The sequence below is a fragment of the Salvelinus fontinalis genome, chromosome 26 (assembly GCF_029448725.1).
Source record: "Salvelinus fontinalis isolate EN_2023a chromosome 26, ASM2944872v1, whole genome shotgun sequence".
NCBI classification, from domain to species: Eukaryota; Metazoa; Chordata; class Actinopteri; order Salmoniformes; family Salmonidae; genus Salvelinus; species Salvelinus fontinalis.
In genome coordinates this window covers 26,811,497-26,955,675 of record NC_074690.1, presented here as the reverse complement: position 1 = coordinate 26,955,675, position 144,179 = coordinate 26,811,497, and the positions used below count along the sequence as shown (strand labels likewise).

Sequence of the window (144,179 nt, the reverse complement as noted above, 5' to 3'; positions counted from 1 at the left end):
AGCCAAACATGGGATAGAAAGCATAGTTTGAATTCCTGTAGGTGTTTGTCGTCTTCTTTTGCAATGAAACTAAGTTAAATGTTTTATTAGGTTGATTAAAACTGTTTTTACCTTAGTTTACATGTTTTTTTCACTAAAAGAGAATGTGACTAACTTTTTGTTCATTTATTGCTATTGCCTGGCTGGATATAATATTGCTTCTGTTTTGGGGAAAACAGTGCTGTATGAGTTTAATGTATTCTACAGTTTAACCAGCAGAGGTCAGTCTAACTGCAACCGGGGGAGCCATACGAGGGCTACTACATGGGCCACTCAATACAGTACTCCTACAGTCTTTCAGTGGGATTAAATCACAAAAAGGATGGGAGGGAACATAATTTAAATGTTTCTTTGGTCAATCTGTGAGACCTGTATGTAAGAACATTAGTGTATACTTGTAGTTCATACACAAAAATAATCTGTTTTTTTTAATATTTTGTTTTTATACAATTGCATTTGTAATGCTTTTCCTGAAGACTCCAATCTACACTGCTCAAAAAAATAAAGGGAACACTTAAACAACACAATGTAACTCCAAGTCAATCACACTTCTGTGAAATCAAACTGTCCACTTAACAAGCAACACTGATTGACAATACATTTCACATGCTGTTGTGCAAATGGAATAGACAAAAGGTGGAAATTATAGGCAATTAGCAAGACACCCCCCAAAACAGGAGTGATTCTGCAGGTGGTGACCACAGACCACTTCTCAGTTCCTATGCTTCCTGGCTGATGTTTTGGTCACTTTTGAATGCTGGTGGTGCTCTCACTCTAGTGGTAGCATGAGACGGAGTCTACAACCCACACAAGTGGCTCAGGTAGTGCAGTTCATCCAGGATGGCACATCAATGCGAACTGTGGCAAAAAGGTTTGCTGTGTCTGTCAGCGTAGTGTCCAGAGCATGCAGGCGCTACCAGGAGACAGGCCAGTACATCAGGAGACGTGGAGGAGGCCGTAGGAGGGCAACAACCCAGCAGCAGGACCGCTACCTCCGCCTTTGTGCAAGGAGGTGCACTGCCAGCGCCCTGCAAAATCACCTCCAGCAGGCCACAAATGTGCATGTGTCTGCTCAAACAGTCAGAAACAGACTCCATGAGGGTGGTATGAGGGCCCGACGTCCACAGGTGGGGGTTGTGCTTACACATGTGACAGACGTGATAGAGTCTGGAGATGCCGTGGAGAACGTTCTGCTGCCTGCAACATCCTCCAGCATGACCGGTTTGGCGATGGGTCAGTCATGGTGTGGGGTGGCATTTCTTTGTGGGGCCGCACAGCCCTCCATGTGCTCGCCAGAGGTAGCCTGACTGCCATTAGGTACCGAGATGAGATCCTCAGACCCCTTGTGAGACCATATGCTGACACATGCACATTTGTGGCCTGCTGGAAGTCATTTTGCAGGGCTCTGGCAGTGCACCTCCTTGCACTAAGGCGGAGGTGCCGGTCCTGCTGCTGGGTTGTTGCCCTCCTACGGCCTCCTCCACGTCTCCTTATGTACTGGCCTGTCTCCTGGTAGCGCCTGCATGCTCTGGACACTACGCTGACAGACACAGCAAACCTTTTTGCCACAGTTCGCATTGATGTGCCATCCTGGATGAACTGCACTACCTGATCCACTTGTGTGGGTTGTAGACTCCGTCTCATGCTACCACTAGAGTGAGAGCACCGCCAGCATTCAAAAGTGACCAAAACATCAGCCAGGAAGCATAGGAACTGAGAAGTGGTCTGTGGTCACCACCTGCAGAATCACTCCTGTTTTGGGGGGTGTCTTGCTAATTGCCTATAATTTCCACCTTTTGTCTATTCCATTTGCACAACACCATGTGAAATTTATTGTCAATCAGTGTTGCTTCCTAAGTGGACAGTTTGATTTCACAGAAGTGTGATTGACTTGGAGTTACATTGTGTTGTTTAAGTGTTCCCTTTATTTTTTTGAGCAGTGTAGATAGATATACATTCTGTTAGATGTATGCAGTGCCTTCGTAAAGTATTCAGACTCCTTGACTTTTTCCAAATTTTGCATTGTTTTAAAATGGATTAAATACAAAAAATCCTCAGCAATCTACACACAATACCCCATAATGACAAAGCAAAAACAGATTTTAAACATTTTTGCAAATGTAATTATGTAAAAAAAAAACATACCTTATTTAAATAAGTATTCAGACCCTTTGCTATGAGAATTGAAATTGAGCTGAGGAGCATTCTGTTTTACATTGATCATCCTTGAGATGTGTCTACAACTTGATTGGAGTCCACCTGTGGTAAATTCAATTGATTGGACATGATTTGGAAAGGCACACTCCTGTCTATATAAGGTCCCACAACTGACAGTGCATGTCACAACAAAATCAAAGCCATGAAGTTGAAAGAATTGTCCATAGAGCTCTGAGACAGGATAGGGGGAGAGTACCAAAACATTTTTGTAGTGTTGAAGGACCCCAAAGGCACAGTGGCCTCCAACAATCTTGAATGGAAGAAGTTTGGAACCACCAAGACTCTTTCTAGAGCTTGCCGCCCGGCCAAACTGAGCAATCGGGGGAGAAGGGCCTTGGTCAGGGAGGTGACCAAGAACCCGATGGTCACTCTGACCGAGCACCAGAGTTCCTCTGTGGAGAACCTTCTAGAACAGGGGTGTCAAACTCATTCCACGGAGGGCCTAGTGTCTGCAGGTTTTTCCTTTCAATAAAGCCCTAGACAACCAGGTGTGGGGAGTTCCTAACTAATTAGTGATGTTAATTCATCAATCAAGTATAAGGGAGGAGCGAAAACCCGCAGACACTCGGCCCCCCGTGGAATGAGTTTGACACCTGTGTTCTAGAAGGACAACCATCTCTGCAGCACTCCACCATTAAGGCCTTTATGGTAGCGTGGCCAGACAGAAGCCACTCAGTAAAAGGCACATGACTGCCCGCTTGGAGTTTGCCAAAATTCACCTAAAGACTCAGACCATGAGAAACAAGATTCTCTGGTCTGATGAACAAGATTGAAGTCTTTGGCCTGAATGCCAAGTATCACGTCTGGAGGAAACTTGGCACCATCCCTACGGTGAAGCGTGGTGGTGGCAGAATCATGCTATGGGGATGTTTTTCAGCAGCAGGGACTGGGAGAATAGTCAGGATTGAGGCAAAGATTAACATAGCAAAGTACAGAGCGATCCTTGATTAAAACCTGTTCCAGAGCTCTCAGACTGAGGTGACGGTTAACCTTCCAACGGGACAATGCCCCTAAGCACACAGCCAAGACAACGCAGGAGTGGCTTCGAGACAAGTCTCTGAATTTCTTTGAGTGTCCCAGCCAGAGCCCGGACTTGAACCCGATCTAACATCTCTGGAGAGACCTGAAAATAGCTCTGCAGTGACACTCCCCATCCAACCTGACAGAGCTTGAGAGGCTATGCAGAGAAGAATGGGGGAAACTCCCCAAATACAGGTGTGCCAAGCTTGTAGTGTCATACCCAAGAAGACTCAAGCCATAATCGCTGACAAAGGTGCTTCAACAAAGTACTTATGTAATAAAGTTTATTTTTAATAAATGTGAAATTCTAAACAATTCTAAACATTTCTAAAAACCTGTTTTTGATTTGTCATTGTGGGGTATTGTGTATAGATTGATGAGGAGAAAAAACAACAATTTAATAAATTTTTGAATATGGTTCTAACAAAATGTGGAAAAAGTCAATGGGTCTGAATACTTTCCGAAGGCACTGTATACCCTCACAATGCTACACTGTTTGCACAACCTAGTGATTATTTTAAAAAATTATGTTACCACCACCCGTCCACATTTACTCAACACCACCCCATGTAAGTGTAGGTTTGTTCAGCTGGCTATGTTTGTTTGTTTTTATTTATTTTCTTGTTTGGTCAGTAATGACTTAATAGCCAGCTTGGTACACACAGGTGTAACTACATACTATTCGTTTGACCAGTTGTTACCACCAACCATTACAACAAGCACAGATAGTGATCTCACATTTCATACAGAAATTACTGAATTACACTACCCAATTCAGTAGATAGTACTTTGTCTTCCATACATGCAACAAATGTAACACTTGCTAAAGATATATTTACAGAAGTGAAGTATCTAGTTGTCTGCTATAGATTTGGAGTTACATAAGGTTTCTAGTTTGGGTTGTTAGTTGTCATGCTCAAAAGGGAAACAAAAATGTGTCTTACCCCATTTGAAAGGGCATTCCCTCCATTAATCTTAAATATGGTTAATAGCAAAAGCATATGTATCTTTGTAGACAGGCCTTTGGCCCAAACCCCTGTTTCATGTGGTGAGGCCCTGTGGGCCCACAGTGAGTCAGCTCTGGGACATGCAGCATGCAATCTGGGCAAGGGATGGGTGGGCTGTGGCTAGTTTGGGCTGGAGCTCGGCAGGGTGGGATTGGGGCTAGTTTGGGCTGGGTGGGATTTGGGCTAGAGCTGGGGCTAGGTGGGCTAGGGCCGGGCTCCTAGAAGAGCTCAACCCACCACTGATGTACTTAGGTGATGAGAGTAATTTGATTAGGGATTTGTAACATCATCTAGCATGCTCTTAGTCTTTGAATTCTGCTGCTCTGTTGATCACTACACACGTCTGAATCTGCCATCCTAGAAGTCATTTGTTTGACTTCAAAATGAATGGCGCTGTACAAAACAAATTCATCAGGGATTGGATTGTCTCTAACAAATCTAACCAATCAGAGTATCAAAGTTGATAACGTCATCATGTAGGCTGGCTCTGGCCCAACCCATCGGTTTCCGGGACCAATCAGAATGGCCAGAATGTGTTCGCCTTCTAGAAATTGTAGGGGAGGCAGGTAAATCCAGAATCACCGTGGAAAAGAAACGTCCGTTTGGCCGGAGCAATGTGGATGGGTAGCCAGGCAAGTATACTCGACCACCTCCAAGTCAAACCATTACACTGTAGCTGAAAACATTTCTTAGTCCTTAGCACTTAAACAGTGTCAGCCTTTAGAAATTATGTTTACAGTGTCCAACATAATTACCTAAGCACTGTAGTGTAGAGTTAAACTATAACAGACATAAAACGTGCCTTAATCAAATAACTACAGTTAGACTTGTAGCTTTGATGACAGTCAGTCCTCCACTCAGTATTAGAGTAGTAAGTAATGCAGGTCCCCATGGGAACAGTCTTTCTTCAGAGCCCTTTCCTGGAGCAGCTGTTATGCTTGAGCAGAGTTTTCCTCGTTTCTACATGTGGTAAGTAGTCCGTAGGGCCACTCTGTCTTTCACAATTTCCCCGTTGGTGCTCAGTCGCACTGCAATACTCCACCCTGTGGAGAAGTACTTCAGTGTACTCTAGAGCAGAGAACAGACAGGCTTCTGGTCTGGAATAGAACAGAACAGCAAGCCAAAGCCCTGGGATGCATCCCAAATGGCACTTTATTATGTATTTAGTGCTATACTTTTAACCACGCCGTTTTTACAGTTGTAGGCTATAGAAAATCATGGTTAGGATCAAGATATAGGGCCTAACATATGCTATGATATGCTATTTTGGCTAATAAAGTGTCCTATTCACTTTCAGATTCCGAACAGAGAGAGAGAGAAGTATGTTAGTCCAGGGAGAACATATAAAGGAACATAAATAGCCTAGTGCAGAAACATATCAATGTGCTGTTAGCATTGGTTTCAAGCATCCTTTTTATGGACAGTCCTGAGATGTCTGCGCAGAGCGAGGGGCATACGGTGCAACTCCCACAGCTATACGCCATGTTGAGCCGGCCACATTAAATGCCTGCCGGTCTGCACTATGCCTTCATTAGCTTTTCTTGCCACTTGCATGTGTTTAATTAATTATTATGTGTTTAATTATAATCCTCTGCTTCTCTTCCTCTCCAGATTGCTCTACAATGCCATGCCACCTTCCACTCTTAGAAAAAAGGGTTTACAAAAGGGTTCTTCGGCTGTCCCCATAGGAGAACACTTTTTGGTTCCAGGTAGAACCCTCTGTGGAAAGAGTTCTACATGGAACTCAAAAGGGTTCTTCAAAGGGTTATCCTATGGGGACAACTGAAGAACCCTTTTAGGTTCTGGATAGCACCCCTTTTCTAAGAGTGTATGATTATTCTCCCTTCCAATTTAGAATTTAGAAACCAGTCTTGAGTCTTTTTCGCATTCACACTGTGCTGTGGTGTGTGTAATTTGTAAAAGAACAGCCAGCATGGATTCACTGGTCTTTCGTCCCCAAACGGAGCCCCAATCATGGAAACACAACGCAACCAACCCTGATGTTGCTGGCATTCAAATTGTTATTGTTTTAACCAAACAAACCACTTCTATACACTAGTTTGCATTACGAGTTTATATTTAGGCCCTTCTGTAAACACGGCAGGCCAGAAAGAATCAATTAAAAGGGCATTACGTTGGTTCCTGTTTATTTAAAACATGTTTACACTGCAGGGGCCGGCCTGGAAATTCATATTGCTCCTCCAGTCAGAGAGAATGTATAAATTGCAAACACATTTGTTAGCTTGACATAGATTTAGTAAATATTGATCTCGTCTCTGCGTGATGGAGTGTAGTCAGACGACTGATTATAAGAAACAAAATGGAGGGAGCAACATTCTATAGGAGCAATATTCTATTGGTGCATGCCTGCACAAATACAATGCACATTGCATCAAGTTTTACATTGTGTTTGTAGTAAATGAGTAGTAAAAGAGTAACTGGCTATTAGTTCCAAGTTAGTAAACTATGTGGCTTATTATACATTTATGTAAGATAATGATTGCCATTGAGAACTATGGCATTAGTTATTTATGTTATACATCTCTAAAGCTATGTTATATACCCAGTTTAAAATGTTTCACAGTGCTTTAGAGGGATTACTCCAACTGAAGACTCCAGAAAGAAGAACATTTTAGGAGGTATGTTGTTGTCAGCTAGTACTTTTTTAAATTTCTATTAATTCTTTTACTTTTTCCACTGTTGCTGCAAATGTGCAAACACAGAACACCCCCTCACACAAACTCAAACAAGCATTCCAGTGTGCTGTGCACACACACACACACACACACACACACACACACACACACACACACACACACACACACACACACACACACACACACACACACACACACACACACACACACACACACACACACACACACACACACACACACACACACTTCTTACTAATCAGCCCTATTGAATTCTAACAACAATGGGCACTCATACTCAGGCCACCCAAGATGCACAGCAGGTCATGTGTTAGCTCTTTTGTCCCCCTCAGTTTTTTCTCCTTTGCTAATTCTTTACAGAGACTGGTTGGTCCTGATTTTTGCCTCCAAGATCTAGTTATCTGTTGTTAAAGATGTCAGCTGTTATCTCACCCATACTGTATATTGCTAGCTATTTAAAGTGGACAAGGTCTTTCAGCTACTGCCAGCCTCCACACATCCCCATGCCACAGACACACACACTTCTCCACAGTCCCCCCCCCCCCCCCCCCCCCACACACACACATGTTTCTCCCCCATGCTCTCTTTCCCTTCCACCCCTTTTCAAACTACAGCACTAATCTGTCTTGATAAAGTTCATAGAAGCGGGTGAGATAAAGAGAGGAGAAGGAACAGTTCACACTCACAGAATAGAGCTCCCCCATGATTCTGCTGCTGCGCAAAGTGCCACTCAGTCTGATTCTTGGCTTCAGTGCCCATGCAGTCAGAGCTGTGCCAGGCAGGGAGCAGGCATGAATGAGCAGTGCCATATCAACCCCCACCATCAGCCTGCTGCTTTCTGTTGAAGCATACGTCACGGAGGTCCACAGTAAGAGGCAGTTAAGGTTACGTCAGTACCAAAAGTTTCCGGGCTTCCCAACGGAAGCTGTGAAACATGTCCCCTAGACCTCCAGTGTCGTTAAAAAAAATAAACAAAAATAACTAGGCTTTGAAGTTGTCTGGAAAAACGTTGTATCTAAATTAACTTGTTAAAACTAATGCCATCGAAACCCATAAAAATCAAAACATGTTTATCTTTTATCCCCTAGTTTGGATTGTTAGAAACACATACAGTAGTTCTAAATGCATCCAGCCATGCATTTTTTAAGCATCACTTATGCCATGCGTTATAGTTCATTAACCCCTAAAACAAAAACAATCATTTTCAAGGACTGTGTTTAAACTGATGTCAGATTACTTTAAAACAAAGTTGTAATGTTTGCAGCATTATCTTTATGAGTAATATCTCAACCACTTGTGTCATCACAAACACAATTACAATGTAATAATTCCTGTGGGAAAATCCAGGTTCACGTCAACCATCAGGTGAAGCTAGATTTGTGAGGGTGAGAGTGACTCCTGGGTTGGAGAGAGAGCCCCTTAGGTTACAGGCTGCCTGGACACTGAAGTGTAGAATTGTAAACCAGGATTTGAGGTAAACCAAACTGTGTCACACAGTCACACAGCCCTGAGCCCTCCATTGGGCCGATTGAGACCCGACTTAATTCCCTTTTGATGCACTTTTCTCTCTATTCGTATTCTGACCTTCAAAATCACTAGCCTATGTCAATCTACTATCCCGCAAGTTTACCTATTCTATTGGTCAGCTTGTACATGTCGAGAAAGAAATATAGTATTACAAACACTCTGGGACAGTTGTGGGTTGATAGATCCCAAATGCATACAACCAGTAGGCCTAGGCTACATAAAAAAACGTTATTATTTCTTCACATTATAAGCACAGCAATGCGCACAAGGCAGTAGGCTACGCACAAATGTTATTTTCATAATTGAATTAGCGGGATTTTCAAAAGCGCACTGCACATGCAAGCTGTTTCATGTGACAGGGATTCAAAAGGGCCCCACACATCCAAGCAGTTTCATGTGACAGAGATGAAAATATATTTTTAGAAATTTAGAAAGAGGGAAGCTCTAATATGCATTATACAACAACTAGCAAGGGTTGCTAATATGACTAAGATTCTGACATTGGCTACTGGACAATAAAAGAAAGTTGATATAAAATAATTGCCTCCACGGATACTGTATTCTGATTTTTTTTAGCCTACTTTGAAGCAAGGTAAGACATGCCTCATAATATGTAGTAAAACATTCACGTTTCAAACAATTAAGTATATGTTTTCAAAATGCATACTGCCTCCAGCTCATTGCAAAGTGGTGTATGACGCGCTGATAAAACCTGTCTTGCAGTCGCTGTTTTAAATGCTGTAGCAGCAGCTCTCGCGCTCTCTGAAAGATTTTCCGCTCAAAGGCTCTGTACCTATATGCTGTACAAGTGATCAATACCATACATAACGAATATACTGTCAACACTCGACAATTTAATTCCACTAAATTATGCAAATGTACCTATAGACCAATCAGCATGACCAGTCAAATGATTTACATCGACTGGTATTTCAATCAACGAATAGGCTAAAAAACATGATTTCTTCTTCTCCCGGACAATAGACCAGCGCCAATTTTATTTTTCGCTTTTCTATTTTCTATCAGCCAAAAGCCAGCTATTACCGGCTAACGGAAACCCTGGTCTACAGATACGCCATATTCTGACCTACACTCAATTCCCTCATTATTCGACCAGTTTTACACGCGATCAAACGATGAATAAGGTCGAGCAACCTGTTGGTTCCAAGTGGAACAACATCTACTTTATTTTTTCAAATAGAAATAACACTGTAATTTACTTTATAAGAGCCATTGATAAGATCTACATACATTAGTTAGCCGTTTGGATAAGGATAGATATAAATTACAATTGTTTTTCATTTTACCTTATGATCGCTGGAGACATGTGAAACCAGTCACATGGCAGCAAACTGAAGCATATCAGCTTTTCACTGTAAAGTTTATGAAATGCTGGCCGGGATGAAATTTGGAGACCCAAGTAGGCCTCTGTAGCCATGCGCAAATATAGTGCTAAAACTACCGAGTTGATTTATGATTCATAGAATGTTTTAATTATATTCCCCAACTTTTCACTGTATTGTTTACAATTTGTATCATGTTAAATATTAGCCACTATCTGTAGCCACCGTAAGTTTTGCCCTCATAAATTTATAACTGTCACTTTAGTGTTAGTTTCCTTATTGCATCATTATATTACATTGTTAGTTTACCTTTCATTCCTCTGTCATGTTCGTGTGGTTGTTTGTAAGGATCGCTAGCCGTAGTAGATAATATTAGGCTAACGTATTACAAGTTGTGCAATAATTTGGGACATGCAGCCTATTTGAATAATTAGGGAACGCAGACCAGTATAAACCTGGAGCCTGGCGCATGGTTCACAATGACTGGACCGTTATCATCACAGTTCCATGATTAGTGAGGTTGATTAGGGGAGATTTATAGGACTACTGTTCAACCCCTATTGTACACTTTTCTCACCTTCCAATATTTCAGGCATTGAACAACTGAATATGGCATCTTTCAGGATTTTTTCATCACCAATATATTTTGTGCATAAACGCTTTCCAAATTGATCCCTAATATTCTGAACCATTCTCTCCATATATTTTAGTGAGTCTGTGGAGAAAACTCAAATTAAAGGTACACCAAATTTAAAGAGATGGCTTTATAGAAATGTACTGAAAACACTATTGAATGAAATCTCCACGAGAAAATTGATCGGTTCATTGCAAAGATTGGCTAGCTGAAGTTTGAGTATTTGTCAGGGCAACAGAAGGGGGAAATAGTGTGAAGGCTCTGTTCAATCTGTATGACGGAAATTCCAGATTACAGCGTGATTGAAATTTAAAGGCAATGTTCCCATGTAAACGGAGACGGCAATCAGGGTAAACGCTGCATAGACTCAATTGGAACGCTGCATAGATTCAATTGGAACGCTGCATTGACTCAATTGAATTTTTTTAAAACAAATTTCACCTTTATTTAACCAGGTAGGCTAGTTGAGAACAAGTTCTCATTTGCAACTGCGACCTGGCCAAGATAAAGCATAGCAGTGTGAACAGACAACAACACAGAGTTACACATGGAGTAAACAATAAACAAGTCAATAACATGGTAGAAAAAAGAGAATCTATATACAATGTGTGCAAAAGGCATGAGGTAGGCAATAAATCGAATAATTACAATTATTAGCTGCATAGGCTCAATTGGTACGCTGCATAGGCTCAATTGATACGCTGCATAGGCTCAATTGGAACGCTGCATAGGCTCAATTGGAATTTACCTTTACATTTCTATCACACAATTAAATGCTTCAGCGATACAGATTTAACAGAGCCCTTCCTCCATGACCAAATCATAATTTGTATATAACTTGGCTTGAGGTTAAAAACGTCCTCCAGTGATTTTTGAACTTTTCCTCTTAAAAGGTGATATCCCACATGTTTTGAGGAAAATAATGTTTTTTTTGAGAACTGCAAACTTCAAGGAGTAGGGCATTGAAGGAGTTGGTCCTATGGAAATTTGTAATGTCATCGCGAATGAAAAGGTGAAAAGGAGGCTGGAGTGAAGAAAATTAAAGAAAATTATTGACTAAAGATAAGACAGCAGGTCAGGATTGTGTCCACTACTTGTGTCACAATAAGGTTGATGGAATGAGTTTTGGAGACACAATCTTAAATATTTGTTATTTGATGAGCTTCTCAACAATGTGCCCTGTAGAACTTGTGGAGGTCAGCAGGGCTATTAAACAGGACTGTGTATTTACCCAGCAAACAGATCTGTCACCAACAAGTTGTAAGATGACATAGGGAGGTGATAAAGCTGTTGACTGTGTTAATAGATAATAACAGGAAAAAACACGCCGAGTTCATTTAGAAAATACTTTTTTTTTTCATTTGAATTTATTTTGTTAGTTCAATTCCTATAGAAGGTGAGGGAAAATAATGGTCACACAAGGGTTTTCTTGAGCATAGTTTTCGGAAGTCACAGTGTTTTAGACATCGACAAAAAGAGTAATAACACTTCAATTCATTACATGAAGAAGGAAAGGCGAGGAAACTAAATATGGTGGACAGTGTCTGCCACACCTCTCCTTCATTTTCAAGTGAACCCTTCTCTCCAAAAAACAAAAATAAAACATAGGGTCTGTCTGAAACCCCCTCTACTCATTGTGGACAACCCCCTCCCCCTTCCCAAAAATAAAACATAGGGTCTGTCTGAAACCCCCTCTACTCATTGTGGACAACCCCCTCCCCCTTCCCAAAAATAAAACACAGGGTCTGTCTGAAACCCCCTCTACTCATTGTGGACAACCCCCCCTCCCAAAAATAAAAGCAAACAAACAAAAACAACTGCAACAATAGATATAATTATATATAATATATATTTACTCTTTAAAAATAGAACTTCAGTCTAGTGACTAACATCTGTACAAACTACAAAAATAAAATTTGTATATAAATAATTTATATGGCATGTCATACATTTGAAATAAAACTACAACACTATGCAGAACCCCCAACCCCTACCCTAGCACTCCTATAACTTACACCCTCATCTATTTCTGTATTGAAGCAGTGAATGAATGTCGGTTGTACTTGAAACATATATTTTTTTGTTTACTTCCAGAATGCACAGTAGCTACTTTATTTTTCTTTCATAACTCTATGTACAAAAGAAACCCAAGCTGACACTTAAATCTATTACATTTCCCTGCATTTAAATTGGCAGTGATGTGACCAACTGAACGACCAACTTTGACCATAATACAAAGGTAAAAAATGAAATCACAAAATCACTGAAATGCTGGCTTGCATGAGGCCTACACAAACTAGAGAGAGAGAGCGAGAGAGAGACAGGGGAAGAGCATGTGACTGCACAGACTTCCTCCATGACACAGGAAGTGGGTCTTGGAGTAGTCATCCTGTTCAAAATGCACTACCTAGTCAACAATTGCACAAGGTTGAAATAATGTTTACCACAACCATAAAGCAGCCCAAAAAATGTAAAACATATATTTTTTCCCTTTGCATTTGATTTAAATTCCCTTTCAGAATAAGATTGGGGAAACAACCAGCATTTGTCAAATATTACCCCCTAGACCCCAGTTAAGTTGGAGGACAAGGGGGGTGACAAAGTTGACCTTACCCAATGTACAGCTTAGATAAACTCAGGAAAGAAATAAAACACTTAACAGCTCCTTCAAGTAATAAAACATGTAGACTGCAAAATATCAACGAGACAATGAAAATAATGCAACATGCCAGTGAGCTGGGACACAATGAACATAATGTAACATGCCAGTGAGCTGGGACACAATGAACATAATGTAACATGCCAGTGAGCTGGGACACAATGAATGATGCTCAAGAAACTTCAACCCAAAGTGACACAAGTCAAGTTGCTGACTGCACACAGACTTACAGAGCTACAGGTTAATTGAAATGGACAAATAAATGGTAATATCTTAATGTACTGTCTGAACACAGGCATTATTCTGGATGAACAGCCCATGTATTATGGAAGAAGCCAAAGTGGGAGATTCTATTGTTTTGCTAAGTCTGTACATCATGTCACATTAGTAAATGAAGTACATATCTGGGGATTCTAAACGCAAAATAAAAACAGTGAAATTATGCTCTCAAACAAACACGACATATATCATATTTATGTCTAACTTTGAATATATATATACTGCGCTTATGCATTTCAAGAGGGAAGGTGTTGTGAAGGCACAATGGTTATTGTTAGAAGGAAAAAAGTATTTACTGAGCTTGTTTGTATTTATACAGTGCAATCATTATGATCATTATGTGTTGCAGAGCTTAATCAATAAGACGCCCTCCACCATCAGCGTAAGAACATCTAGAACCTCTAAAATGATTTCTCAACTTAGATCGGGGGAGGGGGTACTGCAAATCATTTCCATTTTTTGAAGTGTAGCAGCAAAAAAACAAACACAATAACCTAATATCTTAACGTCTCACTTTTCTGAACTTTTTTACATATAGCACATCTTCTTAATCTATACAAAGGGAGGAAACCCCCCCCCAAATCATGTTATACATCCGAGTTTTACACAAGAGAATACCCAAGTTATACAGTACTCTTTTAAATAGTTGTTTCCCTCTATTTAGTATTAAAATATATATTCATAAATTTATATATTCTTAAAATGACCTTTTTTAATATCTTTAAAAATAAATCCTCGTCTGTGTGAGGTCTATGTACAGTTGAAAGTGAAAGGGCTGGGTATCGGGAGCTCCCAAGTGAGAGGCTGCCAGCCAGAGATGGATTCCAGACATAGGGGGCAGGGTGGGGTAGCAGGGTGTCTAGTAATCTTTGGCTGCCTGGATCCGTGGGCCAACTGGAACACAAGAATGAAGAAAGAGGACAGTGAGAACCATTGTTGAACAGCAGTCATAACTGCACACACAGAGACATACACAGACAGTGTATGAACAGAATGCTAATGTAAAAATGTGCTAATATAGCCTAATGTTGATCTACCATAAAATTAAAAGTCCAAGTATGTAAAATGGTGTTTTAGCTTCAGCATGAGACTCACCTTGTGCCTGGTTCGCCTGATGCTGGTTCTGTACAGATTCCAGGTCTTCAACCTCCAAGGATACACGCTTGGAAGATTGGGTAGCTTTCCCACAAGATTGTGAAGTCCTCTTAATGTCCTCAAAACAGTCTGATTCACTGTCCACGTAGCCCTCGTGCATGTACCCATGGTAGGCCCTCGGCAAGCTGGGGTGCACAGCCACAGTCACAGAGGCTGTGGCCGTAACCATGGTAGTAACAGCACTACTGGGCGCGGTACCGCCATTATAGGCCGGCATCTTAGTCCTGTTCTGATGAGGCCCTCTGTTGGTCTGAGACCTGGGACCACAGTGATTAGTCCTCTCAGGACCCTGGGTCCTGTCACTGGGTAAATGTTGCCTCCTGGGTCCCTGGTCAGATTTGTAATCATGTTTGTTATCCCACTGCGTGAGTTGAGAGCTGACCGAAGTCACCGCATTCAGAGAAGACTCATTTAAGAGATCTTTCTGAGGGGTTACGGTCGGGCCCTCTTTGAACGGTTTCACCACCTGGAAAAGCAGAACGATAATAGGCATGATAGATTACAATCATGATTTTCATTGTTAATAACAATGCAATGCACATATCATACTGTATTTGGGCAGTATCATGTATGAAGTAGCAACTATACAGTGGTGCTATCGTACCGTGAGTTTGGGGAAGCTGGGGTTCTTGCTGTCCTCCAGTAGTATATGAGAGGTAGGAGGGGTGATGTAAGGACTGCAGTCACAGTACTTATACTCCTCCCCAATTCCTGATGTGGTAGTCGTTTCAGAGTAATACTCAGAGTCCGACGACTCTGAGAAGGCCTGTTGTCGTGGGCCCTGTCCTCCGTAGTAGCCGTGGTGGGTCATGGGAGGGGGGAGGGGCTCCGGCGATGGGGTGGGCAGGCAGCTGCCGTTGTCGGCCGGGGTGACCTCCGGGGGTGGGCCCATGAGGGAGAGCAGCACGGGCAGCAGCACCAGTCCATTCAGGATCCCCAGCACGGTCAGAATAGCCAGCACCGCGAAGAAGTACCTGGAACACAACCAACACAGAAAGAACATTTAGTCACCAAGGCTCCTTCTCAGCGCCACGAGCACTCAGGGACAATAGTAAACAGGTGACATGAGGACACACTGGAAGGGAGAACATTGCAGAACTGGGGGTAGATAGAATCAGACCACGTCCCTCAAGCCCTATGTTTGCCTCTACTTTCCTCATTATTTTTCATTCCCTTTCTCCCCCTTCCCCTCGATTTCCTCTCTCCCTCTGTCCGTCCCTCTTTACTACTGGCAACTTGACAAGTTGGAAGAAAATTCCTGGGCTCCATCTTCTCCCTCTGGGAGCCCTCATCTATCTACAGCACTGCCACTTCCTGAAAATATGTGTTTACATTAGCCAGCAGATCCTACACGTCAGAAACGCTAGGGCCCTCCCTCCCCTGTCTGACTGCAGGCTGGGGAGAAGAAACGTGCCCCTCCTGGCCTCCGAGCTGCTGCTGCCGCTGCTGCTAATGTCATTTTGCCTTTAACAACTTAATATCCAAAGTCATTGAGCTCCAATTTCAGTGTGGCGAGGGCAAGGCACCTCTATGTTTATACTGGGCTGGCCAGTGGAGCCTGCCTGCTCATCCTGCCTGCCGAGCCGCCTGCCTACGTCAGCCAAATCACATTACACCTCACAGACACTACATGAGAGAGATAGACAAGGCCTGCTGTTTGGATGTGTCCCAGAGCTACTATTCTTCCTATCCTGTTTTGTATTCAACGTCACTGCTGATTAGTGTGTGGAGTGGGCCACACATGATAGTAGAGATACAGGTAGTGTACATACAGTCAGTGTCCCTTTGTAATAAGAACAGAGAGGAAACCATATACTCAGTCTGGTATCTGAAGAGAACCAGAGTGGATGGGAAGCTGCTCTGGAAAAAAATGGTGTTTGTGTATTAAGGGCAGGGGGTAAATCAGATTCTCAACATGCTCCAACTAAAACAGCCTTTGATGCTCCCAATGCTGTTGAGAGCCTCGTCTTTGTCTCTCTTGGAATTGTATGGAGCTGTTGTGGTTCCTAGCTCTGCCCTAAATGGTTGCGTGGTGAATGGTACTCTATAATGGGCTACAGAGCTGTGAGGTTGCCTGGGTTTCTGTGAGCCTCTCTGTGCTCTGAGGGAGGGCTGAGGTTGCCACAAGAAAGAGCGCATGAGAAAATTAGAGAGCACTCCACTTAAACACTAACAGAAAACAGAGAGCTCAGCTCTTTTAACTGCGGTCCAGACTTAAAGAGGTAAGAAAAAGAGAGTGGATTATGAAAAACAAGGACAAGGATAATAGCATTCTGGAACTTTCGTTCATCCCCGCCCCGACTCTACCACACCGGCTTCGTTCGTGTCACACCTCAGAAGGGAAGGTCATTCTTAAAGTTTGGTATAGCACTTGACTTTATTTGACCTTGTGCTCCTATTGCACTCTCCCATTTACTCTTCTACTATCCCTATGTCTGTATCTTTAACAAGGCAAATGGAGGCCTCTCTGTTTTACTCTGAGAATCTATCCCTCAACTTAACCTGTTATGACCAAATACTTCACCAAACATTTCAGTTCAGTCTTCTCAACCATGACCGACTTCAAAAAGACACACACGTGACTGGTCACTTCTTATGCCCCTGAAAGTAGTTTCAAATGAAAACACACATACCCTAAGGAAGAGTAGAAAACCAGATGAAACAGAAACCACCATCTCTGTTCACCTCTAGTTACCGTCCAACTCAACTCGTTAGATACTCGTTAGATACAACCACTCACTATAATAACTATCCTGCATCTGGGAAAAGGCAACAAAAAAAAGTCACTTGTTTATTTTACTAAGTCAACATTCCGAAAGTGGAGCTTGATTTATTTAAGGGGTAAAAGAAAGAGAGAGTACCTAAACTATCCACGGGCCTGGTTGGGTTAGACCTCCAGAGAAGACCTAGTGTTAGGAATTCTGTTGTTTATATAAACTGTAATCTTTTCCATTCGGAGTCAGGGGTTGGAAAGGGTGTCTCCTTTGGAGAGGGGCCGCTGAGCTCGCTGGGCTGTTTATCCACGGTACCACCGCCAGGAGATGTTTACAGCAATGTATTTATGCTACTCCCCAGCTAGAGGGACGGCTCTGCTCTCCTCTGCTACATCTAAACAGGACCTCCTAGTGTGAATGCCCTCCTCGTGCTGCCTGCTAGCCCACCACCACCACAACACTTAGTTCTCCAACCAAACATCCAAGCTCCACCACTATCCTAGAACCAGCCACCCTCCTCCCAACTCTCTATTCCTCACTCCTCTTTCTTCCCCACCCTGTTGTTCTTGTCCTTCTCTCGTCTCTTTTTCCTTCTCTCCATTTTTGGTGGGAAAACAATCCTTCCCAGTACCACCATGTTGCTTGACTCAAACACTTAGAGAAAGCTTGGAGCGTTTCTGCCAAAAAGCCACCCTGAGCGTATTTATATTTTCAATGTGCTGCCCTGCTTTCTCAGTTAGCGATTTTTATGTCATGGGCTTGTTTGAGGCTGTTGTCAAGGCTGTGGTTTAGTTTCAGCTGAGGCCAGATTCAGCTGAAAACATTGCTATTCGCTTTTTTCCACTGATGTATTTTGGCAGAGAAAAAATGACCATCCAACAGAAGCCAGAGGTCTTGGTTGGGAGTGAGGGTTGTGGTGGTGACTTCTGGTACAACTGACCAGTTCAAACCCGTTTTCTATTGTGGTGCCCTATTTGGGCACAAAAGCTTTCAACCAGATGATTGGCATGTTCACAGATTCTGTATGGAAATAGTATGTGTGTGTGTTTACATGCGTGTGTGTGTGCTCGTATGTGTGGTGTATGCATGTGTGCGAGTCACCACCACCCAGTGGGTAGTCAAACATTTACATGTTTACAAGCAGCTGTTCCACACCCTTGATGTTTTCTCCATTTGTTGTGCTATTAGGGTGGGGCCATTAGGGCGCTGGGGGAGGCAGGCAGGCAGCAGCACAAAGGACTGACAGACAGGACCAGGTGGGGGTCCGCATTCCCACCTGCATGCACCCCTGACCCCCCACCCACACTCCCTCACCCAGGGGGAAACAGACAATTGTCTCCATGCATCAGCCCCCTCGGCCTACCCCTCAGCAACATAAACACAACAGCACCACTTCCTCCGTAAGGCAACATATGGACTGGGGGGAATGGGGGAATCTGCCCTGGCAGAAGTGAAGTCTCTCACACTCACCTCAGGATGAAGTCAAACTCGGAGCCAGCCAGCATGAGGACCCCTAACAGAGTAGAGATGGCCCCGTCAATCACAGGGGCAAACATGTGCTCCAGGGCCACCGCAGAACGCCTGTTCCTATTGCCTATGGCCGTCAGAAAGGCCTGGGGACAGGAGAGCGGACAGAGACAGGGTTAGGGTCAGGCTGTCCAGTAGAACAGACTCATGGGGAAAAAGTAGTAACTAGTGGCTACATCATCATTCCATCCCTGACAACACTTCTTATCTTCATTGACTTTGTTTTGTACCCTGCCCAATAAAGTCAGGAAGTTTTTTTACCAGTGCGATATGGACAGTGAACTCGACGCCGATGCCCACAGAGGCGATGAGGATGACCACTGGGATGGCACTGAGCTTGATGCCGATCAGGCCCATGATACCAAACAGCTCCACCGTCATCATGGCCAGGATGAAGACCTGAGGAGAGGAGCAAGGTTGGTTAGAGACTGTCTCAAACTCTGGAGTCACAATGAAACACAACCATTGAAGTGTAGGTAAATGTGTTAGAGATGAAGAGAGACAAAGTTATGTCTTGCACCCACAACTCTCAGTGCCTATTTCCATAATACTATTAGATAAGAGTTAGGTCTTCACCCCACATCATTTTTGACCCTACATTCGGAAGGTTTTCATTGTCATCTGCACGGCATTGAATTACACTTAGGCCCTAGTCTCACTCTCCCTCCCTGGCTGCTCCCTCTTTCAAGGTTGCTGAGATGAGTGACAGACAAAATACAATATGGACTCTCACCGTTCCCCTTCTACTGCTTGTCATTCCTCCTGACACAATTTCACCACTAATTTACTTCTCTAGAAAAACATTATTTTTAATAAGATAGAGAGAGAGACTTTAAAAATCCTTAGCCTCGTGAACCTATGATATTTGCAGGGGTCCCAATTTGGTCAGGGTTAAATTGGAAATGATAAAACCCTGTTTTATTGCACGGCCACATATAGGCAGTGAAACTATAGAAGCTCCAGCTTAAAGAGAGACAATGTGACTGTGCACATGTTGGTCTGAAAGGACGCCCCCCCCCCCTCTGTGTTTGGGAAGATTGTGCCGTCTGTCTTTCAGTAGGACTGACTACTTAAATAGTGAAATGAAATACATTTAAATTCCAACTGAAAGCTGTGCCACACTGACTGAACCACGCCACTACAGCCCCAACGGTCGGTCACGAGAGTCACCCTTCAGTGCGGTCTGACCAGGCGGGCGGCCCAGGGACCCTCCCCTCACGACCAGGCTGTGTGAAATGTTTCCCAGCCGCTGAGCTGACAGGCCATCTCCCCCCAGGCCTGATGGATGGGTTTAGCAGGCCAAGGTCGCGACTGGGCAGATCCGTCCTGTCCCCAATTTTTGACAAAGGGAGCTGGAGGTAAAGTCTTCAGCAGAGGCTTTGCATTTCCTTTTCTAAGACCGGCCGGGCCAGATTAGAATGACAAAGACCTGGGGGGTGTGAGTAGCACCCCCCAGGCCAACCCGCCATGGGCCCTCCCCAGAGATGGGGCCTCCGCTCCCTCTGTGGCAGGGTTATTGAGCTGTGCTGAGGGAGGGAGGCCTGGAAGAAGGAGGTGGAGGAGAAAGAAGAGGAGGAGAAAGAGGAGGAGGGATGCTGAGCTGAGGGGACCTACAATGATGCCAGCAGTCCAGGGGTTGAGCAGGAGGATGGCACAGACCAGGAAGGTGCAGGCTAGCACCACGCTGACCGCCAGGAGGAACCAGTGTCGCAGGCCGATGTACTGCTCCCAGAACAGGAAGGGGTAACCGTTGGGGTAGTTGAGAACACCTTTACGTGTGAACTCCTCGCAGATGGTGCGCACGCTCTCGATGCTCTCGATGAAGTCGGACGCCTGCCTCAGGCCGTTCAGATAGAAAGGGAACTGAGCAAACTCCAGGGGCTCCGCGGCAGGGACTGTGACAGATGGAGGAGAGGTTAGACACATATTTTACAATCTGTTGTTAGTATCAACAATACCTTTACATTGAAGGAAAGATACACATGTCCTAGACCATTATGAACTTGGATCATGGTAGCAACTTGATTAAAAATGATTAATATGATTTTAAAGAGACGCCTACTTACTGCGCAGATTCTCTCCGGTGGTGTCATACTTGTCGTGGATCCACTCGCGAGGCTGAGGGTAGAAGTTACCCTGAGAGGCAGCATAGCCCAGAGGGTCATTGCTCACCCACACAGTCAGGTAGATATAGAAGACCTCTGGGTGAATCAGACCCTCCTCATTCATCAGACGACGAGAAGTCAGCTGGAGTAGACAGACAGAGAGAGACTGGGTTTAGCATTTGCAGTAGCGGGACTATACCTTCTAACATATTGAGGGGTGATTCAACCTAACCAGGAAATCCCATTGAGGTCAGAGCTGGGAAACTGAGTTCTATTGACATCAGTAGGGGCATGGCACTGTACACACCTGGTTGTAGTTGAAGGGGTCCTTCTTGGAGCCTGTCTGGATGAGCAGCTTGTAGGCCAGAACACCATCCTCAGTGCCGTTACGGTAGTTATCCCAGGTGATTCTGCCTGCCTCCCAGTCTGCATCGAAGGCAGCCTGCAGTCCTAAAGGAGAGAGAAAAAGAACACAGGACAGCACAGGGTTAGCCATCTCTGTCGGATCTACTTTTACCACTACATTCTCATGGTTATTATATCATATAGCTATTGACGGGGCCACAACATACGCCGATATGTTTTGAGTACTATGCTAGGAGTTATATTTTAGAGTAGTGAAAACATGATGGTAGACTGGCACGTTTAGAATGAGTCAGCAAATTAAAATAAGACGTTTTACAGAGTGTTCTGAATATCAACCTCCTACAATCACACACACACATCCAAAAACAGCAGCTCTGTTCCTCATGTGTATGGGCTGAATAAACTAACCAGCAAAGCCTTTCGTGTTTTCTAAATGACAAAGTCTGGCGCTGCAGCTAAAAACCAGTTCCACACAACCTTTCTCTAATTACAGGGAGATTCTGACTAGAAAGGAATAGCATAGAGGGAGGAGTGGAGAGAGAGAGTCTTTTATGCCACTCCAGTTCTCCATCGATTGAAGAGTTCAGTTCCTCATGTTTTGGAACGGCAAACCTGGTTACCCACGGCCGACCCTCGATAGCTTAATATTAGCGTAATAGCTTCATATCCTGTACCGTAATACTTCCTCATGACTAGTCTACGACCTCCAACAACATTAAGCCGGATGGAAGAGGCCAAAAGGTAACCTTTGGCCTTTCTACGATATCATCTGCCCTCCAGCCCTGCTGGATGGGGGTGAACTTTCACCGCCACAGGCTTTAACTCACCTCCCATCCACCTCCCATCCTCCAACTTTGTCCTTAGACTAAAGATAAACATCAAACCCCAGCCTGTCACTCCAAAGGACGTGACATCCCCAAACTCTCTACCTCAAGGGCAAGAACCCACCGCAGACGGAGTTCCATTTCAAACACACACTGACTAACACTAGAATCACTATGGGGCTTCTGGAATGAAATAAAACAAGGTCTCCTTTAATTAAACTGTATTTACCTCTGAGCCAGTCTTGGAAATAGTGCAGCCACATCCGGGGCAGCTGCTGGTCGCTATCCTTCACCACGTACTTGACCGAGATGAAGGAGTTGTGCAGCTGTATGAGGAGACGCTGGGAGCGTGCGTAGTCAAAGCCGTCCATGGTCACCAGGTACATGTTGTAGAAAGAGAAGTACTTGAACTGGGCGTTGATGAAGTCGTACTCCTTGGTGTCGCGGGGCACAATGTCGGTCAGGTAGAGTCCGTCATGGACCATGGTGGTTCCGTACAGGCTGAGCCCCAGGAGGGCCACGAAGAGGACCACGACCACCACCTTGCTCTCTGGCTTTAGGAGAAGAGGAGCGTACTTGTCCCGGGCGAAGCTTGACAGGTTCCAGCGGAAGAAGGGGAGTGGAACACACTCCCTGACCTCCTTGGACTCATCCATCTGGGCCAGGAGGTCCCGGGTGGAGCTGGATGGGCTGAAGAGCTGGGAGCCGTAGGAGTCGGTGGGGGAGGGGGGAACAGGGGAGGAGGCCACCACCACAGAGGGAGGGCTGGTGGAGATCTGGGAGGTGGGGGGCAGGATGGTGACTATGTGCTGGCCTGCCGCGTCACACTGGGTGAAGGCCTGGACGGTGGTGGTGATCTGGGTGCTGGTAATGATGGTGGAGCCTGTGTAGGTTGTTGTAGTCTGGGTGCCAGGCGCATGGCTGTGGGTGGTGGTGGTGTTGTCGTTGGCATCGGAGAACTCCTGGGGTTGGATCTGGATGACCCGGGAGGAGCAGGGACTGTAGAAACAACACAGGATGTCCAGACGCTTGTCCTCCCGACGGTGCAGGTCCAAACTCAGAATGGCCGGGAAGATGAGGAGCACCATGGCGAAGTTGAACACCACAATAATGGCCGCCTAGGGAAAGAAAGAAAGAGAGAGAGAAAGAGAGAGAGAGAGAGAGAGAGAGAGAGAGAGAGAGAGAGAGAGAGAGAGAGAGAGAGAGAGAGAGAGAGAGAGAGAGAGAGAGAGATACTGTTTAGGAGAGGGGCCAACCCTGTTCATGACTTTGCTCCAATGCTGCCACCCGACTCCACAGCTGCCTTCTTGAGCTCCACAAAAAAGGGCTCTACATTCAAGCTCTCTTGCTGTTTTAGTGCCTCGGATTCAGTCCCAGAAAGTAAAAGAAAACAAACAAAGTTAAAAAAAACGCTCCCTAAATCACCAGCGAAAATAGTCAACAAGCCAGGGAACTGAGGGAGAGGAAAGGGGACTCCCGCTGCTGCTTTTAAGAGCATTGGGCTAGAAACCGAAAGGTCGCTGATTCGAATCCCAGAGCCGGCAAGTTGGAAAAATGTGCCATTCTGCCCATGAGCAAGGCAGTTGGACATCGATTAAGACAGCCCCCCACACCTCTCTGATTCAGAAGGGTTGGGTTAAATGCGGGAAGACACGTTTTGGTTGAATGCATTCAGTTGTGCAACTGATTAGGTATCCCCCTTTCCCTCTGCGTGTCTGTGCAGAACCCCTCCTACCTCCCTACTCTATCACCCTGGGGCTGACATTATAGTTGGTATGGTTTCACTGCACCACAGACCACCCAGGGGGAGGCGGGTAGATCACAGAGCTAGAGGCTGACGGCCCAGTGATATACTGATCCACACCCTCCTCTGATTATTTCCACCCTCCCCACCTGAGAGAGAGAGTGAGAGAGAGAGAACAGGAGAAAGAGAAAGAGAGCGAGAGAACAGGAGAAAGAGAGAGAGAGGGAGAAAGGGAGAAAGAAAGAGAGAGAGAGAAAGGGAGAGAGGGAGGGAGAAAGGGAGAAAGAGAGAGAGAGTGAGATAAAGGGTGCAGTGAGCAATAAAAAGAGGAAGAGAAAATAACAAAGACAGCCCCCCTTAATAAATGTCACTTCTAAAAAAGCCTGTAGCCCAATTTTTGTATGTGTGTCTCCTTCAGCGGGGTGCTTGGCACTCCTGGTTCCATGGCAGAGCTAGGCAGTGTAAACAGTGGGGCATACAGCACAGTCTAGTACCTGCAGAGAGAAGGCACGCAGTGCTGGGATGGGGACCAGGGCTGCCATGAAGAAGGCGATCATGTTGTTGATGGAGGTGAGCGCTACACTGGTGCCAGTCCTCCTCAGGCAGTCCCCTGTCCTCTCCTGCAGGGGTAAACCAAAACACAGCCAACGGTTAGTGCCAGGCCAGCTAGAGTACAAGAATATAAGTATTTGTTGTCATTCTAACTAATATAACTAAGTATGTGTCACAAATGGCACCCTATTCCCTATATAGTACACTAATGTTGACCAGAGCCATGATTTTGGGACAGAGACTAAGTATGAGGTTACAGTGGATCTACAGGTGATTGAACTAGGGGGCTTGGGGAGTGGAGGTAGCTAGCTTACCTTAAAGGGGATGTTGATGCCAGTCTCAGTGAAGGAGTGGGCCAGAAGGAACATGTCATCCACACCGATCCCCAGAGCCAGGAAGGGGAGAACCTGTGTGGTGGCAGCGTTAAAGGACAGGCCCAACAGAGAGCACAGCCCCAGGCCAGCTGCCACAGACAGAGCCACCAGGAGCACGCCAGCCAGCCCCACGGCCCCCTGGGACTTGGCACAGTCCCAACGGAGCATGGTCACACAGGCATAGGCCAGCTAGAATAGGACGGGAGAGAAGAGAGAGGGTGAGGATTTGAACTTTGAACTCAGCACAGGCGATTAGGCATCCGAACTGAACCACTGATATCAATGATAAACCTACAGTAGAGAGAGTCGGTTACTACTTCTTACCATGAGCAGGTAGCCTCCAGCCACCCGGATGACACTGATATCAGAGAAGGACTTCATGATGTCGTTGAGGGTGGTGGTGGAGAATGCGTGGATCTCTGAAGTGGAATTCTGGGGGATACTGCCATGAGCCACCTGGGGTGAAGAAAAATCAAATAACTTTACTTTAAATGAGGTGAGGGTGGATTATAGAATTAATTAATTAATATTATAAGCCAGTAGTAGTGATCTAGTTTGATTTGGGCCAACAACACACAAACAAGATATAGGTGAGCCCCTATGAAGCTTGATAAATAAGGACTACAGATGCCAGAGAGCAAGGGTCAAGGGGATCAAATGAGATCACGTGGTCTCTCAAGCTACTCCATCAGCACCATGAATGGCCGACAACCTTAGGGGAACCCAACACCCTGCACTTTGTTTTTACAGTGACCCTCTCCTCATCTCCCGTTCACTCTCTCCCTCTTCTCCTCTCTTGCGAGCGGGCATTGGTGGAAGCATGACCCTCCCACTCCTTCAGTCATCATGCTGGATGTCAGCTATCACAAAAACAGCTTGTTCCTATAACTGGTAGTCTGTCAGTGGCCTCCTTGGAGGACTCTGTTTACTAGGCAGTTGAGGATTGATGGAATTCAGGTAGAGGTTGCAGTCCCTGGGCCAAAGCCAGTCCTCTACGCATGTGGTAGGTAAACAGCATGACTCAAATTTAAAGGTGTAGGGAAAAACAAGCCAACCTGAGGCCAACCTAAAGAACGCTCTATGATTTGTTCTCTGATTTCTTATTTGCCGGTATATTACTCAAACGGGTCAAGACAGGTTGGTGAAAGGTGCAGGCGGCAGAGGCAGGGCGCTAGGGTCCAGATACATAGGCTTCATACCAAATGGCATCCTATTCCCTATATAGTTTGATACTTTTGACCAGGTGTAGTACACTAACGAGTGTAACACTTTTGACCCATACATACATACCTCTACAAACTTCCTTTGCCAGGACTCCAGGATGGCGGTGGCCTTGTCCTCGTTCCAGTTGATGTCATGGATCTCATAGTCGTCCTTAAAGTGCTCGTAGAGCTGCTTGGGGCTCATCAGGAGAAACATGGTCTGGAGGGCCTCCGCACTGCAGGAGGCAGAGAGAGAGAGACTCCGTCAAACGCCTGCAGCCAAGTGAGCTCAGGCCACACCGAGGAGTCTTGAATGTTCCCCACATTCAAAACCCCCCAAATAGTACAGAAAAATGTTATGAGTCCTCTTGTCTCGGCTGTCATAGATATTACATACTCTGATCTGTGGCATATAAACCAAAAGGTGGTTGTATACAGCGTACGTGGAGAAACGGGTGGAGAATTCAGCTGTTGGCTAGTGTTTCTGAATGCAGATACAGGCTCTATTGCCTGAACGGGTGAAAGCAGGTGTCTTGATGCCTTTTTCCACAGCGAGCACAGATGGCCCTGAAGGCAACTTGGCACCGATGTGAGAGTTGTGGTGTTAAAAATGTGAATGAGATTATCGTAAATCATATCATAGAAAAAACTCTGTGGCTTAAATGACTGTATCCCTCCCTCCAGATTTGCCAGGGTCGTGATCTGGGCAGAGGCCCAACACTGTCAATCCATTCATATTTGTGCTGTGGTTTTAAATTCAATTGAAATAAAATAAATCCTTCATAATACATAACAGAGCCCAGGAAACGTGTCTTACATACATATGGCAGTATATCAAGATGTTTTACATATCCTTAGCATTAGAAATGTGTGGTGGTATACTGGAATTATTTTTGGCGTCCCCTTTTTCATTCTCTGACTTAAAGGAGATGCTGCCATTTTTTCCCACTCCTCTCCACAACAAATCTGTCTTTAGTTTATGTGGCTGTCGATCATGTTTGATTGATCTGTCCTACGCAGGGGTCAGAGGAGGAAACTGATCCTGCTTCATGCGAGGCATTCCTCAGATGTGTGAGGTTCTTAGGAGTCAGAGAGATTCCTCAGATGTGTGAGGTTCTTAGGAGTCAGAGGCATTCCTCGGATGTGTGAGGTTCTTAGGAGTAAGAGGGATTCCTCAGATGTGTGAGGTTCTTAGGAGTAAGAGGGATTCCTCAGATGTGTGAGGTTCTTAGGAGTCAGAGAGATTCCTCAGATGTGTGAGGTTCTTAGGAGTAAGAGGGATTCCTCAGATGTGTGAGGTTCTTAGGAGTAAGAGGGATTCCTCAGATGTGTGAGGTTCTTAGGAGTCAGAGGGATTCCTCGGATGTGTGAGGTTCTTAGGAGTAAGAGGGATTCCTCAGATGTGTGAGGTTCTTAGGAGTAAGAGGGATTCCTCAGATGTGTGAGGTTCTTAGGAGTCAGAGAGATTCCTCAGATGTGTGAGGTTCTTAGGAGTCAGAGGCATTCCTTGGATGTGTGAGGTTCTTAGGAGTCAGAGGCATTCCTCAGATGTGTGAGGTTCTTAGGAGTCAGAGGGATTCCTCAGATGTGTGAGGTTCTTAGGAGTCAGAGGCATTCCTTGGATGTGTGAGGTACTTAGGAGTCAGAGGCATTCCTCAGATGTGTGAGGTTCTTAGGAGTCAGAGGGATTCCTCAGACGTGTGAGGTTCTTAGGAGTCAGAGGGATTCCTCAGATGTGTGAGGTTCTTAGGAGTCAGAGGCATTCCTCAGATGTGTGAGGTTCTTAGGAGTCAGAGAGATTCCTCAGATGTGTGAGGTTCTTAGGAGTCAGAGGCATTCCTCGGATGTGTGAGGTTCTTAGGAGTCAGAGGCATTCCTCAGATGTGTGAGGTTCTTAGGAGTCAGAGGGATTCCTCAGATGTGTGAGGTTCTTAGGAGTAAGAGGGATTCCTCAGATGTGTGAGGTTCTTAGGAGTCAGAGGGATTCCTCAGATGTGTGAGGTTCTTAGGAGTCAGAGGGATTCCTCGGATGTGTGAGGTTCTTAGGAGTCAGAGGCATTCCTCGGATGTGTGAGGTTCTTAGGAGTCAGAGGCATTCCTCAGATGTGTGAGGTTCTTAGGAGTCAGAGGGATTCCTCGGCTGTGTGAGGTTCTTAGGAGTCCGAGGCATTCCTCGGCTGTGTGTGTGAGGTTCTTAGGGAGTCAGAGGCATTCCTCGGATGTTTGAGGTTCTTAGGAGTCAGAGGGATTCCTCGGATGTGTGAGGTTCTTAGGAGTCCGAGGCATTCCTCGGCTGTGTGAGGTTCTTAGGAGTCCGAGGCATTCCACGGCTGTATGAGGTTTTTAGGAGTCAAGAGGGATTCCTCACTGCTAGCTAGGCCCTCCCTGCACTGGCTCCACTTCATTCACTCGCCCTCAATCCTCCCCTGGCCCTGGTGTACACCCCCTCCCCCTCTTACCTCTGCAAAGCATTCTGGGTGTCCTTGACCCGGCCGCCCAGGATAAGCTCCTCCTGCCAGTGCATGAACTTTTTGGAGAAGCCGTGGCAACCGCCTTGGAGCCGCCCGGCAATGTCAGGACTCTGTGGAGGGAGACAGACAGACAAGCAGGGCCAACAGTTAGCTTATTTAACAACCAGGCACATTGGGCTCACTAAAATACCCTCTTCTTTAAAAGAGAGGGAGAGTGGTGGTGGAAGGAGATAGAGACGCAGAGATGGAGAGGTGGAAGGGAGATAGGGGTACTGTGGCACAAGCTTACCTCTCTCAGGTCCTTGTTGGGGGCGCTGAGGGGGCACTCGGGGTCGTTGGGGTCCAGGCAGGGGCGGTTCATGTAAGCGTGACCCACCTGGGCCTTGTCCAGCATTTCCCTGAAGCCCTCCAGACTGGTGAACTGGCTTAGCTCCTCCATCAGCTTCAGAGGGTCCAGGTTCATCCACTGGATGTCAGGCATCCCCCTGTAGAGGAACAGAGAAACATACAGGCTCAGAAGGAGTCACAGGGCACAGTAGAGAGATGCCATGGACATAGCAAATTGCGTCACTGCATGTCTATATATACAGTCCTATCCAGTGCAGTTCAGCTGTACTCTTTCTGCAGAACCTTCTGCATCTTCCTTTTCCTTTCCTCCTCCAGCTGCACCCCATGCCACCGTTCCTACACCTCCAGACTTCCCTGCCTTCCTGTATGCCATTGGCTGGTTCTGGTCTTGCCCTGCCTCTGCCGGACTCTCCCTGGTGGCGAGGAGCTGCAGATGCTGCGATTATAAAGTAGCGTTTATTATCCTGTTACACGGGGCCACAATGCAGAGGGAAAGGCACGGCGGCAGGCTGCTCGCTCCTATTTCTTAACTTTGTGCATCAAGTCATAACAATTACCTCTGTCTCGCAGACATCTTGATAAGGCTGCAGTAGAGCAGTGAGAGGGCTGGCTGGCTGGTGGCTGAGCTGAGCAGGGAGCCTGTCTGTGTGCTCTCTCTGCTGGGAGGCCGGGCTGATTGCCTGCCTGCCTCTCACACTGTTTAGTGGTGTGATGTTCACAGAGCCTTTCAAAAGGCCTAATCCTGAGGCCTTTCGCTGCTGCTGCCTTTGGGTCCTCCTCCCATGCAAAATGTATAATTTGCCCCAAAGAGCAGGCAATTATATGGCCTGAGGGATAATGATTCACCAAGTGGGTTATATATTTGCCATGAGACATCTTTAGATTATTGTAATAAATAAATGGTACAATTTTAACACAGGACAAAGTCAAAAAGATTTTGATGATCATCTACAGCACCTGACTACTCCAGAAAACGGAGACATTACGACCTATGTAGCCGAGGCCAAGACAAAGTCAACTTTGTACAGTGCGCTAACTCAGTGGCTCCCACCAATACAAGGAGAGTACTTGTCAAGAGGAAGCACCCTCTGCTTTACAAGATTGCCCTTGTGACATCTATATCATATCACATTACCCATAATACACCAGACAACGGGAAATGGCCTCGGCTGCATAGGTCGTAATGTCTCCGTTTTCTGGAGTAGTCAGGTGCTGTAGATGATCATCAAAATCTTTTTGACTTTGTCCTGTGTTAAAATTGTACCATTTATTTATTACAAGAATCTAAAGATGTCTCATGGCAAATATATAACCCACTTGGTCGATATTATGTTCTAATTTGACATTCTCGCACCTCCAAAAAATCCAATAATCAAACTATATGAAAAAATGTGAACACAAAAACTAGAACTCAGAACATTACAAGTCATAAAATAATGTTGTACCAATCATATAAAAAGTATATATATATATTTTTTTATCTAGATACTTCGAGGCCATTTACTTTACTTTTTTGGTAGAGAGAGAGAAAGGAATCCCCGAAGTGTCCTAACTCTGGGCCCAACCTCACTCCAATGATTCATGAAGAGAGTGGCTTCAAATAAAGCTGCTAGTCTCCCATTCCCACATACCAAGCGCCTTTGCTCCTGCTTGCAAAGAGAGGCTCCTTTATCTGCTATTTTTTGCTTGAGTGAACCGGCCTAGGCCCTTTTGTTTTTCCATAGATTGCTGCTCTTTGTTCTCTAAAGATTTTTCTCTCTCTCTCCCTCTCCCTCTCTCTCTCCCTCTCCCTCTTTTTGCATTAAACTCGGCTGAACTGAAGCGGAAGCTAGAGGGGACATTAGCCTCAGTGGCCAGGCCACCCCCAGCTCTCTTCAGAGCAGCAAAAAGAAACAGCAAATAAATAACAACAAAGACATTTTTAAGAACATATTTCAAAAGTGTGATTTAGGGGAATACTTGTGGATTTGTGATCATCAAAGGCTCTTCCCTACTCTCTCCTCTCACACTACATGAGAGAAAGCGAGAGAGAGAGAGAGAGAGAGACAGAGACAGAGAGAGCGAGAGAGAGCGAGAGAGAGCTGCTTGCTGGGTGAAAACAGGAGAAAACACTGTTTGTTGCTCAATGTGCAGGCATGTGGCTGCAGAAAACTAGTTTCAAAACCAGACTCTCAAATTGAACTATTGGTTTTAGTAGAATTTATAATCAAACTTTTTGATACGCAGAAAGTGAAAGAAAATTAAGTAATTTTACTATCAATTTAGAGAGAATTAGCAAGGAATATAATAAAAAGCATCGTAAAATAACCAAAACACTGTTAATTTATTATACGCTCTTTGGGGACCAAGACTTGAATAATGCACGTTTTATTTGTTCGACAACTTACAGCTCGGAGCCCGGGCGATTACCATGAGAATGCACAGTGTTACTCGTTGCTGACAAAGCTGAGCCCCCCTCCAGGGCCCCCTCACTGATGGACACTCACTTGTAAACTGAAAGAATGCTTACCATTGTCTGAACCAAAGGCTCCCCTGCCCCCCTTTACCAACCCACCCAGTAGCAGCCATCTCTCCCTCCCTCCCTCTCCCTGTCCCCTTTACCAACCCACCCAGTAGCAGCCATCTCCTCCCTCCCTCCTTCTCCCTGCCCCCCTTTACCAACCCACCCAGTAGCAGCCATCTCTCCCTCCCTCTCCCTGACCCCTTTACCAACCCACCCAGTAGCAGCCATCTCTCCCTCCCTCCTTCTCCATGTCCCCTTTACCAACCCACCCAGTAGCAGCCATCTCCTCTCTCCCTCTCCCTGCCCCCCTTTACCAACCCACCCAGTAGCAGCCATCTCTCCCTCCCTCCCTCTCCCTGTCCCCTTTACCAACCCACCCAGTAGCAGCCATCTCCTCCCTCCCTCCCCCTGCCCCCCTTTACCAACCCACCCAGTATCAGCCATCCCCTCTCTCCCTCCCCTTTACCAACCCACCCAGTAGCAGCCATCTCCTCCCTCCCTCTCCCTGCCCCCTTTACCAACCCACCCAGTAGCAGCCATCTCCTCCCTCCCTCACTGTCCCCTTTACCAACCCACCCAGTCGCAGCCATCCCCTCCCTCCCTCCCTCTGTCCCCTTTCCATGAGGGCCTTCCCCTGCTCGGCTGGGGGACTGTGTGTGCGTGTCAGTGTGTGTGTGTGTGTGCGTGTGTGCTGGGGTTAGCCCCCTCACGGCTACGATGACAGGAAAAGCATAGGTGATGACTGAAGTAGGCCTCTTCCTAACAACAGGGCTAACCGGCTCTTTAGTCAAAGCTTAATGTTAGGTTATTACCGCCACCACTGTAGGTTATTGCTGCTGCCACTGTATTGGATCCAAACTAAAGCCTCTTGTTATGAAGAGTGTGGGAGAACCAGGAGGTCAATTGAGATTTTGTAGCCAAGTCACATTCCCTGGCCCCTGCCAAACCCAACGTATGAATAAGGTGAAAGAGGCCAAGCTAGCTGGGCACGGGCCCTAACGTAACTCTAATACTGGGATTCAAAATAGCTGACTCGTATAAACACTAAAACACATTCTGTATTTCCAAGCAATATGGAAGAAAACAATTTGCATTATTTGAAGAACAATTATTCTGGAACTTACGGTAAGTATGCTGACCCCCCCTGGAGCTTTGCACCTTCCCAGAAACAGTCCAGTGGGGTAACAATCATACAGGGGAACAGCTTGTCAATCATCTGCAAACCATGGATACATTCATCAGTTATTATGCAAACTATCAAGAGTACATAATACAGAATAAAAACATACATGTTAATAGTCATGGACAAAAAATTACAGACCGGGATATTTCCTTAAAACAAATATCGGCTTACCCTTTCAATCATGACATTTTCTATGATAGGGACACCAGATTTGTAGCAGATTTTATTGAGATCCCATGATCTGAGGAGAGAAGACATACAGAACATGAAATATATGAGCCCAGACAACCCCCTTTCTTTAGCTGTGACGTAATCCCCAGTGATCCCATGGGTCTACCTACTTTCCAAACAGAGACACCTGGACCTTGCTGGCCGAGAGCGCTGCCTCCAGGTGAAGCAGCAAAGCACCCTGGGTCAGAATGTTGGTCCCTTCCTGTTTGGGGGTTTGTATGAGCATCTGTGATGTGAACACAGACTCCTCTCCCTGTTTCTCCTTGGTGTAGCGCAGCTCCCGACTCACTCGGCTACCGGCTAGAAGAGAGAAGAAGAGAGATGGAGAGGGGGGATTGGGTTATAGACTCATCTCATCTCCCACGTATATAAGAGCTATCGGGTTATTTATGTTCATTGCGCTGCAATGTGGCAAGACAGCTGAGCCTCATTACCACTGCAAAGGAAGCATGACGCAAGTTGAAACGTCAATCAACAGAGAGAGTGAAGAACAGAAAGGTCCACAGATTGTACAGTTCTAGAAATATACTTTTAAAGACTCACAGTTTTAAGATTCACAGTTTAATTTAATAGCAACCAGGGTAGTGGGAAAAAAGTCATCAATTAGGCTGAGTTTCACATTTTCAACTTTCTGCCTACCCCTCGCGACTCTCCAAGACTTAGATTCTAAATAGATGTGTAGTTCAAACCAGAGTCCTTGGCATGGGTCCAAGTGATACAGAGACCACAGCAGAGCGAGAGAGAGGGGTGGAGAAATGGAGAGAGAGAGACGGGGAGAAATCTGCTGATTATGACTATGCACAGCTCATATTATTATCAGACTAGTGCAACAAGCATTGCAGACACACACAAACAAGTTCAGAGTTGGCTCCCTGCATTGAAATGAGTGTTGCGTGAGTGTAGTGAATGCAGTACATACACATGAACACAGATTGGCCAACACCCTTGCCAATGTTGGTTTTGAAGGCACTTCAGACACAAAACGTCTAGCCAAGAGAAATGAGTCAAAGCTTCTCATTGGCTCCCTCTGTGAAGCAGATGTGTCCTGTTAGGGAAATCCTCCTCACTGTGCCCAAACCCCATCACTAACAACATGGCACGACACAGAATGGCAGCACCACCATCCCCAGTTTCACAGTCTGTTTCACCTGGGGCTTGAATGTGTAAGAAACTGAAACAGCCAAAAACACAGCCTTTAGCCTAGACAGACGGTTTCAGTAAAAAACGAAGGCACGATATGCTATCCATTCTTTACAGCAAACGTCCACCATACCAGAACTAACCCATCAGAGAAGGAGAGGGAGAAACTAGGAGAGAGAAAGAACAAAAGGTGGTGCCAGGGTTGGATGAGGGAGAACAACGAGGCAGAAATTCTGTTGATGTGGTATGCAGAGCCGGGATGAAAGCATCAAAGCCCCGAGAGGAAACTCTGGAGTCCAGCCCCCTAATTACCAGAGGCTGCCCTGAAAAGAGTGAGCAGGGTATCTGTGGCCATGCCAAGGGCACATGAAACACACCGCTCTGGATCAGAGTGGGCTCGTCTGCCCCTCCGTGTTCCACTACATGACAATCCCGCAGAGGCTGGCTCTCGCTGTGGCCACCTCGCCTCTCCGCTTCTCTATGTCTCTCTCTCGTTCTCTCTCTCTCGTCCTCTGTCTGTCTTCCTCACACCACCTCCCCCAATCCCGAGCCAGCTCCTCTAATTGAGGGAGGAGAAAAACGGGTCTCGAAGTGTAAGATCAAGTTATAACTGGCTTGGAAACACATCACAATCTTTCACACCTTTCTTCTTGCCTTCATAGCCTACTTGTGAATTCATAAAAGAAGGTAAGCTAATGTAATTTGTGATCAAGCAGAATGTGCCCATGCACCAAATAATCAAAAGTAAAGTGCTTTAAGTTCGTGAAGCCATCACTTTTGAAGTCAGCCTTGGTGCCACTCATGAACAAACTGTCCTATCCAATGAACAACAACCTGAAACACCCAGGTTACATACACACTAGTACATGTTAACTTGTTTTCGAACTCTGATTAAAATCAAACCAGACTTAAGAATAGACACTTGTTTGAGTTGAGACATTGTGCTCATATTTAATACATTGGGGCATCTACAGGAACTGACTTTCAAGCTTTGGGCCTGTAATTACAGGGATCCTGAAGTAAATTATAGCTATTTGTGTCTCGTTCCGCCCATCTGGACCACCCAGCTAGAACCCTAGTTGCGGCTCCGGCCCAACACTCAGTCACTGCTCTGCTCTGTGAGAGAGAGCTCAATCACTCACCAGATGGAGGCTTCACTAGCTCTGCTCCACTCTCTGCTCTGCTTCACTCTCTGCTCCACTCTTTGCTTTGCTTCACTCTCTGCTCTGCTTCACTCTCTGCTCCACTCTCTGCTCTGCTCCACTCTCTGCTCTGCTTCACTCTCTGCTCCACTCTCTGCTCCACTCTCTGCTCTGCTTCACTCTCTGCTCCACTCTCTGCTCTGCTTCACTCTCTGCTCCACTCTCTGCTCTGCTTCACTCTTTGCTCTGATCCACTTAGCCTGCAACCAGGAGCTGTTAAAAAGACAGGCGCCCAAATACTTTTCACAAAGCAGTCAGGAAATTTATAGAGAAGTTTATGGATTTGGGGTCCTTTGAAAACCTGCAGAAACCCATGTGAAGGGTTAGCATTAAGCCAAAAAAAACTTTTAATTAAGAGACAGTTGTCAAGACCTAAGACATGTAGCTCTCAGTGTCCTTCAACAATCCCATATTGGATGGGGAAATAAGATAACAGTAAATCATATCAACATAACATGGTTGAAGAGATCAGGGAGCTCATACTTCTTCACAAAGCCACTCCAGTCAAGATGCTGCGCTCCAAGAAAAGCACCTCCATTTGTTCTCCCTCTGTTCCATTTTTCACTTCAACCCCCGGAGGTGACACCCCCTTTACAGACCAATTAATCCCCAGTTATGGTCCATCTCATCTTGCAAGCATATGCAGGGATACTATCCATCAGTCAAACGTGTTTATATCACAGACATAGTGGAGCGAGGACTGCCTACCATAGCCATTCCTATGCTAAAGCTGAAGCTAATCTCCATCCAGATGGGGTTCTCACTTCTTCTCAGAAGAAGGCTGGGGGTTGGGGCTGGCCAGAGACAGACAGACAATGGTAGCAAGTTTCAGGGAGAAGGCCTCCCACCCAGAGCCAGGCAGGCCTGGCGTGTGTGTGTGTGTGTGTGTGTGTGTGTGTGTGTGTGTGTGTGTGTGTGTGTGTGTGTGTGTGTGTGTGTGTGTGTGTGTGTGTGTGTGTGTGTGTGTGTGTGTGTGTGTGTGTGTGTGTGTGTGTGTGTGTGTGTGTGTGTGTGTGTGTGTGTTAACTCCCCTATCAGTGGGCAGTATGGAAAGTGGCATGTAATTAACCAAGGAGATGAAGCCCCCTGCTCCTTGGTGTCAGACCACTGATGGACCCTGTCAGCTCCAATCTCCCTCATGTCCAGCCCACCACCACCCAGGAAAAGACCAGCCCCACAGACCTTACAGGAGACACCCGTAAGGTATATCCTCTCCATGCCTGTCTGTTATGTTGTCTGCCTATACATCTGCACAGGTTAAGTGATTGTAAACAGTTGAGATCAAACTCAAAAAGTGTTTGTCAAAGGCAACACAATGTATCCAATCAAATGAGGAAGAAGTCCCACACAAGAAGCAGAGCTACTTCTCCAGCTCCACTCAGAGACTTTTAGGCGCCATCACAAAAACCCAATTATTAACCCAGTTAACAATTAGGACTGAGCCAGCAGCAGCACCATTCGCATGCAAGCTCTAGGTCCAATTCCAGTCTCCATTAGCAGAGACCACCTTCAAAGTGTTGTGGGCCAGATTAGCTGGATTAGGAGGCCACTGAAAGGACCCATGCTGCTTTGGAGGAAGTCCCACAAGGAAGAGACATGCTGGAAGAGACATGCTTTACCTGCTTCAGCCGCCAAAGGAATAAAACAAAGAATATACAGTGTTGTACTGTAGCACAGATTAGACCTTCTAGGATACAAAGTCACAGATGTACAAACTCAAATGCGCACACAGCCTTGCCACTCACTCACTCCCTCACTTAAATACATTCACATAGAAAATAGACTTTGCTGGAATGGTTCTGTTTAGGAACTGTCAGTCCGTCATCTTGCCCATTCCCCGCTCTTTGTTATCCATTAAAAAAAGCATGCAGTATAAAACCAGAGGGATAGATTTGGCCCTGGCTGGCAGAGAGCGAAACAAGTCTTTGCTGAAATCAAGCTTTAGTTCTACTGCCATCCTTTTACAAGTTCAGTAGCACCTCCCCATCCCAGTTCAATGTGTTACTTAGCAGATAGAGAGGCTCCTAATTCAGAGAGAAACCAGGCAGGGCAGCAGAAATTGAATGCAGGCTTTTGTCACTCCCCTCCTGAATTTCTTTCAGATGTTTCCAAACAAACATGAAAAAATAAAGAGGGAACTTTCACAACAAAAGCAAATGGACCAAGACTTTTTCCCAGCAAATAAAACAATGCAGGCATGGGGCGCTTGGCTTTCTACCTTAACTATAGAAATACAGTGTGTGTCGGTCTGTGTGTGTGTGTGTGTGTGTGTGTGTGTGTGTGTGTGTGTGTGTGTGTGTGTGTGTGTGTGTGTGTGTGTGTGTTTGGGGGGGAAGTGTCTGAATTGGACAAGGTGGTAAAAGGAGAGGACACTGAGGTATTCCTTCCCCCCAAAAAAGTGAGAGGATGAGAAATGAAGTTCAATTTGAGAGGAAGAACTGAAAAAAATACCATTGAAAGTGAAAGGCAAAAATAATCAGTTTCAGTTACAATCTATTCAGATCTTGATACTTCTGTCAGCATTGACATAAATTTCCACTGGTGTTGGCATTTAGGCACTTTCCATTTCCATATGTATAGGCTTGCCTGTACTAATTATGCTAATCATCCCTAGTGTTGGCTGCTGCGAAAAATAGTCACATTAGGCACTCCACTGGCTGCTAATGCAGCTTAATGTGTGGTTGAAACATACATTCATCCCACGGTGAAAGGCAAAAATGTCCCAAATTGCTGGTCTCATTCAGCCTAGAAATACATTTATTGAGCCCAAGGACCACCCCCCCCCCCAAGCCCCCCCCCCCACACACACACACCAAGTACAAAGAAAATGTTTTTCTCCATTCTTCTTTTTCCAGAGGGGACAAGCGGAGAGGAAAATGGGCAAACTCTACCCAAAAAGGTGACTGATGTCACTGTATTTAAAGTTGACCAAGGAGAACAATCTCTTTTGGCAGGATTTAAGAAACTGTCCAAGTGAATGAAATAGAGATTATACAGGAGATGTGTGAGACTGAGCTTGCAGCTCTGTAACAGAGATAGGCCTTCAGCACTCCCAAAAATGCACACCAGTGTCTGCAATGACTTTCAAGCAACATAAAATACAGGATGCTAAACAGGTCTACAGTTACATATAGTGCTGAAATGTAATTATACATGTAAAAAAGCCAAGTCCCATAAACACTACATAACTTGAAAAGATACACAGCTATGAGCCACCGCTTTAATACTGTAAATATCCAAAAAGGATATAACTTAGCACTGTATATTATAATTCTGTCCACAGTGGACGGTTAATGGCGACTTCCATAATTGAGGGAGCTGGTGAGGTTTTGCATTCAGCTCTTGTGTCTGCCCCTTGAGGAGAGGACTGAGGCTGGAGGATTGCAGAGTGGTGGGAGGTGTGGGGGGAACGAAGGAAGGGAGGCAGAGGGTTGGGGGGGTGAAATAAACATTTTCAACTGACCCAGGTTGACTCTGGCCTTGTTTGTTCTTTCTACTGGTGAGGTCTGAGGCTCAGCAGTTCGAGTTTATTTATCTAGCTGGGGCACTGTGGCTTGCCATTCACCTCCAATAATGCCTCATAGACCTTTCATTCTCTCGTAGCAGACCCTGAACTGGAAGACTGTGTATTTTCTGATTAATTATAGCATTTACCTTGCATTTTTGTTTAGATAACTGTTCCAAACACTGAAACATCCACATGTTCCCCTCGTGCTGCTAGGGCTCTAGAAGGTACCTACTGTTCCCCTCGTGCTGCTAGGGCTCTAGAAGGTACCTACTGTTCCCCTCGTGCTGCTAGGGCTCTAGAAGGTACCTACTGTTCCCCTCGTGCTGCTAGGGCTCTAGAAGGTACCTACTGTTCTCCTCGTGCTGCTAGGGCTCTAGAAGGTACCTACTGTTCTCCTCGTGCTGCTAGGGCTCTAGAAGGTACCTACTGTTCTCCTCGTGCTGCTAGGGCTCTAGAAGGTACCTACTGTTCCCCTCGTGCTGCTAGGGCTCTAGAAGGTACCTACTGTTCCCCTCGTGCTGCTAGGGCTCTAGAAGGTACCTACTGTTCCCCTCGTGCTGCTAGGGCTCTAGAAGGTACCTACTGTTCCCCTCGTGCTGCTAGGGCTCTAGAAGGTACATACTGTTCCCCTCGTGCTGCTAGGGCTCTAGAAGGTACATACTGTTCCCCTCGTGCTGCTAGGGCTCTAGAAGGTACCTACTGTTCCCCTCGTGCTGCTAGGGCTCTAGAAGGTACCTACTGTTCCCCTCGTGCTACTCGGGCTCTACAAGGTACCTACTGTTCCCCTCGTGCTGCTAGGGCTCTAGAAGGTACCTACTGTTCCCCTCGTGCTGCTAGGGCTCTAGAAGGTACCTACTGTTCCCCTCGTGCTACTCGGGCTCTAGAAGGTACATACTGTTCCCCTCGTGCTGCTAGGGCTCTAGAAGGTACATACTGTTCCCCTCGTGCTACTCGGGCTCTACAAGGTACCTACTGTTCCCCTCGTGCTGCTAGGGCTCTAGAAGGTACATACTGTTCCCCTCGTGCTGCTAGGGCTCTAGAAGGTACATACTGTTCCCCTCGTGCTACTCGGGCTCTACAAGGTACCTACTGTTCCCCTCGTGCTGCTAGGGCTCTAGAAGGTACATACTGTTCCCCTCGTGCTGCTAGGGCTCTAGAAGGTACCTACTGTTCCCCTCGTGCTGCTAGGGCTCTAGAAGGTACATACTGTTCCCCTCGTGCTGCTAGGGCTCTAGAAGGTACATACTGTTCCCCTCGTGCTACTCGGGCTCTACAAGGTACCTACTGTTCCCCTCGTGCTGCTAGGGCTCTAGAAGGTACCTACTGTTCTCCTCGTGCTGCTAGGGCTCTAGAAGGTACCTACTGTTCCCCTCGTGCTGCTAGGGCTCTAGAAGGTACCTACTGTTCCCCTTGTGCTACTAGGGCTCTAGAAGGTACCTACTGTTCGCCATGTGGAGTAGGTCATTCATGCTCTCTGTATATATTATTTTCCCCACAGTCTCTTTTTAAAACACAAATCCCAAGTCACTTTCTAATATTTGCACAGCTTGTCTGTGTGTACATGTCTGTCAAGATCATCAAAACTGTGTCAAGAAGGATGGGTTTAGTTCATGTGGGCTACCAGTACATACTTGTACATTACATGTAAACATTTATTTTCCACTCTAAATGCTCTATTCAAAACGTTTTGCTGCTCTTTGGTGGTATATTTTACCCACGACAAAATATCAAACCTTTTGGGTAATCTACTGTTGCCATAGTAATAATGCTATAGCTAAACATATATTACATCCAGAAAAAACAACTCCGTACCCAGGCAATATAATTTTTTTTCTAAGTCCTGCTTGAACTGGTGAGAGAAATGTGTCCTGAGAGAGAAGCCATACTGTTGTTTTTTGGCAATGGGAAAATGTTGAAGTGTATACCCCTAAAACCTTCAACCCCAATGCTCCCCTACCCCCACCCCCATCTCCCTACACTTTACTTTATTATTCCCCTTTTCTTCCTACAGACAATACACGCTAGGTCACATTCTCCCCAGGTCCCACCCATGACTGCTAGCCCCCTTTCCTGTGTTGTTGCTTGCTCTTCATTGCTTCTGCAGTAGCAAAAAATGTCCAAAAGAAAACAACATATGACTAACAAAAAAAGGTTCCGTAGCTGAATTTTGTGTGCTTTATTAGTCAGTACTCTGTCTATATTAGCCAACCAGTGGAAGTAGTCTGTCCACGTAGAGAAAGAACCGTTTAGGCTTGTATCTGTCAAAACCCCATATGTACACCTTAACAGGTACCATATGTTTAACTACCACACCTTTCCTCAGTTTGAAGAAACCTACTCCCATATGTTTCTGACTAGCACCAACTACTGGTTTATATACCACCAATAGTATATCAACATTCAGAACAGACATACTAGTCCCAGCTGAGGCTGCAGTGACAGTGTACAGCAGGGATTTGCATTATCAGGGTCAGAAAACAAATTCTCTCCCAAACACTATTTTCTACTGTCCTATGGCACAAGTGTTAGCACATTATCCTGGGCTAGGTTAGGGTTGGGTAGAATGGGGTAGGCCAGGTAGGGTATAGGGTACGCTAAGGTAAGGAGCCTGGTGGTCTGACTTCACAAGCAGCCGGACATCTACACTAGCACGGTGGCAAACGTGACATTTGGGTGGGGGTTGAGTTGGGGACAGATATGGCCTGAGGATATATGATGGGGGGCATATGCTCTCAGGAACTCCCAGCTGGCCAAGTGTGAGCCCAGGAGGCCTCATATCAGCACCCTCATCCCTCATATGCGGTCAGAATACACCTCTGCATGTGTTGACAAGAAGACCATATAGACGTACGTTCTGTATTGAGAAAATATTAAGCCTTCTACACTTGCTATTTTTAAAGTTTGAGTCCAGACTGTAAGTTGTTGATGAATAAAATAATGCTCTTTGGACACTCATCTTTTCTAAGAGAGCAATGAACTTCTCTGTTCTATTAGGAAATATGTCCTCCCTTTTGTGAGTGTGTGTGTGTGTGTGTGTGTGTGTGTGTGTGCGTGTGCGCGCGCGCGAAGATCTAACCTCTCCTTGTTACCAAACCACTTACTTTTCATTCAACTCTGAGCAGCTTTGTCAATGGGCTATTGGGGGAAACAACACAGGCAGAAGCTTTAGAAACATGGCCACTGCCTCTTAAAGGAACAGCATTCCTTTTCAGCATTCGGGCATTTCACTCTCAGAATGACTCCATGATTAGGCATAACAAACCCTATGGCTACATCTAACAACCTCCTTTCAGAAGACAAACGGTTAGCTTATTTAATGTGTATGAAATACACACCAGTACATTACCAAAATACTGTGATCATGACAAATTACACTGCGATAACTTCACATCTTGTTTGTGAGTCAGACTCAGACAACTCAACTACAATCTGACAAGTAAATCTGAAAATCTTTGGCTTCACCAATCTGAAAAAACTCAAACACAGTGTGTCAGACCACAGGCATTTCATTGACAAAGAGTGAGTAGTCCCCTTCCCAGCCAAAGTGTTGGTAAGGAATAAAATACACAGATACTGAAAGATACAACCTTTAGGGAGTGTTTATACTACAACTGCTGTGACTATTTTTAGAATGTGCAAAACAGGTGGGAAATCTTCAGTTGTATGAACATATTTTTGTAGGAAAGGGGGTGCCTTTATTGTTGAATGGAATCCAAGAATAGTTAAGGACCACACAGGGAGCTAGGGGGGAGGGTCAGCTCCTCAAAGATGGCTAACGATTCACACAGCCCATCTGCTCTTGGGATCAGGAGTGCGGCAAAAGCCTAGGGGGCTTAAAAGGAATTTGGCAGTGTGAAAACCAAATAAAGCTGCCCGAATATGCACAGATAACCCAGCCTGCACACAGAAAGGACGGCAAATAAAACATGGATCATGGAACCACCATGGCAAACAATACAAGGCTGATGAGAAGAACAAGAGAAGGCCTACATATGTAGGGAACAACAATGCTAGCTCCTTGTGTGCAATAAAGTAGGAATATCTTGACCCATTCTCCATTCCCAATGCAAAACAACTTTGGCATCAGCAAACAACACACTCAAAAGTGCAGAGCTTACAAAGTATCACAACTTTCAATTTTACTAAAACTTAGAAAGAAAAAAACAACATATTTTTATATATCACCCAATCATGAATAACAACTGTAGAGGATCGTCTCTAAAAAAAACAGCCATCTCAACTACTGATCGACAAATCAGTCAGACAGCACCCATACAGTTTCCTGTCCCCCCTTCAGTAGTTTAGATGGCAAAATGTCTACAACAAGTTCATTTGGGGGAAAAAACGACCCCTTTCTCCCCTTCCCAGACAACCCCCCAAACCATACCCCGAAACTGAAACGCCAGACTCACCTTCAACCCATAGTTGCTCAATGTCCGTCTCAATGGCAGCGACCCGCAAACCCACAGACAAGGCACCGAACACAAGCAGTCCAATGAAAAGGACTTTTCCACAATGTCGCTGGATGTGACAGCCCAAAGAAAATAGAAGAGCCTGGAACCTTGCCCGAACCCACAATGGGGCTTTCTGACCCACAGCCTTCCCCTAAAGAGACAGGAGGAACATGGAGGGAGAGAAAAGTGTTATTACATTGTTATTACACATTAATAACAACATATTGCATTATATGGCAATGTATGGCTATGGCATAGACAAGTACTCACTAATGGAAGACTACATTGTATCTAACTGTAAGATTAAAAAAACTCAATATAGTAGTCTTTCTAGTATTACTAAGAATCAAGTACAAGGGCAGAGAAGGCTATGCTAATAAGATAGCTAACTTGAGTATGACTTTCATTGTGATAACGTGACATACTTAAGGGCATGTTAAACATTACTGTATTAGTCAGCTACTTGAGAGTCTTCATGTCAGTTGTCCTGTAAGCAAATCATATCTATGTGAAATACATCACTGAGCTAATGTCAGATCTAGAGACCATGTGAATATCAGAATATAACCAGCCAGAACCCTAATTGATAATAGTGTATTATTCATGTGTAGTAGGCTACACAAGAACAGCATAGAGAACCTGATATCCCATTTGGCAACTATGCTGTTTATTTTTGTCAAGTACAAACCATGTAACCATAATTGTGATGTCATGGGTTTTGATTCCATAGCAAACCCCTATGCCTCTGGTGATGAGTGGCACCCCGACCTCGCTTGTGCCAACTGTGAGGGACAATTCCAATCCAAAGACTGGCCATTGCTTTACCCTTTTTTATGTTGGGCCCTCAATTACCTATTTATCAACTAGGATTAAATAAGCATCTACTAGAGGCTATCATGTTTACATACTGCCTTTCTCATTTCATATGTATATACTGTATTCTATTCTACTGTATTTTAGTCAATGCCACTCCGACATTGCTCAATCTAATATTTATATATTTCTTAATTCCATTCTTTTACTTTTAGATGTGTGTTTATTGTTGTGAATCATTTTAGATAGTACTGCACTGTTAAATATTACTACTCTGTTGGAGCTAGGAACAGCATTTTGCTCCATCTGCTAGATATGTGTATGTGACCAAAACAATTTGATTTGAACACTTTTGTGTACTTGGACTTCCATTTTTGTCCAATCTTACTATATTTCATTTTATAAACACTCAGCCAGCTGCCCCTAACAACCTCCTGGTAAAAAAATATGAAACCTAATGCTGTTGTGCACTAACGCAACTTCTAGTTTTAAATGGAAGTTGAAAGATTACAAGATTGCACATATTTGAGTCAGGAGTGATGTAGACTATACCGTACTTTCCTTTATAGGCTACATACCTTCTTACAGGCTATGCAAGGATTTGACAATAAGCAGTTACTCTACCAAAAATCCCTACTCCTATAATTTAACATGAAAACACTGTCTGAAGACCTTCTACTATACCCTTTCAAACTTTACAAACAATGTCACCGGTCTAGTACAGACACTGGACAGATGTTTTGGTTTCACTTAGGAGTTTTGACACATTTCCAAGCGTTCATGCGGTCCAGTGATGCTTTGTCAGATAAAACGTAATCAGTGAATTCCTCTGTAAGACCCACTGCATTTTCAAACAAACTAGCCCACAACGGGGACCCTGAGTCTAACTTCTTACAAACAGAGTTGAACAGATCCCACACACGCATAAATAACTATTTGGAGTTGTATTGCTTCTAAAAATGAATGGATAAAGTTATTCTCATTCATTGGGGGATCGGGGCTGGAAGTGTAAAATCAGTGCGTGCCAGTAAATGTTACAATGTAATACCGAAATATCACTAGAGTGTAATATCACCGTGTATATCACATTGTATGACATTTTGACATAAAACTCCCTCAATTGATATTCCTCCATTCGAGTAGTAGTAACATCAGTTTCCGCAAAAGTACCAAAACATAACACTCATTCACAGAGACGATGAATGAAACAGTAAGCATATTCCATCGAAAGCATTTCATCACCTTAGAAATCTGTTTTAATGCGAAAGCAGCATGGCAGTAGCTGGGTCTCCGGAGAAGATCTGAGTTTACTGGCGGCGGAGAACGCATATAATTTGGGGGTAAATCTCCAAAAACACCGGACCCTGGGACTCTGGGATCCGAGGCCATAGTCCAAACAAGAAAACAAAGCACAGAGCAAAGCACGAGAGAAACAGTGCGAGTATAGCAAACGCGACAATAATCCAAGATAGAATACTAGCGCATCCACCGGGTAAAAGTTTGGATAATATATTCTAGTCTTTCCTTGAGCCAAAGTCTTGCAACTCCATCCCAACATTATGTGCCCAAATCCGTATAGATCCTCCAGTCTTCATCCGTCCTAATAGCTTATAAAACAACGTTTCGAAGTAGGAACGTCTCGATCAGATCTCTAAGTCTGCCTCTGATCCCGTAGCAGTAACGTTTGGAGAAGTTAGCCCCTCTGCAAATCCTGAAAAGGGTGGTTTGATGGAAAAGTGCTCTGGTTCTCATTGGCCAAGGAAGAGGCAAATTACTTTGCAAACATCTCCTATTATTAGCTGCTAAGCAACAGCTCACCAAAGTGGAGAGAGGGGGAGACCACCCAGGCAGCCCTTCAAATCGAGGGGAGGGGGGAGAGCGAGGGGGCGTCAGAGAGAAGAACTCTTTCAATAAACTCAGCACACTGCTGCCTGCCCTGTTCTGCACACTCCCAATTGCCTTATCTCGGTTATAAGAAGCAATCACACATGCCATCTATTGATAAAACAGATCATTTATTTTTTAATCCAGAGTCGAATATAAATAAAAGTAGAAATTAATCGAGTAGTTTCTCACACACAAATACAAGGGACTGAATAGTCTAAATTGTGTACTAAACTAGCCTTATTTATTGGCATGAGAGTTTTTAACTCTATAAAGTAAACCAAGTATTATTAACTGTAAAACATTCAAGGTTACTTTCAAAGTAGGTTCAAACCAATTCTAACTCTCAGACTATGGTTCACACCTTCAAAGTGAATTCATTTGCTTGACTTTGGCCTATAGAAATCTCACTATTTCATTAAACAAGATATACTTTGTTTGGTACTGTATTTGTGCAGTGGTTGTGTCTATTTACACTTAATTGCTAAGGATTTACTGACATGTTTAATTCCACTGTGCTGTGCAGTTTACCAAACAGCTGTGATGAGTGTGTGTGGTGTTGGTCTTCAACATTGACAGCTGTAGGCCTACTAGTCCTGGTGTAGGGCATTTCACTTCTAATGGGGTTTGAGCAGACCCTCCTACTATTGCCAGGTAGTTATTTGTTTCCTCTCTGTCACAGCCTACTGTCAAGTACTTCATTCTAACTTTGTTTACCTGAGTCTGAAGGCAATATAGTTTATTATAGAGTGAATGTAATACATGTATACACCAGGATGGTGTAGGCCTGCACAAAAGCAATATAAAGTATAGATCATTTGTGCTCTATTGAATAAATAAATGCAGTCAGGAGTGAAAAAAATCCATGCACTTGTCTTGATAACCACTTTATTACAGAAAGTTAAATGACAACAAATGATTATGGTTGTCATACGTAACAATCAAGATGGGACAACAAACTGCTGATAAATTAAATAAACTTGCTACTTGCACTTTGGATGTGTAACAACAGCAATAGTTGCCACTTTATGGAACCATTAAGGGTATTTCCCCCCAGCTCTATAATCCTTTCATCTTGTACATTGTTCAAAAACTGTGAAGAGAATGACTTCACATTTAAATCGATTAGCACACACCTACATGACTGAGACATACTCTCTTTTCGTCTAATTTTGGCCAATTTATAAAAACATTTCAGTCGGGGGATAACATGTAGCTTTCAACCCAGGCCTTCAAGATGACCATTGGACTGCCAATTTGATTTAGACTCACTTTAAAAGATATATATATATATATATTAAATGTGTGATACTTGAGAAGCATACATGTATAATTGCAACTATATCAGTATACATACACAATGTTACATTCTGTAGTGGATTTTTGATTTCATTCAATGCAAACCTCCGACTCCAGGTCTAGCCTACATACTGTGTGTGAGCGTGGACAGAGATGAGTGGGAAAGGATATTCATATCATAGGGGTGGTACTAGAGATCAGCTAGTTACTCAATTTGTTCAATTGGATGAGGGGAAAAGGCAACTGGAAATTGGAGCTAATGTGGAATGTGAGGAATTGCCCTGTGTGGTAGGGGGCCCCTTGAAGCCTAACAAACTGAGGGAGGTCTGGTCCGAGGTCTAGAGGCCTTGGATAAATAAACCCCAGAGATGACCATGCGCTGTCCAGATATCTGCCATCACACGGCCTCCCCAACATAAACCGCTCTCTCTCGGGCCCTGGCCTGCCTGCCTAGCCCCGGTTCTGTATGTGCAATTGCAACAAAGTACGGAACCACTCTCGCACTCATGCATCACACGATCTGTGCTGCAGTTGACCGCGTGATTAGTTATCGTAAACCTAGGAAGCATACATGCATTTCTTTCTCATATGGACCAGTGGAGACGGGCACACATTCTACTAGGTTAGAGTTCACATGAACTGACAGGGCCAAATCATTTGCAGTTTACGTTAGCACCTAGAAAGTGGGATAAAATTGAGTTTCTTGGGGGTTTAGTTGTTATTTGTGAAATAGTAGATACAGAGAAGTTCAAGTTTTAAACGCTAAAAAGGCTGGTCTTCTGGACACAGATTAAGCATATTCCTGGACTAAAAAGCATGCTCAATGGATATTCTCCCTTGAAATAGGTTTTTAGTCCAGGACTAGTCTTAGGGACCGCACACGCCACACCGAATGTTGATCTGCCGTTCATCTGCAATTCTTTCGCCTTTTGTTCGGCCCGGTGTGTTTAAGGGACCACCCGCCGGTAGGCATCTGACTGCTGACATTTTCGGCCAGTTTTCACTCGGTTTGCAAATTATGCCAGCAAATTACGTCTGGAGCGGCACTCTGTTCAGAGGTGCTAAGTACTCTCAGCTGGCAAACTCTACTGGTGTCCATGCCTTTAATATGTGTCCAGGAAACCAACCCATAAGGGTAGAACTTGGCATAACGGCAATTTTTGTACATCATGTGAAGGTCAACAAAATAAGTAACTTTAGTTTACATTAACTTCCATTTTCTTAACAACCGTGCAACTACTTGTAACTTCATACGGCTGATAGGCAACATATAACTTCATTGCTATTATGTGTGAATACAGCATTCTGGTAACCAGAACAATTACAATGTTCAACATGGTATAAGGTATTCAAACTTTTTCAGCAGGGACCACATTTTTCTGCCAAAATTTATGGGGACCCGATTTTTTCCCAAAGAATTTCTCACTCCACCCACCCAAAGTCTAATGACACCTTAAAATCAGTACATTTAGATTTTTACATTAACAAATATCCTTCAATGAATTGCATTTTCATCTCTTATCAAAATGAAAAGAAACCAATAAATACATTTACTCAATAAAATTGAATTTTCTAATTAACTTTCCTAAAAACATGGAATATAGTCCCATACAATAATCAGTACTCTTGATTTGTTCCAAAAATAATTGGCGACCCCACTGCAGTTCCCCCCCAAACCCACTAGGGGTCGCGACCCCGACTTTGAATACCACTGATATAAGGGAAATTTATTTTACGTTATTGCAACAAATTCATTCCATAAAGAGTGCACTAATTCCACCTTCAACCCACATTTGTCCACTTTTAAACAATATTTGTCCAAACAGAACCCATTACAATCTATTACAATCACTATTAACTAAATGGATTTCAGGTTTGAATAAATCAATAACCAAAACATATCACAATCATGTATTTGAATAAACAAGTGCCAAACCGTAATGATAACAGTGCAACAGTATTACAAGTAATAACAGTAGTATATTTACACATTAATAAGCACGCAGCACAAATATGTGTACAATCCATGGAGGGACCTATTTACTCTTGTCATCCTCTATTCTTAGGTACTGTTTACTTCTACCGTTTACTCTTAAGTCATCTTTTCTCTGCTGGTGTTTGAAGCAACAAAAAGACACAGCGAACAAAACCAATATTCATTGAGCACATGTTTAATGAATGTTTACGAAGGGCTATCTTAAGTATTCGTAAGCCAAAAGGTGCATTGTAGCAGAATGACGTGTACATGTAAGCATTGAAGGGATGTGTCTCTAAAAGAAGAGACCAACCACACAGCCAGAGATAAGATTCATTATGATAATGATAATCCCCTTTTTCATCTAATGAATGGTTTGGTTCCCTTAAAGAGGTATTGTCAGACTTTGGCAGGTGGCAACGATGGCAGAATCAAACTTTGTTTATGGGGCTCTCATCAACTTATCATTTATTTATCTACCTATTATGTACCTATATTGTGAGGTGGGTTGGGGTTGAATTGAGAGAAAGCGAGGAGAACAGACTACAAATAAAATGCATTGACATGTGTAGTCAGTGCTCTGTGACATCACTGCATCATGATCCATTGAAACGTAATATGAAATTATGCACTGCTTTGGTCTTTCCAAGTTTAAAACTACAAACTGGTACACATAAGCAAAGAGTATGTATCATATATCATCTGACAGGAACAGTTCAATCACCCAGAAGAGCTTTGCGTCCATAAAATAAAACATATCACACAGGGGAATGCATTTAATCTGGCAACACTAAATAAAAATAGCCGGTTGCCAGACTGTCTGACAGACTCAATTAAATACATTAACTGGTGACAAAAGCTGTGCACATGGCCCAACATGGCTTTGTCTGGTCTGCTGACTGTGGTGCAGATCATTTATCATACCTCTAACCTGCTGCACAGCTTGTTTAGCTAGCTGAAAGCCATGGTGGTTTACTACTGAAATATATCAGAGTTGGTGTGCCTCACGTGCCTATAGGTTATTATACTATACATGGATCCCCCCCCCCCACACACACACCCTTTGTTAAAGTAGCATAAGCAAGTGTTATTTCTGTTGAGCTGCTTAAAAAGACACTGTGTGTGTGTGTGTGTGTGTGTGTGCTTCTGTGTGTTGGAGGTGGGCGTGAAGGTTGAACGGAGGCATGGGGGACGCAGCAGTGTCTCAAAAGGTAGGGCTGCAAAAAAGGGAGGAAATTAGTTTGTGCCTCAAGAACAGAGAAGACAAATTGAGGAAGTGTTCTGTTAATGTGTAGAGGTCAGCAACGAACATGCAGGTTTTTGCCACTTGGGTGGCCTAGCCAGTCTCTCACCCTCCAACATGCTCAGCCCTCCAGCCCCAAAACCACCCACCCAAAAAGTCCCAAACTCCACCCCACCCCACCACACACACTCCTCCCTTGGAGCAGAGCGGGTGACTGCCTATTTTGCTCCAAGCCCTGAAACTTCTCTTCCCTCTCCCCCCTAGATGTCATTTGGTCAGTGTGACCAGCACCCCGTTTGGCCTGGAAGCCAGGGCAGGGTACTCCTCCACAAGAACTGGTGTCAACCAGCTCTCTCGCCTGGTGTACGTCCCAAATGGCACCCTAATCCCTATACTGATTTGATTTATTTACTGCACTACTAAAATGGGGAATATGGTGCTATTTGGGACACAGCCTCTTGGACCAGCTCCTGGACAGTATTTATATTACTGTCTACATGTCGTCTCCATTGGCTTCACAAGGACCACTGCACTTACACTACTTCCTGTAACTGCCAAAGGCATATTAAACCACTGCCTGCCTGTTAACATTAGTATCTTTATTTGGATTAGAGCCTGCCAACGTTCACGGCTAGCCATGCAGCTGAGCTGACACAGAGGTACGGAGGTGTGGACAGAGGAAATCAACAATCATAAAAAATAGCAGTGGTACATCTAGAAGACATTAAACATGGAGATTCAATTTCTTTTCATCACTTTGACTAAGTTCCCAATTTCTGTTGAGTGACCACTCTAATTAATTTAATCCTTTATAGTCTGTCCATGGTGGTGGGATTTGTTTTATCATAGTAACAAATAGCCCTATGGAGACTAACCCAGAGACGAGAGCTGATATATGATCTGTTGGATGACATCTGATCCCGAGCCCTGGAAAACACAAGCATCTGCCACATTCGGACCAGAGAGGTGGGGACTGACACTGAACACAGAACTCCTAACCTAACTAACACAGCCACAATGACTCAGGAGTTGGCTGCTGTATAAATATACAAACCTGGCTTTAAAAAACAACCCATGCCAGATCTCATAAATTGGACTTGATGCTCTCAGGTCAGAGGCTGCTGAAAGGGTTAAAGTTTAAAGCAGGAAGAAGAATGAAAATAACATTATCTTTAATTTATGTTACCATTTATCTGTGTGTTCAAGTCTTTAAATGGCCAGAAAAAGGAGTCCTTCGAGGATTTTTTTTTACAATAACATTTGTATCGGGACTTGAATCTATTGTCTGTATAAAAAATATAAAAAATCAAAAGTGAGTTGAAAGTTCAGTTATTATTCTAGCGTCACTAACGACAAAAACAAAAGAGAAAAGACAGACAACATAATTACTCTGCCAATGACGATAAATTACTTTATTGGTCACGGACACAATATGAAGCAGGCCACTGTAAATCACACGACAGACGGAGCATCTTCCTGGAGATCTGTCGTTGTTTGTGACTAAGGAACTTCCGACCTGTAATTTAAGAAATGCGCTGGCGAAAGAATGCAATAAATCTTTGACAGCAAAGAAGAAAAAAAGTCAAGAGACCAACTCCTAAATTTCTATCAATTTGTGAACGTGGGAGGGATTATGTGTTACTTGATGAGATCTCACTGGGTGGTCCAGCCCACATTTGTGTACAAATAAACTTAACCCCCAATGTGCTGCTCTGGTCCTCTGCTGCACCACACGGCACAGACACAGACTACCAGGCTGTATAGTCGTGTGAAGAAATGTATGTATAGACCGAACAAACACTAAACAAAACTTTATAGAATCACCCAGAAATAACAGACAAGATTCACACAAAGAACACCACTGAAACTGATCCTTGGGATAAATAAAATTGCTTTTATTTGGACACAATGTAAAAAAAGACAATGGAGATGGTGATGTGTGGAACTGCCTGGTAGTAAGTCAGTTTGCCTCACTGCTGTGGTCTGTTGGATCGGTCAATAAGGTGTTGTTCCTGTCGGCCAGTCTTCCCCCTGGTCTAGATCTCCATCAACTGGTCAGTTCCAACGATCACCTCGTTAGTCCTTTCAGCTACAGGTGAGAAGAAACCTCTCACAATTAGACATTTGAGTTAGAAGATTATGACCCTTTGTTCTTCTGTAGAACCTAGTATTTGAGATGGACTGTATAATTAAGCAGGCCTAAGACCCCTAGACCTATAGCGAGTGGTTAATTGGGTTTGTAAAACAACAGTGTTTGATAAACTGAAGTTCTGGTCTTTGAAGTACTTTTCAAGCAGAAATTAAGTGTCACAAGGCAGTTAACATGCTCAACTCAGACAAAAAGTATGCAGTGCATTGCAAAAGTATTCAGACATTTTGGATTTCTTCACATTTCGTGTTACAAAGTGGGATTAAAATGGATGTAATTGTACATTTTTCGTCAATCTACACAAAATACTCTGTCAAAGTGGAAGATTTTTTATATACAATACCGTTCAAAAGTTAGGGGTCACTTAGAAATGTCCTTGTTTTTAAAAGAAAAGCAAATTTTTTGGCCATTAAAATAACATCAAATTGATCAGAAATACAGTGTAGACATTGTTAATGTTGCAAATGACCATTGTAGCTGGAAACGGCAGATTTTTTATGGAATATCTACATAGGCGTACAGAGGCCCATTATCAGCAACCATCACTCCTGTGTTCCAATGGCACGTTGTGTTAGCTAATCCAAGATTATAATTTTAAAAGGCTAATTGATCATTAGAAAACCATTTTGCAATTATGTTAGCACAGCTGAAAAATGTGTTGATTAAAGAAGCAATAAAACTGGCCATCTTTAGACTAGTTGAGTATCTGGAGCATCAGCATTTGTGGGTTCGATTACAGGCTCAAAATGACCAGAAACAAAGACTTTCTTTTGAAACTACTCAGTCTATTCTTGTTTTGAGAAATGAAGGCTATTCCATGCGAGAAATTGCCAAAAAAACTGAAGATCTCATACAACGCTGTGTACTACTTCCTTCGCAGAAAAGCGCAAACTGGCTCTAACCAGAATCGAAAGAGGAGTGAGGCCACAGTGCACAACTGAGCAAGAGGACAAGTACATTAGAGTGTCTAGTTTAAGAAACAGACAACTCACAAGTCCTCAACTGGCAACTTCATTAAATAGTACCCGCAAAACACCAGTTTCAACGTCAACAGTGAAGAGGCGACTCCGGGATGCTGGCCTTCTAGGCAGAGTTCCTCTTTCCAATGTCTGTGTTCTTTTGCCATCTTAATCTTTTCTTTTTATTGGCCAGTCTGTAATATGGCTTTTTCTATGCAACTCTGCCTAGAAGGCCAGCATCCCAGACTCGTCTCTTCACTGTTGACGTTGAGATTGTCCATATACTACAAACCCCTGAGGAAGCTTATTGCTATTATAAACTGGTTACCAACGTAATTGGAGCAGTAAAAATACATGTTGTCATAGCCATTGTATATCAGACCGTATACTATGGCTATCAGCCAATCAACATTCAGGGCTAGAACCACCCAGTTTATAACGGTGCTTTTAGAACAGCTATCTTTTTCAATGGCTGTGATGGGAGAAAACTAAGAACGGATCAACAACATTGTAGTGACTCAACAATAATGACCTAAATGACAGAGTGAAAAGAAGAATACAAATATACAGAATATACAAAAATATGTATCTTGTATGCAACCAGCAAAGGAAGACACTTTGCTGGTTGCGTAACACTTTTTGTTTGGGGAAAATCCAACACGGCACTGAGTAAATGCCTCCTTTTCAAGCATGGTGGTGGCTGCATCATGGTATGGGTATGCTTGACATTGGCAAATACTCTGGAGTTTTTCAGGATAAAAAGAAACGGGATGCACATGCAACATCCTAGAGGAAAACCTGCTTCAGTCTGCTTTACTCCAGAGACTAGGAGAGGAATTCACCATTCAGCAGACCAATAACCTAACACAAGGCCAAATCTACACAAGTTGCTTACCAATAAGAAAGTGAATGTTCCTGAGTGGCCAAGTTACAGTTTTGACTTAAACCTGCTTGAAAAGCTGTCAAGACTTGCTGTCTAGCCATGATCACCAACATCTTGACAGAGCTTCAAGAATTTAAAAGAATAAATGGGCAAATATTGCACAATCCAGGTGTGTAAAGCTTTTATAGAATTACCCAACAAGATTCACAGCTTTAACATCAATGCCAAAGGTGTTTCTAACATATATAAGTATTCAGTTCCCTGAGTCAATACAACGACATTTTAGTGATTTCATTTATCTTGAAAATAATATGATTTTTCTTCCACTTTGACATTAGAGTATTTTGTGTAGATTGTTGAAAACAAAAAGCAAATTGAATCCATTTTAATCCCACTTTGTAACACAAAGGGAATAAATCCAAGGGTTCTGAATACTTTTACAAGGCACTGTATATTTTCAGAGTGTGCCAAATCATACACATTTCTAGGATTTCGACACTTTCCCTCTCAATATGACAGATGGACCAGGATTTCAGGAGAAAAACAAGGGGAATGCAGATGATTCTTTCCCTCACATAAGGGCGATGCCTAACAGCCTATTGAGACAAACCCGAGGAGAGCCTGCTATCCATCCAGAGCAACACAGCTAATCCAAACTAAACCTGGGAAAGTGATTCATGATCCATATAAATACATTTTAGTGTGAAGGAATCTGAACAAAGGCTCTGTTTTTGCATTCAGAGTTAGGAGGAAAGAGAAACAGAGCATGAAACACCAGGAGAGCAGTGTATTTCTAAGACACAGTGAGGGAGAGGAGGAGAGGAGGAAGAGGAGAGAAGAGCATATCTGTCTCCCTGAAGCATGGAGAACAGTCTTCTTCCTTTATGAAACAGCAGCAACACCTGCAGAGTCCCACCGCCACCTGACTGCTTGTGCAGTCAGAAGACGTTTGTATGTCTGTCTGTGGCTGCCTGACAGGGTGGTCTCTCTCCACAGACACTTCCATCTAACTGCTTTATGAGTGGAGGCATAATGCTTTTACCAGTCTTGCTCCTCATTTATCCTCTGACGAGAGAGAGGCGACCCACCTGATACGGATGCTGTTCAGAAGCAAACTGAGCCAGTGAGGAGCAACTGCTTCAGGGGATTTATATATAAAGCAACTGCTCTTTGTTTCATATGGATATCATTTCTGTAAAAGAGAACCCACTGTTCACAGTATGCATGTAATATGTATGTATACACAGTGGGCCAATAGCTTGGGGTGATAGTAGTCAAAGCTGTATGTCTGATGGATAGCCATGAATAGGACCACCCTGTGAAGCCAGATTGAAAGGGAAAATAAATACCTTTTACTTCAAAACAAAGTGTTAGTATATCAATCCGAGACAGTCACTATAGTAGAGAAGGCTGTATCTAAGCACTATCCAACCTTAGTTTAAACCAAAGTTCAGGTTTAACATCTAATTTGGCCTTAATTATCCATATCACGTAAGAAGAAAAAAAGAACAGTACTTTTTATATCATTAAGATTAAACTATTCAAATTGAAGGGGAACTTGGCACTTTGAAGTGATGAGTCAAAGTGCTTTTGACTTCTGAACTTAAAAGAGAACGGTTGTTGGCATCCTCCGGGCTATTTCGAGACTTTATGGCAGTTATTATAAGTGATGCTTTTATAATGATAGGTTATATTAACCTCTGCTCTGTGGCACTCTGTTAGCCTTTTTTCAGGGGCTATCTTTGAATTGTGCTCTCTTGCTGTGCTGTGCTTTAAGCTTATAGGAGTTAGGTGGTGTTGGTGGCGAGGGAGGGGGATGGGGGGTGGATGCTGGGCTGGGGGGCTGAGTGTATGGGAAGTACAAGGATCTAGCTTGTAATTTGGGATTTCTGGGAGCCGTTCCATAAGCCAGTGCTTTCCAGGTTATGGCAGGCTAATCAGGTCCAGTCTCACTCCGATAACCATGCCGGGCTGGGAAGTTGGATGGGCAGGGTGGAAGGGGGTCGGTTGGGAGGGAGGTAAATGTTGCAGTATTTGGTGCAGGGGGCCGTGGTGTAGCAACACCCTGTTGTTCAGTCAATTAGGTTGAGCAGGCCTTGGACATCTTAGGGGCGCCCCTGACAGTGTCATTGATGGAGAGGTTAGAGACCAGGCCAGGACCACCCGGAATTCAACAGCCACCAGACACCCTTCCCCCCACCCCACAATCCCCAAAACACACACAAACATACAAACACACAGGAACACACACACAACCCCCCAGTTTGATCAAGGACTATGGACAAGGGGATTAAGAATATTTCAAAAATAGGGTTAGGTATAAATGCGCTTTAAGAAGGAGAATAAAACGCATGGCACACGCAGGCGCGCGCCACACACACACATTCACCCAGTCACATAAACATTTACCCACACAAGTTCACACCAATCACACCCAATTTCAATTTTTGGAACATTCCTCCCGGTTACAATACTACATGACTTGTAGCATGTGTCATTTCCGCCCGTTGAGGGACGCAAAATTCAGGTACCTTTCTCAAACTCCCATTTTTTCCCAGAAATCCCAGTGGGAAGTTTCCTGGATTTCCTACTTATTCTCTCCTGATTCGAGGAATCTACCAAACAGGATTTCTGAAAAACCTGGAAAATTTTGGGTCACCGGAATCTTGCAACCTGCGGTATACTACTGCTGCCTGATAGAGTAGAGGGGAGTGGTACTGTGTGTGATAGCAAGGTGAAGTGAGGCAGTAGTATGCTCACCATCTGGCTCTATGCGCTGGGCACTCCCCACCAGGCAGTATTTGATGTCTGCACCTCGGCCAATCACAGCATTACTGCAGATCACACTGCCCTGGATGTTACACCTGTAGAACAAACACAGAGCAGCATCAACTGTCAATCTCCCTTGAGAACTAGTACACTATCACACTGTGCAGCTTGTGGGTATCTATGAAAACATCGCAGCAGAGTTGATTTCTGGCCAGTGGTCACTGACATAACACAGTCAAAATCCTGGTTTTATGTACTGTTTAAACATCTACTCCAATTTCAAGGAGGCCGTTTTCTGGATGAACAGTAACTTGTCCCGCTGTCTGTAGCTGCTTTAAACTGCACAGGCTCACACACACACACACACACACACACACACACACACACACACACACACACACACACACACTAATATTTTCCAGGGATCACTTTGGCACTATAAAAACTATATCACTTTATTTGCCCAGTTTGATGTTTACTTGACATGCCTGGGCCAGGCCAGGTTTTTTTCAGAGTGGAAGAAGAACATATTTACAATGAACATTTCTCTTTCATGTCTTCAGCTAATTGCACAGCTGAGGGAGGTCCTTGTCCTTTCCTGCCTCTGACCCCCCTTAAAAGGAAACATGATCCCTCAGAGTTTTCAGCTGTCTTGTTTTATTTTCCTAAAGAGACTAGATTAGCGTCAGTGTTTCCCCTGTATTCATTCATTGTTGCCGCCACACCAATTATTTTATTTATGGAAAAATGCTTTCAGTCTAAACTTAAAATGACTAAAACTAGACAAAGTATGCAGAAAAGATAATTGACATATATGTTTTATTATAATCTTTCAGAAGTAAAAAAAAAAAATCTAGACATTGTGAAAATAGAAAATTCAAAAAAGGATGAATTAAGGAATATTTTGGTCATGGCTGGATTACTGATGGGGCAGGCAGGGCACATGCCCAGGGGGCCTGATTGGGGTTCCCATTGGTTTAGTTAGAATGGTTGAGCATAAGAACATAGAATTAGCCATGGCAAAATGCATAGAATTGCAGGAAATTAGTTCACACTGCACAATTTCCTCTCAGCTCCATGGGAAAATGTATCGAATTGCAGGAAATCAGTTGAAAAACAGATTTTTTCTCTCTCCACCACCAATTCCAGAACAATTTAAGCCACACAAACAAGCTGACCACAGCCATTACGACACCGCCCACCACTAAGACCCTATTGATCCAGCAACACATGAACAACCCAGCCCAAAATCCCCCGCAACAGTTACCAGCACTGCTAAAAAAAACCTAGAGGAAAGACTGAGCATGCATATTGAAGAACAACACCAGCCTCTACCTCGTGTGGGCAAATTATACACCATCAACATTTAAAATACAACAATGCCATTGTCAGGGCTCCCGAGTGGCGCAGCGGTCTAAGGCACTGCATCTCAGTGCAAGAGGCATCACTACTGTCCCTGGTTCGAATTATTATATATATTTTTTTTTTTTTTCACCAGGTTCGCCAGTTGAGAACAAGTTCTCATTTACAACTGCGACCTGGCCAAGATAAAGCAAAGCAGTGCGACAAAAAACAACACAGAGTTACACATGGGATAAACAAAAGTACAGTCAATAACAATAGAAAAATCTACATGCAGTGTGTGCAAATGGAGTATGGAGGTAAGGCAATAAATAGGCCATAGTAGCGAATCAATTACAATTTAGCAAATTAACACTGGAGTGATAGATGTGCAGGTGATGTGCAAAAGAGCAAAAAATGTAAATAAAAACAATATGGGGATGAGGTATTTACAGATGTGCTGTGTACAGCTGTAGTGATCGGTGAGCTGCTCAGACAGTTGATGCTTAAAGTTAGCGAGGGAGATATAAGTCTCCAACTTCAGCGATTATTGCAATTCGTTCCAGTCATTGGCAGCAGAGAACTGGAAGGAAAGGCGGCCAAAGGAAGTGTTGGCTCTGGGGATGACCAGTGAGATATACCTGCTGGAGCGCGTGCTACGAGTGGGTATTGTTATGGTGACCAGGGAGCTGAGATAAGTTGGAGCTTTACCTAGCAAAGACTTATAGATGACCTGGAGGCAGTGGGTCTGGTGACAAATATGTAGCGAGGGCCAGCCGACGAGAGCATCCAGGTCGCAGTGGTGGGTGGTATACGGCGCTTTGGTGACAAAACGGATGGCACTGTGATAGACTGCATCCAGTTTGCTGAGTAGAGCGTTGGCGAAGTCGAGGATCGGTAGGATGGTCAGTTTTACGAGGGTATGTTTGGCAGTGTGAGTGAAGGAGGCTTTGTTGCGAAATAGGAAGCCGATTCTAGATTTCATTTTAGATTGGAGATGCTTAACATGAGTCTGGAAGGAGAGTTTACAGTCTAGCCAGACACCTAGGTATTTGTAGTTGTCCACATATTCTAAGTCAGAACCGTCCAGAGTAGCGATCGGTTGAAATGCATGCATTTAGTTTTACTAGTGTTTAAGAGCAGTTGGAGGCCACGGAAGGAGTGTTGTATGGCATTGAAGTTCGTTTGGAGGTTTGTTAACAGTGTCCAAAGAAGAGCCAGATGTATACAGAATGGTTTCGTCTGCGTAGAGGTAGATCAAGGAATCACCCGCAGCAAGAGCGACATCATTGATAGATACAGAGAAAAGAGTCAGCCCGAGAATTGAACCCTGTGGTACCCCCATAGAGACTGCCAGAGGTCTGGACAACAGGCCCTCCGATTTGACACAATGAACTCTGTCTGAGAAGTAGTTGGTGAACCAGGCGAGGCAGTCATTTGAGAAACCAAGGCTGTTGAGTCTGCCGATAAGAATACAGTGATTGACAGTCGAAAGCCTTGGCCAGGTTGATGAATATGGCTGCACAGTACTGTCTTTTATCGATGGCTGTTGTATCGTTTAGTACCTTGAGCATGGCTGAGGTGCACCCATGACCAGCTCGGAACAGCGGAGAAGGTACGGTGTGATTCGAAATGGTCAGTGATCTGTTTGTTAACTTGGCTTTCGAAGACTTTGGAAAGGCAGGGCAGGATGGATATAGGTCTGTAACAGTTTTGGTCTAGAGTGTCTCCCCCTTTGAAGCGGGGGATGACTGCGGCAGCTTTCCACTCTTTAGCAACCTCAGACGATACAAAAGAGGTTGAACAGGCTAGTAATAGGGGTTGCAACAATGGCGGCGGATAATTTTAGAAAGAGGGTCCAGATTGTCTAGCTCAGCTGATTTGTACGGGTCCAGGTTTTGCAGTTCTTTCAGAACATCTGCTATCTGGATTTTGGTGAAGGAGATGCTGGGGAGGCTTGGGCAAGTAGCTGCGGGGGGTGTGGAGCTGTTGTCCGGGGTTGGGGTAGCCAGGAGGAAAGCATGGCCAGCCGTGGAGAAATGCTTATTGAAATTCTCGATTAACGTGGATTTATCGGTGGTGACAGTGTTTCCTAGCCTCAGTGCAGTGGGTAGCTGGGAGAAGGTGCTCTTATTCTCCATGGACTTCACAGTGTCCCAGAACTTTTTGGAGCTAGAGCTGCAGGATGCAAATCTCTGTTTGAAAAAGCTAGACTTTGCTTTCCTAACTGACTGTGTGTATTGGTTCCTGACTTCTCTGAACAGTTGCATATCACGGGGAAAATTCGATGCTAGCGCAGTACGCCACAGAATGTTTTTGTGCTGGTCAAAGGGCAGTCAGGTCTGGAGTGAACCAAGGGCTATATCTGTTCTTAGTTCTATTTATTTTTTAAATGGGCATGCTTATGTAATATGGTGAGGAAGTAACTTTTAAAAAACAACAATGCATCCTGTACTGACGGGATGATGTCAATATCCTTCCAGGATACCCGGGCCAGGTCGATTAGAAAGGCCTGGTCGCAGAAGTATTTTAGGGAGCGTTTGACAGTGATGAGGGGTTGTCGTTTGACCGTGGACCCATAACGGATGCAGGCAATGAGGCAGTGATCGCTGAGATCCTGATTGAAAACAGCAGAGGTGTATTTGGATATTAGGATGGCCGGTGTGTTAAGCATATCCCAGTTTAGGTCACATAGCAGAACAAACTTTGAAGATAGATAGGTGGCAATCAATTCACATTTGATGTCCAGAGCACAGTTGGGAGCTTAGGGGGGTCTATAACAGGCGGCAACAGTAAGAGACTTAATTCTGGAGATTCATTTTTAAAATTAGAAGCTCTAACTGTTTGGGCAGAGACCTGGAAAGTATGACAGACCTTTGCAGGTTTTCCCTGCAGTAGATTGCAACTCCTCCCCTTTTGGCAGTTCCATCTTGACGGAAAATGTTGTAGTTGGGGATGGAAATCTCCAAATTTTTGGTGGCATTCCTAAGCCAGGATTCAGACACTGCAAGGACATCAGGGTTGGCGGAGTGTGCTAAAGCAGTGAGCAAAACAAACTTAGGGAGGAGGCTTCTGATGTTAACATGCATGAAACTAAGGCTTTTACGGTTACAGAAGTCAACAAATGAGAGCGCCTGGGGACACACAGGGCCTGGGTTAACCTCTACATCACCTGAGGAACAGAGGAGGAGTAGGATGCAGGTATGGCTAAAGGCTATCAAAACTGGTTGTCTAGTGCGTTGGGGACAGACAATAAAAGGAGCAGATTTCTGGGCATAATGTACAGACAGGGGTATGGTAGGGTGTGGGTAAACCTAGGCATTGAGTGACGATGAGAGAGGTTGCATCTCTGGATGCACTAGTTATGCTAGGTGAGGTCACCGCATGTGTGGGAGGTGGGACAAAAGAGGTATCTGAGGCATGTTGAGTGGGGCAAGGGGTTCCGCAGTAAAATAAAACAATAATAACTACCCTAAACAACAGTATACAAGGCATATTGACATTAGAGAGAGATATAAAGCGAGGCATAAAGCAATCACAGGTGTTGATTGGGAGAGCTAGCTAAGACAACAAATGGGTAAGACAACAACAGGTAAAATGGCGATGAATGGGCAGAGAGGGTCAGTTAACTACACAAAGGGCCCGAGATCGAGGGTAGGGCCGAAAACAAAATAAACAAAACAAAATAAACAAAATGGAGTACCGTGATTAATGAACAGCCCAGCAGGCGTCAGCTATGTAGCCAGGTGATCATAGGGTCCAGTGAACAGCAATAGATGAAACAGGGAAGCCATTAGGTAGTCGTTACTACGCTAGCAAGCGGGAGACATGGCGGTCATAAAGATAGCAGGCCGGGGCTAGCAGAAGCATCTTCACTGACGTCCGGCAAAGGCTGGTTGAGGGCATAACGGGTGGAATTACATCGGCAGATCAGTCATGATGGATCGGTGGGGCTCCGTTTCTACAAAGGGTCCAGGCCAATTGGCAAAAGAGGTATTGTAGCTGGAGTAATTTCGTTTGCTAGCCGGGAGATGCTCCTGGCTCGAGGCTAACTTGTGCTAGCTTCGGGACAAGGGCGTTAGCCACTATAGCCACTCAGTAGCAGCTAGCTAGCTGCGATGATCCGATGCAAAGGTCCAGCGCTTACGGCAGGAATCCGGTGATGTAGTGGCTTCTAGTCATGTTAGTGAAGAGTCCGGGAGGCATCATCTGTGTAGCCGAGTGATCATAGGGTCCACTGAGCAATCCGGGAGATGGGCCTGGCTCAAGGGGAGCTTCGGGGCTGGGCCACTCAGTAGCAGCTAGCTAGTTGCGATGATCTGGAGTAATGGGCCAGAGCTTACGGCAGGAATCTGGTGATGTAGTGGAGAAAAGCAGTCTGGTATGCTCAGGGTGGATATCGTGCTGTGCAGACTGGCGGGTATTATCCAGGCTAAAAGCGTCTGGTGTCTGAGCTAAAGGTAAAGGCCGCTAGCAGTGGCTAACAATGACTAAATAGCTAGTAGCTAATTAGCTGGTTAGCATCTGATGGCTAGCTTCTGATGGAGGTTCTAGCTATAGGTTCTAAAAATAGCAGATCCGTATCACATTGGGTGAGGCGGGTTGCCGGAAGGTATATTTAATTTTAAAATGAAAAAAAAAGATATTGAAATATATACGAAAAAAGACGAATTTGTTCTTAACTGGCTTACATACTGAAATAAAGGTTAAAAAAATATAATAATAAAAACAATTATAATATTTCGATATCGTCAGGTTTGTTTTGTTGAGGACATGCAGTAAAGAAACATTATAGACAGTTCATCAAAGCTGAGACCAAGCATACCCCCATGTCAAAATAAACCCCCATGTTGTAATCATTATTAGCACTGAGCTCAGTCTAAACAATGGTAGGTTGGTTTGGGGTCTAGGCAGTATACTCATTCCTTTGAGTGGAGTAAGAAGTCAATAATATTTCAAATTCTTAGCCTAATCTTCATTTACTGTTAATTTACTCATTATCAAACATCCAAATTGTTTCTTCATACCTTTGATTGATCAAAGCAAACTTAAACTGCACAATAAAAAGAGGAAATCAATAAACCTCAATTCAGGATTTAATCTCATCTTCCCATATGTAACTGTCATAGTGAAACTCCAGACCCTGGGTGGCAGGCAGAGGCATGCTAAATCTCAGTACCAGCAGTTGGAAAGACTCTGAGGTAGTGGTGGTAGTGTGTTGGGTTAGGCAGGAGAGCTGGGGGAACCAACAGATTGAGCTCTGTGGGGCGGGCTGAGGAGCAACATGCATGAGCCTCTGACACGCTAGGCCCTGCATCCACTCACACAGGCAGGTTTGTATTGGCTGCTGTTGCACAGAGGGCATTCTATTCAGGTGGTGGTCCTAAGGTTGGAGGGAGATGGGGGTGAGGAGGGAGGGAACCCGGCTGGGGGGGGGTGGATGGCAATTGGAGATTACAAGGATTGGAGTTTTAAACAGAGAGACCACCAAAGAAGCCCAACTGAAACACCACTAATTACTGACACTATGCTCCTCCTTGCTGTGAGTCCCCCCCCCCCCACTTTAAGCACCCACCTCTTCCGCCGGCCTCCCTCGACCCCCCAAATATCCTTAGCTTTGTAAACAAGCCCTCCTACATACAAACAAAGGGCCCAAAAATGCAAGTGCCTTCTTTAACATGCCAGGGATTTACTAATCCCCTCTTACATTTTTTTTTATGTTGTGAAAGAATTGCCATTTCTTTCTTTTTCTGCACTAACTGGGACATGAGGGTACCTACACTGGCTCTGGCCTCCCTGTCTTTAAGAGGGACTATGCTAAAGCCTAACTCTGCCAGTTAAAGCTCTTCCCCAGGATTTGAGGATGTGTGAATTTAAAATAACAGACTCCTTTTCTACTTCTCAGTGGTCGCTCTCCTGCGATTCATGTCATGCTTGCAGTTTTAAATCACCAGCCAGGACATCCTTTCAACCGACCAGCACGAGTGAAAATACTTTAATTAAAAATGTCTCCCAATGCTAGGCTGAAACCCCCCCCAATTCAGAGTAGATTTACTTTCCAGTCAGCAATCCACCCACAATAAATAGTTGAAAATGAAACTTAAGGTAGAAAACAAGTGTGATTAATGTTTTTTTTATCCCAAAAGTTTGTGCAAATATGTTCACAAGTCTATCAACTCACTGTGCAACAACTTGTGAGTTATATGGATGAAGTGAAATACGTTGTTGCTGAGAATCCAGACGTTTAACCATGTATATTCATCACCTATGTGCTTTTGTATTGCATTGTAAGCATGCTCTGGTTCACTGCACACCAATAGACATTGTCAACATAGAGTTCTCCATTTTACCCACATATCACATAAAACAAGCCTCAGTCAGTCCCCTCGCACTGCAGCCATCTCCCTCCCTCCCTGTTCCCCTTTGTCCTCTCTCTCCCTCTACACTGGCCTCTGAAACCTACTTGTTCCCCTTGGTCCTCTCTCTCTCCCCTCTCCCTCTACACTGGCCTCTGAAACCTACTTGTTCCCTTTGGTCTTCTCTCTCCCTCTACACTGGCCTCTGAAACCTACTTGTTCCCCTTGGTCCTCTCTCTCCCTCTACACTGGCCTCTGAAACCTACTTGTTCCCCTTGGTCCTCTCTCTCCCTCTACAATGGCCTCTGAAACCTACTTGTCTTCTCTCTCCCTCTACACTGGCCTCTGAAACCTACTTGTTCCCCTTGGTCCTCTCTCTCTCTCTCTCTACACTGGCCTCTGAAACCTACTTGTTCCCTTTGGTCTTCTCTCTCCCTCTACACTGGCCTCTGAAACCTACTTGTTCCCCTTGGTCCTCTCTCTCTCTCTCCCTCTACACTGACCTCTGAAACCTACTTGTTCCCCTTGGTCCTCTCTCTCTCTCTCCCTCTACACTGACCTCTGAAACCTACTTGTTCCCCTTGGTCCTCTCTCTCTCTCTCCCTCTACACTGACCTCAAACTTAATTGATCCCCTATGTGCTTCAACACTATACTAGGCTTAATTGGGGAAGGGAGTTGACTGCCAATCCTTTCAAATGGAAAAAGATAATTGTTTCTTCCACTGCTTTCTCTCCACCATAAAGTATCATCTGTGACTATCTGGTAAAATGACTGTCCTTGGGTCAAAGGGCTCAGTGGTAGAAATGGTCCAAATCTGTATACAGTAGACTCTACTCACCCCTCCTCAATGGTGACTCCATGCATGATGATGGAGTTGGTTACTTTGACCTTCTCCCTGACGGTGGTGGACACGCCGATTGTCGATCTCTTGATGGATGTCTTGTCTGAGATCTGACAGGAAGCTCCTATTATGCTGTCTGCACCAATCTAACAGACAATAGGCAGACGTGGTAGAACGTTGTCAGTAAAAAGATAATGAGCAGAAAAGACCACGACAGAATTCACATTTCACTCTGATCCCTTCCTACACTTTACTATATTAGTGAGTCAAATTCCAGTGTAAAAATGTTAACTCTTTATATGTCTGTTAATGAGAGAAAAGAGAGAACTATAAGATGATATTTTAGAACTCAAATGTGTACGACAGTTGGGAAAGCAGTTTGAACATAAAGATAATGGAGAGGCAACCTACAAATGTAGGACCTTAATTTGAGCCAGTTTGCTACAGCAGGAGAATAATCCTGCAGCAACAGAAAATGTGAATTATTATGTGGATTATAATTCATGGCCATTTTTGTAGGGGTTGATACATTTTTCGTAAGGGAAAATCAAATCTGTAATTTCAGACTTGGAAATTATAAACTTCAGAAGCCTTTTTAAACCTCAAATACACTACAAGTTAAACATTTCCAAGTTCTCCTGCAACACAGTGATCAAATTAAGATCCTACATCTGTAAGGGCGATTTCACACATATTGTAGTTCTGCGATTTAGTTCGAATCAGAATTCAACAATTTTTTACATTGTATTTTTTTCATTTGGTCTGGTTGGTTTCACATTGCCAAATGACAAACAAACTAAAATGCCTAAACAAATCCTTGTGACTGATATTGATTATTGTCACATGCCCAACAATTCAGTAAACAAAGTGTTCAGGCAAGTCATTTGTTTATTGGGGAAAAATGTGCACGTTAAATTCATCTATGATTATGAAGAAGCATAACTTGTGTCCCAAACTTCATATTACTTTCCCTTTGGTCTTTCAACAACATGCGGGAGGAGGAAACAGCGCAATGGCCGCTCTAACTGTGACGTGGGTAGGCTATATTCAGCAGCGTATAGCCCCGTCTGCCCTAATCTGCATCGGGTGCGCTCATACATGCTCCGCTATTCAGACTGTTTCAGATATATCAAGTTATGGTTGGCTACAGTTAAAGACGTACATGGCCGTACAGCAGTGTTCTATAATATACTTTCATAGTTTTCGAATTCTCAGAGCGGCTCAAGCAATTAATCCAACCATTGCCACATTCAAATGATTAAGCACCGCGTACGCGGATCCACGTTGGTTGGACATTTTGGGGAGGTGCGAAGGTCGGGCTGTGCGTCCCCAGCGGGATATGTCACAATGGGAAGCTGGACTATCGCGGATCCCAATCTGAATTGAGCTTTACTCATAAATCCTCTATGACACCTACAGCATCTTACCGCATAGACAACTAACAAGAATACCATGTGACTCACCAAAGCACACTCACTCTAATGTCACCCTCACTCACCAGAAACTCTCAATCCTGCGAATGACTCACTCTCAGACTCAGTCAGAAAATCCACATTGTACCAGACGTCTAAGAAAACCACCCATCTAGCTACTCTTAGTGCGTTCCCTGTTGGTCATAGTAGTTACTCACCAGACAGCGCTCAGAGACCACTGCTGATGGATGGACTGCAGGCTCATCAAACAGCTTAGGGGCCTGGAACACAGGAGAGAAAATGGATGAAGATAAAGCAATACTGTCAGTCATGTTCAGGAATCATTCTTATCATTGAAATATGAAAATTTCTTAAATGTTTTTGTGCCATCTAGCAGACGTTCTTATCCAGAGCGACTTACAGTAGTGAGTGTGTACATTTTCATATATATATTTTTTTTCCCCCCCCACACTGTTCCCCTGTGGGAATCAAACCCACAACTCTGGCGTTATGTTGGTCACAGAGCCTGCTATTAAACTAGGTTTTCTGTAAAATAACCAAGTGCGTCACATTTTCTACACAGTGTCCCTTCACTCACTCACCAGGCGATTGGCTTCGATGTAGGCCGCTAGCGTATTGACGCGGTAACATATTCCCTCGTCCATGATGTGCACGTAGCAGCGCAAGCGTCCTCCGTGGTAGGCCTCGCTCATGTCCCCACGGTGGTCATTCCAACAGGACCTCTCCTGGGTTAGATGCAGCAGCTCCTCATCCCTGGACGAGATCTGGATTTCTACACACACATATTTCAGCAGATACACACAGGTGAATGTGTGTGTGTATGTGCGCGCATGAACATGAAGTGAGTTACAACCTAGCTACGGAATGTCTTAAATGTTCAAGCATAGTCTATTTGGAATGTTCATTACCTAAGTTAACATTGCTATCGATTTTCTTTAGGTTCTGATGAGTTTCATCGTTGACCTTCGGAGAGTTGGTGGATTTAGAGAACTGTTTGCGGACCAGATACGGGACTAACTCTCCCCGAATCGAAGAGATTGATCTTTGAGAGAAAAACAAAACAAAATACAATAGTTACTGAATTGCTTAAATAGTACATTCACTGAAAGTAAAAGGTACATTTTACCCTCATGATGTGTGTAACCTTTGACCCTCAAATCTTTTGAAGAGTAATAAACATAGAATTAGAATTAGTAGAGCGGGCATAGAAATCTGACCATGGCAATTGACCTGAATGGGAAAGCACATTCTACTCATTCTATTTCTATGAGCAATAATTGTCAGCGTAGGTTGAGGGAGATATTTCCTCATGGTCAATCCAAATGATAGATGTAGGGAGAGGGGCGTTAGAAGAAGGACAATTCCTTTGAGTGTACATGGTTAATATCCATGTATTGAACACTCTCACAAGCTGAATGCCCAACTCTGCTCATGAGGGTTTTATGCTAACCAGAAAACAAAGAAACAACCATGATAATTTCATGGTGTACGCGTTCAAGGGTTTCCTAACAGGTAAAAAAAAAAAAAATACGGCTGAATCAAGGTTTCAAACATCCAAGTAAGCCCTGTAGGCAATTTTAATTTCTCCTCCTCACTTCTGCACTGCACTCCATGTCCCTCTCCATCTCTCCTCCTCACTCTCTTTTTAGTTTCTTTGAAGGGAGATTAGAATTTCCATCTGAATGCTGAGAAAGAAACAACAGTTACTCTGTCCATTTTTCTCCATGAGCGCTCCACAGCAGAGCAGCTTCAAAAGAGAGAAGAGCGAGAAAGAGGGCGAGAAAGAGAGGGGGAGAGAAAGAGAGAGAGTGAGAGAGGGAAAGGGAGAGAGAGAGGAAAAGGGGAGAATGTGAAAGAAAAGGGAGTTGAATTTAAAGTCAACCTACTTTGATGAGAAATAAAAAAGGGGGTAGTGGTTTTGGGGTCTCCTGAGTCTGGACGGCAGATTAGATGAAATTATATTCACATCAGGACGACTGGTGAATAAATAGGGCTCCCGAGTGGCGCATCTCAGTGCTATAGGTGCTAGAGGCGTCACTACAGACCCTGGTTTGATGCCAGGCTGTATCACAACCGGCCGTGATTGAGTCCCATAGGGCGGCGCACAATTTGCCCAGCGTCGTCTGGGTTAGGATTTGGCTGGGGTAGGCCGTCAACTGACTTACCTAGTTAAATAAAGGTTAAATTAAAATATGTCAAAGCAATGGGAAGCAGCAGGAACAAGCGACTGCGTTGCTGCATATTTATGTAAATCCCCTGTAGAAAATGTATATTTAAAGGGAAAGGGATCGAGCTAGTGAGGCAATGAACTCTCCAATTAATGCCACCTGTGCTTATTTTCAACACCACTTAAAGGAGCTGCTGGGTCTCCTCACAATACCAGTTTAACAAGCATAAAGGGACTGGGGGCCTAGACTGGGGGTGGGTGGAGGAGTAGAAGGTTGGAGCTTCTGCTTTTGGTCTTGCAGGTTGTGGGGGGGAGAATCACCTGCCTAGGATGTATTGGCTGGAGAATGTGAGTAGATTAATTTAACACCATTAGAAATATAGGCTACATCAATAGGACGTACATTTATCAAAGTGAGATGCATTTCAACTAAGTGAGGCATCTAACAATGCATTTAATTGCTTGGCCTGGATTTTAATGATCAGGTGTATATCTTTAAAATTATGGATCATTTGATCTGGTGGTGGTGGCTACAGAGCTCCAATAAATTACATCTATATGTTATAAGCTTTAAGTAAATCAATGGTGGTGGCCATGGTAAATCTATGGTGGCTATTATATATAATAACCCAAACATTTAAAATGGGCAATAAACAACATACTTTCTGATTGGTCCAAAGTGATTGCACTTGAAAAGAAGGTACAAAAAGTATGAGGAAGTGAGATGATCACCACAGTTGTGATTGAGGTGTACCTCTGACACTAACGCTCAAGGGGGTAAAAGCCTAATAAACTGCTCAAGTGGCACATTGTAAAACAAATGAACACCTAACAAGAATACATACCAGTCTCAAAGCCTTTCCACAGTCACAGTCTGTTCATATATTAACTCCAATTCAACATGCATGCAACATGGCAAGAAAGGTGCCATTCGCTATTTCACCTGTATCTAGCAACACACTGTATTCACATTTATGTGGATGGTTATTGGTACCTTTTAAAAAAATAATTTGATATACACTGAGTGTAGAAAACATTAGGAACACCTTCCTAATATTGAGTTACACCCCCTTTTGCCTGCAGAACAGCCTCACTTTGTCGGGGCATTGACTCTACATGGTGTCAAAAGCGTTCCACAGGGACGCTGGCCCATGTTGACTCCAATGCTTCTGCTTCTGGCTGGATGTCCAAACTGGTGAGCGTGAAAAACCTAGCAGCATTGCAGTTCTTGATTCAAACCGGTGGGCCTGACACCTACTACCATACCCCGTTAAAAGACACTTAAATCTCGTCTTGGTCATTAACCCTCTGAATGGCACACATACACAATCTGTCTCAATTGTCTTAGGTTAAAGAAGGATTTTTAAGCCTTTTCTCCTCTCCTACACTAATTGAAGTGGATTTAACAAGTGACATCAATAAGGGATCATAGCTTTCACCTGGATTCACCTGGTCAGTCTGTCTACTGTTTTGTACACTCAGTGTACATTTAACATAAAACACATGTGATGACATGCAAAAAAGTTGACATGGAATGACATGCAAAAGTTCATACACAAAGGATGCAACCAAAGTCAAACATGCGAAAAGGCCTCACTTGTTATCAGCGAGGAAGTGGACCACAGACTTCTTCAGGCAGTACAGGTGGGCGTCCACAAGGCCAGTTTTGATGTGCATCCTTGGATGTCTGAATGAAAGAGAGACAGACGTGGGGGGTAAATCAAATCACATTCAAACTAAAAAGCTGGGGACTTGTACATGACATTGCTCTATACCCACGTAAAAACACAGTAGTTGTAATAGAACAATTGTAAAGGCATGTTCTATGACATACGTTAACAGTTAGTTTGGAGTTAAAGGGATTTTTGATATTACCCAGGTGGATTAAGGATTAGTCCCAATTTCACTTTTGTAGGTGACAAAATTCTACTAGAGTTGTGTGTTACACAGGTATAACTTCATGTAACGTAATGTAACTGAATGTCAATGTTCATGGCACAACACACCATAAAGTACCCTGTAGCAGACAGCATGCCTCCTCACGAGCAAAACCACTGTTTTCTTCTCAGAATTTGGTTTTAATTAGATGACAGAATTAAAATAATGGCACCCTTTCATTCTGATTTTTATTTGTCTGCTGAAAGCAGTAAGTGACTGAACAAACAGAACATCTGCTATAAGGGGAAAAAAAGATAGGTGACAAAAGTCCCTGGGATATCATGGCACCTGTGTATTGTCCCCTGCAGGCCTCCATCCGCAGGCCCTGCCCCAGAAGCCTGGCTGCCATGGTAACCGTGTCCAGTCTGGTGAGATGCCAACACAAGCAGACCCCCCCAATTGTTTTACAGCCTGCAATTGACATGACAACGCTCTGGGTATAGAGCCTCTGTCTGTAGTAAATGGCACTCTATTCCATTTATATTGCTGTATAAAAGGGTAGTGCACCATAATGCTCTGATCAAAAGTAGAGCACTATATAGAAAATAAGGTGCCATTTGGGACAAGTCCTGCCCTGGAGGCCAGTGTAATTCATCTGAGAGCAGAGCAACCGGTGTGATGTGGGAAGCGTCTCAAATGAAAATCAATTCGTATTTGTCACATACGCCGAATAAAACAAGAGAGACGACTTTACCATGAAATGATTACTTAAGAGCCCCTTTCTCAACGATACAGTTAAAAAGTAGAACATTAACAAATAAATAAAAAAGAAAATACACCCAATGACCAAAAGTATGTGGACACCTGCTCAAATGTCTAATTTCAAAATCATGGGCATTCATATGGAGTTGGTCCCCCTTTGCTGCTATAACAGCCTCCACTCTTCTGGGAAGGCTTTCCACTCGATGTTGGAACATTGCTGCGGGGACTGGCTTCCATTCCGCCACAAGCGCATTACTGAGGTCGGGCACTGATGTTGGGCGATTAGGCCTGGCTCGCAGTTGGCGTTCCAATTTATCCCAAAAGGTGTTTGATGTGATTGAGGTCATGACTGGCCTGCACAGAGCCAAGTTCTTCCACACTGATCTCCACAAATAATTTCTGCATGGACCTCACTTTGTGCACAGGGGCATTGTCATGCTGAAACAGGAAAGGACCTTCCCCAAACTGTTGGAAGCTCAGAATCGTCTAGAATATTTTTGTATGCTGTATACAGGAACTAAGGGGCCTAGCGCGAACCATGAAAAACAACCTCCAAACTTTACAGTTGGCACTATGCATTGCGGCAGGTATCGTTCTCCTGGCATTCACTAAACCCAGATTTGTCAGTTGTACTGCCAGATGTTGAAGCGTGATTCATCACTCCAGAGAATGAGTTTCCACTGCTCCAGAGTCCAATAGTGGCGAGCTTTACACCACTCCAGCCAACTCATGGCATTGCACATGGTGATCTTAGGCGTGTGTGTGGCTGCTCGGCGATGGAAAACCATTTCTGAAGCTCCCGACAAACAGTTATTGTACTGACGTTGCTTCCAGAGGCAGTTTGGAACTTGGTAGTGTGTATTGCAACTGAAGATAGATGATATTTACGTGATACGCACTTCAGCACTTGGTGGCCCCGTTCTGTGAGCTTGTGTGGCCTACCACTTCACGGCTGAGCAGTTGTTGCTCATAGACGTTTCCACTTCATAATAACAGCACTTACAATTAACCAGCACTTACAATTAAATAAATGAGTGTAGTAACACAATCAAATAAAAATAACGAGGCTATATACAAGGAGTACCGGTACCGAGTCAGTGTACTGGGGTACAAGGTAGTTAGGGTGATTGACTGAGGAAATATACATGTAGGTTTGGTTGTGATTAATAGAAGCACTATGTACATGTAGGTAGTAAATGAAAAGCAGAAAGTATGGGTAGCCATTTAATTAACTGTTCAGTAGTATTATGGCTTTGGGGTAGAAGCTGTTCAGGAGCCTTTTGGTCCCAGACTTGGCGCTCCGGTACCAATTGCCATGTGGTAGCAGAGAGAACAGACTGTGACTTGGGTGGCAGGAGTACCTTTTTAGACCCTTTGACCCTTTTTAGTGCCTTACCTTCTCTGACACCGCCTGGTATAGAAGTCCTGGATGGCAGGGAGCTCGGCCCCATGATGTACTGGGCGTTACACACTACCCTATGTCGCGCTCTGCGGTTGGATGCCGAGCAGTTGCCATACCAAGCGGTGATGCAGCTAGTCAAGATGCTCTGGATGGTGCAGCTGTATACGTTTTTAAGGATCTGATGGCTCATGCCAAATCTTGTCAGCCTCCTGAGGGTGAATACGTGTTGTTGTGCCCTCTTCACGACTGTGTTGGTGTGTTTGGACCATGATAAGTCCTTAGTGATGTGTACACTGAGGAACTTGAAGATCTCAACCATCTCCACTACAGCTCCGTCGATGTGAATAGGGGTGTGCTCGTCCCTCCGTTTCTTGTTGTCAATGATCAGCCCCTTTGTCTTGCTGACGTTGAGGGAGATTGTTGTCCTGGAAGCACACTCCTCCCTGTAGGCGTCTCATCATCGTCCGGTGATCAGGCCTACCACCATCGTGTCGTCAGCAAACTCTAAATGGGTGTTGGAGTTGTGGGTGAACAGGGAGTACAGGAGGGGGCTAAGCACGCACCCCTGAGGAGCTCCCGTGATGAGGGTCAGCGAGGCGGATATGGTGCCTACCCTCACCACCTGGGCAGCCCGTCAGAAAGTCCAGTATCCAATTGCAGATGGAGGTTTTTAGTCTCAGGGTCCTTAGCTTAGTGATTAGCTTGGAAGGCACTATGGTGTTGAACGCTGAGCTGTAGTCAATGAACAGCATTCTCACATAGGTATTCCTTTTGTCAAGGTGGGAAAGGGCAGTGTGCAGTGCAAAAGAGATTGCACCATCTGTGAATCTGTTGAGTCGGTATGAGAATTGGAATGGGAGGTGCAGCTGAAGAAAGAAAGAAAGAGGGAAAACTCAGAGGATCAGAAGGTGTGGGGCAATGTGTTAAAAAACTTTGATTGAGTGGAGAATAATTGCTGTTGGGGTTTATTTTGAAGTGCTCTGGGGAAATTACCATGATAATATAATGTTGGTTACAGAATTAAATCTAAACCTGCAGTCAAAATGGCCTACAATAGCCTACACCAGGGGTAGGCAACTAGTCAGCCTCGGGCCGAAAATAACAATAATTTCGTACCTTGATTAGAGACACGATCACATTTCTTTTTATTTGTAAGATAAAAAATAAAAAACACTTGCAGGCCGTTTTGGTTCCTCTGGCCGCCTGTTGCCGACCCCTGGCCAAACATCAGCTCTCCAAGACTGTGGTGTCAGTTAGAAAAGCTGGTGTTCTGTTCACTGCAGTTCTGGCCATGGTGAATGCAGGTCTCATCCTCTGAGAAGGCCTCTATAAGCACTGTTCACATAAAACATATAAAATCAAATTTTATTTGTCACATGCACCGAATGCAACAGGTGTAGTAGACCTTACAGTGAAATGCTTCAGAGTCCAAAACGTGTACGGGTACGCACAGCAGCACAGCAGCGTGATAGAATGTTGGATCACTGGCTTTCATACTTTTGGAATTCCCAGCGCAGCAATTTCTCCAACCGTCACCACGTTCAGATGGGCTGTGCATCCCCCGCGGAAGGTGGTCTTAGAGCCACATAGCTATGTCACAATGGGTCGTTGGACTATCACGTCTCTGGATTCTGAATTACGCTTAAAGTATGACCAGGTGACCAGACTCCATAAACAGCTCCTTGGACAGAACCTACGCAATGGGTCAGATAAGACCATAGCCGTACATTCACTAGCCTATATTCTACATGACCTCTGGGTCAGAGCATCAGGTGAAATAGATGACAAACCTCCACCATGATTAGAGTGATGAAACACTATCATAGCGACCCGGCTATCCAGCCTGCCGGGTGGTGTTGCAGTCAACCTGGCCCCCCATTCTCTCCTCCTCCCCTAAATGTAACATTTATGAAGCGAGACCATAAGAAAACCATCTCATCTCCGGGACTTTATGTGACTGCCTCCCCCGCTCCGTCTTTTCTTGGGTGAAGAATGCGATTTGAAGCATTGAGAATGAGTCAGCTCTGTTTGGCCATGCAGATTTCAGAACCAGATGCCGGGCTGTATAAATCATGTTTTGAGGGGGAAGAGGGAAGCGGGTAAACAAGCAAGAGGTAAATTACTACAACTTTGAGCCATTCCATTAACCAGCTCACAGAGGGGACATGTGCTGAACCCGCCAACGAGGGGCTGAAAACAGAGACAGGAATATCATAGCACACAACCAGCATCTGACATCATTGTTTGGCACCTGTGGGGCTGGGCAGTCAGGCAGGGAGGCAGGCCAGCAGGAGAGATACCCAGGGATCAGTGTGTTGTGGCTGGAGGTGTGGAGGAGAAGGGTGTGGGTCAACGTGTGCCCTTTATGGAGAATTGCACCATGGTTAAACACAAGCAAGAGCAGCAACAGGCCTAGTCTGTCTACTGGGAAGGCCTACATGCTGGAGGAAGGACCTCCATTTGCATGATCATTTTAGTAGAACTACAATACACATCGTTTGGCCATAAAGCCACTGCATTTGCCAAACAAGTTTAATGTGTAATTCCTGGTAGTCTACAGCAGAGGTTCACAAATGTTTCGCTAAGGGCCCTTCCAGCATTGGGTAACATCCCCACTGCACAAGCACTGTTAGTGAGACAAACTGTTCACACCCCTCGTTGGTGGAGAAAATTTTGCAGGTTTAAAGCTTATTTTCTGCAATTCTACACATTTTGTCATGGGGTGCAAAGAACATTTTGCAGTTTTAAAGTACATTTTCGTGCAATTCTATACATTTTGCCCTGTATAACATGTATTCATGTGATATTTTTGTGACAAAAAATTACAACAATATCTATGAGCTACAAAACAAAAAAATGTTAGCCGAAATGGGCTAGTTGAGCTGGACATTATAGTTATATATAGCTCTAAGGTATGCAATGACCAACAGGAACTGATGATGCACTATCCAATTTCGAAATTGCACCTTGTGCATTCTACTATTACAACTTTCAAGAGTAAGTTTAAAGCCACCTCCTCCCCAGGGGCCGCGCCCCACAGTTTGGGAACACCAGGTCTAGAGGGCCTGGCTGGTGAGTGAAACAGAACATTGTTGGAAGACTCCTCGGGCTTGGGTGACTCACTTCCAAATAGCTTAATGACTTACTACTAAAAACCTCCACGTGTAGTAGGCCCTAAACGAGCACATTACACATGGCAGCAGCGCTGTGAGGTAAATGGTCCTTGTGCTTTTCTCTGAAGGGACAGTTCTAACTGCTATTCTGGACCTAGTCTGTGTCAACACCACCGCAAGGCCCAGGCAAATTTGCTCAAGCGGCCAGCTACACAGGGCTTTACTATAAAGACCTAGGCTCTTTGTATCCTCTCTTGTCTGAGCACAGAAAGTAAATATGAAGGGACAAAAAAATTCCAGACTTGGGTAGTTACTTAGGAAAACGTGCAATTAAATGTATAGCTTCCCAAACTTTGCCACTTGCCATTGGACAATAGATTGACGCCATTTAAAGAGAGGAATGTTTGAGGAGTGTGCTTCATGGCACACAGGGGACGAGACACATGCTACTTGTTTTGCAATGGTCCTAAATTCTTCAAATATATTTAGTTTAGCGGGAACCAAGTACTGTAGACCTCAAGTGATTGACCAAATCCATGATTTCATCCTAAAAGAGAATGAAACTATGGTAGTACAGCAAGGACTCTGACTTGACCTCTGCTGGATTTACAGTGGAAAGTGGAGCAACATTGTATGAGAGGAATCTGCAGGAGCCTTCACACTGTCAAATCAATTCAGGGGCCAACTCATATCATATGTGTAGCATGTTTTCAGCTTGCATTTCATTCACATGTGGAAATGGGTAGTGAAGGGTGTCACCACACAGACTACTAGCATGGGACAACGTGGTGGTAATCTAGGACAGCAGTCAATAACATGCAGTTTGGTAACCAACAAACACTGGTTGTCTAACAATACCTTTAAAAAGTCATCAAAATAAGTGTCTCTGAGTCTCTGAAGAATATTGACCATACCCTGCTGTAACATGTAGGCCATATATCAGTGCATCAAAGAAAGCAAGGGATGAGGGCATTAGAACAAAAGAGAAAGTTCTTTAAGGGCTGAATACTAACTTAAGATCAAATTTTCTTAGTCACATGCGCCAAATACAACCTTCACCTTACAGTTAAATGCTTACTTACGAGCCCCTAACCAACCATGCAGTTTCCAAAAAATACAGATAAGAATGAGATAAAAGTAACAAATAATTAAAGAGCAGCAGTAAAATAACAAGAGAGACTTGATACAGGGGGTACCGATACAAAGTCAATGTGCAGGGGTACCGGTTAGGGTAGTATATACATGTAGGTAGAGTAATTAAAGTGACTATGCATAGATGACAACAGAGAGTAGAAGTGGTGTAAAGAGGGGGGAGGGGGGGGGAATGCAAAACGTCTGGGCTAGATGTTTAGGAGTCTTACGGCTTGGGGGTAGAATCTGTTTAGAAGCCTCTTGGACCTAGACTTCGCTCTCCGGTACCGCTTGCTGTGTGGTAGCAGAGAGAACAGTCTATGACTAGGGTGGCTGGAGTCTTTGACAATTTTTAGGGCCTTCCTGACACTGCCTGGTATAGAGGTCCTGGATGGCAGGAAGCTTGGCCCCAGTGATGTACTGGGCCGTTCGCACTACCCTCTGTAGTGCCTTGCGGTTGGAGGCCGAGCAGTTGCCACACCAGGCAGTGATGCAACCAGTCAGGATGCTCTCGATGGTGCAGCTGTATAACCTTTTGAGGATCTGAGGACCCATGCCAAATCTTTTCAGTCAACTGAGGAGGAAAAGGTTTTGTCGTGCCCTCTTCATGACTGTCGGTGTGCTTGGACCATGTTCGTTTGTTGGTGATGTGTACACCAGGAACTTGAAGCTCTCAACCTGCTCTACTGCAGTTCTGGTAATCTGTCTGGCCCTGCGGCCTTGTGAATGTTGACCTGTTTAAATGTCTTACTCACATCAGCTGCGGAGAGCGTGATTGCACAGTCTTCCGGAACAGCAGGTGCTCTCATGCATGTTTCAGTGTTATTTGCCTCGAAGCGAGGATAGAAGTAGTTTAGCTCGTCTGGCAGGCTCACGTCATGGGAAGCTCGCAGCTGTGGATCCCTTTGTAGTCTGTAATGTTTTGCAAGCCATGCCACATCCGACGAGCGTCAGAGCCTGTGTAGTATGATTTGATCCTAGTCCCGGTTGATGGTTCGTCGGAGGGCATAGCGGGATTTCTTATAAGTTCCGGGTTAGATTCCCGCTCCTTGAAAGCGGCAGCTCTCGCCTTTAGCTCAGTGCGGATGTTGCCTGTAATCCATGGCTTCTGGTTGGGGTATGTATGTACGGTCACTGTGGGGACAACGTCATCGATGAAGCCAATTACTGAGGTGGTATACTCCTCAATGCCATTGGATGAATTCCGTAAGCAAAACACTCCTGTAGCTTAGCATCTGCTTCATCTGACCACTTTTTTTATTGATCTAGTTAATGGTGCTTCCTGCTTGAATTTTTGCTTGTAAGCAGGAATCAGGAGGATAGAATTATGGTCAGATTTGCCAAATGGAGGGCGAGGGAGAGCATTTAACGTGCTGATAGAAATTTGGTAAAATGGATTTAAGTTTCCCTGCATTAAAGTCCCCGGCTACTAGGAGTGCCGCCTCTGGGTGAGCGTTTTCTTATAGGGGAATACAGCTCATTCAATGCTGTCTTAGTGCCAGCCTCTGACTATTGTGGTTTGTAAACAGCTACGAAGAATACAGATTAAAACTGTTTCGGTAGGTAGTGTGGACTACAGCTTATCATGACCTTATCCTAGCCCAAGATCCGCATTTGTAACTTCGAATAACTCATGCATTGATATCAATGGGAAATTTGTACAAAGGAATTGAGTGGCCCAAAGTGAGTGGTGGTTAAGCCATTGGTCCCAGGTTAGCCGTACCACAGTATAGGACAGCAACACGTGACAGCAGCCCAGCGATCCCATTCCATACGTCACCCAGCCTATGTCTGTTTAAATACAACGGCAGACAAGTAAAGAAAGACTCTGGAGACAGCTTAGACAAACAGCCAGGGAATGACTTGAGCTGGTATGGGAGGCTTTCAGACATCTCAAACTTCCTACGCTCAGGAAAAAGGGGCTTAATGGGGGGAAACAGAGTCGAAACAGAGACCTTTGACATCTGGGGCTGAAATAAATGACAAAGCATCAATACTTATGCTAGCTGAATAGTTAGCCGACAGCTTTAAGATATCACAAGACTGACAAACTCAATACACCTCAGTCTTTCAACAAGTGGCCTAGGGTTCATTGACGACTTCTATTTTAAAGCTCAACTAGACGTTTAATTTGATTGGGGTTAACATGCCTAATAAACTTCAGGCCTGTGAGGTTGTGCATGTTGTGGCTGTTTGTGGAGAAACAATTTGCCAGTCTTTCAATGTGCATGTGTAGGCCAAAATGTTCAGATGTTTCCTATATGCAAGTATTTCAGTGTAAGTAAGCTCAGTATGAATGTAGTGCCACAAGCCCACAACTGCGTGTGATATCCTGATGTGTGTGTGTGTTTGCTACATGCATGTGTGTGCGTATCTCACATTAGCGCGCGTGGCCAATTTCCTTTTGCAGGGAAGCATGCTTGCAGCTGCTGTTGCGGCCCCTCTCTTATTGGGCAGGATTTACAGTGGCTCGGGCTCCCTGAAGTATTTATGAGCTCCCAACAGACCAGCTCCCGCAGCCCAGAGTCCACAACCTAGAACATAGGTCATAGAACCGCAGCCCACAGTCCAGACCAGTGAACAGGACCAGTCCACAGACCAGAAGCCCAGGACCAAGGCACATGACCTGGGCCCATCTTCACAAAAGGTCTCGTAGGAGTGCTGATTTGGGATCAGTTTTGCCTTTAAGATCATAATGGATAAGATTATATGGACAGGGAGGACCTGATCCTAGATAAGTACTTTATGAATATGGGCCCAGGGCTGCAGTCCAGGTCCAGCCAGGATGTCGACAGCTTCAGCTCTTTCAGCCCAGACATCAAAGACACCACGCATGGGACTCAAGATAATGCTACTAATGGGTTCATTTTTGTGAACACTAGACATACGGGTATTTGATGAGCAAGTTTGCCATTTCTTTCAAAACCGAATATGACTATCTAGTTCATTATTCTAGTTCCTTATTATCCGAATTCCTTATGCATGACGTTTTATCAACTCTAAATGGCCTCAATACCAATATGTATTTAGTAGTGGGCAGTACATTTGCAAGTATTTTACATCAATAGATCATTTTATTGATCTGGTCAAGTAGGATTTACACCTTTGGCAATTGAACAAACATGAATTCTGCTTTAAAGCTTAAAAAAAAAAAAAAGGCAATCAGCAGTTACTACATCCATTGTGGACCATAATAATAAATAGCATTTAGCAGACACTTTTAACCAAAGCAACTTTGTCACGTTCGTGTGTAGAGACGGACCAAGGCGCAGCGAATGTACAGTTCCACATCATTTATTATAAAGTGAAACTTAGCAAAACAAACAATAAATGAACAACAAACCGTGACAACAGAGGTGCAACGTGCACTACTCAAAACAATATCCCATAACACACAGGTGGAAAAAATGCTACTTAAGTATGATCCCCAATTAGAGACAACGATACCCAGCTGCCTCTAATTGGGAAACATACTAAAACACCAACATAGAAAAAACAAACTAGAACCCAACATAGAAAATATAAACTAGACTAAACCCCTAGTCATGCCCTGACCTACTCTACCATAGAAAATAAAGGCTTTCTATGGTCAGGACGTGACAAACTTATAGTCATGCGTGCAAACATTTTATGTATGAGTGGCCCCAGCGGGAATCAAACCCATAACCCTTGGCAATTAACATAACTTAGAAATGCCTCATGAGAGTAGTTCAACATGAGAGTAGTACCCCATCAGAACCCAAAATATACGTTTGTTTTTGCTCCAACGTTTGTAAAACACAATTTAGCCTCAAAACATGTTTTGATATTATGGACGGTCAGTCCTTGTAGCCATAGCTATGAATTTGAGAGTGGTTACATTTCTCCAGCCACATGCCTCAGCTTTTTAACCGAAAATGGGGCAGGGAGAATGCATTATTGTTTCTACTGCTGATTGCCGCTTTAAGACGTAGGGTGGCGATGAGATAAGAGCATAAATAGACGGCTTAAGAGCAGCCAAATGCAATCACACACACAACCACCCAGCACAACGATAAAGCCTACATGGATGTTTGAAAAAGAGAGCGAGAACAAGTGAAAGAAAAAGGACCACAGCATGCGCTAAGCTGGAACAGGAGGTCTGCCGTGGAAAAACAGCCCGAACACAGCCAAAGCAGGAGTAAATCCCTGTGTAGCTGAAGTAATTGGTTAGTCTCATGACAGCCAAGGCTGGGGAGTGCTGTGTTTTTATTAGCAATCCCACACAAATGCAGGGTCAGATCTGAACAAGTTTGCATTGTTCCCTTCAACACTCCACGCCTTGCCTTGCGCTGTACTAACACACACACACACACACACACACAAACACACAAACACACAAACACACAAACACACAAACACACGTTGGCTTGATAAGACAGACCTGGGTTCAAATAGTATTTGAGATCTTCCAACTGCGTCAAGCATTTGCTTTTTCCTGCCTGGAGAGCCAGTTGAGTGATGGTTGCTCAAGCTCAAACAAGCACAGATAAAGTTTTTGAAATAGGAATTGAACCCAGTTCAGTTGATAAGACAGCCCAGTGGAAAGACTCAAGAGTCAGACTCAAGAGAGAAGTGATAAAATATGTATCCCTGTATTGTTAGACCGGGGGAGGCGTTATTGTACCTGACTCCCAGTTCCTACCCAGACCAACTCAGTCACATTATTTGTAAGGCTATGAAAACGTCACATCATTAATAGTGAGAACGGGGATTTAATTTGACAAGGCAATGAAAATAATTGAAATGGTAATGAATACAGCCAACATTTCATAAGTTTCAATTTATCATCACCGGTCAGACAATAGGCATTATTGGGTTTGAGGGGAGACCATTTTTAAAGGTACACTCAGTGATATGACGTAGGTGCACAAAGTAAACAGCACAGTTGGTCAATTTCCGCAACAACTAAGAGCATTGAAGCGCGAGGCTAAACTCCCCCACTGTTTTGGTCCCGCACCTACCATGCTCGAACAGCGTAAAGCGAACCTATGCACATGCACAGATACTGTGTATGACTGTGTGGGAAATACGTCTTGCATCCTGTTTATCGCAATATCTGCAGTGCTGTTCATGGCAACGCCCTTTAGTAGAGTCTACATTTAACCACTAAATGTGATAAAGTAATACTCACTTTCTCATGATGGACTTCCTGATGACCAGACCTTCGTCCAGGTCGGCCTCGTTGGCCATAAAGAGGAGCCTCTTTCCTGTGCCATCCACCCCAACAAAGTCCCTTTGCTCCCCTGGGAGAAGGAAGACACCAGAGGAACAATCACACATCAATGGCTAAGATCTCACCACACGACTAACAAGCTAGCCATCTGCCTGGCTTGTAAACTAACATCCTACAGACCTTCACTCGGTTTAATAAGACAGATATAGAAAATAAAAATGTCAACGAGTTTGATCGTAGATTGTTTCAAGCACAATAAACATTTGCTAACTGGGGAATATCCTTTTTAGGGAATTAATCTTTGAAATGTACCATTTTATCATCCATAAAAATACTGACAGATGACATGAAGTAGTGTTCTGCATTCACTATTTTTGGTTGACTCAAACTCAAATGCAGGATCTGGTGTAATAATGCTTGTTGTGCTATAATCATCTGAATCACACCGTTTTTTTTCTTGCCCTTCTGTCCGGGAACAGTCTCGGTGAACTCGTGGGCTTTGCTCATCAGCATGGAGAGGGTAGCGTTGTGGGCCCGGAACAGGTCGACCACCTCGTGGAGGGCAGCGTCCGTTATCAGGTCACAGCTCAACACCAAGATGTCCGTCTGGAGGGAGACATGGAGGAGAAACACACATTCATCAGAATTTGAGAGAGGGAGAAGGACCACAGAGATTTATAAGCATTCTCTCTTTACCTCAAGACCCGGAGCAGAGTTCTGTTGGTATGAAACAATACTAATGTTAAGGTAGTTAGTGGGCTTTGAGAGGAAGAGGATGTGTTTTCACTCAAGGATCAGGCCCCACTAAACAGTTGTATTGTAGCACTGATACAGATAATTCAGAACAATTAGCAGTTCATTGACTTGAATAGGAGAATATGACAGCTGGTACTAGTCAAAAGGGCTTACTCGTTAACATTCGTTTATCGCCAAACTTTAAAATGAAACAAAAGACAGCGATGATCTATGACAATTTCCCCTTCAACTTTTTCTAAAGCATGCCCAGTACCCTTTCACATCAGAGTCCATTACATTATTCTGCCTAATAGGAAGAACACCCTTCTAATGAAAGCGAATAGACATTAAGCTGTTCCCTGGCAACGCTCAGTAAGTTATCACACTCCAGCCTTCAAATACAGTTTATTCAGTCCAGCTTCACGTTATGCTCAAATCACCCGAGCTTCTTCGCAGCTGTGACATTCATCTCGAATGATGTGCATGAACATATGAGGCAACGGTGCTCCATAAGAAGTCCATGCGCATGAAAAGTTTGGCTATGTTTTTCTTAACTACAGTCACAACAAAAATGGGTTCATAAGGGGGAAGTGGAGACAGAGGTAGAGAGAGAGGAGGAGATAGAGAGAGAGGTGAAGAGAGATAGAAGGAGTGGATAGGGAGGGTGAACCTCCTTGATAAACATGGTGCTCTCCTAACTCCTAGCGAGGCATCCTAGCGAAGTGTAGCAAGGGGCACAGGGGAATCCAGCGATAAATCCTGCGCTGCATTTGCCATTGTTTCTGTTTGAGATGTCTGGTTCCCATCTGCTCTGGCCATCTTGGGCCTGTGGATAAATAAACAGGGAAGGCGAGTGAGGAGCGGGGCCTGTTAAAGCGTGCCTGGCTCTATAAAGGCTGCATGCCTCATTGGGGAGGCCTGTGGAGAGGCCCTGCCGTGACGTTCTGCACCCGGGGCATGCAGCTCAGCAGTCTGGCTCTGCTCTACTCCACGGTAGCACACATGGCCAACAGATAACAACCAAGCCAGAGCCAGGGCCCCTCAACTCCACTGTCTCGGTCTCTCTCACTGCTACTGGAGAGAGACTACAGGAGCATCTTCTCCTGCTAATCCAACACTATGGTTAGGCTATTTATTTCAGACCCCAAAAGACAGGTTTTAATTGTTGGAACAGACATGTGTGAGAGTGGGGGTTTGGTTTCAACACTGAAAACATAGAAGCCTTTAACACAGAAGAAAGATTTTGTGAAGCTCTGAAAAAAAAAAATTCACAGTAAATCACGAAAGTAACTTTAAAAAAAGAAAATATCTCCCTTTGAGTGTCCCTTAGAGGCATCAGTTACATTACCAAAAAAAAAGGCTACATTTAATCATATTCAGTTCATATAACTACATACATACATACATACATACAGTGCCTTCAGAAAGTATTCACATCCCTTGACTTTTTCTCCATTTTGTTGTGCAAGAGCCTGAATTTAAAAAATTATAAATTGAGATTTTGTGTCACTGATCTTCACACAATACCCCATTTTGTCAAAGTGGAATGATGTTTTTAGAAATGTTTACAAATTAATACAAAAATTAGTCAGTAAGTATTCAACCCTTTTGTTAAGTTCAGGAGTAAAAATCTGCTTAACAAGTCACATAAATAGCATCAACCACAGAGACCAGGGAGGTTTTCCAATGCCTCGCAGAGGGCACCTATTGATGGGCAAAAAATAAATTTAAAAAGCAGACATTGAATATCCCTTTGAGCATGGTGCAGTTATTACACTTTAGATGTTGTATCGATACACCCAGTCACTACAAAGACACATGTGCCCTTCCTAACTCTGTTGCTGGGGAGGAAGGAAACCACTCAGGGATTTCACCATGAGGCCAATGGTGACTTTAAAACACAGTTCAAGTTTAATGGCTGTGATGGGAGAAAACTGACAGATCAAAAAAACATTGTAGTTACTCTACAATACTAACCCAATTCACAGAGTGAAAAGGAGGAAGACTGTACAGAATAAAATGTTTCCATAACATGCATCCTGTTTGCAATAAGGCACTAAAATAATACTACAAAAAATGTGGAAAAGAAATTCAGTTTTTATCCTGAATAAAGTTTTATATTTGGTGCAAAACCAACACATCACTGAGTACCACTTTTATATTTTCAAGCATGGTGGTGGCTGCATCGTATTATGGGTATGCTTGTCATCTGCAAGGATTAGGGAGTTTTTAGGATAAAAAGAAAGGGAATAGAGCTAAGCACAGGCAACATCCTAGAGGAAAACTTGGTTCAGTTTGCTTTCCAACAGACACTTGGATACATTCACCTCTCAGCAGGACAAAAGCCTAAAACAAGGCCAAATATGCACTGTTGCTTGAGTTGCTTACCAAGACAATATTGAATTTTCCAGAGTGGCCTAGTTTGAGTTTTGACTTAAATCTGCTTGAAAATCTATGGCAAGACTTGAAAATGGCTGTCAATCAAATATGAACAAACAACTTGACAGAGACGGAAGAATTTTAGAAAGAATAATGGGTAACTATTGTACAATCCAGCTGTGAAAACCTCAGATTTACCAATAACGACTCACAGCTGTAATCACTGCAAAAGGTACAGTGGGGAGAACAATTATTTGATACACTGCCGATTTTGCAGGTTTTCCTACTTACAAAGCATGTAGAGGTCTGTAATTTTTATCATAGGTACACTTCAACTGTGAGAGACGGAATCTAACACAAAAATCCAGAAAATCACATTGTATGATTTTTAAGTAATTAATTTGCATTTTATTGCATGACATAAGTATTTGATCACCTACCAACCAGTAAGAATTCCGGCTCTCAAAGACCTGTTAGTTTTTCTTTATGAAGCCCTCCTGTTCTCCACTCATTACCTGTATTAACTGCACCTGTTTGAACTCGTTACCTGTATAATAGACACCTGTCCACACACTCAAACAGACTCCAACCTCTCCACAATGGCCAAAACCAGAGAGCTTTGTAAGGACATCAGGGATAAAATTGTAGACCTACACAAGGCTGGGATGGGCTACAGGACAATGGGCAAGCAGCTTGGTGAGAAGGCAACAACTGTTGGCGCAATTATTCGAAAATGGAAGAAGTTCAAGATGACGGTCAATCACCCTCGGTCTGGGGCTCCATGCAAGATCTCACCTCGTGGGGCATCAATGATCATGAGGAAGGTGAGGGATCAGCCCAGAACTACACGGCAGGACCTGGTCAATGACCTGAAGAGAGCTGGGACCACAGTCTCAAAGAAAACCATTAGTAACACACTACGCCGTCATGGATTAAAATCCTGCAGCGCACACAAGGTCCCCCTGCTCAAGCCAGCGCATGTCCAGGCCCATCTGAAGTTTATCAAGAGGAGAGGAGGAATGGGAGAAGGTCATGTGGTCTGATGAGACAAAAATAGAGCTTTTTGGTCTAAACTCCACTCGCCGTGTTTGGAGGAAGAAGAAGGATGAGTTACAACCCTAAGAACACCATCCCAACCGTGAAGCATGGAGGTGGAAACATCATTCTTTGGGGATGCTTTTCTGCAAAGGGGACAGGACGACTGCACCGTATTGAGGGGAGGATGGATGGGGCCATGTATCGCGAGATCTTGGCCAACAACCTCCTTCCCTCAGTAAGAGCATTGAAGATGGGTCGTGGCTGGGTCTTCCAGCATGACAACGACCCGAAATACACAGCCAGGGCAACTAAGGAGTGGCTCCGTAAGAAGCATCTCAAGGTCATGGAGTGGCCTAGCCAGTCTCCAGACCTGAAACCAATCGAAAATCTTTGGAGGGAGCAAAAAGTCCGTATTGCCCAGCGACAGCCCCGAAACCTGAAGGATCTGGAGAAGGTCTGTATGGAGGAGTGGGCCAAAATCCCTGCTGCAGTGTGTGCAAACCTGGTCAAGAACTACAGGAAACATATGATCTCTGTAATTGCAAACAAAGGTTTCTGTACCAAATATTAAGTTCTGCTTTTCTGATGTATCAAATACTTATGTCATGCAATAAAATGCAAATTAATTACTTAAAAATCATACAATGTGATTTTCTGGATTATTGTTTTAGATTCTGTCTCACAGTTGAAGTGTAACTATGATACAAATTACAGACCTCTACATGCTTTGTAAGTAGGAAAACCTGCAAAATCGGCAGTGTATCAAATACTTGTTCTCCCCACTGTAATTCTTACATGTATTGACTAAGGGTTTTTGAAAACTTATCTAACCAAGATATATTAGTGTGTTATTTTCAAAACATTAGTATTTTTTGTAGATTGTTGACAAAAGAAAATACAATTAAATCCACTTTCATCCCACTTTGTAAACGAACAAAATGTGGAAGTCAAGAGGTGTGAATACTTTCTGAAGGCACTGTATCTAATACACGGGTAAGTACATCTGGCCGTACAATGATGTATGCTGTCAACAGCTGGGATAATCCCCCATTAGCTGAAGTCACGATGTCAAGGTAAACCGATCCGCTAGGCCGCTCCTAATGGCTAAACATATAGCACTAATTTCTATTTTTGAGTACCAAGTTAACCAACCACCAAAAGTAACAAACATCCCTTTGTTGCAGCCGGTCGTGAGGGAGCTATCGGTCTGTCGCTCCACACGCTGTCCGGTCGGTGGATCGGAGGCGGAGTGACGGCTGAAGGTAGTCTGAGCCCTGTTCAAAAGTAGTGAGCTAGATAGCGAGTAGGGTGCCATTTGGGATGCAGACTGTGTGACACTGGAATGGTGTCAGCTGGAGGATCATCTGACGGGGTTTGTGGCAATTTAGCAGGCCTGATCTCTGGTGGTTAGGTCAGGGCCACCCACACACTGCCTTCCTCCCCTGCCTGGTTCTGCCTGGCTGCCCCAAGGCCCTGCTCCCCTCCCAGGCTCCCTCCCCTCCCAGCCAGGTGAGACCACCCTGAATGTAGCACACTGGAGAGAGGGTGTGTCTGACAAGAGGGCCTGCCTGCTATTCCTGCTGTCTCCACACAGTCCATAGACAGACACACACACACAGCAATCAGTCAGACACCTCTGGTTTCAACAGTTAGGCTAAGTCTCTGGTGAGCGCTGTCAATTTTACATTTACATTGTAGCGAGACATTCCAGTGACAACTGATCTCGATTTAACAGTTTGGGTTATGTGTGTTTGACATGAAGAAAGTGTTTACACTATTAAAATTAATAATGTGGAGGGATGCCCTCTTCAATATGTATTTTGTACATACTATACAAATTATGTAGATGAGGCTACTGAGTCATTCCATGTCATTACAGCAAGCCAATTTGTTCTGAAATTGCTTCTGTAGTAAGAAACAGGTAAGATGGGCACAATTTATTATTTTTTTAATAAAGAAAATTTCCTCAGAGAAATTAAGCTAATTGATTGCACCAAAATTGGCCATTTTAATTTATAGGATTCAGATAATATCCAATAAATATAGTACCCAACTTCTTCCTACTGAGTAAGAGCTGGGGAATCCCCACCCAAAAATCAAAAGCCACCCATTGACGACCCTTAGCACATGCCTATCCCACCCCAACATCCAATGTGGGGCAACAGATAGCCTAGCGGTTAGAGCGTTGGACTTGTAACTGAAATGTTGCAAGATCGAATCCCCGAGCTGACGAAGTACAAATCTGTCGTTCTGCCCCTGAACAAGGCAGTTAACCCACCGTTCCTAGGCCGTCATTGAAAATAAGAATGTGTTCTTAACTGACTTGCATAGTTAAAGGTAAAAAAAAATATATAAATACAGTGCATTCGAAAAGTATTCTAAAATGAATTAAAATTTAGTTTTTTCATCAAGTTGGCATTCCACAATGACAAAGCAAAAACAGATTTTTGGAAATTTGAGCAAATGTATAAAACATAATAAAATAAATAAATTAAATAAATATTCATATAAGTAAAATTACAAAATTATAAAGCACCTTTGGCAGCAATTACAGCCTCGAGTCTTCTTGGGTATGACGCTACAAGCTTAGCACACCTGTATTTGGTGTGTATTTGGTGTGCTCCGCAGATCCTCTCAAGCTGTCAGGTTCGATAGGGAGAGTCGCTGCACAGCTATTTTCAGGTCTCTCCAGAGATGTTCGATCAGGTTCAAGTCCGGGCTCTGGCTGGGCAACTCAAGGACATTGAGACTCGTCCCAAAGCCACTCCTGCATTGACTTGGCTGTGTCCTTAGGGTCGTTGTCCAGTGAGCACCCTGGAGCAGGTTTTCAGCAAGGATCTCTGTACATCTTTCAGTATGCAGGCCATGGAAGAACTGGGGCAATTTCAGCTTCTAGGAATTGTGTACAGATCCTTGCGACATGGGGCTGTGCATTATCAGGCTGAAACATAAGGTGATGGCGGCGGATGAAGGGCACGACAATGGGCCTCAGGATCTAGTCATGGTATCTCTGGGCACTCAAATTTCCATAGATAAAATGTCATTGTGTTCGTTGTCCGTAGCTTATGCCTGCCCATAGCATAACACCACCGCCACCATAGGGAACTCTGTTCAGCAAGTTGACATCAGCAAACCGCTCGCCCACACAATGCCGTACACATGGTCTGCAGGTGTGGGGCCAGTTGGATGTGCTGCCAAATTCTCTAAAACTATGTTGTAGGCGGCTTATGGTAGAGAAATTAACATTCAAGTCTTTGGCAACAGCTCTGGTGGACATTCAACAGTCAGAATGCCAATTGAACATTCCCTCAAAACATGAGACATCTGTGGCATTGTGCGGTGTGACAAAACTGCACATTTTAGAGTGGCCTTTCTTTGTGCCCAGCACAAGGTGCACCTGTGTAATAATAATGCTGTTTAATCAGCTTATTGATATGCCACACCCCTGTCAGGTGGATGGATTATCTTGGCAAAGGAGAAATGCTCACTAACAGGGATGTAAAGAAATTTGTGCACAACATTTGAGAGAAATAAGCTTTTTGTGCATATGGAACATTTCTGGGATCTTTTATTTCAGCTCATGAAACATGGGACCAACACTTTACATGTCGCGTTTATATTTTGTTCAGTGTAGTATGAAGTTGCGGCTTAAAATATTGCTTCTCTTTACTATGTAATGTATTCCATGTGAATCTGGTGATGTTTTTTCCCCCAGTTCAGAGAAATTAGAAATTGAGTTTGTGTCCATTATTTACCATAGTGTGGAAGTACCAGGTTGACCACTAGATGACACTGTTCCTGCTATATTGCCACACATCCATTTTGCTAGTCTCTTGTGTTTATTAAATAGATCACAGCATTTTCTTTGTAATTTAGGGTAGAAAACCAATATATTTGGTGCATGATGAAAATAATCCTCACAATTCTAGCCTGTCCTCCATGAAACAAATCTGCCCTTTTATGCTTTCAAGGAAATGGCCCCATTGTGTGTGGTTTATTCTCTTACAAAAAGGTCTGGATTACTGTTAAACCATTCCTGCTGAGCAAGTAAACCATTAGGCCACAGCAGTTCTAATGGTTTCAATGTTATGGTCTATAATGGCATTCAATGGTAAAGGGTTTAATGTCACTATTCACAATACATATAGAGCTGTTTCCTGATCATTTTATTGAAAAACATAAGACTGCCATGCATTAATATTTTTGGGGGGTTGTCACAACATTTTAGTCCCTAGCCTATTTCTCCATCAAAGTTCTGGGCTTGTAGGAAAAATCTTCATATGAGAATTGCATATGGAGAGCCCTTTCAGAGAGCTGACACTTGGACTATTCAAGAAGAGTTGGGTTGAAGCATTAGGTTGCTATTAGGACAAACTGATTTGCTTTCATGGAGGATGACGACACAATTGATTTATTTTCATAATGAGACAACTATTGGTTTTCTACCCAAAGTTAATAAAACACAAGAGACCAGCAAAATGGATAAAATAGCGTGGCGGTATAGCAGGAACTGTGGCATCTAGTGGTCAAAACCTGGTACTTTCACACTACTTCATGGTAAATATTTCCATGACTAATTTCTCTGACCAGGGATTTTTTTTTTTTTTAAACATCCCCAAATTCACAGAGAATACATTACATAGTACAGAGAAGCAATTCATATTATTTGTCAAACATAGTGTTTCCACTACATGCATTAAGCAGCGTCACACCTACATTTTTTAATAAGATTATATTTGAGAACAAACAAATCACCAAAATATAAACTAGACAGTCAGGGAGAATGAAAATCACTAAAAATATCATGGCATGGTGCCCCCATGTATTTTGTTACAATGTTTGAGTCATAAGAACAAGGCATAATCCATAGCAAAATGGATAGAATTGCAGGAAAATAGCTTTTAAACTGCAAATGTTCTCTAAGCCCCATGGCAAAATGTGTAGAATTAGCTTTATAACAGCAACTTTGGGGATGTTAAAATGTTTATGACCACTGATGCGTTGATAGTCATTGATCTACAAGTCATTTTACATGCCTAACAACCCCAGGGCATATTAGTATTCCAGTCGAAATGTTCACTATGTCCAGCTTTGCTCTCTGACCAACGGAAGGTAGGCGGTCTGTTCCTGATCTTGCACATCCACACGGCACCTTCAGCATTCAAGTGCTAAAATGGCTTGTGCGATATTAGGCTTCATTAGTTGAGTGACAACCTATGTAATTTGCTAGGTTATTGTTATCTATCTGGCTATAGGCTACCTGCTGAACGGGGCTTACAATCAGTGCTTGGACTGAAATAGGTGCAGGTACTCCTTTTTAGGTGCCGGTACTGTTTACATTTAGGTGCTCCACAATACTTTTGAGCTAATATTCTATGAGAGGAACAGGAGCTCAAGCAGTAGAATATTTGAGGTGCCGGAACGCAGCTCCGGTGAGCTCCTGTCAGAGTCAAGCACTGCTTACAATATATGTTTCCCCCAATTGATCAGGTTCACCATCAGCAAAAGTTTTGGTAGTTTTGCTTTAAACAATCAGTGTTTTTTAGATATACTGGGCAAAGTTGATAATTTCATAACGAGGAAATAAAATCCCTTTGCAAGGCACACTGTTATGGTCAAAGCAGGAATAGAAAAGAAGCTCACTAAAAACTTCCAAACGGTCAAAACCATTAGATTTTGAGATGGGGTGAAATTCAAATTTGTGATATATATTTCATTGGTAGCTAATGGGTCCAAATCAGATATTGGGTACTATATTTATATAGTACTATATAATCTGAATCCTAGAAATTAAAATAAAATAACATTATATTTGTCACAGGCGCTGAATACAACAATTGTAGACCTTACTGTGAAATGCTTTCGATGGTGCCGCTGTAGAACTTTGAGGATCTGGGGACCCATGCCAAATCTTTTCAATCTCCTGAGGGGGAAAAGGTTTTGTCGTGCCCTCTTCACAACTGTCTTGGTGTGTTTGGACCATGATAGTTCATTGGTGATGTGGAAACCAAGGAACTTGAAACTCTCAACCTGCTCCACTTTAGCCCAGTTGGTGTTAATGTGGGCCATTTCCTATAGTCCACGATGAGCTCCTTTGTCTTGCTCACAATCAATTAGTGTAATTTCTCAGAGATCAAATTATATTTCAACAAAATAAAGTTTCAAGAATGCTAATCTTATCATTTTCTAACTGCAGAAACAATTTCAGGACAATCTGATATAGTGAGTGTCGAAATCCTCTTGTGCTTTTTGAGGTGGAACGGCCCTACTAATAGCCTACAATAGTAAAAATTGCATTGAAATTACAATTCGTATATAATCATTATAATTTATACTTCATCTCCAACACATGCCAAAAATGTAATATCAGAAAACAAAGATTGAGAGGTTTAAACTTATTTAAGCCTAATTCAAATTGTGATTATACAGAGTGTAGTCTCTTCTATTACATGCACTTATGACAGAGGGGGAGCTCTACCAAAAGCTCTGTGTGTGTCTGTCTGTGTGTGTCTGTCTGTGTGTGCACGGGAGGGAATAGCAAGAACTCCTGACCTCCCGCTCTCACTCAACCATGTCTCCTGTGTCCCCACTCACATGAAAAGCCTGCTGCTCTGTGTCATACATACTGGACTCACTGCTGCTTCTTCCCCAGAATCTCCAACCAAGTAAAGAGGGGCAAACGTCAAAGTGGCTTAATGCTTAATCACTGCACTGAACAGAAAGTGCTTGTACACTAATCTTTTATCAATAGGTGACTTTAGGCAAATGGAACAGTATTTACTAAGATACACCCATCATTCTCCGGGCGCAGTGTGTTCGTGTGAGGAGATGGTCTGGGAGGGGAGAGACGACAGAGTGATTCCTATGCAGGGATTTGGAGCCCCATTGCCAGGTGTCCTCTCTCATCACCCCAGTGTCTGTTTGTGTGCTGTGCAACTCAATGCCTTTAATCTACGTGACTGTGGTGGATTAGGAATAAAGGCATGTGGAGGCACTGGGAGGGAAGGAAAGGAGCATGCTGGAGCCAGTTCTCTCATCACCCTGGAGGCCAGCTGAGGCCGGTTGGTTCTGTTTGCCCCCAGATAGTTAATGAATATCTATTTGTTTTTGTAACATGGTTTTACTGTAAGTTAACGCAAATAGGGAGTCTGAATAGGGACTCATGATGAGCCCCACAATCACTCTTAAGTCTGAACTAAATACTTTGTACAGTTACAGTACCAACTAGTATAACACCATAACAAAAATAATTGAATATGATCTAATTTTGACAAAAAATACAAAATATAAACCCCTCTGGGTCACAACGACCCAGATTCCACTCACGTCTCCCTGTACGGGCTCCAAAATGCAACAGACCAGGGTGGGTTTCAGTGAACCACCCTGCACGTTGGACAGCAACGGACTGCTTCTGACATCATCTGTTTGGAGAGCAGCGAGGGGAGGGAGGGCAATGGCTGGAGGGAGGGGACGGGGAGGCAGGTTTTCAGCAGGTGAAATGAGGCCCGTCGCTTAGCCGGAGCCAGGAACGCACGGATCAGTGGTCGCCCAGCGGCACACAGGATCTCCTGCTTCAATAGTCTCGCTGACCTCAGTCTTTCCATACTGTGTCCAGGTGAAACATGGGGCGCCTGTCTTCTATAGGCTCATTCAGGGGCTAGTAGTACCCTCGCTCCCTCACTGGATGAACCCCCCCTACCCACATGGTCCGGTTAAAACACTGACATACTGTGAGAACATTTGTGCAGGCATTTTTTCCCCTTTTCTTTTTTGAAATGATCAGTCATCCGTAGTGCCTAAAGCTGACTCTGTGGCCCCCCCAAATTCCAAAGCAATTAATCATTGATTCCACTTAATCTACGAGGTGCTCTACTATGAAACAGTGTTGACTTGGACTGTTAGACATACACTAATAATGTCTGTATTGATACGCCTGTACAGTATACTGATACAAATCATATATATATATATATGAGTAACACACCCATAACTCAATTAGGATTTATCCCCCTGGAGCACCCACAGTAGATCCAGCCAATGCGGTGGCAGAGAGAGCAGCCAATCTGGCTCTGAGATCAACGGTCTGTGTATGCATCCCAAATGGTAGGGTGCCATTCCACCCACCTTGACTTTCTGCTGGATGTGTCTGAGGGCGTCGGCGGTGCCCATGTCAGCATCCTCCTGGATACACACCAAGTCTAACTTCATCTTCACATCCAGCTTCACCTTGGGGTCTGTGCTGATCATCTTCTGCACCTCTTTGGTTGTGATAACAATTACCTCTACAGAGGACAAATAAAAGACATTTAGAAAAACTAAACCCAGTCAAGCAAATGGGACAGATAACAATGACCGAACATATTAGACATGTGCTAACTGGCAGAATGTACATTAGGAAAATCATTCAAAACACTTCCAATGGAAACAGAGCATGTGATAGATTTATTTACACATCGAGAACATTGCAAGGAAGTCTTGTAATGGAGTCTTGACTGTATAAATGTTTCATCCAAACTAGTTTGTTTACTGTTGCCTTATTTAGCCTTGTAAAATCTAATTGCAGGGCCTTACTAGTTGGCTTCTCACAGTAAGTACTGCCACACATGAAGTTACTATATGGACTGGGAGGGCTCTGACTAGAACATGTATTCCAGGTGGGATAGTATGTCAACTTTCGCTACATTATCTCCATTTGCAAAATCCCTATAGCCTATTTGTATGCACCAATTAGTGAAACTGGACTCCTATTAACAATAAAAGCAGTTAGCGTGAGTTTCTTTTGGTGGGATAAAACCTTGCTTTAGGTTATTTCAACACTAACGATAATGAGGAACTCAACAAGAAATCATAAAAAAATCCCCTCCAAAATCCACTCACCCCTTCCAAACACCACACCTTCTAGAAGACTGATACTCCAGTGGAGGGCCCTGACGTGCACTTTACCGAAGCACACAGGTGGACAAGAACAGCTTTCCCAGACCACAGTGGATGGCTATGAAAGTTACAACTAGGCCGAAAGGAGTCCTATATCAAGCCCCGAGGCATATGATTAGAGTGGAAAATAGTAGTTTTTATAACAATCCTTGTCATTTATCCCCCAATAATTACCTTCAACTTATCATTACCCAAATGCAGCCTGACTGGTGAGGCCTGGCAGCAAACTGACCACAGCTGGGACCTATAAACACTGTAAATAGGTCTACCCATGCATTCACTTGGTCTTAACTGCAATATTTAAGTATTCTAGCTAAACTCACATACTCCAAAAAACATGTTAGCTAGGCTAAAAACCAACTCCTCCTTATGTATGAAACAAATACTACGTAACGCGTCTTGGAGTAGGAGGCCGTCGTATTGTAAAGGTGGTATATGTCCTTTTTAAAAAGAATGACTCTGCAACTGATAGCACTAGAGCAGTACTTTGACTGACAGTCCCTATGTGACATCTATTGGGCCATTGGTTACAAACTACTGATACTGCCCACACACATGCAACTCTTATTCTGAAAACGGAAGCATCTACCAGTGAGTGTGTCTAACTGGTTGTTGTAGTAAACAAAACCAGCATTTGGGGATTTTATTTGATAATGAAAAAATGTGTAACAGTAATACACCAAAGTGGGTTTGATTGGATCGAGCCCTAAATGTTGAGAATATTACCTTCAAACCCAACTCTCTCCAGCAGGTTGAGGGGGTACCAGATGAGGGGCTTGTTTCCTACAGGTAGCAGAGGTTTGGGGGTGTTGTAGGTTAGGTCCATCATACGAGACCCACCACCAGCGGCCATCAATACCGCCTGCAGCTCCATCTGCTGTTACACACCTGGGAACACACACACGTCAAATTTGTGACCACATCAACATGATTGTACTGATAACCAGACTTGCTCTCTTGTTGACACCAAACAGTTAGCAAGTTATTGCATTATCCCAAAATCATAAAGCTAGCACACTCTAGCTAGCGGCACACAAACATATGCAGTCAGCTAACGTTACTGTAGCTAACACATTGATTCAATACGTGCAAAAAGTAATACCAAATTGTCAGGTTATGACCCCTAGTAGTAGATGAAACAAATCACATGCGTGACCTACCTATTGGATAACGTCAGCGGTTTATTCAGCAGCAACACGCTTGTCACCCAAATGACAGTGCTGTACAGTCACTGTTTACAAGCTAGCTAACTAAGAGTTCTTAATCCTGAAAAGTTCCACAGCCTCAACCGAGATACAAAATATCGTGATGTTATTATAATATGTAACGACCTTCACCGATACGTGGTAATAACTTTTAGTGAAATAATAAAACAATATTAGAGACAGTTCCCTAAACTGACTAGCGGCATGCTAGCTTGTATGATGACACTTTGCTACCATTGATGAAATCACTCCGGGAGAAAACTAGAGCCGGTGTATATAAGGTTCCTACCTACAGTCATTGGTCAGACTACAACAATTCAGGATTGACACAGTAAAAAAACAACGCAATTATCATTACCATCATCATCATATGTTTGTGGTTTGTTTTTGTGAGAACGAGATCACTTTTGGCTTTTTCACATTTCTGCTGTTTTCCATTAGATCCTATCACAGCTTTTTATCTAGGCTATCACCATGTTAATTTGCTATTTTGTTGACGTGCTCATTTGAAAACATTGATGGTTTTAAATATTTCTATGAAGTTTATTACCATGATTTTATAATTTAAAAATACATTTTTAGGAAAGGAAAGCTGAAAATGTACTGTGTGTGTCTTCACATGAAGAGCGTTCCTACAGATGTAGGATATTAATTGGAGCCAGTTTGCTACAGCAGGAAAAGATTCTTGCAGCAACTGGAAATGTGAATCATTATGTGGATTATAATGAATGGACGTTTTTCTAGGGGCTGATACATTTTTTCGTTAGGGCAAATCCAGTCTGAAAATTCTAAGTAGAATTTACAAACTTTAGTATACTTTTTAAAACTCAAATACACTACACGTTGGCATTTCCTGTAGTGCAGAACAGTTCTCAGCAACAAAAGACTGTTCAAATTAAGATCTTGCATCTGTAAATATTCACACCAGTAATTTCCAGGGACCAGGCTGAGGCCCCCACCAGTGCAGATTACCAGCCACCCAGCTCTTCCAGACAGAGCCCAAACCCCAATTCACCGACCTCCGATGTAACAGCAAATTGAACGCTGGGAATGTGGCTTGGCTTTGTTTTCTCTGGACAGGAGATGAGCTTCATTGGTAGCTGCCTGTTGAGGAAACATTGGAATAAGAGGACAGGCTGTTGCAGTTCACTCTGAAGAGAGGGAGAAAAAGGGAGAGAAGGAGAAAAGAGGGAACGCTAACAGACATTGCTGTTAAATGGACATTTCTTAGCTCTCGTCTAGCACCTTTGCTGTTGTTCTTCATTTATATCTTTATACAGTGTAACTTTGTAAATGTTCAGTGACTTAACTATGAGAAAACATTTTAAACTCCTTCTGGTCACCTTGACATAGCACTGCTCAGACACAAGAATGTTTACTGTGGTGAAAAACAGCTATTAGACCACCCGGATAATCATGTGTTGATGATGGGAGCAAAGTTTGCCAACTGGCAGGTAATGTAGTAGTCTACCTCCTCAATAGAAAGGTACACAACTGAACCACTGATATTTTGCCAATTAAATCCCATTTAACGATCACAAACAAATATTAGTGGTACAGTATTAACATTTTTATAACCAGCTAAACACACACATTTAATTTTAATGATATGGAAGGCAGAAATAATTATTTTATCCCCGAAAAATAGTTTTGAAATCATCTTATGGTAGCCTATCAAAAAGGAACATTGAACCTTGTTAAATCTTAAACTTTCAGGTTTTTAACATGCAAATACATTTTACAAATATATACAACCATGCATAACATCCAAGTATAACTTTTTACTTTGTTTGAAATTTTATAATAATCTGGCCCTGAGGATCCCATGAGGGGCTAACTTTGGTCTGGCTGTGTAACTCAAAACGGGTGTAGAATATAGGAGCATGTATTCATCTGAGAGGGATTACAAGACAGGGTCAAAATATCTTCATTATTCAAATCTGGTTAACATGACATGCTTCTACTAAAAATGGTCCTCCCCATCAACTACCCTTTACTAGGTGTTTTCTACATGCAGGTGGCATTACTCTTGTCATAAAAAAGGGATCTGACTGAAACTAAAAGTCAACCCATTTACAACATGATCATGACATTCCACATTTCTGCCCCAAAACATAAGGTCTAATTGATATACTATATATACGAAAGTATTTTGACATCCCTTCAAATTAGTGGATTTCGCTATTTCAGCCATACCTGTTGCTGACAGGTGTATCAAATCGAGCACACAGCCATGCGATCTCCGTACACGGACATTGGTAGTAGAATGGCCTTATTGAAGAGCTCAGTGACTTTCAACGTGGCACTGTCATAGGATGCCACCTTTCCAACAAGTCAGTTCAGAAAATTTCTGCCCTGCTAGAGCTGCCCCGGTCTACTATAAGTGCTGTTATTGCGAAGTGGAAATGTCTAGGAGCAACAATGGCTCAGCCGCGAAGTTGTAGGCCACACAAGCTCACAGAACAGGACCACTGAGTGCCGAAGCGTGTAGCGCGTAAAAATCGCCTGTTCTCGGTTGCAACACTCACTACCGAGTTCCAAACTGCCTCTGGAAACCACGTCAGCACAAGAACTGTTGGTTGGGAGCTTCATGAAATGGGTTTCCATGGCAGAGCAGCAGCACACAAGTCTAAGATTACCATGCACAATGCCAAGTGTCGTCTGAAGTGATTCTGGAGCAGTGAAAACGTGTTCTCCGGAGTGATGAATCACGCTTCACCATCTGGCAGTCCTATGGACGAATCTGGGTTTGGCGGATGCCAAGAGAACGCTACCTGCCCAAATGCATAGTGCCAACTGTAAAGTTTGATGGAGGAGGAATAATGGTCTGGGGCTGTTTTTCATGGTCCAGGCTAGACCTGTTAGCTCCAGTGAAGATACATCTTAACGCTACAGCATACTCTTCTGGGAATGCCACTATATTCTAGACGATTCTGTGCTTCCAAATTTGTGGCAACAGTTTGGGAAGGCTCTTTCCTGTTTCAGCATGATAATGCCCCCGTGCACAAAACGAGGTCCATACAGAAATGGTTTGTCGAAATCGGTGTGGAAGAACTTGACTGGCCTGCACAGAGCGCTGACCTCAACCCCATCGAACACCTTTGGGATGAATTGGAACACCGACTGTGAGCCAAGCCTAATCGCCCAACATCAGTGCCCAACCTCAATAATACTCTTGTGGCTGAATGGAAGCAAGTCCCGCAGCAATGTTCCAACATCTAGTGGAAAGCATTTCCAGAAGAGTGGAGGATGTTATAGCAGCATAACATATTAATGCCCAGGATTTTGGAAAGAGATGTTCGACGAGCAGGTGCCCACATACTTTTGTTCATGTAGTGTAATTCATAATAATGTGACTAGTGGAAAATGTGTTTTCAGTATTTTGGCACAAAGTACAGACCAAGAAAGTGTCTTAAAAGTGTAAATTAATGTTTATAAGAGCTATTATAAGACCATGCTATTTTCTAGCTATGCTATACTTTCTAAACAAATGTGATTGCTTTAAAATAACAATATTTTTTAAAGATATATTTCTATATGGTTATCCAATAGAAACCCTGGATAAAGGGCAATGATTCCAAGACTGATTGGAATGACCCCATGACTGATTTAATAACTTAGATCTACTATGTTGGCATATTGTGCAACTTGAGAGTATTAGTATTTTCTTACAGATCAATTTCAACATCTACACACAGACTCTCCACATGGCATTCTATTTTCAGAAAGAACAAGAAAAAAACTTTTGTCTTTCATCTTTCTGTGGGAAATTAGTTAGATGCAAAATGATGGAAATGCAGGTGCAAGGCTTTACAACTTCATAACCCATTGAAAATCCACTGAGCCCTGAATCATGACAATCAAAGCCTGACCATTTTGGCAATCAAAGGAATTGATGTAAATAACTATTTTGGCGCCATAATGATAATAAAGAGATCTAGAGAAAGCCCTGCCTGAACCATAAGGCTGCCACAGACTTGAAGCTCTGCCGTGATTTCCTCTGATTTCCTTTTCCTGGCTGTAGCAGCTCTTGTAAATCATTCCAATTCTCTTAAACAAGCCAGTTGGATTGGGTTGGGTTATATCATAAACATTCCACCGGCCAGACCACCCAGGGAGTGTGTCTTGGGCCCGACCGCCGCCTCCCTCTGAGTTGCAGTGCGGCCGAAGCACAACATGCTCAGTGTGGTTTGTGTTTGCGCCACTTCCAGGGCCAGCACTGGGGCCCCAGCTGCCATGGAAACAAAAACAGGCCCATTCACGGTCATCCACCGATGACATAGATAAACATACTATCTGAGCCTGTCTGTTTGTCCCACACATTTCAGATTTTATTCTCCTACAGGAAGCAGCAAAAGGACATGTCATTCACAGGATTTCCTGACATGATAGCATATTCCAAACATTATATTCTTGTTGGGACAAGCTGAATAGTATGAAAACACTTTTATCATCTGCCAGAAAGATTAAGGATGAAGGGAAAAGTGATGACAAGTTATATGTAGGTTAACTATATAACTATTTCATTCTTCAGAAGAAGGTGGTGTATTTAAAATAAACATTTAATGGTATTGATCAATTGTTTATGAATGTAGAAAGAATTTCATTCACTATTTTTCATTCACTTGCATACTCTAATTCTATAGCCTGAAACAAGACAATTTCCATTCCAAGACATGGTAAACATGGAGTTTATACTGTTATTAATATGTTGAAGGCATTTCTGCTGCAGCCCTATACCATACCACTCCAGCACCATGAAGTGTTGTGACAGTTTGGAAAGATCTTTGACTGCCTTCTCAGAATGCCTCACTTGACATCCAGTAAACTTCAAGGATTGATTTCAGTAAACTTCAAACATGCTGTAAACTTCAAAAGTCAAACTTTAAGTAAACATTCAAATTTGCAATTTCTCTGAATAGGTTCATTGTCATGGAATGTGGCAACATTGCTGTCTGTTCTACTCTGATTTGGGATTATGAGAAATGAGAGGAAACTGTTTGAATCAGTGAAACTAATTTCTGACACAATCCTTTAGCTGATGAGCATCATATTTTCTAGCTGTTGGGAATTATAATTACTGTAGTTACAATGATCTGCTTCATAAAACATTCTTCTCGTATGCTTTCTTTTCACATTTACATAGGCAAAGCACCTTTGACCTCAACATGAAAAGGTCCAAGACACAGGTGGTAGACACAGGAAATATCTCAACTGCATGGTTTTGATGAGCCAAAGCAATAAACGGTGGGCAACTCCCTGCCGGAAGGTCCTGGCATGTCTGTGCGCTCTGCTGTGTGAGTGCTGAGTGCATGTGTCAAGTATGTGACTATTTTACACATTTCTGGCATTGTTCATATTTCTACTGCTTAATAACTCTGGGCAGCTTGTAGTTTGGCTAGCTTGGTATAAAAAGGACCAGTGAGATGAAGAGATAAGAGGAAACTCTGCAGGCCTGGATTTACAGTAAAAGCCCCACCCAAACAGGGATGAAGGAGAAAGGGGGGGGGGGGGGGGTGGGGGGGGTATGTTGTGGGTTTTATAACTGTATGAAAACATGAAGGTTGTTCTTTAGTCGTGCCAACAGAAATTCCCCTCCTCTGGCAGGAATTGTGGTTTATACAGGAACATCTACAGTATGTACCTAAAACATGAGCACATCATCACCCTTTATAGTTGATCCTATAGGGGGATGATTGATTGTGTGATTCTGTGCTTCTATGTGTATGTGTGTGTGTGTGTTTATGCGTGCTTGCATGTGGATATCTGTGTGTGGTGCTGGCCATGTGGGTGACTGCTCTAACTCTGCTGGGGCCTGTTTTTGGGGGTGCCCAGCAAGGCAAAGCCACAAGAGTGCAAACAGCACCCTTCCCAGCACCTCTGATCTGTGTGTGTGTCCTCTCCTCTGGCTGTGTCCGCCCAGCAGGCCTCTGTCTGTCTGTCTGCCTGTCTGTCTGTGAGGTCCATTAACCACCATAATCCCCTCAGCCTCCGCACACTGCAGACAGCCACAGCTCCACTTGGTGTCCCCACGCACACACACGCAGTGGCCAGCCAGAGGCATTCTGGGGCAGAATCCACACTGACTCACTCATTACATGTCGCTGACTGTCCTCCTGTTACACAACATATGTTCCATCTCTCTTTTGGGCTAGGTGCCAAGTAGCTCGCTATTCCCTAATCAGCACACTACTTGGGCTCTGGTCAAAAGTAGTGCAATATATAGGGAATAGGGAGCCATTTGGGATGGGCCCCATGTCCATTCTTCTGCATGCCTGGGTCCCTCTGCTCTGTGGTCTGGCATGTGGAGCTGGCCAGAAACAGTCACATCATCATTACAGATGAAGGGAAGCAGTACATCTCAGCCTCGGGCTAAAGGGAGGATATAAAAGTCTGGAATCAAGTCCAGTAACATGTTATTTATCCCGGATTACATGAAGGAGAGTGATTTGTGATTTCCCTTGAATGATGTTGAAATGTCTTGGACAAACGGAGAGTGTATAGTTGTAGAATAACTATTTTGTGTTAATCTAAAGTTGTCTTCATGCTTTGGTATGTTTATCGAAAAGGATCAGTGGAGAGAATTACTGAGATAAATATGTTATGTTCGCAATTATGCTGATTATGAGATCCATCAAAACATTTAGAAAAGCGCTACTAGATTGAGTGGTAGTATGTTACTGTGAGCCCTGTAACTTGAGTGAATTAAAGATGGCACACAAACACATATATTATACTAAGTTAGGCCTTACTTAAATACTGAATAATTCCCAGACTAAGAGGGAGGTATGCTGGCACACATCGCCTGAAGAGAAAGACTTGTCATCGAGACAGATATCCAGCTGTCTTAATCACAGCTTTAGTGAGAACATTACTCACCAGGCTTTGGGCTAATTTGGCCAGGCACTATAATTCTGCAAAAAATCCTCTGTTTCCCTGAAGTGTCTGCCAGGCTTGCAGTGAAGTCGGAAGCAGAACTGTGGCTTTGGCTTAGCTGTGTGTGAGGTCCTTCACCTTCACAGGGTGAGCAGCCTGCTGGCAGAACAAACATGGGTGGGACTACACCATATACAACCATGCTCAAATCACACACTCTGATTTCATTAAACAGAGGAAGGAGGCCAACAAAGCAGGGCCTGGGCTGAGTCATGGACCATGCATCTTTCTCCCTCTCACTTTTTCGCTCTCTCTCGCTCCCTCTCAAAAATATAAACACAACATGTAAAGTGTTGGTCCCATGTTTCATTAGCTGAAATAAACAAAAAGCTTATTTCTCTCAAATGTTGTGCACAAATTTGTCTACATCCCTGTGAGCCGGTGTGGCATATAAAGAGGCTGATTAAACAGCATGATCATTACACAGGTGCACCTTGTGCTGGGGGACAATAAAAGGCCACTAAAATGTGTAGTTTTGTCAAACAACACAATGCCACAGATGTCTCAAGTTGAGGGAGCAAGCAATTAGCATGCTGATTGCAGGAATGACCACTAGAGCTGTTGCCAGAGAAAATAATTTTAATTTCTCTACCATAAGCCGCCTTCAACGTCATTTTATAGAATTTGACAGTACGTCCAACCGGCCTCACAACCACAGACCAAGTGTACCACACCAGCCCAGGACCTACACATCTGGCTTCTTCACTTGTGGGACCATCTGAGACCAGCCACCAGGCCAGATGATGAAACTGTGGGTTTGCACAACCGTCTCAGGGAAACTCATCTGTGTACTAATCTTCCACACCAGGGTCTTGACCTGACTGTATTTCGAGGTTGTAACCGACTTCAGTGTGCAAATGCTCACCTTCGATGGCCACTGGCATGCTGGAGAAGTGTGATCTTCATGGATGAATCCCGGTTTCAACTGTACTGGGCAGATACGTGTATGGGCGAGCGGTTTGCTGATGTCAATGTTGTGAACAGAGTGTCACATGGTGGTAGTGAGGTTATGGCATGGGCAGGCATAAGCTATGGACAACAATCACAATTGCATTTTATTGATGGCAATTTGAATGCACAGAGATACTGTGACGAGATCCTGAGGCCCATTGTTGTGCCATTCAACCGCTGCTATCACCTTATGTTTCAGAATGATAACGCACAGCCACATGTAGCAAAGATCTGTCCACAATTCCTGGAATCTGAAAATGCCCCAGTTCTTCCATGGCCTGCATACTCACCAGATATGAAACCCATTGAGCATGTTTGGGACGCTCTCAATCGACGTTTACGACAGCATGTTCCAGTTTTCACCAATATCCAGCAACTTCGCACAGCCATTGAAGAGGAGTAGGACAACATTCCACAGGCCACAATCAACAGCCTCCTATGCGAAAGAGATGTCACGCTGCATGAAGCAAATGGTGTTCACACCAGAAACCGGCTGGTTTTCTGATCCATGCCCCTACTTTTTTATAGGTCAATTACATGATCAAAAGTATGTGGACACCTGCTCGTCGAACATCTAATTCAAAAATCCTGGGCATTAATATGGAGTTGGTCCATCCTTTCCTGACATAACAGCATCCACTCTTCTGGGAAGGCTTTCCACTAGACGTTGGAACATTGCTGCTGGGACTTGCTTCCATTCCGCCACAAGAGCATTTGTGAGGTCGGCACTGATGTTGGGGGACTAGGCCTGGCTCGCAGTCGGAGTTCGAATTCATCCCAAAGGTGTTTGATGGGGTTGATGTCAGCGCACTGTGCAGGCCAGTCAAGTTCTTCCCCACTGATCTCGACTAACCATTTCTGTATGGACCTCGCTTTGTGCACGGGGGCATTGTCATGCTGAAACAGCAAAGGGCCTTCCACAAACTTGCCACAAAGTTGGAAGCACAGAATAATCAAGAATGTCATTGTATGCTTCACTAAAGATAAGGGGCCAGTCTGTCTGCCAGATGGTGAAGGGTGATTCATCACTCCGGAGAACGCGTTTCTACTGCTCCAGAGTCCAATGGCGGCGAGCTTTACACCTCTCCAGCTGGCGCTTGGCATTGCGCATGGTGATCTTAGGTTTGTGTGCGGCTGCTTGGCCATGGAAACCCATTTCATGAAGCTCCCGGTGAACAGTTCTTGTGCTGAGTTGCTTACAGAGGCAGTTTGGAACTCGGTAGTGAGTGTTGCAACTGAGATCAGACCATTTTTACGCGCTACATGCTTCAGCACTCGACGGTCCTGTTCTGTGAGCTTGTGTGGCCTACCATTTTGCGGCTGAGCCACTGTTGCTCATAGACATTTCCACTTCACAATAACAGCACTTAGTTGACAGGGACAGCTCCAGCAGGGCAGAAATTTGACGAACTGACTCGCTGGACAGGTGGCATCCTATGACAGTGCCACGTTGAAAGTCACTGAGGTCTTCAGTGAGGCCATTCTACTGCCAATGTTGTCTATGGAGATTGCATGTTTGTGTGCTCAATTTTATTCACCTGTCAGCAACGGGTGTGGCTGAAGTAGCCGAATCGACTAATTTGAAGGGCTGTCCACATACACTATATACACAAAAGTATATGTGACCAACAGATGCATATCTATATTCCCAGTCATGTGAAATCCATAGATTAGGGCCTAATGAATTTCTTTCAATTGACCGATTTCTTTGTAACTCAGTAAAATCTTTGAAATTGTTGCAGGTTGTGTTTATATTTTTGTTCAGTGTAGATTAAGAAAAGCATTACTATGCTTAGCAGTGCAGTAACTCAAACCATCAATATGTCTGGGTTACATGTTACAGTGAAATGCAAGACAAGACACAAACATGGCTGCAAATGGTGGGGAGATGACGGGTTCCTCAGAAATCCCTTTAAAATTAACAGCCAATAGGTCGCTTTGCCTGGTTTTCACATTTAAGCATATCCAGACTTTGGACAACACATCCAAAATATTTACATTTATTGGTCATGTTTTATCCCTTACTATGGTGTACGTGTAGTTACTCTTTCCTTTAAGACATGTTCTTTTCTGTTTAAATAAATGTTTATAGCATTCCAAACATTTTGTGTGAGAGTATGTGTGGTCCTGTCAGCACCTAGTGTGGTGTAATGTGGGCAAGGTGTGTGCGTGTGGGTGTGTTTGTGGATGCATATGTGCATGCATTTGTGTGTGTGTGTGTGCATACATTTTGTCTGTGTGCGCACGCATTTCTCTATGTGCGATGTGGCTTCCTGCAGGAACACCCATGGCTAGGTGAGGCCACATGTGATATTGTTGAAATGGAGTAACAACTGAAGCAGATACAAACAAGCAGAGTTCCACCCTGGATGTTCCTTCAACACCAGAGCTGTTTGAATGTAAACAGGTATCTTTGCAGATCTGGTCTGTATCCCAAATGGCATCCTATTCCCTATGTAGTGCACTACTTTTAACCAGGGTAGTGCACTACATAGGGAATAGGGTGCCATTTGGGATGTAACACTACACCATGACCTGCTGGAGCCACAGTGGCCCTTGAGACTATACTAGGGTCACAGTCCTGACTCCTTTTGGCTCACCAAGATACTCTCAAACACATCATGTTACAGATGTAGGATCTTCATTTGAGCCAGTTTGCTAGAGCAGAAAAATAATCCTGAAGCAACAGGAAATGTGAATATTTATCTAGATTATCATTAATGGACATTTTATTTAGGGGTTGTCTGACATTTTAAAGAGGAAATTACAAACTTTAGAAGCGTTTTTAAACATTGAATGCTAACTACAAGTTTGCATTTACTGCCATGCAGGAAAATTCTCACCAACAAGAGTGATCAAATTAAGATCCTACATCTGTATTATCACAAGATAATTTTATATCACAGCACGCATTTAACATTTAACTGACCTGAAATAATTCTATTGACAAACAACAAAGAAATAAATATGTGGAAAATGTAATTTAAATAACCATGCAATCTAATAAGTGAAACATTGTTTCTTCAGCAAGGTAATAGGGTTTCACTCCAAATAAAATGGTCTCACACCATAAAAATAATTATGCTATCACTATTGTAAATGCATTCTCTACTAAGTGATACTTCAGCATGTTTCAGCATTTGCTAATTTCCCCATAGGACTGTAACTCCAAGCACCATAAAATGTGTGGAAACAATTGTGTGTATTAAGAGGCCATTATAAAAGTAAACAAAACCCAACCATACCGGGTTTACACCCATTATTCACCTAGTATTATTTATACATGTATATCTACTTAGATCTGATTTGAGAATTAGATTTGACTCTTTGTAACAGCTCTCCCTTGTGGTAAGCCTGGGGAATTGCTAGATTCATATTTCGTCTCGGCCAGTGAGACAGGGCTGTTACGTTACCATTTAAACCCCATAAGATCAGAAGCAGACAGGTAGCTCCATGTACCCTGCCCTGATTCTGTCTGCCTCCCTCTTACCCCCCTCCAGCCTGTGGGGCTGCCTGCCTGTCTGACACATGGATGATGAGGATGGGATGAGAATTCCTGCCTGCTGTGGCTGGTAGCAGCTTCCGCTGGCTCTGGGAAATCAGTTGAACTGGAGGCATCCTGTGAATCCCAGAACAGGAGTAAATCATCCTTAACTAGCCCCCTCACACACCACACTGCACCCAGGCCAGAAAACCAGCCATGTGTTTCGCTTCTCCAGCCTTGTGTATGTGTCTGTGTGTGCGCGTGCGTGTCTCCACTCTGTGTGTGTGCGTGTGTTTGTACGTGCATTTGTGCATGTGCTAGCATACGTGTGTTTGTGTGGGCGTGCACACGTGTGTGTGCAGCTGGATCCATCTTTCTCTCCAAACCCATTGAACAATACTCCCCCTCCCACACAAAACTATTTCACAGAAAACAGGGAGACTTTTAAATAGGGGCCTGACAGTCGGCCTAATGGAGACAGAGACTGCGTCCCAAATGGCACCCTATTCCCTACATAGTGCACTACTTTTGACCAGAGCATTGGCCTTACCTCCTAGTCCAGATGTCCTGGTCCCATCATACAGTGAAGGTAACGTCACACACAGCAGGGATAAATAACACACATTTGACGTGAAGACACTTTTAGTAGGTTTCATAAGACCCCGGTCATCCCAATTGTTCCCACAGTGCTGTATTTAAAGACGGTTGTTTGGAGGTAACGACGCTCATATACAGTACTGTAACACACAGACAATTTGATCTACAGAACTGATAGTAGTTTATGTTTTTGTTTCAAAGGATCAAACTTGATATGTGAAAACACATGAATGTAAATGATGACACTTCAACAAGACATAGCAAAAGCTATGTAGAAAACTGAGATATAATTTATTTGGATATGCTGACATGCCAAGGTCTGACGTTTTGCTTTGTATAATGCTGTATATGTCATATAGCATATACGGTGCCTTCAGAAAGTATTCACACCCCTTGACTTTTCCCACATTTAGTTGTGTTACAGCCTGAATTTAAAATATATTACATTGAGATTTTGTGTCACTGGACTACACAACATATCCCATAACATAAAAGTGGAATAATCTTTTTAGAATTTTTTACAAATTAATAAAAAATGGAAACCTGAAATGTTTTGCCAATAAGTATTCAACCCCTTTGTTATGGCAAGCCTAATAAAGTTCAGGAGAGAGTCTATTGATGCACCCATGCCTCAATCTAAGTAACAATAAAAAATCTGCATCAAAATCCGTCCGTTGAAGCTAGAGATATGTATGGAGGGAGTTTTGTGCCCAGAAAACAAAAATATTGTTTTGCCAATAAGTATTCAAGCCCTTTGTTATGGCAAGCCTAATAAAGTTCAGGAGTAAAGATGTGCTTAACGAGTCACATAAATTGCATGCTAAAAAAGCATGCTCAAAGGTGAATCTTAATTGAAATAGCATTTTAGTTCAGGGCTAGGCTTAATCTGTGTACGGGAAACCAGTCCTATATAATTTTACACTTCTCCTCACTGTATGCGTTCCTTAGTGTTCAGTCAGATGTTAAAGTTGGCACTGCAGTGGATAGTAGCCCTGTTATGGGCTCCAGACCAATTCTGCTATTTTGTGTGTGTTTTTTTACGCTGATCTTAACTTATTTTGTACATAATGTCTCCGCCATCATTTCTTATGACTGAAACCATCTTTAGGACATCAGAACAGCGATCACTAACCTCGACTTGCATGAACATTTTCACTTCAACGAGTCGACAGCTCTGCACGTTCTGCTTACTCCGGACCAGGCCCTAATCCCCTGGACTCGTAAAAGGAAGCAACGATGAAAGAGAGGCAGGTGATGCGACATTGGTGAAAAAATAGACCACCATCACCCCCTGTACTATTGGCAAAAGTGCAGACACTGGAGAACAAACTAGAAGAGCTCTGTTCAAAATTGGATGGTCAATTATCACGGGCAAGTCATACTGACAAAATTGTTGAGAAGATGGGGGGGGGGGGGGTATGTATGCTATTAATAGATGTTCTGTGTTTTTGACACAAAAATCAACTGCTCTAGTTGTTCAGGCTCTGGCCTTGTCCCTTCTTGATTACTGTCCGGTAATATAGTCAAGTTCAGCAAAGAAAGACCTAGCAAAGCTGCAGCTGGCAGCATGCCTTGCCCTTAATCCTTAAGAGTCTATTGATGCACCCATGCCTCAATCTAAGTAACAATAAAAAATCTGCATCAAAATCCGTCCGTTGAAGCTAGAGATATGTATGGAGGGAGTTTTGTGCCCAGAAAACAAAAATATTTCCTGAGCTTTGTTATATCTCCTAGATTTGTTATGCCTAAATTATCTATGGTATGACCACCTTAAAACAATCCCATATGTTAGTTTAGCTTCCATCTCCAATTACACCAAGCAAATAGTTTACCTTAATTTTTTTTTATTAAACAGCAACTCCTGAAATGGTGGAACTGTGAGGGGACACACACACAAACACACACACACCATTTTTTGTTGTATTTTTATTTTTTATTTTTTTGGTATTGTTTGTATATCGTTGTATTTGAAATTGTCCTTATCAGTGTTTTTTACTTTTCATGCTTTGTATTTTTTTGTGGACCCCAGGAAGAGTAGCTGCTGCTTCTGCAAAAGCTAAAGGGGATCCAAATAAACAAATAAACCAGTGACGGATGCGGATGCTAAGACACAGGACTGTTTCGCTAACACAGACTGGAACATGTTCCAGGATTTATCTGATGACATTGAGGAGTTTACCACATCAGTCACTTGCTTCTTTAATAAGTGCATCAACGACTTCGTCCCCACAGTGACCGCATGTACATACCCCAATCAGAAGCCATGAATTACAGGCAATATCCGTACTGAAATATAGGTTATAGGAAGGCCCAAAAAATGTGTCAAAGACGGCAAGCGATACCGGAGCGCCAACTCAAGGTCCAAAAGGCTCCTTAACAGTTTCTACCCCCAAGTCATAACACTGCTGAACAATAACTCAAATGGCCACCCGGTTTATTTACATTGACCCCCCCCCCCCTTTGTTTTTACACTGCTGCTACTTGCTGTTTATTATCTATGCATAGTTATTATCTATGCACCTCAACTAACATGCACCCACGCACATTGACTTGGTACCGGTACCCCCTGTATATAGCCTCGTTATTGTTATTTATTGTGTTACTTTTTATTTATTTATTGAACTGCATTGTTTGTTAATGGCTTGTAAGTAAGAATTTCATGGTAAGGTCTACTACACCTGTTGTATTCGGCGCATGTGACAAATAAAATGTGATTTGATTTTTAGAGCTGCCATTTTCAAGGAGTGGGACACTAATCCAGATGCTTATAAGACATACTACTACGACCTCCGATGAGCCATCAAACAGGCAAAGCGTTAAAACAGGACTAAGATCGAATCCTACTACGATGACTCTGATGCTTGACAGATATGGCAGGGCTTGCAAACTATAAGGGATTGCAAAGGATAACCCAGCCATGAGCTGCCCAGCGACACAAGCCTACCAGATGAGATAAATGTCTTCTGTGCTCGCTTCGAGGCAAACAACACTGAACCATGCATGAGAGCAATAGCGGTTACGTACGACTGTGTGATCTCATTCTCCGTAGCCGATGTGAGTAAGACCTTTAACATGCGCAAGGCCGCGGGGCCAGACTTAATACCAGGACACGTACTCAGAGCATGCACTGACCAGCTGGCAAGTATTTTCACTGACATTTTCAACCTACCTCTGAGCCGTTCTTTAATACCAACTTGTTTCAAGCAGAGCACCATAGTCCCGGTGCCCTAGAACGGCAATGCAACCTGCCAAAAGGAATAACTATGACTACAGCTCAACATTCAAACCCTTCAAAACTCATTACCAAGCTCAGGACCCTGGCACTGAACACCTCCCTCTGCAACTGGATCCTGCACTTCCTGACGGGCCACCGCCAGGTGGTGAGAGTAGGCAACAACGCATTCGCCATGCTGATCATCCACACGGGGGCCCCTCAGGTGTGTGTACTTAGTCCCTTCTTATACTCCCTCCAACAACATCAACATGTTTGCTGATGACACAACGGTGGTAGGACTGATCACCGATGAGGCAGCCTATAGGGAGGAGTTCAGAGACCTGGCATTGTGGTGCAAGGACAACAACCACTCCCTCAATGTCAGCAAGACAAAGCAGCTGATCTTGGACTACAGGAAACGGGGAGGAAAGCACGCCCTCATCCCCATCGATGGGGCTGTAGTGGAGCGGGTCGAGAGCTTCAAGTTCCTCTGTGTCCACATCACTAAGGAATTATCAAGATCCACACACACCCACACAGTTGTGAAGAGGGCACGACAGCGCCTCTTCCCCTCAGGAGGTTGAAAAGATTTGGCATGGGCCCTCAGCTCCTCAGCTCTACCGCTGCAGCATTGAGAGCATCTTGACTGGCTGCAACACCGAGTGGTACGGCAACCTCAAGGCTCTACAGAGGGTGGTGAGCACGGCCCAGTACATCACGGGGGCCGAGCTCCCTGCCATACAGGACCTCTATACCAGGCGCTGTCAGAGGAAGGCCCAAACAAATGTCAAAGAGTCCAGCCACCCAAGCCATAGACTGTTCTCTCTGTTACGGCAGAGGTTCCCAAACTTTTTCACTCAGTGCTCCCCTTCAGCAGTGGGGAACATCCCGCCCCCCCCCATGCGCGCGCACACACACGCCACATCAATTTCTATGGGCACAAGCACTGTTCATGTCACAAACTGTTCATTTTGCAAATTCTTGTAATTCTATACATTTTGCCATGTATAAAGTGTTTTCATATGATACTTGGATGACACATTTCAAAAAAATATCTATTGGACGAAAAACCTAAATAAAAAACGTTAGCTGACATGAGCTAGTTGATTTGGACATTTCTGACAAGGTATAAATAGCTCTCTGAAGGCATGCAATTACTAAAATGACAAGAGGAACTGATGATGCACTACCTAATTTCAAAATTGCACCTTGTGCATTCTACTATCACAACTTTCATCAGTAAGTTTAAAGCCGGACCGAGTTGTGCGCACCACAGTTTGGTAAGCACTGTGCTACGACACAGCAAGCGGTACCAGTACACCAAGTGTGGAACCAACCAGACCCTGATTAGGTATGACTGCTAAACAAGACTGCTAAATGTCTACCTGGACTGTCTACACTGATCCTTCTTTGCACTGACTCTATGCACACACACTGGACTCTACCCACACACTCACACATACACTACATGACCAAAAGTATGTGGACACCTGCTCATCTAAAATTTAATTCCAAAATCATGGGCATTCATGTGGAGTTGGTCCCCCCTTTGCTGCTATAACAGCCTTCACTCTTATGGGAAGGCTTTCCACTAGATGTTGGAACATTGCTGCTAGGACTTGCTTCCGTTCAGTCACAAGAGGTTGGGCCCTGTGAGGTCGGGCACTGATGTTGGGCGATTAGGCCTGGCTCACAGTCGGTGTTCCAATTGAAAAAATATTTATTTTACCTTTATTTAACTAGGCAAGTCAGTTAAAAACAAATTCTTATTTTCAATGACGGCTAGGAACAGTGGGTTAACTGCCTGTTCAGGGGCATAATGACAGATTTTTACCTTGTCAGCTCTGGGATTTTATCTTGCAACCTTTTGGTTACTAGTCCAACGCTCTAACCACTAGGCTACCTGCCGCCCCATAGGTGTTCGATGGGGTTGAGGTCAGGACTCTGTCCAGGCCAGTCAGGTTCTTCCAAGTCGATCTCTACAAACCCTTTCTGCGTGGATCTTGCTTTGTGCACAGGGGCATTGTCATGCTGAAACAGGAAAGGGCCTTCCCCAAACTGTTGCCACAAAGTTGGAAGCACAGAATCATCTAGAATGTCATTTTATACTGTGTAGCGTTAAGATTTTCCTTCACCGGAACTAAGGGGGCTAGCCCAACCATGAAAAACAGCCCTAGACCATTATTTCTCCTCCACCAAACTTTACAGTGGGCACTTGGCGTCCGCCAAACCCAGATTCGTCCGCCGGACTGCCAGATGGTAAAGCGTGAGCCTGAATCATCGTGATTCAGAGAACACGTTTCCACTGCTACAGAATTCAATGGCGGGTAGCTTTACACCACTCTAGCCAACACTTGGCATTGCGCATGGTGAGCTTAGCTTGTGTTCGGCTGCTCGGCCATGGAAACCCATTTCATGAAGCTCCTGACAAACAGTTATTGTGCTGATGTTGCTTCCAGAGGCAGTTTGGAACTGGGTAGTGAATGTTGCAACTAAGGACAGATGATTTTTACGCGCTACACGCTTCAGCACTTGGTGGTCCCGTTCTGTGAGTTTGTGTGGCCTACCACTTCATGGCTGAACCGCTGTTGCTCCTAGATGTTTCCACTCCAAAATAACAGCACTTACAGTTGACTGGGGCAGCTCTAGCAGAGCAGAAATTCGACAAACTGACACGTTGAAAGTCACTGAGCTCTTCAGTAAGGCCATTCTACTGCCAATGTTTGTCTATGGAGATTGCATGCCTGTGTGCTTGATTTTATTCACCTGTCAGCAACGGGTGTGGCTGAATCCACTCATTTTAAGGGGTGTCCACATACTTTGTATATATAGTGTACTTACACTGACACTGTCAGTGTACTTACACTGACACACCCCAACACACACTACATACAGATGAAGTCGGAAGTTTACATACACTTAGGATGGAGTCATTAAAACTCGTTTTTCAACCACTCCACAAATTTCTTGTTAACAAACTATAGATTTGGCAAGTCAGTTAGGACATCTACTTTGTGCATAACACAAGTAATTTTTCCAACTGTTTACAGACAGATTATTTCACTTATAATTCACTGTATCACAATTCCATTGGGTCAGAAGTTTACATACACTAAGTTGACTGTGCCTTTAAACAGCTTGGAAAATTCCAGAAAATGATGTCATGGCTTTAGAAGCTTCTGATAGGCTAATTGACAATATTTGAGTCAATTGGAGGTGTACCTGTGGATGTATTTCAAGGCCTACCTTCAAACTCAGCGCCTCTTTGCTTGACATCATGGGAAAATCAAAAGAAATCAGCCAAGACCTCAGAAAAAAATTGTAGACCTCCACAGGTCTGGTTCATCCTTGGGAGTAATTTCCAAATGCCTGAAGGTACCACGTTCATCTGTACAAACAATAGTGTGAAGATGCTGGAGGAAACAGGTACAAAAGTATCTATATCCAAAGTAAAACGAGTCCTATATCAACACAACCTGAAAGGCCGCTCAGCAAGGAAGAAGCCACTGCTCCAAAACCACCATAAAAAAGCCAGACTACAGTTTGCAACTGCGCATGGGGACAAAGATCGTACTTTTTGAAGAAATGTCCTCTGGTCTGATGAAAGAAAAATAGAACTGCTTGGCCATAATGACCATCATTATGCTTGGAGGAAAAAGGGGGAGGCTTGCAAGCCGAAGAACACCGTCCCCAACAGTGAAGCACGGGGGTGGAAGCATCATGTTGTGGGGGTGCTTTGCTGCAGGAGGGACTGGTGCGCTTCACAAAATAGATGGCATCATGAGGGAGGAAAATTACGTGGATATGTTGAAGCAACATCTCAAGACATCAGTCAGGAAGTTAAAGCTTGGTCGCAAATGGGTCTTCCAAATAGACAATGACCCCAAGCATACTTCCAAAGTTGTGGCAAAATGGCTTAAGGACAACAAAGTAAAGGTATTGGAGTGGCCATCATAAAGCCCTGACCTCAATCCTATAGAAAATTTGTGGGCAGAACTGAAAAAGCGTGTGTGAGCAAGGATGCCTACAAACCTGACTCAGTTATACCAGCTCTGTCGGGAGGAAGGGGACAAAATTCACCCAACTTATTGTGGGAACCGTTTGACCCAAGTTAAACAATTTAAAGGCAATGCTACCAAATACTAATTGAGTGTATGTAAACTTCTTGCCCACTGGGAATGTGATGAAAGAAATAAAAGCTGAAATAAATAATTATCTCTACTATTATTCTGACATTTCACAATCTTAAATTAAAGAGTGATCCTAACTGACCTAAAACAGGGAATTTTTACTAGGATTAAATGACAGGAATTTTGAAAAACTGAGTAAATGTATTTGGCTAAGGTGTATGTGAACTTCCGACTTCAATTGTATGCCCACACACACACCACATACGCTACTGCTACTGTTTATTATCTACCCTGTTGCCTAGACACTTTACCCCTACCTATATGTACATAGATACCTCGAACCCCTCGACATCAACTCGGTACTGGGACACCTCGTATATATTTTTTACTCGTTATTGTTATTCACTGGGTATTTATTCCTCATGTCATTATTTTTTTCTCTTCTCTCTCTCTCTCTCTCTCTCTCTCTCTCTCTCTCTCTCTATATATATATATATATATTTAGTTTTATCTTTATCTCTGCATTGTTGGAAAAGGACCCGTAAGTAAACATTTCACTGTTAGTCTAGACCTGTTGTTTACGAAGCATGTGACAAATAAAATGTAATTTGATTTGAGTCAGAGTGAGCTTTTACTCAACCAGCCTACCCAGAGGACAAAGTGGTTGGTCCTGAAAGGGCAGGTCAACCTGGCACCAAGCAGTGGTTGGAGTGCACCCGCATGCTAAATGAAGTCTCTATTCATCCCTGGCACAAAGCCTGTGTGGGTTCCCCAATGGAGAGAGGACCACCTCTCTGTCTGAAGTGCCCATCTCTGCCTCTGAAAGGCCCTGTGGATGCCATGCCACGCCACCCCCATTAGACACCCAAGAGACATTGCATCTCCTTCTTCTTGGCCAATCGCCTGTATACCACCACCACACAAGGAGAGAAAGAGAGATGGTGGCAGTGGCCAACATCCAACACTAGACCAATGATTTACTCCCCGTCTGCCCAACTAGCCTGTTATCCTGTCCTCACCCCTTTTACGGGTCAAAAACAAAGGCTGCATGCTGTATGTAGTTATTAGTTATAAGGAGGATTTCCAGTGAATAAAGTCATCATATTTGATGTTATATATTCAACTAGAATGCTCTTGATTTGAATGTCATGGAAAGTTCTAAATGAACAATGGTGTATTTTTGGATGAAAACCTGAAATTGACTTTAGTAAAACCACAGGCCACATGGAAATTATCGAGATTGGAGACATGGGGAATTGAACAATAAATTCTGGTCTTCCCATTAAATATTTAGATAATATCTTGGTGTAACGTGGACATGTAAGTGATCCAGGACTTTCCGAACAGTCCAGTTGAGCCAAAGGGGTAAGCTGAGCCGCCCTTGTTTCTAGGATACCATACACAAAATGTATACAGTACCAGTCAAACGTTTGGAAACACCTACTCATTCAAGGGTTTTTCTTTATTTGTACTATTTTCTACATTGTAGAATAATAGTGATGACATCAAAACTATGAAATAATACATATGGAATCATGTAGTAACCAAAAAAGTGTTAAACAAATCAAAATACATTAGATAATTTAAAGGTTGTTCAATATATTTTTAGAATTTTTTACTTTAGTTTATTTGGTAAATATTTTCTTAACTCTTCTTGAACTGCACTGTTGGTTAAGGGCTTGTAAGTAAGCATTTCACAGTAAGGTCTACACTTGTTGCATTCGGTGCATGTGACAAATAAAGTTTGATTTGATACATCAGTTGCGCTTCAATTTGAGGTCCTAAACCTAGCATTAGATTGCATCCTTGTAGCTGTGTGGGCTAATATAGTCAAAATGTTTGCCTTGGGCTAAGTTGAGCCAATGGCCATGGAGTAAGTTGAGCCAGTGACAAGTTGAGCAAATTGAAGTGTTTTCTTCCCAGGTGTAATGCAAGTCATTATCACTGGGATAGGAGGTAACACCAGGGTCTGGCCTATGTTAGAAGTGTAACATTTTCTTTACAAATACTTTGTTAGGTGTTAAGCCTTAAAAGATGCTTAAAGTGATTAAATACAAAAAAGTGATAGTGTTGAATTGTGTTTGGGAAATAAAGATACTGTAGACATGGTTTTAAAATGGTAGTGGTAATATTTAATTCATTACAGAAATGTGTAGGCGGCTTAACTTACCCTGTCCCGCGGCTCAATTTATCCAGAGTAAGTGCGTCGAGAGACAATTTTGGACAAGCTATGTTTTCAAAACTGTAATGTTTACATTAATTCAGATTACTTCCAGTGATACACAACATCCTGAAATATATGTAGATATCTTTGTTAGAAGGAAAACTATATTTCCTTTGACGGAGTGATGGCTCAACTTACCCCACTCTCTCTTACAAGTGTTTTCTTTTCAGACCACTAAAAAAGTTCTCAGTTGACAATAATGTTGATTGTGTTTTGGTGCAGGGCCTATATTGGTGGAAAGGTTCTATTAATCAGTGCTTGATATGCAGTCGAGTCCAGGACGGTTGGCCCCCCAAGAGGGAATGGTGGGACATTTCCAAATCTGAAGAAGGCTAATGAGCGTGTCTGTCTAGGTAAAAGAGCTCTCTCTCTGTGGAAAATTGTCAGTCTATGGTACAAGATTGATGCTGAAAATCTGCTGGGGTAACAAGGGAGGGCAACCTAGCATGTAACTGAGGAATACAGAGGTACTATTTTTTTTGAATTCTGTCTTGGACCAAAAGTTGTCTTTAGAAATATTGATTAGATAAATATATAATTCAGAATTTTTCTGCTAAGAATTTATTTCTTTTTTTTGGTATAAATCACACTTTTCTTCTTTTAAAATCGACCAATGTTGTCAATATGAATCAGAAATAATCTCCTGCTGTGTGAGTTGTCACTTGAAAACTTGTGCCAATGATCTTGTCCATCCACACTCCTTCTCCTCCAGTACACTAATCACAACAGATATCCCAAAATAGCAGAAATACTCCTGTTGAAACTAAACCGCTGTCTATGACTGGGTTGGAATATTTAATGGACACGAAGTGAATGACCCCCCCCCCCCCTCTCTTACAGCCATTCAACAAAGCCAAACCAGCTCACTAACACAATGTCAAACCAGACAGATCAGTGGAAGAGGGTAGGGTTGGACTCTGAGTATGGCCAGCCAGGCTAGTGCAGTCTGAAAACCCCTGGTTAGACCCGTGATTAGAAACCTCTCTCTGTCATACCAGGATCAGGGAGGGAGAATGCATCTCCTGATTCTCAGCAAAGGCACTCCTTATCTCGTGTTTGGACCCTCCTTGTCCAACCCCTGTCCCCACCCCCCAGTCCCCACTATGTCCCTTTTCTCCAGGTTGCCTGGGTGATGCCTAACAAAGCCATCATTTTACCAATTTCCACAGAAACAGGTGCTGGCACAATGGCTGCTTCCTTCTTAGCTGAAAGAGAAGGTTAGTGAGGTTCATGGGAACCCGGGCGGACAATCTCATGGCTGTCCAAGTGTCGTCCCTGGGCCTGGGCATAAAAGAAGGCTAATTTGTTGTCGCTGTTTTCCCAGGGGGTGGGAGGGGGGTGGTGGGGTAACAGTTTTCAAAACAGACCCCCTGATATCAATCTCCATGCCTGATAGGTCTGTTTTTGGCAAGGGGTGGTGTCTATTTTTTTTTCTTCAACTCCGTTGCAATAGAAGACAAAAGTGGCCATGTCATGACTTCAAGATGTTTTAATTTAGCTTCTCATAGTGCCCACATCCCTGTGTGTGTGTTTTATCCTGTTTTTTTGTGTGTTCCAATGAAAGTCTCTGATATCTGTGCTTATCTTTAACCCCACCAAAACAGAAAGGGGCGTTTGGCGCTAGAAAGTATTTGTGGGCACATTAAGAGTCAGAAGGGTTAGGAGGGGGTGGGTGGTGGCTCTGCTCCTCTTGCACGGGCCTAGCAAAATGTTATGTGGGGACACAACACCATTTGAGTGGTGTAAGCAAAGTATTTAGATTGTGCAAGAACTGTGTCATTCACTTGCAATCTTGTTAATAGTATTTGTCTCAATGTGCACTGCCCAATAGAATTGATGGAACTCAATCCAATTAGAATCAAGCTCAAGGACTGGGCTGTCACAGGTTTATTTATGCAACACAAAATATATTCTGAATATACTTTTTTTAGTATATCTGAATCGATGGGTACAATAATGAGGTATAGTGGAAAGAGGTTGGGTGTCAGAATTCGCATGTTGCAAGCCCACACTTGACTTTTTTTATGTTTTATTATACCGTCTGGATTCCTCAACACCTCTCAACAATGAGACAGGGTTGTGCTCATCTGCATCTCAAATGGAACAATATTCCCTATATAGTGCACTGCTGACCAGAACCCTTTACAATATAGGGAAGAGGTTGCCATTTAGGATGCATTCCTAGGCTGAAGTGCCACTGTGCCAGTCTGTAGGGGTTACGGTTACACCGTCTCTGACCCAGACAAATGTAGCCAGCAGGCAGTAATCCAACAAGTTGGCACTCGGGCTAAATGGAGCAGCACCGTGGAGGGTGGGCTTCAGTCAAAGAAACTAATATCTAATATCCCTAATGATTGACAAGGCAGCTTTGAAGCCATTCTAAAATAACATTTGTAGTGTAGAGAGAGACAGCTTGGAGAACTGGCATAGAGAATGCCCTAAGAAAACATTCCATTGACCTATGAAAACAGTCTTCAATCAATAAATCAAAATCTATAAACACAAATCAATTTCTTAAATACAATACATAATTAGGATAACGCAATGGCAAAACCATGTCATTTGGTTTAATTAATTTGGTTGAAATATTTTATTATTATATATATATATATATATAAAATATTTCAATATTTCATTATTATATTATTATATTTGTACGTGCGTGTGTGGCTGCGTCTTAGGTGACATCCACCCACACAGGCAGGAGATGAGCGGGGCCATGTTTGCCCAGTTGGGGGTTGCAATGTTTCTGTTTTCGCCCTGATCTCATCTTCTCCAAAGCAGCAAGACCTCCAATAGTCCATTTGAGCCACTGGCTGCAGTGTATTGCAGCCACTAAAACATTCCACAAATGGTATAATAAGACATTGGCACAAGAGGCTTAGGACTGGGGGAGAGAGCAGGGATCGGTGGGCTTGTAAACCACTCTGTAAACATTCCATTGAAAGATGGAAGAATGCAAGCTCATAAGAGCTCTATTCAGTCAGCCGGGATCACTGTCAGTCAGCCGCTCAGAGGAAGGGGGAGGGAGAACACAAAACACACACGCCCACAGGAACACACAGATAGCTAGCGCACAGCACAGCACACTTGGAGGGAAACATACAAAGGCACGCACGCTTTATCTCAGGAGCCATGGCTAAAAGGGATGCAAAACACATTTATCAGTACCAGACACACACTGGTGAAGATTGTGTTACCACACACATACACAGATGACAAAAAAATGTCTGTAACCTGTACCAACACACAAGTACGTGCATAAACAGAAACACACACAATTTTTTTTCCCACAACTATGGGAAATAAGTAAGCCCTAAATAAAGTTAGCTGTAATTGTCTTTATAATTCCATCAAACTTACATCTTCATACAGCTGAATCTCATCTCGTTGCAGGAAACCACTTGTGGTAAAGGATTGTGCTCTATAACCGCTGACTAGTCTTTGGCCTAAGCCTCATGCTCAGCCCTGTAGTTCTCCCCCAAAATTGACATGCTGTGAATGTTCAACGCCACCTGATGGCGATAAGGAGCTCATAGAAAAATGTAGTTTTGATCCAAGGTGATGTATCACTTCTCCTCCACCAGAGGTCAATGTTTCTCTGTATATCAGCCCCAAAAAGCTGACTTGAACACAGATAAAGATGAATAATACTGTAATGATCTGGCTAGATCGTAAAGGAACAATTGTCCAGACAGAGGATTAAGTTTACGAATTCACGTTTTTTTAACCCAACAGAGGCTACTGTTTGGCCGTAGCCCACGCCAAATAAATCAAGGATACCCGTATAAAACAACCGTGACCATCTCTTGTTAAGACCATGACCATCTCTTGTTAAGACCAGACGTAAGAGAGAGAACAATGGCTAAACATGGTCTTAAACTTGCGATGCTCCACCCCCCGCCAACCCCACCTCAATGTAGAATATAGAAAGGCCTGTGAAATCACATAATGTACAATGAGAAAAATGGTGGAATCAGCAGTGGTCAGATATGTTGCTCATTGACAACTATAGTTCAAGACAGCTGACAGGCATACCTCAGGACTTTCCTGCTGACCATCAGCTGGTATGGTTTCATCATGTGCATTGCCTCACATAGACTCTGACTGAGTGAGTGGCTAGTGTGTTTCTTAGTGTGTTGTCCCCCCTGTGGTTGCCATAACAAGTCAGATGACCAGGGTATTTCTCAGTAATGAGGAAATCCTCAGTGTCTCACTCAGTTGAATGCCTTCCATCTATTCTAGTCTGACCATGAAGGCTGACATCCAGTTACATCAACCTGTAATCAGTGGCGGACTTAGTGATTTGGAGGCCCCAGGCAGAGGCCAGTCTGAGCCGCCCCCATGCAAGCATGTACACATTATTTTTGCTAACTTAACTGTAAAAATGTTTTAGCTTTTAATGTGCCATGAACACAACCAGTCATGATTTTTCATCCAATTGTCAAACAAATCTCTTCAAAAAGTAGGTTACCTCTGCACCGTTCATCCTTTTTACTAAAGAAATGTGTTAACTTGAACTTTCTGTTAAAATTTAATATTTCTATTTTTTTTACTCTGAAAGCACCTCCAAATCCTCTTAATTGAAATAAAAGGTTTGCTATCATATTACGTGAAACAATGCACAGGAGCTATGTCAGGGTGGAATAGCCCATTATTATTATGATTTTTAAACTTTTCTTTATATATTATGAAATATATTAATGTATATGTATGGAAATACATTATTGATCTATTATAAATGATAATTCGGCTGTATGGATACATTTTGTTGGTCAACAATGTGGCATCATTACCCTGGGTGCAGTGGCCAGGCAAACTCCCCCCTCCCTCCCCATTTCCTTTGCAACTTTGAAGCTTCCCGCAGATTTTGCTGCTGCTGAACCAACCTGCGAGACAGAATGAGTTGTAACTAGTTCCCTAACCACAGTCATAAACCCCACATTTTTCAATAAATTCTCTTGTGATTTTAAACTTAACCTTAACAAGAACCTTAACACCACGGACACTGCTAACCTTATAACCTTAATCTTAAATTAAGACCAAAAAGCAAATGTTTGTTTTCATGAATATTTACCTTAGAGCCCATTTTCACTTTGTGGTAGTGCTATCTAGTGGAAAGCGACAAAGTGGGAGCGATGAGCTGAGCATCCCACAACAGTGGGTCGTTTGTCAGAAATCACATTGACTAACATGCTTTGAAGGGCTATAGAAGAATAGGCTGTAAACCTGAATTGTTAGGGAATGTATCAATGAGAAAACAAGACTATAGAAGTCATAAGACTCAGAAGGAGAAGTGGTGAAGAGGGGAGTTGTGATGTTGTCTCTTCTTGTAGTTAGATAGGGTAGCCTATTTATAATGAAAATGAAGAAATTGTCCATGTGACTCAAGGAATCCCCATCAGATGTTTTGACAAAGCGTAGGCTGGTTACACACAATGCTTGACTTGGACTGAAATAGGTGCCGGTACTGTTTATATTTACAGTTGAAGTCAGAAGTTTACATACACCTTATCCAAATACATTTAAACTCAGTTTTTCACAATTTCTGACATTTAATCAGAGTAAAAATTCCCTGCCTTAGGTCAATTAGGATCACCACTTTATTTTAAGACTGTGAAATGTCAGAATAATATTAGAGAGAATGATTAATTTCAGCTTTTATTTCTTTCATCACATTCCCAGTGGGTAAAACGTTTACATACACTCAATTAGTATTTGGTAGCAGAGGTCTGAGGTCTTGCCTGATTTCTTATGATTTTCCCATGATGTCAAGCAAAGAGGCACAGAGTTAGAAAGTAGGCCTTTAAATACATCCACAGGTACACCTCTAATTGACTCAAATGATGTCAATTAGCTTATCAGAAGCTTCTAAAGCCATGACATCATTTTCTGGAATTTTTCAAGCTGTTTAAAGGCAGTCAACTTAGTGTATGTAAACTTCTGACCAACTGGAATTGTGATACAGTGAATTATAAGTGAAATAATCTGTCTGTAAACAATTGTTGGAAAAATTACTTGTGTCATGCACAAAGTACTTGTCCTAACCGACTTGTCAAAACTATAGTTTGTTAACAAGAAATGTGTGGAATGGTTGAAAAACGAGTTTTAATGACTCCAACCTAAGTGTATGTAAAATTCCGACTTCAACTGTAGATGCAGGTGCTCCACAATACGTTTGAACATAAGTTCTATAAGAGGAACTGGAGCTCAAGCAGTAGAAAATGTGAGGTGCCAGGACTCAGCTCCGGTGAGCTCCTGCCCAAGTCAAGCACTGGCTATAGTTGTTCGGTTTCAAGGTTAACAAAACAAACACAAATAAACAATCACAAGATAGAAAAATCCCTCTTTTTTTACCAGGATTAATTTAGGTCTTTGAATTATGATTTGGGTCACGGGAGGATGGTCAATTCTCATTTGTAGTTCGAGCTGAACATTTTTAAGAAAAGTATGTCATACGTTGCTGTTGCCGCGTTCACGTACCAGTCGGAACTTGGAAACTCGGAAATGTTCGACATGCTAATTGGTTGAACACGGCACATGTATAACTTCACCCAGTTAGCAACTCGGACATTTCAGAGTTTCCTAGTTTCCGACTAGCACATGCAAGCGGCATAAGTCTTCATTCTGACCGTATCAGGGAAAATATGTATAACAAGTCAGAGTCCGAGAGTGACCGAGACAATACATATTTTTGGGGGGAGTGAATCATTTTGTATTTAGATAGAAACCAAATGTAACAATTATCAATGAAGTACTATAACGCACCATAGCGTTACTAGAGTGAAATAGAATAAAAGTGTTGAGGTTTTCCTATTCTCCAGCAGAGGGCAGCGTCATACCAAAGTATAATGGTCTCATCTTTTTAGGCCCCGCTTCAGTCAAGGCCACATGGGTAATTGCGGAAGAACAAGAAGACAAAATACCCGACCACAACAAAGTTAGGGATTTTTGTTGTCTTCAGAGTGAAAGTAGCTACTAGCTAACCACTTCTACTGAATTTTCTATTTCCTTCTGAACACATCTAGCTGAGTGAGTACAAGACAGCTCTGTACAAACACAGTTTTACCAGCCAGTCTGAACTATTGTTAAATCATAGCTGGATGTCTCATTCAATGCAACATGAAAATGAGCAAGCACCCTAATCTTAATTACACCGGATAGTCCTCAGTATGGAACTAATATAACATACACAAAATGTAGTACTTTAATATTGTGATTTTTAAGGAAAGAAGGAAACAGACAATGAAAGTCAGTGATCACTAATTCCTCAAGACTTGTTCTGGTGAAAAGAGGTTGGTGGTTAGTGGTCTGCACATGACCACTAATCACAAGGGATCATTCATCAGGCATCTATTCAACTGTAACTCTTGACAAAGAAACACATTACAGTTGCTGTTGGTAAGCCAGTAACAAGTAATCAGAAGTTAAAACTGCAAGGATATGACAGATTCCCAATGCTATGGCAAAGATGGCTACCATACAGGGTTCATACACTGAGTCATCTCTCTCTCTCTCTCTCTCTCTCTCTCTCTCTCTCTCTCTCTCTCTCTCTCTCTCTCTCCCCTCTCTCCCTCTCTCTCCCTCTCTCTCTCTCTCTCTCTCTCTCTCTCTCTCTCTCTCTCTCTCTCTCTCTCTCTCTCTCTCTCTCTCTCTCTCTCTCTCTCTCTCTCTCTCTCTCTCTCTCTCTCTCTCTCTCTCTCTCTCTCTCTCTCTCTCTCTCTCTCTCTCCTAATACAGTATATGAACATGGTCCTGAACTTTCCAACTGAGCTGCTACTGTGTGTAATTGACTGCTATTTGTAACATCAGAAATACATTCTCAAAATAATTGCATTTCTGCCATTCACACACAGAGAATATTCTATGCACTAGCTATTATGGCCATTGGAGAGAGAGATATGAACAGAAGGGATGGACAGAAGGGGAAAAATAAAGAGCGATAGAAACAGAAAGTGCAGAGGCATGTCTAAATGATAATAAATGATACATGATAGGGGCATTCTTCTTACCAAACCAGATGACCTTTGTTTTGGAGGTGTTCAGAACAAGGTTAAGGGTAGAGAAATGTTGTTGGACACTAAGAAAGCTGAGTTGTAGAGCATTTAACACAAAAACCCGGGGAGGGGCCAGCTGAGTATAAGAAAGCTATACAATGAATGTACCCCAATTAACATCAATTAAGACATATATTATCATGTTCTCCCACTAGCCTGTTTCTACTCCCTGGTGGCCATAGAAACCCCCAAATACAATATCCCCTAGAATTCCTCTCCCTTGTTAAGATGAGAGAAATCTTCTCACTTGTTATAGCACCATAATCCCTAAATGACGTCAGATTCTCTCTCGCTCTCTAACTCCGTGTCTCTTTATCTCCCCCTCTATATCTCTTTATCCCCCTCTATTCCATTTCTCTCTCTCCCTCTTTCTTGCTCTCCTTCTTTTTCCTCCATGTTGTTTAATCAGGAGGTGGGTTCTACACTATGGTGGCGTAGATACTCTGAGTTTGAATCAAAGCTGAATCACTCAGAACTAAACACGTAACCATAGAAGGTTTCCTGACAAATTGTTGGTGCTTGGTGAACCATGGGAATGGTGTAGCAGTTCCACATGTACCCAACATGGAGGAATATTGCTCTGTAATGGAAACCAAAACAGAAAGGATCAAAATGTGGCAAAAAATAAACAAAGAAAGCAATCAGATGTGTCATCATGACAATAAATAGTTGCCTGAAAAATATATATATCCCCAGCAGCATATCAATAATCCTGTACCATACAGTTATTATCCATCTAGCTAATTTACAGAAATAATACAGAGACAAAATCGGGTGAGAAATATTCAACATAATGGAGACAGGCTGTCCTCTATTTGGGGCCCGTCTGGGTCGCAGACATGTGAGCTCAAATAGCAGCAAACTGGAGCAGATTATCCGGAATGTCTGTTAACCTGCAATACCAGAACATTGATGACTTAGTTTTAGTAGGACATATTTACTCCCTGTCACAACACTGCCTTACAGAGTGCTGTTAATCAAATAAAATGTTATTTGTCACATGCTTCGTAAACATCAGGTGTAGACTATCAGGAAATGGTTACTTACGGGCCCTTCCCAACAATGCAGAGAGAAAAAAATAGAAATAATAGAAAAATAATAACACAAGGAATGAGTAACGATACTAGAACTTGGCTATATACACAGGGTACCAGTACCGAGTCGATGTGCAGGGGTACGAGGTAATTGAAGAAAGATATGTACATATAGGTAGGGATAAAGTGACCAGGCAACATAAACAGTAGCTGCAGCATTAGTGCTAAAGGGTCAGTGAAGATAGTCCGGGAAGCTATTGGTTAACTATTTAACTAACTATTTAGCAATCTATGTCTTGGGTGGCTGGAGTCTTTGACAATTTTTAGGTCCTTCCTCTGACACTGCCTGGTATAGAGGTCCTGGATGGCAGAGAGCTCGGCCACAGGGATGTACTGGGCCCTACACACTACCCTCTGTAGCGCCTTGCGGTCGGATGTCAAGCAGTTGCCATACCAAGCGGTGATGCAGCCAGTCAAGATGCTCTCAATGGTGCAGCTATAGAATTTTTTGAATATCTGAGGGCCCATGCCAAATCTTTTCAACCTCCTGAGGGGGAAGAGGCGTTGTCATGACTTCTTCACGACTGTGTTGGTGTGTGTGTAGACCATGATAATTCCTTAGTGATGTGGACACTGAGGAACTTGAAGCTCTCGACCCGCTCCACTAATCTCCTGGGAATGACAGTGTCAGATTATCTGACAATGTTTCAAGATCTAAGGGAAATAAGGCCTGTCAGAGAGTGGAGAGCAGATCAAGGAGGCCATTGTGGGGACGTGTATTGGTTTAGGTTTGATTGATGGAGGGTTTTTAAGGCATACTTAGCTGACAGCTGTGCACTGATGTGGCTCAGTCCATAATGAGATTGTGGACTAATGATGTTTGAGATGACGAGTGATCTGCCATCAAAGAGATCAGTCTGGCCTGTTATGTGATTCGGCAGATTCTGAGATGTGATGTGGGGGTTGTGTGTACAGTTACAGTATGAGGGTGTACGCGCATGCACACACTGACACACACAAGGGTGTATACTCATCACACACCACTCTAATACTGAGGCACCACAGTCAAGTATGTAGAGAGAGTGGAGTTGAATTTGCCCCGCCATAAAGCTCCAAGGGTACATCCTACTGTACCTAGTTCTGAATAACACAAAGCACCGTTTTTTTGGTGTTATTGCTATTCTTTTCTCAGTCTTTGCCATATTGCGTCAATGGCCTACTTTTAGGTATAACATTGTTCTATTGTTGTACCTCAAGAGGTGGGGACTTGCACAGTCTCAGTTGTAAATACAATGTGTCTGAGTGCAGCAGCCAGCAATTAAACAAATGCAGGCATGTGCACAGAGGTTTAGGGGTGCTGGAGCACCTGCCTTTTTGCCCTCCTTTGGAAAAAAATTAATACATTTGCTTGCTATTTTTTATTTAAAAAATGTTACTATTACTTTTTATTTTGAATTTATTTTCTTTCTTGTAACTTTAAACGTAACAAATTGCCCATCAAACTAGATCATTTCTCAAACTCCGGAGCAACAGTGGCAGTGCGCTGCTGGATGGTGAGTTTGAAATGAATACCAGGTAGGTACTTTGGAGTTGCTAGCTAGCATGTCATCTCTTGGTCAGGGACAGGGGAGGGGGCAGTTGCAGTTCGATTGTTTGTCAGCAACAGAACAAATTCAAATCAGGTAAAGACTACCCACTGGGCAAAAACTGGTTCAGTCAATGTTGTTTCCATGTCATTTTAATCCCAAAATTCTATGCGATGATGTTCAACAACATGGAAAACTGATTAGATTTTTTAAAAGTAATCATTGTAGATTGTCTTTTTTTCACCCAACTTTTAACCTAAATCCAATGACATGGTGACATTTTATGTTGATTTCATGTTGAATTCACATTAGTTGACAACTCAAGCAAATGTTCATCAAAACTAGACATTGAACTGACGTCTGTGCCCAGTGGGTAGTTAGCTTGCTTTGACAGCGAATAACAAGCTGATTCATCTACTAGCAATGTGTGATGTGTGTTTTTGAGAAATAATTAGGGCCTATGTGTGGGTTATGTCTGGATGTGCAACAACAAACTGTGTGTTATTGACTGACCACAGAGATCAACAGCTGCTCGGCCTTGGAAACCCATTGCCTTGGAAACCCATTTCATGAAGCTCCCGACTAACAGTTCTTGTGCTGATGTTGCAACCAGACAGACGATTTTTACGTGCTTCAGCACTCGGCGGTTCCGTTCTGTGATCTTGTGTGGCCTACCACTTTGTGGCTGAGCCGTTGTTGCTCCTAGACGTTTCCACTTCACAATAACAGCACTTACAGTTGACAGGGGCAGCTCCAGCAGGGCAGAAATTTGACAAACTGACTTGTTGGAATTTGGCTACAGGAGAAGTAAAACATATGAATTCAAGGTCTGTCCACGGCCCTGCACAAATGTGTCATGAAAAGCTAAAAGGTTCACTGCAAGACCTGTAACCCTGTACGATTTGTACTTCTTCTTCAGACATAACCCATGTACATAGATGGAAATGAAAGTGGGTGGAAAACGACATTGGTTTAATCACAGGTGTGCCTGTCTGCAGGGGCTAGTGATGCTCTGGATGTGCAACAACAACCTGTGTGTCATTGACTGACCACAGAAATCAACAGCAAGCTGGGCCATACCTCAGTGAGACCTCTCATAACACTCATAAAGGAGAAAACAACATTGTGGACGGCAGACCGAGTGGAGCGTACAGATGACCTTCAAAGTAAACAAGACTATATAACAAATACTCAGTGCATTCAAGATGCAGTTTCTGACACTGTTTCTGAATTCTAACTAGGCTTTGTTTACATATATCAAATCAAATCAAACTTTATTTGCCACGTGCTGAATACAACAAGTGTAGATTTTACCGTGAAATGCTTACTTACAAGCCCTTAACCAACAGTGCAGTTCAAGAAGAAGAAAATATTTACCAAGTAGGCTATAATAAAAATGTCTAATAAAAGTAACAATAACAATAACAATAACGAGGCTATGTACAGGGGGCACCGGTACCGAGTCAGTGTGCGGGGTACAGGCTAGTTGATGTAATCTGTACATGTAGGTGGGGGCGAAGTGACCATGCATAGGTAACAAACAAACAGCGAGTAGCAGCAGTGTACAAGAGGGGGGGGGGGGGGGGGAGATTTTTATGAATTGTTCAGCAGTCTAATGGCTTGGGGGTGAAGCTGTTGAGGAGCCTTTTGGTCCTAGACTTGGCGCTCCAGTACCGTTTGCCATGCGGTAGTAGAGAAAACAGTCTATAACTTGGGTTACTGGAGTCTCTGATCATTTTGGGGGCTTTCCTCTGACACCGCCTATTATATAGGTCCTGGATGGCAGGAAGCTTGGCCCCAGTGATGTACTGGGTAGTTCGCACTACCCTCCGTAGCGCCTTACGGTCAGATGCCGAGCAGTTGCCATACCAGGCGGTGATGCAACTGGTTAGGATGCTCTCGATGGTGCAGCTGTAGAACCTTTTGAGGATCTGGGGGCCCATGCAAAATCTTTTCAGTCTCCTGAGGGGGAAAAGGTTTTGTTGTGCCCTCTTCACGACTGTCTTGGTTTGTTTGGACCATGAAAGGGAGAGACTGTATAGATTTACAGTATATATACATTTGCAATCATGCATGCATTAGGGGTGAGCAACAGTGCAGACAAATATCACTGCTGTTGATTGGTAGCAGTCGAAACTGCTGAAAGAGAGAAAGTCTTGTTTGTCTTCCTCTCCCCGCGAATGTGGTCCAATAGCCTTGAGAGCTTCTGCCTGGTTAGTGTAAGGTTTCATGTTGGTTCTGTCTGATTGCAGTAGTGGCTTGATGTCTCTCCCTAAGGTTGGCACTGCCGCAATCCAGCTGCAGTCTGGGCAGATTGATCACTCTATTAGTAGGGTGTGTTCCAACACCCGGCTGGCTTCTCCTCTCCTGTCCTATCAGCCTAGCAGCTAAGAGCCGGAGGACTGGACTGGACTAGTTGGGGATGGTGTGTGTCTGTGTGTGGGTGAGTGTGTGTGTGTCCTCTAGATCAAATACTACTGCATGAGAAATTAACCCTGGACGTCAGTGTGAGGCAGGTGGCTCATTATGATCCAGGTGAACATGAAATTATAGGTGCCATGACACGTACTAACCTTGCACACATATCATGTAATGATATGTAGTAAAACAGTGTACTAAGCAAGATTATTGGAACTTCAACAGTTGGCTTTATAGTTCTAAGAAACTCAGTTGTTGTGAGCAGAAACTTTGGTTAAGCTGCTTGTTGCAAAAGCATTAAGTACTCAATGCAACTTGAACAGAGTTACAGGTATGTATGAGACAGAGTCCTCCTTCCCTAATGCCATGTCTTTGATACTTACAGCACTGGTTAACAGAGATAGTTACTGTCCAGTGCAATTCACCCTTTTCTATTTGTGAGGTTGTATTTCCAGCTCAGCCCAGAATGGCTGATGTTGAAGTTGCTTTATGTAATTACAAGTTACGACATCTAAAATCCGCGCGCTTGGACACGTTAACACTAAATGACTGTAAAGTAAAGGAGAAATAGAGATATTTGTGCTTTGCGTACCATGTCTTCTCTCTCTACAGTAGGTATCTCAAAGATGCAGTCCGGGATCTTAAGCACTTACAAATTGGAATTCGTAACATACACTACATGACCAAATGTATGTGGTCACCTGCTCGTCGAATATCTCATTCCAAAATTATGGGTATTAATATGGAGTTGGTCGCCCCTTTTCTGCTATAACAGTCTCTACTCTTCTGGGAAGGCTTTCCACTAGATGTTGGAACATTGCTACAGGGACTTGCTTCCATTCAGCCACAAGAGCATTAGTGAGGTCATGTTCTTCCACGCTGATCTCGACAAACCATTTCTGTATGGACCTTTCTTTGTGCACAGGGGTATTGTCATGCTCCCGATGAACAGTTATTGTGCTGATGTTGCTTCCAGAGGTAGTTTGGAACTTGGTAGTGAGTGTTGCAACCGAGGACAGACGATTTTTACGCCTTACAAAGTTGAGCACTCTGCGGTCCCCTTCTGTGAGCTTGTGTGGCCTACCAGTTCATGGCTGAGCTGTTGTTGCTCCAAGACGTTTTCACTTCACAATAACAGCACTTACAGTTGACCGGGGCAACCTTAGCAGGACAGAAATTTGACAAACTGACTTGTTGGAATGGTGCCACGTTAAAAGTCTTTGAGCTCTTCAGTAAGGGCATTCCACTGCTGATATTTGTCTATGGAGATTGCATGGCTGTGTGCTCGATTTTATACACCTGTTAGCAACGGTTTGGCTGAAATAGCCAAATCCACTCATTTGAAGGGGTACTCTTATATATATTCTGTGCCTTGCAAAAGTATTCATCCCACATGGTATTTTTCCTATTTTGTTGCATTACAACCTGTAATTTAAATTTATTTTTATTTTATTTCATGTAATGGACATACACAAAATAGTCCAAATTGGTGAAGTGAAATGAAAAAAATAGCGTTTAAAAAATTTCTAAAAAATTTAAACCGGAAAACTGGTGCGTGCATATGTATTCGCCCCCTTTGCTATGAAGCCCCTAAATAAGATCTGGTGAAACCAATTACCTCCAGAAGTCACATAATTAGCTAAATAAAGTCCACCTATGTGCAATCTAAGTGTCACATGATCTGTCCCATGATGTCAGTATTTATACACCTGTTCTGAAAGGCCCCAGAGTCTGCAACACCACTAAGCAAGGGGCACCGCCAAGCAAGCAGCACCATGAAGACCAAGGAGCTCTCCAAACAGGTCAGGGACAAAGTTGTGGATAAGTACAGATCAGGGTTGGGTTATAAAAAAATATCCTAAACTTTGAACATCAATCAATCAATCAATCAATCAATTTTATTTTATATAGCCCTTCGTACATCAGATAATATCTCGAAGTGCTGTACAGAAACCCAGCCTAAAACCCCAAACAGCTAGAATGCAGGTGTAGAAGCACGGTGGCTAGGAAAAACTCCCTAGAAAGGCCAAAACCTAGGAAGAAACCTAGAGAGGAACCAGGCTATGAGGGGTGGCCAGTCCTCTTCTGGCTGTGCCGGGTGGAGATTATAACAGAACTATGCCAAGATGTTCAAAAATGTTCATAAGTGACAAGCATGGTCAAATAATAATCATGAATAATTTTCAGTTGGCTTTTCATAGCTGATCATTAAGAGTTGAAAAACAACAGGTCTGAACATCCCACGGAGCACGATTAAATCCATTATTAAAAAATGGAAAGAATATGGCACCACAACAAACCTGCCAAGAGAGGGCCGCCCACCAAAACTCACGGACCAGGCAAGGAGGGCATTAATCAGAGGGGCAACAAAGAGACCAAAGATAACCCTGAAGGAGCTGCAAAGCGCCACAACGGAGATTGGAGTTTCTGTCCATAGGACCACTTTAAGCCGTACACTCCACAGAGCTGGGCTTTATGGAAGAGGGGCCAGAAAAAAAGCCAATGCTTAAAGAAAAAAATAAGCAAACATGTGGGAGACTCCCCAAACATATGGAAGAAGGTACTCTGGTCAGATGAGACTAGCTTTTTGGCCATCAAGTACTCTGGTCAGATGAGACTAGCTTTTTGGCCATCAAGGAAAATGCTATGTCTGGTGCAAACCCAACATCTCTCATCACCTCAAGAACACCATCTCCACAGTGAAGCATGGTGGTGGCAGCATCATGCTGTGGGGATGTTTTTCATTCGCAGGGACTGGGAAACTGGTCAGAATTGAAGGAATGATGGATGGCTCTAAATACAGGGAAATTCTTGAGGGAAACCTGTTTCGATCTTCCAGAGATTTAAGACTGGGACACAGGTTCACCTTCCAACAGGACAATGACACTAAGCATACTGCTAAAGCAACACTCAAGTGGTTTAAGGGGGAACATTTACATGTCTTGGAATGGCGTAGTCAAAGCCCAGACCTCAATCCAATTGACAATCTGTGGTAAAGATTGCTGTACACCAGCGGAACCCATCCAACTTGAAGGAGCTGGAGCAGTTTTGCCTTGAAGAATGGGCAAAATCCCAGTGGCTAGATGTGCCAAGCTTATAGAGACATAGCCCAAGAGACTTGCAGCTGTAATTGCTGCAACAGGTGGCTCTACAAAGAATTGACTTTGGGGGGGTGAATAGTTATGTTTTCAGTTTTTTGTCTTATTTCTTGTTTGTTTCACAATAAAAAAATATTTTGCATCTTCAAATTGGTAGGCATGTTGTGTAAATCAAATGATACAAACCCCCCAAAAATCTATTTTAATTAAAGGTTGTAGGGCAACAAAATAGGGGGGTGAATACTTTTGCAAGCCACTGTAGTGTATCATACGAATTGCAGGCCTTAACATATCATACAAAATGCATGACGTAGTACACATTATTGTGCACAAAATTCTGTGACCAGTTTTGGCTCATGTGCACTACTTTTAAAACTACTAGCTGAAATGATACAAAACCTATGTAACATGACTTTAAAGCTGCAATATGTAACTTTTTGGACGACCTGACAAAAGTCACATAGAAATGTGAGTTATATATCTGTCATTCTCATTGAAAGCAAGTCTAAGAAGCGGTAGATCTGTTCTATGTGCGCTATTTATATGCTTCCTGTTCTTAAATTAGACAAACTATTAGAATTCTAGCAACCAGGAAATTCCGGTTTCTGCGTATTGCACCTTTAAGTCTTCAGCAACAGTTTCTAAACCCAGAGGTGCAACTTCACAAGATTTCCGGGAACGGTTGCAAAACAGACCAAGCAGACCTGGCCGGCGTTTGTGGTTTGAGAAGTCAATGAGAGAAGGGAAAAAGGTTTCCTCAGTTGTTCATTTCCTCAACATCTAAAGGCATAATGTAGATTCAAGCATAATGTAGATTCAAAGTGACAAACTGACACGTTTTCATTTTTGTCACAAACAACTTTATATTGGAGGAGTGCCTTTGATTTGACAGCCTGCACATGCCCAGTTCGGCGTGAGACGACTGTTAGACTCGATGACGTGTTTCTGCGCATGAGCTTAGCTAGCCAACGTCGCCATGACATCACCAACAAGTGTGAACAGGAATTTCTATGGGAGAAGCAGTTTTATTTTATTTAAACTTTATTTAACTAGGCAAGTCACTTAAGAACAAATTCTTATTTACAATGACAGCCTACCCCGGCCAAACCCGGACGACGCTGGGCCAATTGTGCACCGTCCTATGGGACTCCCAATCATGGCCAGATGTGATACAGCCTGGATCTTCATTCTGTACCGTCTTTGAGTCAGCCCCTTGCACTTTTTAACATTTTGTTGAGTTACAACCTGGAATTAGAATGGATTTAATTGGCACTGATTTTCTTTGACGCTGATGTACACAAAGTACTCTAATGTCAAAGGACTACTTCTGATCTAAAGGGAGATTTTTTTGTCTCTCACTGTGTTGGCTGCCAGAACTCTTGTCTTCTCAGCCCTGTCATGCTGCCAGTCAGTACAGTCAACTCTTGGCTGCTAGCTCTTTTAGGCTGTGTGCTGCCATCCTGATACAGCAACATGTAACCGTAAAGGATCTCTGTCAATCACAAAATACCCTTATTTTACCAATCCAGACTGCAGTGAAACTGTCCACGATCACTCAAAAAATCTAGTGAATGAATTCAGAATATACTGATAGTTTGTTTAATAGTTTGTTGAATATGATCTATTATACCATCTCTTGACACAATAACAATACTGTCGAATGGAGGTACTTTTGGAGTTCGTAAAACAACCCCAGTCTAGCAGGACAATTTACTCTGAAAGTGCTATTGACACCAGTGTTATTTTTACATCATGCTTCCTCCATCATTTCCTATACTGAATGTATCCCCTGAACAGGCATGATAGTCTCTAAAGAGAGTCATTTGTTTACAGGGAAGATATAGCCTGTGAGATAAATATTTTTGGACAAAGTTGCAAAATGTTTTTGTTCCATTTAGGCAGTCTGAGGAAAAAAATGTGTTTATTCAAAAAGCGAATTCATCCATTCCTTTACTGCAGCTGTGAAGACACAGTGGAGTCGAGTGGAAGAGGATAGGGGAGCTGAGGGGTGATTGACATCTGTTAGCCTGCGATAAAGGTGCTACCAGATCAGTTTAGAGGGTGGCCGGCAGGCAGGCATTTTGTGGCCCTTCTAATCTAGTTGACTTTGGCCTATGATCTTATTTTTTCATATCATTCTGACCATCTGCACGCTTTCTAATTCGGTTAGAACCAACATCTACAAAGCACCACGCAGTTGGTTTGTCTTAGAGGCCAGGAATCAGGAGAACAAAGAAACTGTGCATTCCTTTAAAAGACTGACCAGACCTGCAAGCTGTGCCGATGGCTTATCTTGAAAAAAAGCATTTAGAGCTTGAAAATCACTTCTGATGGGTTCCACCACAAAGATATTGAAACACTTTGTAGAATGAGTTGAAATCTTTCTGTAGACTTGTCATGACGTCAATTCTGTTATATCACACATTGTGTGATGGTTATTTCTGTTTTAGAATCCAATGCTAATCATTTATTTTTATTTTTTATAAACAAAACAATAATATGCATCACAAGCTGTGTATGCTGTAATGACAGGATATGTTAAAGGTCACAGCATGCGACAGAATCAGCCTTTGTTTAAAGACTGTTACTTTACAGAGCTGATAGACTCAACTCTAGAGTGATTAGAATATTCCGGTTCTCCTATGACTGTAGTCTGGGAGTGGAACTGACGGGGACTGTATTATAGAGAATGATGTTACTAACAGACATTTACAAATCCTTTGTTTTTCTGCTAAACATTTACAGAGTTTACATGCCTTCACAGACATGAGATACAAAAAAGAAGAATTTATTTTATTATTATTCAACATGATATACAACATAGCAAATAGACCAATGAGAGTCAGACAAATATAAGTATTTTACTTCTCCTCCACTCCAGACAACATAAAAAAACATACACTAGTTGAAGGGGAATGAGATAAGGAGTGTGTGTGCATATGTGTGGGCATGCATGCATGTATGTGTGTGAGAGAGAGGAATAGAGAAAAAATACGGAGAAACCGTGATAGTGAGGAAGCACAGCTATAGAGAGGGAGAAAGGGCACATGACAACTATAGTCCCTGCTTGTTTCCATGGCAATTGCTACTCTCCACCACCACCACTCACATGTGTCTGCCTGTCATTTTGAGGTGGGAGGTACTGGGATTTCCTATCTCACTTTCCTTCTGCAATCCAATAATCAAACCCATGATGACACATGATGACGTCATCACATTTCACAATCACCAGCAGTTGCTTCACTCTCTCCTCCCTCCCTCCTTCCATACCACCCTCCCTCTGGGAAAGTTCCCTCACATCTTTGAACACCTCCCACCCACTGTAAAACCACAATAAATCACTTCCTGTTTCACAGCCAGGTGCCTTTGGTGTGCTGCTGAGCACAAAGACGTATTACTCAGACAGACATGCATTGTTTCCTGTTTTGATGATTGCTAGACTGCAGCACATATGTGGTGTTGCATCCAATGATGTGTATGGTTGCCTCGCAACCCGCCAACACATGTTGTACATCTTGCTTAACAGGCCATAGTGCATAGCTAGCCTACTGTAGTAGAAGATAATTAATTCACTCACCATGTGCTTTATACAATGACATAAAGATTCCATGTTTTCAAATAAGGGGATGATAATAAAATATTCATAATCTGAGGATCATACATGGAGATATGATAATTGAATCCCTTGGGATAATATCATTTGATTAACATGTATATGATAGAGTATTTATCAGCACTGTTATGACAGCCTGACCATTATTAATTATAATGGATTTACCACAAACAATTGTCGTGGCATTTAAACTCATTACATAACATAATAATAGTCACAATTACCACCAAATACTGAATACATTTACTGCATGTTACTTCACTGGAATGTAGCTTTCCAAATAGCCCAGCTATTGGAAATGGAGAGAATTCAAGAGGATTTCTAGAGCTAATTGTAAGAATTGTCTGAGAACCCCTTTATTTAATGTTTATATATTGGCTGGAGTTTGTCTTCAGTCGTAAATTAGTTCCTGCGTGGTAACGGGTTATTGGTTTATACTTCCAAGTTCCATATCTTGGAAAGAGCACAAAGCATATTTAGGCTTAAATCTGAACACATAATTTATATAATCTGTAAAGAATGTTTGGACATCTTTTATGTAGCAGAGAATGCATAAGGGGAAATTTCCCTAATAAACTGACTGTCAGGGAGAAGAGATGCTGGAGACAAGCACAGGAATTTATGAGATGAGAAGATAGACCATGAACTTCAGAGGAGTTAAGATTAGTGGAGAGACTCTTTTGATGTCCCGGTAGTGTCTTTATATTGAGTTAACAGATTTAAACTGGTGTTAAATTAAACAATACCAGAGGACTCAGATATAGTATGGATCCCAATGACACCCTATTCCCTATTTAGTGCTTTTAGTGCCCTAGGGTCAAAAGTAGTGCCCTAGGGTCAAAAGTAGTGCACTAGGGTCAAAAGTAGTGCACTAGTCAAAAGGGTAGGGTGCTAGGGTGCCATTTGGGATGGAAGTAATATAGCAACGTCAGAGTAATGAATATGCAGATATCCCTGGTATTGTAAGCGGCTGGAAAGAAGTCTGCCAGGGCCAGGGGTGTGGGTCTAAACTAAAACAACCCGTGTCTGGAGAAGTGTGCTTCTGATAGAGAGGCTACAACTCCCTTCTGAAGATTAATGAACTGAAAAGCACTTCCAACACCCCGTCAGCTTTACCTGACCCCTCGGAAGCAGGCAGCAGATGGGGCCAATTCTGGACGGGCCCTTGTGACAGCTGTCAGGGGTAGGGGGTGGGGTAGGTCAAAGGTCAAAGATCCTCTAGCTGAAAGAAAGACCCCTCTGTCCCAAACCCCACCCCCCTCAACTACTACCACCACTGCTACCACTACTTAGGCTGTATCAGAGTCCCTATTTCTGTCCAAAAAGAGGATGGATGCGTCAGGACATGTCGGGGAAGCAGGATATAGCCAAGTAGTGATGGGGATTCCGAGGCTTTTCAGTGAGCCAGATCATTTGGCTCTGTTAATCTAAAAGAGATGTTAGTTTGACTCCCAAATGGCTCTTTGTTCAGAATTGTGCTAGGACCAAGAAAATATAGCAATGTTCTAATGTAAAGCCTTCCCTAATTCAGTCTCAAAAAGAGGATGTCTAGGCATGTCCTGTGCTAGGGGGAGGCAGCAGGATACAGCTAAGAGAGTAAGAAGTACTATGCTGCCATCAGCTGTTTTCTACATTAATCATGTCCCCTATGGGATGGTGAATCTTTTGAGCTGACAGGTCAGGCCTGTAATTCAGGATCAGGATACTCCGTCTGGGCCAGGACTAACTAGGGTTTTCCCTCCAGTTTGGATAACTGTGTATACAGTTATGTCACAGATCCTGTACCAACAAAGGATATCTTCTTCTGTTTTGCCTATATGTAAAGAAAGCCATATGTTTGTCTAAATGTAAAGCAAAGAGAGAGGCTGAAATAAAGTAATAGATATTTTCCTCATGTATAATTTTATTTTTTTACAAATTAATGCATGTGAAAAATTCAGAGATGTTCTCTCAAACTTTTGTAGAATTTCAGCCAATAGTTTCGAAAGTGTTGCTCATGAGCCAAAAGTGGTCCACGTTTTTTGTGTACTATGTAATCAAATGTTGTACTACATCATCCATTTCGTATGATATTTTACGTCCTGCAAAATCTTTTTTTTTATATGTTACGTATTGAAATCGTACTATATGTTACGAATTTGTTGTGCTTAAGATCCTGGAGTGCATCTTTAAGCACTCACATCTCAAGTTAGGATTCAGCCCATACACAATAAGTATATCGTAAAGTTGTTTAGGGCTCAAGCTCTGGAAAGAAACAAAGTGCCATAGTCAAATATTTACTGCAGTTGTAGCCTACATTTCTAAGATACAGTTATCTCCTCCTAAAAATAGCACAGCTTCCTCTAAGTTCAACTGCCTTCTGTGCATATTTGTTTCAAACCCAACGCTGCTAATTTTACATTCACTTGTTGTGAGGTGAAGTGTTCAGGAGGATTATGCTGTACCCATGTATTTTCTTTCGGTGAGAAAGCAAGGTTATTAAGGGCTGTCAGAGTTGATCAGTTAACTCAAGTTCACTTTTTAAAACTTAAATTAACGTTTATTTTTTATTGCGATTAATCGCATTGTCTGAAAGCATTCAAAATACACTAAAAACATCCAAAACACATCATCTATACAGCTAAAACAACAATGCGATGTCAAAACAAGTTGACATTGAGGGTAAAGAAAGTGTGCTTTTAGAAGTTTACCTGATTTTGCGTACCATTGCTTTGAACAGAATCAAGGAATGCTTTTTGTATAAAAAATCTTAAATTACAGTTCAATTTGAGCAAATTCTAACATGTTATGAAGCTGGTTGTGAAGTAAAGTGTTACCATTTCAATAGCAACATAAAAAGAACAGACAAACCTTTGGCTCAGGAATATTCTCCCCTCCCTCTGAGATCACTGATAGAGATATCTACCACCACACAGATATCAGGTGTTCCCTACACCTGTTCTCTCCAAAACTTTGCTGAGCTCTTGTTTCACTATGGCAGCCTCAGCCAACACGGACAAATATGGTCATGAACAGCCTGTTATAATAGCATTCCTCTCCTCTAACCTCCGACACCTTGGCCGGCCCAAGAGAAAGGTCTACACATGCACATTCATAGCAGGGATAGGATTTGAATAATTGCATTCAATGGAGTGAATAGGAGTCATTGGGGCCCAGGGCCGCTTTCTATTCCCTGGTTGACAGATGAGCAGACTGTCTTTGTGTTGCTGTGGAGCGGAGGGGAGCAGAGGGAATTGAGGGGCCCCAACTCACTCAGCCGGTAGGTTTAGGTTTAGCTGTGGCGGCTGCAGTTGTCGTTGCAGCAGATGGAGTTTGGCGCCTCTCGCCCTGCAGAGAGTCCAGCCTGAGGGGGTTGGTCCCACCTGCCGGGGCCACACAAAGCAGGCCCATGTCGTCACAATACCCTGCGCTGCAGCCTGGAGACTGTCAGGCCCAGGAGGCTTTTCTTCAGTGTGTCTGTGTCAACGAGGACGTAAGTACTGCTTAAAAGGATTTCCAAACAAAGTCTAAAAGAGGTCATATGAATATTAACAATAAACAGCTGCCACTCGTTTGGCTCTGTGCTAGTTACCTTCACTCATGGTCTCTGAGTTCCACTTCTACGGCAGCCAGCAGCAAGTGTTCTAGTCATGAAAAATTAAGGCCTATGGAACTTGGTTGTTTCGTTGTGTTTTCTGCCATGAGTGGTTTGGTAGAGGAGTAATGCACTGTGGGTGATCAGGAGAACATGGAAAAGTACTTGAACTGTTCAATAGAGATTCCTCACAGTACAGAGATAAAAAAAATACATTTGTGGAGAAGCATCTAAAAATGAGGCTCTGAAAATGAGTAGATACATTGTATACATTCCTTGTGTTTAGGATAGACGATGGCCTCGTATACATTTGCTTCCACAAATCCCTTTTTGATAATGCAATTTTGGAAATCCCTACATTCAGGCAACGATATCTCATTTTACTATCCACTCATGAAAGTTTATTGATAAATTATCTAGGATGGAATACATTTATCTGAACGTAAATTAATCATGAACAAATATATTCGCATACACTGAGTATACCAAACATTAGGAACACCATCCTAATATTGAGTTGCATCCCTTTAAATTTTTTGGGGTGCCAAAAACATGAACTCAAACATGTTTCTAACCAGTGGATGAAAGTAGTGCTTACATTTTTTGGGGCTATGATTAGGTAGGCAGACCACGTCTGAAGGAGGTGACATCATTCTGCTGTGTCACAACACTGCTCGGTATGCTGCTGCTGCGGCAGAGAGCGAGAGAGAGAGAGGGAGAGAAAGAGAGGCAGAGAGAAATAGAGAGAGAGGGAAAGAGAAATCGAGAGGGAGAGAGAGAGAGACCACATTGAGACTGGATGCAGAATTCTGCTAAAAAAGCCTCTGTGTACAAACGTAAAACACCAAATAACACAGGCAGAGCAGAATTACGACGATACCCGCTTGTTATCAAAATCCAGAAAATAATAGTTAAATACAACCACCTAAAAGGAAGCCATTTCCCAAACCTTCCATAACAAAGCCATCACCTACAGAGAGATGAACCTGGAGAAGAGTCCCCTGAGGAAGCTGGTCCTGGAGCCCTGTTCACAAACACAAACAGACCCCACAGAGCCCAAGAACAGCAACACAATTAGACCCAACCAAATCATGAGAAAACAAAAATATAATTACTTGACACATTGGAAAGAATTAACCAAAAAACTGAGCAAACTGGAATGCTAAACAGAGAGTACACAGTGGCAGAATACCTGACCTCTGTGACTGACCAAAACTTAAGAAAAGCCTTGACTATGCACAGACTCAGTGAGCATAGCCTTGCTATTGAGAAATGCTGCCTTAGGAAGACTCTCTCTGTCTTCTCTCTCAAGAGAAGACAGACTATGTGTCCACTGCCCACAAAATGTGGTGGAAACTGAGCTGCACTTCCTAACGTCCTGCCAAATATATAACCACATTAGAGACACATTTCCCTCAGATTACATAGACCCACAAAGAATTTGAAAACAAAACACATTTTGATTAACTCCTATATCTGTTAGGTGAAATACCCCATTGTGCCATCACAGCAGAAAAATGTGTGACCTTTTGCCACACGAAAATGGTTAAACACCACTGTAAGTTCAAGACATATTTATGTTAATTTATTTTCCCTTTTGTACTTTAACTATTTGCACATCATTACAATACCATACTGTTGTGTTGTTGACGATCATTAAATGTGAAGACTATATTATCAAATCAATTCTCTATGTGTAATTTAGTTATGAGATTAAACTAATCATGTACTGAAACTTTAATTAACTAGGAAGTTGGGGTACCACGGGAACATGTTTATAGAGTGTCAATTTCCCGAACATAACTCTTCAGATATTTTCATATCTTATCAAAACAGTCGCTTATTAATTAATTTGACCTAATCAGTAGCATTACTTAACGTTGCAAACCCTTAGATATCTGCAAGAACCCTAGCCTAGATCATGAATCAGCGATATACAAATTGGTTAAATTATTTATTTATTAACTAATGAATCAAATCACAGAAAGACATGAAAACATACACAATTAGCTCATACATGGGTTACTACATGACACAAAGAAAAAGTCCCTAGCTGAAGAAACCGATATGATGGCTTGGTAGACAAAGGAAAAGGGGTGGGGACCGCTCAAGAGCGGGAGACTCATAGCTGATAACTACACTCATAGAAATTGCTAATACTTTGAATATGAACAACCGCTCATTCGAAAAGAAATAGCATTTTACATATATACGAGTGTATACCTTGTTGTCGCTCTCTGTGGTCGCCGGTCTAGCTGCTGGAGAGAGTCGACAGAAAAGTCTCTGGTTGCATTCCTTGATGTTTCGGCGGATGTCGGTATTCTTCGTCCTAGACTACGTATATTTCCAGCTGCAGACTGAAAAGGCCTCGTCTA

At 43.2% G+C, this 144,179-nt stretch overlaps 2 protein-coding genes and 1 long non-coding RNA gene across 4 annotated transcripts in view; all 3 read right to left on the bottom strand.

Annotated features, from left to right (window-relative positions):
* LOC129824028 (uncharacterized) overlaps positions 1–7,757 on the bottom strand; it is a 17,860-nt gene extending 10,103 nt beyond the window's left edge. The window contains exon 1 of the long non-coding RNA XR_008754707.1: positions 7,645–7,757. This is a non-coding gene — a long non-coding RNA (uncharacterized LOC129824028). The remainder of the gene's footprint in view (positions 1–7,644) is intronic.
* A 4,037-nt stretch (positions 7,758–11,794) lies between these two features.
* On the bottom strand, positions 11,795–45,685 carry LOC129824026 (protein patched homolog 1). Of its 2 annotated transcripts, XM_055883295.1 has the most exons (20): positions 45,059–45,676; positions 42,962–43,154; positions 32,810–32,999; positions 32,640–32,709; positions 32,410–32,501; positions 28,724–28,919; positions 28,423–28,544; positions 26,052–26,199; positions 25,086–25,217; positions 24,702–24,950; positions 24,330–24,455; positions 22,321–23,209; positions 21,209–21,351; positions 20,863–21,043; positions 20,411–20,691; positions 19,058–19,195; positions 18,740–18,882; positions 15,160–15,529; positions 14,496–15,021; positions 11,795–14,294 (listed from the first exon to the last, which is right to left on the bottom strand). In XM_055883295.1, exons 1-20 carry the CDS (start codon positions 45,203–45,205, stop codon positions 14,260–14,262), a joined length of 4,371 nt encoding a protein of 1,456 aa, XP_055739270.1. In that variant the 5' UTR covers positions 45,206–45,676; the 3' UTR covers positions 11,795–14,259. The 2 variants fall into 2 exon arrangements, with proteins under 2 accessions (XP_055739270.1, XP_055739271.1); XM_055883296.1 differs by lacking the exons at positions 11,795–14,294; positions 14,496–15,021; positions 15,160–15,529; ... (4 more) ...; positions 21,209–21,351; positions 22,321–23,209 and adding an exon at positions 23,218–23,984 and having other exon boundaries at positions 45,059–45,685.
* A 6,405-nt stretch (positions 45,686–52,090) lies between these two features.
* Positions 52,091–97,146, bottom strand: LOC129824025 (translation initiation factor eIF-2B subunit gamma-like). The gene is made up of 12 exons (XM_055883294.1): positions 96,844–97,146; positions 96,410–96,571; positions 94,874–95,031; positions 83,044–83,203; positions 82,556–82,667; positions 70,715–70,804; positions 67,859–67,992; positions 67,532–67,722; positions 67,148–67,210; positions 65,515–65,663; positions 56,969–57,072; positions 52,091–52,306 (listed from the first exon to the last, which is right to left on the bottom strand). The coding sequence occupies exons 2-12, from the start codon at positions 96,555–96,557 to the stop codon at positions 52,254–52,256; spliced, it is 1,362 nt and encodes a 453-aa protein (XP_055739269.1). The 5' UTR covers positions 96,558–96,571; positions 96,844–97,146; the 3' UTR covers positions 52,091–52,253.
* Positions 97,147–144,179: the final 47,033 nt, after the last annotated feature.

What these genes read in the sequence shown, in the direction of transcription:
- LOC129824026 (XM_055883295.1), bottom strand. Translation starts at nt 45,205, where the DNA reads ATGGCCTCGGATCCCAGAGTCCCAGGGTCCGGTGTTTTTGGAGATTTA. An exon ending in CAGGTGTCTCTGTTTGGAAA is followed by an intron (nt 32,710 to 32,809) that starts GTAGGTAGACCC and finishes TTCTCTCCTCAG; the next exon opens with ATCATGGGATCTCAATAAAA. An exon ending in TCACTGTCCATATCGCACTG is followed by an intron (nt 18,883 to 19,057) that starts GTAAAAAAACTT and finishes TCCTGTCCCCAG; the next exon opens with GCCTTTCTGACGGCCATAGG.
- LOC129824025 (XM_055883294.1), bottom strand. Translation starts at nt 96,557, where the DNA reads ATGGAGCTGCAGGCGGTATTGATGGCCGCTGGTGGTGGGTCTCGTATG. An exon ending in ACATCGAAGCCAATCGCCTG is followed by an intron (nt 67,211 to 67,531) that starts GTGAGTGAGTGA and finishes CCTGTGTTCCAG; the next exon opens with GCCCCTAAGCTGTTTGATGA. An exon ending in GGAGTCACCATTGAGGAGGG is followed by an intron (nt 57,073 to 65,514) that starts GTGAGTAGAGTC and finishes TTTGTTCTACAG; the next exon opens with GTGTAACATCCAGGGCAGTG.